The sequence below is a fragment of the Esox lucius genome, chromosome 11 (assembly GCF_011004845.1).
Source record: "Esox lucius isolate fEsoLuc1 chromosome 11, fEsoLuc1.pri, whole genome shotgun sequence".
Lineage (NCBI taxonomy): Eukaryota > Metazoa > Chordata > Actinopteri > Esociformes > Esocidae > Esox > Esox lucius.
This window is the reverse complement of record NC_047579.1, coordinates 3,153,856-3,293,259: the sequence shown is the minus strand read 5'-3', so window position 1 is coordinate 3,293,259 and position 139,404 is coordinate 3,153,856. Positions and strand designations below refer to the sequence as shown.

General features: G+C 41.8%; 5 protein-coding genes across 19 annotated transcripts; all 5 read right to left on the bottom strand.

The window, feature by feature from the left end:
- Positions 1–15,504: 15,504 nt before the first annotated feature.
- Positions 15,505–29,652, bottom strand: mvp (major vault protein). The gene is made up of 17 exons (XM_010867069.2): positions 29,494–29,652; positions 26,204–26,325; positions 25,770–25,965; positions 25,434–25,557; positions 24,091–24,222; positions 23,757–23,851; positions 23,415–23,651; positions 23,085–23,210; positions 19,234–19,440; positions 18,631–18,866; positions 18,245–18,442; positions 17,833–17,977; positions 17,336–17,547; positions 17,108–17,224; positions 16,761–16,887; positions 16,342–16,530; positions 15,505–16,076 (listed from the first exon to the last, which is right to left on the bottom strand). Exons 2-17 carry the CDS (start codon positions 26,323–26,325, stop codon positions 15,948–15,950), a joined length of 2,592 nt encoding a protein of 863 aa, XP_010865371.1. The 5' UTR covers positions 29,494–29,652; the 3' UTR covers positions 15,505–15,947.
- Positions 29,653–50,812: 21,160 nt separating this feature from the next.
- Positions 50,813–64,570, bottom strand: tlcd3ba (TLC domain containing 3Ba). 6 transcript variants are annotated; one of them, XM_034295333.1, is made up of 8 exons: positions 63,761–64,570; positions 62,097–62,335; positions 61,308–61,916; positions 60,744–60,827; positions 58,648–58,873; positions 57,646–57,741; positions 57,020–57,129; positions 50,813–55,780 (listed from the first exon to the last, which is right to left on the bottom strand). In XM_034295333.1, exons 3-8 carry the CDS (start codon positions 61,424–61,426, stop codon positions 55,516–55,518), a joined length of 900 nt encoding a protein of 299 aa, XP_034151224.1. In that variant the 5' UTR covers positions 61,427–61,916; positions 62,097–62,335; positions 63,761–64,570; the 3' UTR covers positions 50,813–55,515. The 6 variants fall into 6 exon arrangements, with proteins under 6 accessions (XP_034151224.1, XP_010865831.1, XP_010865830.1 ...); XM_010867529.4 differs by lacking the exon at positions 62,097–62,335 and having other exon boundaries at positions 61,308–61,494; positions 61,783–61,916; XM_010867528.4 differs by lacking the exon at positions 62,097–62,335 and having other exon boundaries at positions 61,308–61,912.
- Positions 64,571–67,157: 2,587 nt separating this feature from the next.
- nlk1 (nemo-like kinase, type 1) lies at positions 67,158–90,117 on the bottom strand. 2 transcript variants are annotated; one of them, XM_010867531.4, is made up of 11 exons: positions 88,452–90,116; positions 88,146–88,275; positions 87,913–87,968; positions 86,979–87,085; positions 85,816–85,901; positions 80,732–80,941; positions 80,337–80,438; positions 73,087–73,173; positions 72,777–72,975; positions 70,223–70,316; positions 67,158–70,094 (listed from the first exon to the last, which is right to left on the bottom strand). In XM_010867531.4, the coding sequence occupies exons 1-11, from the start codon at positions 88,763–88,765 to the stop codon at positions 70,046–70,048; spliced, it is 1,434 nt and encodes a 477-aa protein (XP_010865833.1). In that variant the 5' UTR covers positions 88,766–90,116; the 3' UTR covers positions 67,158–70,045. The 2 variants fall into 2 exon arrangements, 1 of the variants encoding a protein (XP_010865833.1); XR_004576437.1 differs by having other exon boundaries at positions 70,075–70,094; positions 71,323–72,975; positions 88,452–90,117.
- A 234-nt stretch (positions 90,118–90,351) lies between these two features.
- On the bottom strand, positions 90,352–97,963 carry LOC105008259 (myc-associated zinc finger protein). The gene is given in 9 exon segments (XM_010867532.5): positions 90,352–90,941; positions 91,155–91,543; positions 91,901–92,072; positions 92,310–92,373; positions 92,588–92,856; positions 93,103–93,294; positions 93,296–93,480; positions 95,493–95,643; positions 96,087–97,963. Coding segments are annotated over 8 exon segments (1,398 nt in total). The 5' UTR covers positions 96,120–97,963; the 3' UTR covers positions 90,352–90,941; positions 91,155–91,211.
- A 1,387-nt stretch (positions 97,964–99,350) lies between these two features.
- Positions 99,351–130,861, bottom strand: cdipt (CDP-diacylglycerol--inositol 3-phosphatidyltransferase (phosphatidylinositol synthase)). 9 transcript variants are annotated; one of them, XR_004576423.1, is made up of 10 exons: positions 130,693–130,859; positions 127,504–127,638; positions 124,247–124,400; positions 112,864–112,945; positions 112,639–112,720; positions 105,935–106,155; positions 102,744–102,822; positions 101,376–102,417; positions 101,237–101,280; positions 99,363–99,940 (listed from the first exon to the last, which is right to left on the bottom strand). XR_004576423.1 is itself a non-coding variant. In XM_013135725.4 (6 exons), exons 1-6 carry the CDS (start codon positions 130,733–130,735, stop codon positions 106,010–106,012), a joined length of 642 nt encoding a protein of 213 aa, XP_012991179.2. In that variant the 5' UTR covers positions 130,736–130,859; the 3' UTR covers positions 102,849–106,009. The 9 variants fall into 9 exon arrangements, 1 of the variants encoding a protein (XP_012991179.2); XR_004576421.1 differs by having other exon boundaries at positions 99,355–101,280; XR_002197466.3 differs by having other exon boundaries at positions 99,355–101,537; positions 101,642–102,417.
- Positions 130,862–139,404: the final 8,543 nt, after the last annotated feature.

Sequence of the window (139,404 nt, the reverse complement as noted above, 5' to 3'; positions counted from 1 at the left end):
TATCTCAGAAACAGGATTTACAACGAAGAATGTATACTCGAACTTAAAGCACAGCTAATATTATAGCCCAAATTAATTATTAATTAGTCTTGCCTTATATATATTTTTTTTCTGGCTTTGGTACACGCATAATTCTCTACAATGTCATCAAAGTCAAATGTTTTTATAAGTTCACTCTCAATAGCCATTAGAGAAAGTCACTTGAGACATTTTGAGTCATCCTAGTTCTTAGTTCATTTTTAAACTTGGACAGAAGTGAGAATGACCGTTCTCCTTCACGGTTACTCACAGGCAGAGTCAGAAATATCTGCAGAGCAACAACATTTTGAAACAAAGATTGCAGGCTATGATCCATAGTTATTCTGAGCAGTCCAGTTGGGCTTTTATCATCTTCAGGTTTAATTAATAATCTGAACTGAATTAGTACATTGCCAAAACTATCATTTAAGTCAGATGGGTATGCAGATACCAAAACATTGGTGAGGCATCGGACTTGGATTCTGCACAGAAGAGTGCACTAAACAAATTGTCCAGGTAAATGTAGGCTTCCAGGCGGTGTCCGGGGCTCTGAGAAAGCATGTCAATGGCAACATTATACGTATCTACTATGTAAACCCTAATGTATTCCTTACTCAAATGTTTCTACTAAGTGTTAGAGAAATGTCCCTAATCTACTAGTCTTGAAAAGTATGTTATACAGATTTTTTATAAGCTTAAAATGAAAATGTTCCCAGCATGCTATCAAAACGTGCTGGATTCCAATAGGAATTATGTGTTCCTTTTGCAAGCCAAAGCCTTGTGGGTAACTTTGCAAAATTCTGGTGAAGTTCCCAAGTTTTCCAGAAGTCTCAGTGGAAGCAGAGATTTCATTTTTGGACATCTGGAAATGTCCTCAATGTTAAGTTATTTTTCTTAACCATGGCTTTCTGGCAATTGGTCTAGGATTTTAATCTGACAGCACAGTGTATTTTGAGGACATTTGAAATGAATATCCCAAGAGCTAGGTGGGTTGCAAGACTTCCAATTTCGGATTTATGGTATATATTAGGTATTCACAGTTGACTATTTTTAACCACCAAGGAAGTGAATTTATAGAAAATAAACGTATTCAATAACCACCTCTCTGTCATTAACAAATACAGTAATGGGTGGAACTCTTCACTTGAAAGGTCAATGAATTATAGGAAATTACAGCTTTGGAAAACATTAAGAGACCACTTTTGATTGAGGAAAAGAAGGGTTAAAATTAAGAGACCACTGCAAATTGAATGCTTCTGCTCCTCACTCAAAACTGCCATGGTTTCTTAATTTTTTCCAGGGCTGTATATTGTAGGTGGAGCTTAGTGTATTACTCAATTCCTTTAAGCAAGTATGTTTTCATGAGTTTTGAGTTAAAAGCACAAAAAATAATTGAGGTAATTGCTTTCCAAAGTGGATTGAGTCATATTTTGAGTATAAAGCAAGGTAAATATTTTGAGTTGATACAACTCATCTTAAGGATTAAAGTAAAGTTGAGTTCAGTGAAAGCATTGCAATGAAGTAGGGTACGATCAAACACATTACATTAATTTAACACTATTTTTAAGTAAATTAGAGTTGATTACAATTAGGTTAAGTAGAAGTAAGTCGAAATAATTTGGTGTCCTTATTCCGAGTTGGTTTACTTATTATTTTTGAGGTATTCGGTTTCCTCAAAAATATTTAGTTCACCAAACTTATCAGGTTTTACAGTGTACTTAGAACTTTCGTTTTCCATCAAAAACAGCATCCTGCTCTTCAATCTCATCAGCAAATGTTTTGAGTTTCTTTCTCCGATAGTTGTCATGTCTGTACACCTGACTAATCTCGGGTATTCTTAAAGCTTTCGTCTCAAAGTTGTGAAAAGGTTTTCTCTGCGCTGTCACAAAATGTCATAATGATTTGAGTGCCCGAACTGCACTAAAGGTCTACATCACTCCGCTACAGAATAGTTGTTTGAAACCTTGATAATATTGTGTCCCAAATGTGGCCATAAATCCCATCTCCAAAGTGTCCTATTGCGCACAGAGTGCAGCAGCTTCTGAGTCTCTTTTTTCTGCATCAACTGTGGACAATGTCTAGACCGGTAATTTTGCCATAGTGCTCTTGTGGAGTCTGAATGGCAGCTGTGTTGTGGACAGTGACTAGAGTCTCAGATCAATTCTTGAATCTCCAAATAGTTTTTGCCAGCGATGTGTGTAGGCCCTCTCCAAGAACTGCCACCTTAACGTGGTGGAGGGGTTTGAGTACCCGAGTGACCCTAGGAGCTATGTTGTCTGGGGCTATATGCCCCTGGTAGGGTCTCCCAAGGCAAACAGGTCTTAGCCCTTGGTAGCCTATGGGGCTTTCGGCCGGATTTCACTAGTGGGACATTTTGGGTCCTAGATTCATTTCTGTAACAGATACAACCTATTATGATGTATCCTTTTAATAGCAACCCCTCTGGCTACAATAAAAACACATAAAAACAGACTTCTGGGTCAATATTTATAAAACTCATCTGTTTGACAGGCAAAAAAAATGTTTTCGGAAAACATTTCTGCCATTCAGCATCAAGATTTTTTTTTTAAAGCATTATTAGATTTTGTGTCAATGGTATTTCCTCATACTTTCATGCCTTTACTATCAAATTACACTGTAATTGGGTTGAAAATAATGAAAAATAATATAATAGAAGGTAAAAAATATAGGCACCCCCAAAAAATGTGGTTCTTCTACCTAGAAATAAAACATTATGAAATAAATAAGATTGAATGTAAAATCCCATGTAATAGGTGTAATGACTCAAAACGGCCAGCGGATGGCAGCACTAGATCGCTAGTTACGTTTGGACTTATATATTTTATAAACTCAGAAAAATTACCAACTTCTTCCCAAAAACTCAAGAACATCCCCATACTATTTTGACTAAATATTAATTTTTATATCTTATATATAATACAAACGATGTATTATGGTTAAAAACATCATATATAGTGATGTACACGCTTGTAATATTTATACTGATGTACAAATGAGCCTTTCTAAGATGAATAGGCAATGTCGTTGCCTGGTGAAAAGTTCTCATAGCAACCCAAACTATACAACTATACAACCCATATTATACACGGAAAACCCCAATTATACACGGAACGCTTCAGGAAAGTGGCTACAAATAATATACCATTGGAATCGGACGATTATGGAGAATCTATTTTTTGAAATATTTATGCAAATTAGCACTGTCCGCGGGATCGCGGACGTCGACCATGAATGGTTAGGCGACGGGTCAGACTAAGAGCGGTTCAAACCCCCCTTAATGAAGAACAACATAATGAGTACCGTGACGTCGCCCGGTATGGCGCAGCCGGGGCCCCACCCTGGAGCCAGGCCCGGGGTTGGGGCTCGTATGCGAGCGCCTGGTGGCCGGGCCTTCCCCCATGGGGCCCGGCCGGGCTCAGCCCGAACGGGTGACGTGGGGCCGCCCTCCCGTGGGCTCACCACCCACAGGAGGGACCATAAGGGGCCGGTGCGAAGAGGATCAGGCGGCAGTCGAAGGCAGGGGCCTAGACAACCCGATCTCTGGACACAGAAACTAGCTCTAGGGACGTGGAATGTCACCTCGCTGGCGGGGAAGGAGCCTGAGCTAGTGCGTGAGGTTGAGAGGTTCCCATTAGAGGTAGTCGGGATCACCTCTACGCACGGCTTGGGCTCTGGAACCACACTCCTTGAGAGAGGATGGACTCTTCACCACTCTGGAGTTGCCCATGGTGAGAGGCGGCGGGCTGGTGTGGGTTTGCTTATAGCTCCCCAGCTCTGCCGCCATGTGTTGGAGTTTACCCCGGTGAACGAGAGGGTCGTTTCCCTGCGCCTACGGGTCGGGGATAGGTCTCTCACTGTTGTTTGTGCCTACGGGCCGAACGGCAGTGCAGAGTACCCGACCTTCTTGGAGTCTCTGGGAGGGGTGCTGGAAAGTGCTCCGACTGGGGACTCTATTGTTCTACTGGGGGACTTCAACGCCCACGTGGGCAACGACAGTGACACCTGGAGGGGCGTGATTGGGAGGAACGGCCCCCCTGATCTGAACCCGAGTGGTGTTCAGTTATTGGACTTCTGTGCTAGTCACAGTTTGTCCAAAACGAACACCATGTTCAAGCATAAGGGTGTCCATCAGTGCACGTGGCACCAGGACACCCTAGGCCGCAGGTCGATGATCGACTTTGTTGTCGTCTCATCTGACCTGCGGCCGTATGTCTTGGACACTCGGGTGAAGAGAGGGGCGGAGCTGTCAACTGATCACCACCTGGTGGTGAGTTGGATCCGACGGCGGGGGAGAAAGCTGGACAGACTCGGCAGGCCCAAGCGAACTGTAAGGGTCTGCTGGGAACGTCTGGCCGAGTCTCCTGTCAGAGAGATCTTTAACTCCCACCTCCGGCAGAGCTTCGACTGGATCCCGAGGGAGGTTGGAGATATTGAGTCCGAGTGGACCATGTTCTCCACCGCCATTGTCGAAGCGGCCGCTCGGAGCTGTGGCCGTAAGGTCTCCGGTGCCTGTCGAGGCGGCAATCCCCGAACCCGGTGGTGGACACCGGAAGTAAGGGATGCCGTCAAGCTGAAGGAGGAGTCCTATCAGGCCTGGTTGGCTTGTGGGACTCCTGACGCAGCTGACGGGTACCGACAGGCCAAGCGGGCTGCAGCCCGGGTGGTTGTGGAGGCAAAAACTCGGGCCTGGGAGGAGTTCGGTGAGGCCATGGAGAAGGACTATCGGCTGGCCTCGAAGAGATTCTGGCAAACCATCCGGCGCCTCAGGAGAGGGAAACAGTGCCCTACCAACGCTGTTTACAGTAGAGGTGGGCAGCTGTTGACCTCAACTGAGGATGTCGTCGGGCGGTGGAAGGAATACTTCGAGGATCTCCTCAATCCCGCTGTCACTTCTTCCATTGAGGAAGCAGAGGATGAGGGCTCAGAGGTGGACTCGTCCATCACCCGGGCTGAAGTCACTGAGGTGGTCAAGAAACTCCTCGGTGGCAAGGCACCGGGGGTGGATGAGATCCGCCCTGAGTACCTCAAGTCTCTGGATGTTGTGGGGCTGTCTTGGTTGACACGCCTGTGCAACATCGCGTGGCGGTCGGGGACAGTGCCTCTGGGATGGCAGACCGGTGTGGTGGTCCCTCTTTTTAAGAAGGGGGACCGGAGGGTGTGTTCCAACTATAGGGGGATCACACTTCTCAGCCTCCCCGGGAAAGTCTATGCCAGGGTACTGGAGAGGAGAATACGGCCGATAGTAGAACCTCGGATTCAGGAGGAACAGTGTGGTTTTTGTCCGGGCCGTGGAACACTGGACCAGCTCTATACCCTCTACGGGGTGTTGGAGGGTTCATGGGAGTTTGCCCAACCAATCCACATGTGTTTTGTGGATTTGGAAAAGGCATTCGACTGTGTACCTCGCGGCATCTTGTGGAGGGTGCTTGGGGAATATGGGGTCCTGGGTCCTTTGCTAAGGGCTGTCAGGTCCCTGTACAACCGAAGCAGGAGCTTGGTCCGCATTGCCGGCAGTAAGTCAGACTTGTTCCCAGTGCATGTTGGACTCCGGCAGGGCTGCCCTTTGTCACCGGTTCTGTTCGTAATTTTTATGGACAGAATTTCTAGGCGCAGCCAGGGGCCGGAGGGTGTCAGGTTTGGGGACCACACAATTTCGTCTCTGCTTTTTGCAGATGATGTTGTCGTGTTGGCCCCTTCTAACCAGGACCTTCAGCATGCGCTGGGACGGTTTGCAGCCGAGTGTGAAGCGGTGGGGATGAGAATCAGTACCTCCAAATCAGAGGCCATGGTCCTCAGTCGGAAAAGGGTGGCTTGCCCGCTTCAGGTTGGTGGAGAGTGCCTGCCTCAAGTGGAGGAGTTTAAGTATCTAGGGGTCTTGTTCACGAGTGAGGGAAGGATGGAACGGGAGATTGACAGACGGATCGGTGCAGCTTCTGCAGTAATGCAGTCGATGTATCGGTCTGTCGTGGTGAAGAAAGAGCTGAGCCGCAAGGCGAAGCTCTCGATTTACCAGTCAATCTACGTTCCTACTCTCACCTATGGTCATGAGCTTTGGGTCATTACCGAAAGGACAAGATCCCGGATACAGGCGGCCGAAATGAGCTTTCTCCGCAGGGTGGCCGGGCGATCCCTTAGAGATAGGGTGAGAAGCTCGGTCACCCGGGAGGAGCTCAGAGTAGAGCCGCTGCTCCTCCACATCGAGAGGGGTCAGCTGAGGTGGCTTGGGCATCTTTTTCGGATGCCTCCGGAACGCCTTCCTGGGAAGGTGTTCCGGTCCCGTCCCACCGGGAGGAGACCCCGGGGAAGACCTAGGACTCGCTGGAGGGACTATGTCTCCCGGCTGGCCTGGGAACGCCTCGGTGTCCCCCCGGAAGAGCTAGAGGAAGTGTCTGGGGAGAGGGAAGTCTGGGCATCCCTGCTTAGACTGCTGCCCCCGCGACCCGGTCCCGGATAAGCGGAAGATGATGACATGACATGTGTGTAGGCAGATGTGAACATATTGTGTACAAGGACTGCAGCAGGTCAAAATATTTGCCAAAAACATCACTGCAGGCCGCAATACTATTGACACCCTACCAAATTTAATGAATAGTTAATTGATGGATGAATATGCTTAAGGCGGGCCAGCAGGCCATTGTACTTTCCTGACATGCTTGTGCTGTCATACGATTGTCCCTGGCAGTTGGCTAAATCTAAACCTAGCTCTTTTACCATTCTGACAACACAATCGGCCAAACCTTCTCATGCATGACTTGTAATGGGCTTTAATCATAAGAATCTTTCTACGACAAGGCCCGTCTTGTTTACAAATCAAAATATGAAAGTTAGCAGGTCAACATGAGATACCGTATATCTGGGGTTGAGTTTACAATAACAGAGAAATACTTTGCATCTTGCAATTCCTTCATTATTGTTTGTTTAGTTGTTTCTCCCATCAGTTCAGTAAATTCCTCAAAAATCGTTGACACTAAATATGAAACACTGCCCCTACCCTTTTGCCGAAAATGTTGCATGTGCTCGGCCAAAAAGGGGTCAAACTGTCACAATACTTCCATAATGTCCAAGTAGTTGCCATCGTGTGGTAAACTGAGCAATTTGACGTAACCTCTAAATGTAACGCTTCTTTTTCCCAAGAACCTGATGACAACTTCAATTTTCAAGGTTTATTTGTACTGAACAACACAGTATCATCCTGCGCAATGAAATTCTTTTGACATGGCACACGTAAACTACGTAATGAAAATTAAGTAGAAAAATATATTAGCCAAAATATAGCCAAACAAATATAATATAATATAAATAACAATGTACATTAGCAGCATTTTAAAAAGAGTACTGTAAAATGGCAGCAATTTGGTAGAAATATTTAATATTATAGATACATATCTGTGTAATAAGCTTATGAATAGGGGCATAGCACACTACAACTACATAGTGAGAATTAAGAAAAATATAAATACAGAAAAAATAAAGCAATAGTATACATAACTCTGTACACTAGCAGCAGTTTAAAAAAGAGTACTGTTAACCAGCAACAATATTGGTAGTAGTATTGAATGTTATAGATATGGCAAGTATGGCAATAATAAACATATGTAAAACTATCAGCAATTTAAAAAAAAGATTAGGATTGGGAGTATGAACAGTATGGTAAAGAATAGAATATTACAGATACATATGTATGTAATATGGTTATGAATGGTACATGCAAAAGAATACTCTAATGCCCATTAAATGTACCTGAAAGGACATCAGAGCATCTGGAATGTTCATGTGTGATCAGTATGGATCTGTGTTACTGGTTGAGGAGCCTTGTGGCCTGAGGGGAAAAAACTGTTTGTAAGTCTGGAAGTGCATGTCCTGATGCTCCGATAGTGTCTACCAGACGGCAGCAGTGTGAACAGACCATAGCCTTGGTGGCGGTGATCTTTGAAGATGTTCCATGCTTTCCTCAGGCATCGAGTATGTTAGATGCCTTCCAAGGATGGGAGATGGCAGCCGATGATGTGCTCCACAGACTTTACCACCCTCTGGAGGGACTTACGTCTGGTTGCAGAGGATATTTTCTGAGAGGATATTTTCAGTGGTGCACCTGTAGAAGTTGGTGAGAGTTTTTACAGACATGCCAAATTTCTTGAGTCTCCTCAGGAACTATTGACGTTTGTGGGCAGTTTTCATTGCAGAGTTCGCTTGTCTGGACCAGGTGAGGTTATCCTTGATGAACACACAGAGAAACTTGAATTCAGAGACTCTCTCCACTTCAGCTCCATCGATGTGTGTGGGGGCATGACACCCCCCCCCCCCACTGTTTCCTGAAATCCACAATCATCTCTTGCAGAAGTTGAGAGACAGGTTGTTGTCCTGTCACCATGTAGCCAGGTTCTTTACCTCCTCTCTATAAGCGGTCTCATCATTGTTGTAGTGTGGTCCGTGAATATAAGGATGGTGTTGGAGCTGTGTGTGGCCACACAGTCATGTGTGAACAGGGAGTACAGAAGGGGACTGAGTATGCAGCCCTGGGGGGCTCCGGTGCTCAGGGTCAGTGCAGAGGAGGTGAGGTTGCCCATTCTCACCTCCTGGTGTCTGCCCGTCTGGAAGTCTAGGATCCAATTACAAAAGGAAGGTGTTAAGTCCCATGGTCTTGAGCCCAGGAACAAAATTAGCGGGCACAATAGTACTGATGGGCATTACAAATCACTAAAGTGAACAGAATCATTCAGTACAGTACATTTTAATTTCTGATTCATTTAATGAATCTTTTTGTCCAAGCTCTTAATTCCATTTCTATATCATGGTGAGACCTTGTTGTTTACTATATAACACTCTGTTTAGTGACTCACAAAAATAGTAATTTTACCAAATTCACCTTGTTTATTTCTTTCAACAATTACCAAATTATTCAGTCTACAGAAAATAATATCACAATCAAACGTAGTAGGCTAACATGAACAAAAGCAATAAAAAAGTTAGGCTATCTAATTCACTGTGGTTTCTGAAGTTAAAGAGTATGCACATCTTAGGCTGCGATGAAAAAACAGTGCTATTATATCCTAACAATTCATTCTTGTTTCCTGTAGAGTCAGAGGCACTCTGGTTCTTACTTCAGGAAAACCACGGTTTCCAGAATTGGCTAAAGTTGTAGTTATGGATTGAGAGCCATTTAAAATATTCAATAACTTCAATAAGTTATGGGTCATGTTAAAACTCAAGAGGAGGTAGAGGTCTTCACGGATACATCCGAAATGTGATCATGAGAGATCTGATCCGTTATCCGACTTGGTCAGATACAACATTATGTAGTTGACTGTCGGATCCTGAGTCGGGTGAAGCTCGATTGCCATGATTCTCGGATCGGAGTGATAAAATACCGATTATACCCAAAATGTAAGCGTTTATGCCTCTTCACAACATGTCTCATTTGAGCTTCTACCTAACTTGCAAGAACATTTATATTCCGCAGTTGAGGTAGTCTATTTTATAAACATTTTAATGGGTATATGCGATCATATGCTTTTATGTTACGAGGCTTGGAGGTTAGGTGTTAGGTTCTGTTTGGTTCCTTTTGGTTTTGTGCTTCTGTTTTTGTAAGTAGTCTGTTTTGTTTTGTTTTTGTCTTTGGTTTCTGAACGTGCCCTGGCCCTTTTGTTCCGATTGATTTCACCTGTTTGTCGTTAGCTCCCTATATAGTTTGCCCTCTTCTATTAGCCCTTTGTCAGTCTTGGTGTTTTATGCTTGGTTTATGTCCGTCCCTGCCACCAGTCCGTGTTTTTGCTTGCCTGCCTGGCCTTTCTACCATTTTCTTGTTTCGATTTTACCCGCCTCTGTTCCACCATGACATCCTTTATTTGTCCTTCAAGTCTGCGCTTGGGTCCTGCTTTAACAAAATTGCAATTTGTTGCAATATAAAAATGTGTGAGATCTATGAGTGATTGTGAGGGTTAGCTGTGTAACAGTTGTTTGAAATAAGCCTGCTTTGTAGGCTAGAAAGTCGTTTTAAAGTGCTTTTTGCAAAGCACAGGTTTCCACAATGGGGCTCGAACGCGAGCGCCTGGTGGCCGGGCCTTTCCTCACTGGGTCCGGCCGGGCTCAGCCCAAAGGAGCGACGTGGGGCCTACCTTCCTGTGGGCTCACCACCTGCAGGAGGGACCATAAGGGGTCGGTGCGTAGAGGATCGGGCGGCAGTCAAAGGCGGGGGCCTAGACAAACCGATCCCTGGACACGGAAACTAGCTCTAGGGACGTGGAACGTCATCTCGCTGGCGGGGAAGGAGCCTGAGAATGTGCGTGAGGTTGAGAGGTTCCGACTAGAGATAGGCGGGATCACCTCTACGCACGGCTTGGGCTCTGGAACCACACTCCTTGAGAGAGGATGGACTCTTCACCACTCTGGAGTTGCCCATGGTGAGAAGCGGCGGCCTGGTGTGGGTTTGCTTATAGCTCCCCTGCTCTGCCGCCATGTGTTGGAGTTTACGCCGGTGAACGAGAGGGTCGTTTCCCTGCGCCTACGGGTCGGGGATAGGTCTCTCACTGAATGGCAGTGCAGAATACCCAACCTTCTTGGAGTCTCTGGGAGGGGTGCTGGAAAGTGCTCCGACTGGGGACTCCATCGTTCTACTGGGGGACTTCAACGCCCACGTGGGCAACGACAGTGACACCTGGAGGGCTGTGATTGGGAGGAACGGCCCCCCTGATCTGAACCCGAGTGGTGTTCAGTTATTGGACTTCTGTGCTAGTCACAGTTTGTCCATAATGAACACCATGTTCAAGCATAAGGGTGTCCATCAGTGCACGTGGCACCAGGACACCCTAGGTCATAGGTCGATGATCGACTTTGTTGTCGTTTCATCTGACCTGCGGCCGTATGTCTTGGACACTCGGGTAAAGAGAGGGGCGGAGCTGTCAACTGATCACCACCTGGTGGTGAGTTGGATCCAATGGCGGGGGAGGAAGCTGTACAGACTTGGCAGATCCAAGCATACTGTAAGGGTCTGGGAACGTCTGGCCAAGTCTCCTGTCAGAGAGATCTTTAACTCCCACCTCCGGCAGAGCTTCGACTGGATCTCGAGGGAGGCAAGAGATATTGAGTCCGAGTGGACCATGTTCTCCACCTCCATTGTCGAAGCGGCCGCTCGGAGCTGTGGCCGTAAGGTCTCCGGTGCCTGTCGAGGCGGCAATCCCCGAACCCGGTGGTGGACACCGGAAGTAAGGGATGCCGTCAAGCTGAAGAAGGAGTCCTATCAGGCCTGGTTGGCTTGTGGGACTCCTGAGGCAGCTGACGGGTACCGGCAGGCTAAGTGGACTGCAGCCCGGGTGGTTGTGGAGGCAAAAACCCGGGCCTGGGAGGAGTTCGGTGAGGCCATGGAGAAGGACTATCGGCTGGCCTCGAAGAGTTCTGGCAAACCGTCCGGCGCCTCAGGAGAGGGAAACAGTGCCCTACCAATGCTGTTTACAGTGGAGGTGGGCAGCTGTTGACCTCAACTGGGGATGTCGTCGGGCGGTGGAAGGAGTACTTCAAGGATCTCCTCAATCCCGCCGTCACGTCTTCCATTGAGGAAGCAGAGGCTGAGGGCTCAGAGGTGGACTCGTCCATCACCCAGGCTGAAGTCACTGAGGTAGTCAAGAAACTCCTCGGTGGCAAGGCCCCGGGGGTGGATGAGATCCGCCCTGAGTACCTCAAGTCTCTGGATGTTAGATAGTAGAACCTCGGATTCAGGAGGAACAGTGTGGTTTTCGTCCGGGCTGTGGAACACTGGACCAGCTCTATACCCTCTACATGGTGCTGGAGGGTTCATGGGAGTTTGCCCAACCAATCCACATGTGTTTTCTGGATTTGGAGAAGGCATTCGACTGTGTCCCTCGCCGCATCCTGTGGAGGGTGCTTCAGGAGTATGGGGTCCTGGGTCCTTTGCTAAGGGCTGTCAGGTCCCTGTACGACCGAATCAGGAGCTTGGTTCGCATTGCCGGCAGTAAGTCAGACTTGTTCCCGGTGCATGTTGGACTCCGGCAGAGCTGCCCTTTGTTGTTGGTTCTGTTCGTAATTTTTAAGGACAGAATTTCTAGGTGCAGCCAGGGGCCGGAGGGTGTCAGGTTTGGGGACCACACGAATTGGTCTCTGCTCTTTGTGGATTATGTTGTCGTGTTGGCCCCTTCAAATCAGGACCTTCAGCATGCACTTGGACGGTTTGCAGCCGAGTGTGAAGCGGTCAGGATGAAAATCAGTACCTCCAAATCCGAGGCCATGGTCCTCAGTCTGAAAAGGGTGGCTTGCCCACTTCAGGTTGGTGGAGAGTTCTTGCCTCAAGTGGAGGAGTTTAAGTATCTAGGGGTCTTGTTCACGAGTGAGGGAAGGATGGAACGGGAGATTGACAGACGGATCGGTGCAGCTTCTGCAGTAATGCGGTCAATGTATCGGTCAGTCATGGTGAAGAAAGAGCTGAGCCGCAAGACGAAACCCTCGATTTACCGGTCAATCTACGTTCCTACTCTCACCTATGGTCATGAGCTTTGGGTCATGACCAAAAGGACAAGATCCCGGATACAGGCGGCCGAAATGAGCTTTCTCCGCAGGGTGGCTGGGCGATCCCTTAGAGATAGGTTGAGTCACCCGGGAGGAGCTCAGAGTAGAGCCGCTGCTCCTCCACATCGAGAGGGGTCAGCTGAGGTGGCTTGAGCATCTGTTCCGGATGCCTCCTGAACACCTTCCAAAGAAGGTGTTCCGGGCCCGTCCCACCAGGAGCAGACCCCGGGGAAGACCTAGGACACGCTGGAGGGACTATGTCTCCCGGCTGGCCTGGGAACGCCTCGGTGTCCCCCCGGAAGAGCTAGAGGAAGTGTCTAGGGAGAGGGAAGTCTGGGCATCTCTGCTTAGACTGCTGCTCCCGCGACCCGGCCCCGGATAAGCGGAAGAAGATGAATGAATGAAAGGTTTCCACAATTCTTCCATAGCCTGGGCACCATGTATTATTATAATTACCTGATGAAGGTCTTTTCACCAAAACTTTATTCAATTCTTATTGCAAGTTAAATAAAACATGGCAACAAAGAAAAAAATTTACTGACCCCAGTTCAAAAGTCTGCATACCCTTAGTTCTTAATTCTGTGTATTGCCCCCTTTAGCATCAATGACAGCGTGCAGTCTTTTGTAATATTTGTCTATGAGGCCCCGAATTCTTGCAGGTGGTATAGCTGCCCATTAGTCTAGGCTAAATGCCTCCAAGTCATGTAAAGTCTGGTTGTCTTGCATGAACCGCATATTTGAGACCTGCCCAGAGAGACTCGATGGCCACTCCAGAAACTTCACCTTTTTCTGCTGTAACCATTGGAGGGTCAACTTGGCCTTGTGCTTAGGGTCATTGCCGTGCTGGAAAGTCCAAGAGCGTCCCGTGCACTGCTTTCGTGTCGAAGAATGCAAATTGTCTGCCAGTATTTTCTGATAACATGCTGCATTCATCTTGCCATGAATTTTCACAAGATTCCCTGTGCCTTTAGAGCTCACACACCCCCCAAAAAATCAGTGAGCCACCACCATGCTTCACAATGGGGATGGTATTCTGTTCACTATAGGCCTTATTGACCCCTCTCCAAACATAGCGCCTATGTTACAATGTGTCACTGCAAATTACAGTTTGCCAGGAGCTGGGAGGCGTGTCAAGGTGTTGTCAGGCTTATTGTAGCTGGGCTTTTTTGTGGCATTCTGGCAACTCGACTATGCAGCTCATTTTTGTTTAAGTATTGTCGTATAGTCCACACTGTCTTTTTCCAGAGCAGCCTGTATTTCTCCTGAGGTTACCTGTGGGTTTTTCTTTGTATCTTTGGCTTTTTATATCCTTTTCCATCTTTATAAAGTTCCATTACCTTGTTACGCAGGTCTTTTGACAGTTCTTTTCTGCTCCCCATGGCTCAGTATCTAGCCTGCTCAGTGCATCCACGTGAGAGCTACCAAACTCATTGACTATTTATACACAGACACTAATTGCAATTTAAAAAGCCAGAAGTGTGGGAAATTCATGAAATACTATTTTCACCTGTGTGTGTCACCTTGTGTGTCTGTAACAAGACCAAACATCCAAGGGAATGTAAAATTTTGATCAGGGCCATTTGGGTGATTTCTGTTATCATTATGATTTAAAAAGGAGCCAAACAAATGTAATAATAAATGGCTTCATATAATCACTATCTCTAAATAAAAGATATGTTTATTGCATGATCAGTCATATTTTCAAATCAGGGCCAACATTTCACAGTTTCTGCCACAGTATGCAATCTTATGAGCACAGCTGTACCTGATGAGACTCCTAGGCGTTTTTTTTGTGAACAAGTCTTTGGTAATTAGACAGGCAGGTTCTAATGATGGTCTGCTGTCAGCCTTGGGGTCAACTGATGCAGCTGGTGAAGTTTCATTTGAGTCCAGGTCAGTTTCACGTGACTGTAGGTTTGATGAGCTGCTGCTGTACTCCATCTGCAATGACAACACGTTACTATTCAACAGGGCTACTCAACCTGAAGGGGGAGGGGGGCATAAAATAAGCCTGCAGTAAATTACAACTGAAAATAAACAGGCATATCCCTGTGTTCAAGTTACCTAAAGTTGCCTGACACTCTTGTCCCTGCTCCCGCTTTCTCTTTCGGCTTCAAATATGTAGTCATCACATCGAAAATTGTTGCATTTAATGTTTAGGCCCCAAGTAGTTGTAGATGAGTGGCAGGTCTCTTGTTTTTCTAAGTATTCTTTTTTTAAGTACTTGTTATTAGTTCTGTTATATTAAGACATTATATTTAGTTATTTTCTTTGGGATCCTGGCACTGTAATTGCTCTACTAGGAAATAAAAGAGGATGAGATTGTTGCAACCCCATATCTTTGGTCCCTTGGTTTGCAATGCCATCACCGCTTAGGCTATCCTGTCACAAACTGAACAAAAAAACAAAAGGAGCGAATTTGGAGCTGCAATAATTTTTTCTGAGAGTGAAAAGCTTCTTTTTTTTTTAGAGAGATGGGAAATACCTGGAGCGAAGCGTAACCTTACGTAACAGCTGAACACCCGCTCACACTGTAGTGGACACAGCCCGAGAAATTGTACCAGGGATGTTCATATAAGTGTTGCTAGCGCCATCCTCTGGCTATGAATTATACAATATGGAGTTAAGGGCCTTCCTGTATGTAGACAGTTCTATTAGGTTTGTTTGGACATTAAGAGGTCTACAAATATTCACTCAATAGTACACTATATTACATGGCCCAAAAAATATGATTGGAATGGTAGAGAAATACTATTAGGTGTAAAATATTGAATTAATTTAGGGCACAGTATTAATAATTGTTGGTCATTTTAATGAAAGCTATCAATATATAAATTTAATTTGAAAGTTGAGAATTCACAAGCTCTGATCATCCCCTTAGTTTGATAGCAAACCTAATGGCAGGTCTGCCATTGGCAGAGAAACCAACAGAAGATTGTTTCACATCAGTCAAGGCACAGCATGTAGCTGAATGTTCTTTTTATTAAGCAATACTGTATAAGTAACACAAGGCAAACTGACAACCGTTGGTTACATGAAATATAAAGTATGTTTTCTTAATTGATTAAAGACCCACTATCCAGTCAATGTTGGTCGACAGACCGTGGCTATAAGCTGAAGTGATGACAAGGCATAATGCTGTCAGGAAAATCCAAGATTGATAAATGGACCGACAAATTAAATGCATTTGCATAAACCTCATGAATAGAAAACAAATTGAAAAAAATTCCCAAACTTTTTGGTTTTTTGGGGGGTTTTCAAACCCTTCAAAGTGCAGAAACAAAACAAATATATCTGGAAGTATTAAGGCTTGAAAAGCTTTAGGGACAATAAGAAATGTATTTTCCCCAGGCACATTTATTTTCTTCCAGTTGGCTTCCTCTTTCCTCCTCTCACTGGCCCTGACCCTGACCCTGAGATAGAGCCCCCAGCAGGCCGCTGGCCGTACTAAAGAGGTTGATGGGAGAAGAGCCGTCTGTGATCAGAGTGGACTTCAAACCAAGAGACTGTAGCAGCTTGACCTGGAAGAAGGGGAAACCGACAAAAGAAAATAGTAATTTAAACAAGGTAAAATGACAACTGATAAAATAAGATCAAGTGTTCCAGTTTCTATAAACTGTATATTATACATCTTAATGTATATGCAAATGTGAAAATGGGAGAGAATGGTTTGGCAAAACAGAACATTAGGATGAAATGTCAATTGTTTTGGAGAGTAAAAGCTCAAAGATTCTCTGGGAAGCAGCAGTAATATGAGTGTTTTAACGTCCAGAAGGGGTTAGGTACCTGCAGCTCTGGGCCGGCTCTGGCCATTTCCTTCAGGGTGTCAGCGCCAATGCTGTTCACCAGCTCCTTAAAGCGGTTGCTCTCGATCTCAGCCAATTTCTGCTGCTTCTCCACTTCCAAACGATCCATCTCAGCCTTATAGTTAAGTTCCTGTTCGCGGGCCTTGGACAGGCGGGCCAGCTCACTCTCCTACACAAAAGGTTGTCAAGTCCAGAAAGTAGAAAACCCTCAAACATTCAGCAAATAAAAGACATGTCAGAAATGAATGACAGTTGAGCTACTGGTTGCACACAACAGATATTCATGAATACACATTTTACAACAATTTTAACAGTGTATGCATGGACATAGGTCAGCAATTGCATGCGAGCTACTGGACGGACACACGGACACAAAACAGAAAAAAGTAGATTACGTACAGCCTCGATCCTCTGGGCCTCAGACTTCAGTTTAGCCTCATTGACAGCTGCCTCTCCATGGATACGGGCTGCCTCTGCTCTGGACTGGGCCTCGGCCTTCGCTGCCCCTGTGCTCTCCACCGCCGCGCTGCAACACGTGATGACAGTCAACAGTAGTGCTGATACTTTCCAACTTATCAGTACAGCTTAACGTTTCCACAAAAAAAAAAAAAGAAGAAAATCCTAACGCTAGCCGAGTCCTATTGTGTTTGCTGACTTGTGTTAACACTATGCTGATGCTAGCCCCCTGCCATTACATTTCTCATCAAAGATAATACAGGGTTTTAGCATTAGCAGCGTAGCATCACCTAAGGGCCTCCAGTTCCAGAAGCTCTTTTCTGGTACGCTCGGCCTCTGCCTGGTCTGTGATCTTCTGTCTCTCCAGACGACCACGCGCCTCCTGCTCCAGACGCTCTGCCTCATGGCTGCAGGAGTGAGAGACAAAGAACAAAAATAAGACAAAAAGAGCAATAAAAAAATTCATAAAGACTAAGCCTGTTTGTACAATTGATTTTGTTTCTAATAACAGGTCTTACCGTGCAGCGGCCTCCTGAGAGTTGGTGGTGATCTCAATGGCCAGCTGTACACTCTTCTGCAGGGCGTCCCTGGTCCTCTGGTCTACTGGCTCCACGGACTGGATGTCCACACTGCTGATCACCAGGCTGTTCTGTGGGAAGCGCAGGTTAGAGCGCACTGCCATCTTCTCGTCGAAGCCGAACACAGACGAGCAGATGATCCGGTTGGAGTTCTGTTGGCAGAGGGGTGGAAAAAATAAAACAGGGGTTTTATTGCTGCCTTTCAAAACCTTTTAGCTTAGATTTTCATAGTCAACATCCACACTCTACTCTGCCACAGCATGAGCCAGAACACATGGGTAAAAAAAGTTTTGCCATTGGCTTTAATAATCAGATTATTTAGAATCGGCCCAATCACAGACAATTGTTTTGATAGTATTCTCAGACAGCAGTGAATAACGCAGCAGTAGAATGTTATTAGAAGATTTAGATGACTTGAGGTTCATTGGGGGGCCGACCTTGTGGAAGTCATCGAACTGCACAGAGGCAACAGCTCCTCTGACACGAGAGGCAATCGCTTTACAGGCGTCCCCCACAAAGTCGGGCACTGAAAACAGAGCTGTGGCTTGTGCTGCATCGGCAGGAGATTTCAGGTCAAAGTGCCTAAGAGAGAAAAGAATGAGAATGTAAGGAACACTAAATGAGAAATATGAAACACTCCTGCTGACCAGTATATTGACAAGGGACACAAGCTGATGAACAAATTAGACTAAATCAGAGGACTTTCAAAAACTATTCCCAATAATCTAACCTTTCACCCTAACCTAACCTCTAAAGCAAAATATAACGGTTTAAGGTGTTTTCTTATCCTTAAAATACATTTTTGGTACCCACTAAGTTAGTAAAACCTGTACACGTGCGCACACACACCAGTTATAGGAGAGTTGGAGCTGAAGGCGTGCGTGGTCAGCGGTCTCAATGGTGATGATGTCAGTGAAGAAGTCGGGCCCCAGTAGTAGACACACGGCCTTGATGACATTGGCCCTCTTGGGCTTGTCCCCTGACAGGGACAGCACAGTGAACTGCTCATCAGGACCCAACATTACCATCTCTGGTCCAAACACCACCCTGGGCCAAAAAAAAAGTGAAAAAGGAAAGAAAACATAGAGAGAGGAGGAAAGAAAAAGGGAGAACAAAAGGTAAGAAGTGCTAAACACTGTAGGGAACAGGGTACCACTGGAAACCACCAACGGTACGGCCTGTTTCTGGACCTGGCAACTTAGTCCCCCACACGCCTGTCTGCCATCCATATTTACCTGGCCTTCTTCTCCCTGTAGTCGTAGACCTGCAAAGCAGCATTGTGGGGCACCCTGTAAGAAACCACCTTGGTCTTGTCCCGTTCCCTTGCCTCCACCTCCCTGCTGTGGTCCGAGCGGTCAGCCAGGGGGTCCTTGGTGGAGGCCAGGAGGGCCTCGACATTCATGGGCAGGTTCTTGGCCCACAGCTCCTCATCCTGCGTCAGCATGTAGGTGTGGCCAATCACAGCCCGGACCTGAGGCGAACCAGCCAATTAGCATCAGGAATGATGAGTAGTGAACAGGATCACTTCAACCAGGTTTAAGATTGCACTCCCATTGTGTATTGTACTTTTCTTCACCCCTCTCAATCTAGTTCAGTGGGCCGATACATCAAGGCAGAGGCAACAGATAGCCCTGGGGTCAAGAGCATTAGGCCAGTAACAGAAAGACCAATAACCCTAATTACTTCTGCAAATCACTCTGGATAAATTACTAACATTTTAAATAAGTGTTTCTTCTCTCCAGGACCAGATCTATGATACCATGTCGCATTGAGTAACACTGCCATTATGCAACGCAGCCATGTTCAAACATTTGGTGGGGTAAAAACTTAATTCCCACCTTTCCGGTCTTGATGTCCCGGACATAGATCCCCTCGTTCTCATCCAGTGGAATGGCCTGTCGCCGTAGAACCACTTCCACGGTGGCTGGGGGGACATATTCAATTGGTCCGCGCAGCATCCAGCGGTCACCAGGACGACGTAGGACTCCAACCTTCCGGGAGCGCTTGGCCCTCTCCGATTCCTCCTCATACTCCTCCTCCTCATGCTGGAAGAGCAAAAGGAGGGAGAAACAAGGATGGAGATTGAGAGGAAGATTTTTAAAGGGGAGTTGTGAAAAGAGAAAATTGTGTACAGGTCAAACCAGACAGTCCTGTCTGATCTGTCCATTTGTTTTCGCTCTCTCTTCTGGCTTTGAAGGACAACTCCAGACCCCAAAACACCTCAAAATCACCATGCAGATGCTTATCAATGTTACGTACAGGAAGTTTCCAAATTTTACACTCAGGGCTGATTTCAAGGTAATCATGATTTTTAAAAACAATAAGAAGGGAAGACTTCCTGATCTCACAGCCAGTGTGCTTTTTGACTTGAAAATTAGATAGATGTTTGGTTCAATTTGACAACATGCCACAGACACAACATAAATAGTAGGATGTTAGCTATTTAATACTGCAAGCGGTGACATTTTCTTTAAGCTAGCCTAGCTACAATTACCACACCATAAGTTATTTCTCTTGTGGTTACGGATGGAAGATTGCTTTTTGTCCACAGTTCTTTGGTATGGTGGACCAAACCTGCTAAAATTTGAAATCAATATATTTATACATAGAAATATAAATATATTATTAATCAATATTATTTCCCCATTTATTAAATTCCTTGATCATTCATTTCTGTAGTTATTTTTATATTCATTTCCAATCTTACATTTCTGTATATATTTATTTCTGTATTTATTTGGCATTCTATATATTTTTTTCTCAATATTATATTATTTCTGTATTCATTTCATTCTTTCCTTCCTTCCTTCCTTCCTTCCTTCCTTCCTTCCTTGTCCTTAAGCTAATGAGGGGGCGGGACTAACAGTCAGACATAGCAGTCAAGCCCAGAGTGGCAGATAGAATCTGACTGTGAAGACTGAATGCCGTTTTAGATTCTTGGCGCATCCCCATGTTGCCAATCACTATTCCTAGTTTCAGCACATGCATCGTTTGAGCATAGCTGACATGAATAAGATATAGAAAAACCGAGTGGAGTTTCCGGAAAAACTTCATTTTCGCCAAGTGAATAGGCTACGAGAACGGCGAGTCTTTGCAGGTCTTTCCCAGGAGTCCTTGCATTGAAATGTGTTAATTTCAATGCCAGTACATAGATCCAGGGGCCTCATGTACCAATCTTACATATGTTTCTAACATATGTGGAAATCCTACAATTTGCGTTCGCATAAAATTATTGGGATTTATCAAACTGGCGTACGCAACACATATGCATGCTTCCATTGATAAATCAGACCCATACTGTACTTCTGCGTACATAAACAAGCTTACGGTCTCCTCCCAATGAACGCCTACAATTACCCAAAAGGTAGCCAAATTAGCCCTACTGACTATGTAATTTCAGTAGATGCACAAAGCAAGGTGGAAACCGGTCAGAAAAAAATTGAAATGTACATAATATTATCTGATATAATCCAAAAGCATTTTATTTTTCAACACGTATATGGTAGCCCCACAACCAGTCATAGGCTAAGTATTCCGCCTTGCAAGACGTGGCTGCTGTTGCAAATAAAACAGGGGTCAGATATCCATCAAAGTGGATGCGAAAAAGTGATGTGTTGCACTCCTAACCAGTGTCCAAACTACAGGAGGTGGGCAAAGGGTTGTGGGAGGGTTGCAGGAAGTGCAGGAAACATTTTGCGCATTCCTGTAGGCTATTCATATTTCTAATGATATGACTTTTACCATGTGTTTCAGTTGACGTTCCTCTACCAGCTTTTCCAAAATAGCATGATATTTTTCCAATTCAACCACCAGGCTGTGCATACCCATGGGTTGACATTTCAAGTTCAACCTTGATAAATGCCAACTTTGTGTCAAAACTGGCATACTCATGGTTTATACACATATTTGTGCGTATGCCCGATTGATACATGAAGCCCCAGATTCGTAAATTATGCAGTCACATTTTCCCCAAACTCCTCTCGGTTTGGATCTATGTACTGGTGTTGAAATTAACTCATTATCCCCATCAGAATCCCAGAGAGACCCGCAAAGACAACGTTTTTGTAGCCAATTCACTTGGAGAAAAGGACCTTGTATTTTCCCAAAACTTCTGTTTTTCTATAGGCTAACTGTCATACATTTGCACTGGTCAAAGTACACTAAACAGAAATAAACACAACACTTGTTTTTCCCCCATTTATCATGAGCTGAACTCAAAGATCTAAGACTTTTTCTATGTACACAAAAGGCCCATTTCTCTCAAATATTGTTCACAAATCTGTCTAAATCTGTGTTAGTGAGCACTTCTCCTTTGCCGAGATAATCCATCCACCTCACAGTTGTGGCATATCAAGATGCTGATTAGACAGCATGATTATTGCACAGGTGTGCCTTAGGCTGGCTGCAATAAAAGGACACTTTCAAATGTGAATGAAAGTACAGACCGTCGAGCGCCAAGACCGCAACGGCGTCAGTGCGCTTAAAATTTGAAACCAAGTCTATTTCTCACATCTACGCGCGCATCTCCTGCTCAAATGAGTTGATATATAACACAAAATACTCAGTGTGCTCTACAAAGTAAGGACATTGTTTGGCATACATTTTCTTAATGACTCTCCAGGTCATCACGTGAGTATCTTTTGGTTGCATATGTAGACCCAATGGCATTCCATAGTATTTAGAGTTTCTAAAGTTACCAAATGCTTGCAGTGTCAATATTACACTCGGACGAATCAATACGTAATACCTTTTCCATTTTGCATTCACTAAACCATCAGGCATAGTTATTTTAGGAAATAAATTGCTCATTGATAACCAAACATTAGTAGCCTACTTACAAACTAAACAGCCACTGAACAGTGATAATTTGCTAGCTCCATATTTATTTATTTTCTTAGACACTTTGGTACTTGCCTTTCTTACCATAAAGAACTATGCAGTAGGTGTAGGAATCTTATAATTCGAACAAATATGTTCCTGGTTTAACAATGGTCTATTTTGTCACAGAGTTGGTCATTGATTTGAACCAGAAAAAAGGAACCATGCAAGTCTAGTTCAGCCGGCCCACAATGAAGTGATGAATGTTGTTGCCCTCACTGGATTCAAACTGGGTCTCCCATGAGACGCTGCGTCTTTAACCACTACGCCACAGTGATATACAATTGCCCAGTCACTAGACACCATTGAGCACTGTGTTAAACTGACCAACAGTTCTCATTAAGTTTACTTCCACCACAAATAGCATCTATGAACGGTATGGCTTTTGCCACTGGTTATTAGCCAGTAATAAGCTTACTAGTATCTACTAATTGGAATAGTCATAAGAATTATGCAATTTCTAGCGAAACTGAAGATGAACTTTTCCCTGTCAAAGCCATGTCATAGACAAAAATGTTTTTGTTCCCTCTGGAACAAATCCTAATGCATAATTTGTTTTGACTGTGAGGAGATTTCAACGCGGGACCTATTGGTTGCAGGTCCGAGTCTCTAACCGCCACGCTGTTTATCAAGGGGTCATTCAGTCAGAGACATTCGCTCTTCTTGACTGGCTCCGCTTACGCGGAAAAAAGGGTTCCAGCCACGTTGTTGGACAGAAGTGGACAAGCATTGGAACTGTCCTTTAAAAGTACACCGTTCCATCTCTTCACCCCTGTTCACCCCTGGCCCTCAGCCACTTTCCTGTCCTCACCTCATAGGTATCATTGAAGGCCTCCACAGCCCTCAGTACCAAGCCCTCCTCCTCAGAGAGAACATAGACATCCTGGATGCCTGCCTCCAAATGCTCCCCCGGTTGCAGGAAGAACGAACGCTCACCCTGTGTAGAGGGACAAAAGATGGAGCACGAGAAAGATGGAAAAGTTAAATGAAACTTGCTGAGGCTGGAACAGTGTGAACATGTGCACAAGCACAGTCTCGACACGCCAAATGTAATTAATGACGACTTAATTAGGTCTTCCAAATTAATGGCAGTCAGCGCATGAGCAAATAAAATAAAAAAGTGACAGATAGACCTTCTCACCTTGATGACCCTCTTCTGGCCGAGCTGCGGTTTGCCATCCACTCCGACCGGATCCAGGATCACACAGTACTGGCGGCTGCTCAGTGTGGTCACGTTCACCACTCCCACCACTTCCTCTGAAACCGACGGGATGTGTGCCTCCCGCTCTGCCACGGTTACCAGCCACTCCTCACCTGTGCGACGATCCCGCCCACCGGCATCACGGAATGGCCGTACAGCCCGCACATGAAGCGCTTTCTGAGAGAGAGACAGAATACATGTCATCAGGAATACAACGCAACACTCGAAACAAACCTTAAACATTCAGACAGGGTTAACAGGAGAGATAATGTGAAGCACTACCTTATCTGTGAGGATGAAAGCATTGACAATGTCCAGGACCTCCTCATGGGCCCCTGGGAGATATGCCCCCACCTTGCTCACTTGCCACTCCTCACCTGGAACACACACTCAGTTAGCCAGGTGTGAACAGGTTTTACTACATACATTGGGATAAAATAAAGTCCCCAGACCCGAAGACGTAATGGGAATTTTATTGTGAGCATTAAATTAAATATCCCCAATCACATGGCCAAGTTAAGTGTATAAGAGTGTGATAGAAAGACAGCAATACTACAACTATGACATGATATGTAGTAGTTTTAGTACCACGGCCTTATAGTGCAAAATTCCTCACCAGTGACCCTGTGGACTCCGCTCCTGTCCACTCCCTCCTTACGCGCACGGAGGCGGATAGCCTGGTTCTCCCTGATCACTGTGGCTTTAATGGTCTCCAACACAGACACCTCCTTCCTAGGGATGTAGGTCCCTAGGGTTGGCACAGGGCAACGGGTTCTCAAACACTTTTGGCATGTGACCCTATTTTTTCTGTCAAAATATTGAAGACCCTAATGAGAACAAATGTGACAGTCGAAGGCCAATGACGCATGCAAATACATCTTCAAACAAGTTATATCTCTATATAGAGCCAAAGTCTTAATCTGCATTTATATCCATGGGAATGACATCAGAAAACAGGGACGGACATTGGGGTCGAAAGCACACATTCGATGACCGCAAAGCTTGTGAGTTGGAAGCAACGCTTTCCCCAGGTGACAGAATGTCAGTGCAGGAAGTGATCAGACTGTCAGCTCGAACAGTCTGCCGAGAACTACACACAGAGGGATATTGCTGAGGTGTTGCATTGCATAACACTTTCATTATGAAAACAAATTCACATTTGAAAGTTCAATAGTGCAAAAACCATTAGCACATGTCTCCAGACAGGTGGAATAAAAGGGATGCTGTCACATAAATCTTCCTTCACCACATTCTCATCCGGTGGGCGAGTGCATGTGTGCAACCACCAAGAGAACGCTACAGATCTGAATGCTTGACCCCTACATTGAGGGGGTTCAGATGATCGGTTATGCTGTGGGGGAATATTCCTGGCATGGCCTGGGTCCACATGTCCCCTAAGAGGGAAGGGTCACTGCAAATCATTAAGTTATTCTGAGTGACCACCTACGGTGAAAAATGTCTACCCTGATGTGAGTGGTCTCTTGTAGGATGACGATGACCCCATCCAAAAGGCCCGAGGGGTCACTGAATGGTTAGAGGAGTATGAAAATTATGTGAATCATATGCTACGGTCTTCGCAGTCACCAGATCTGAACCCAATTGAACACCTATGCAAGATGTTGATGGGGGTATGATGGTCTAGATAGACACACTGGTTTGTTATAGAATTTCAATCGTAAAGAAGTTTGGTTTGAAGTGTAACTGAAAGCACTTTGATTTAAGGGTTTCTGATGGAAACCAGACAGTCTGATCTTCCATGAATGGGCTTAAACCAAGTGCCACATTTCCTTGACATAAGTCAAACCAGAATCAAATTGAAAGATGACCATTTAAACCCACATACAAAATACATAGAAATACAATGCCCATCAACTTCTGTTCTCAAACCCTTCCAGTAAGTGTTAACAAGGATGTAAGGAAATGTTCAATCAACATTGGAGTTAGTCCTGAACACCTCACCTGGCCCCTCAAACAGCCATTCATCTCCAGCCACTCTCTTCTCCCCTCCTTCCTCCTCAAAGTCCAGCAAAGCCTGCAGACGTAAAGCGGTGTCTGGGTAGACGATCTGCAGCACTGTTACGTGCTGGTAGAGCAAAAGGGCGAGAGAGGGCATGAGAGAAGCAAAAAGGGAGGACGTTTTATCCACGGTTAAAAACCTCAACTACAGAATGTTGTGAGAAACTGATTGAAAGTTGCACAGACTTGCCTGAACTCCATGCACTGCTAACACAAAGGCTCAGTGGCATATTGCCCTGTGATCGAAGAGACTGTTAGATATGAGGGGATTGACAGTACCTGCTGGATCTCCTCTCCGGGGTAGAGGGGGAAAGGTTCCTGAGTGAGTCGTATCTCTAAGTCGGCGTGGCGGAGCTTGGCCTGTCCCGATTGGTCAAACTGAACTTGTCCATTGTCGTCACGTGTCACTGGGTTCAGCACTACGCAGTAGTGGCGAGGGGGGACCATGATCATACGCACAGGGGAGAACAGCACTCTGGGAAGGAGGGCACAGGTCACCTAGCAGTTAGGACAATTGACCAGTAACTGATAGGATGCAAGATAAAGCCTTCATAAACATTGTATTTAACAACGTTCATGAATCAATGTGACCCCAGAGACACAGAGGTATCTGATTGCTTGCATCACTAGGCTTGAAAGAAACAGAAAACTGCACTGATAATTAAGTAAATGCAAGCACACCATCTCGGATGAATGACAGACTCTCAAATCACCTTTCATTGTCCTGTCTGATGTAGGTAAGCGGCCCAACCTCCACACGGGCGATATTGGTGTTCTGGTCCAGCACATGGATGTAGTGGTGAGGTGGGATGCGGATGATTGAGACTTCCGTCATCTGGAATTACCGGACAGAAAGGGTTAACAGGGGGTCTGTTGAGTTGTGACATAGACTGAATAAAGCAAACAAGACTTCCTGTTTTACACAGCAATAATTGTCTACATTTACATCTGTAAGTTCTGTTGCATTATATACTCCTGAACAGGCCATTAAAGTAGACTGCCTTAAGACGATGTTCAGGTTGAGAAACATCAAAACCATAATGTAGCATGGGTAAATTGTGACTGACTGATCTACAATTGATAGCGTTTCAAATTTGTTTTTATTGAAACCAAACATAATGGTAGTACATCTAAAGTTTCAAGTTAGTCACATGTACAGAAGAAAATGCAGACGTTATTGCATGTACAGTGAATATCCTTGTGCCCTGGTCTACAGTGTTGACTATTCTAAACTTATATGAAAGGAGGGAATATCCAATTCTCTCTAAAATGTGGCGTGTGTGTTTGCCTAATCACTGAGCCATAATGACATTTTCAGGACCCTTTTGTTTCTCTAAAACAACAATATAAATATTTAGCCAAAATGACACTAAGAACTGCTGTAGTTAAGTCTGTTCAGGGCCTATGACTGATAGTTATCAGGGTCTCAGGGAAATCCGAGAGGATCTAACATTTTCCAGACTAATAGAGGCGCAGTTTAAAGAACTGGGAAAAAGCACTGTAGTATTTAAAATAATGTAGCCATTTATGTTGCAAGTAGAATGCCTTTCAAAATAAATCTAGTCACAATAAATCTAGAGTAAAGATAGCAATCATCAATAGTAGGCTACCGTACTGAATGGTGACAGCAAATATAACAATGACACTGTGCTCCACCATGAACACATCTGCCACTCACATAAATCTGAACCCAATGCATACCTGTCACAACACACCTTTAACAAACATTCTAACTCCCACACCCAGTGGGCTTACAAAATATCCCTATGACCTAGCCTACATTCCAGTTCACCCACTCATTCTATATTGAATGATCCCTTAAAGCACACATATTGCCTGTTGTATAGATGTGTACATTGTATCTTGGGTGGGAAGGCAGATATCCTGGCAGTTAGATCATTTGACCAATTACCAAATGGTTGATATTTTGAACCCCTGAGTCAGCAAGATGTGAAATCTGTCATTCTGTCCTTGAGCAAGGCAGTCAACACCAATCAATCCTGTAAATCGCTCTGGATAAGAGAGCCTGCTGAATTAGCCTACTCAAATGTAAATGGATGGTACAGTAACTACCAACAAACACCCTCTCAACAATCTAACAAAACCAAAAGCACTGTAGTATTCTAATTGTCTTATCACTGTATAAATGTATATGTTTTGTAACAAATTAACCATATCTAGATATTACGGGGTAATTGATAATATCTGACAGCACATATTGGATTCCCTTGTCATCAGGAGTGGAGGATGTGGTTCTAACCATACAAGGTTCTCCCGGTTAAGGTAACAAACATGTATGTAGACTCCCTGTTAGAGTAAAATCTAAACCTGACATTACACTTCTAAACCATAAAGATTACAGATATCAGGCCCTACACCAGGGGGGACTGGCCATCTTGCAATATTTCTTTGGCGTGGGCTGGTCAGATTTCCTTTTAAATATATATACAAATAATTGTTACAGGCCGGTGGTACGTAGGACAGGTTTTCAAGACTTGCACAACTTCACTGTGGTTGTAATAATCCATATTAAGCACTTGTCCCAGTGGGCAACAGCCGGCCTGGTCCCAAGATGAGCCGACCCGATCAGAGGTTGCTCAAATTGGGACTTTCAGTCAAAATCAAACACGTCAGAGAGAGCAATGTAAGCGGATATGATGACTGGATACAGCCTCCTCGCAGACAGATTCATCCGTGCGGCAGCTGCTTATACATTTTTCAGAAAGAATTAACAGCAATAACTATTGATATACACAATGCACGTTTTGGAATTATTTTTTTCAGGGGAACATAAGGAGACCTATATCAATACACTGTGGCCTTCCCATTTTGGTAAACCGAATGTATCATTTTCTAACGCTATATTGGTTGCCCTGTTCACTTCCATTGTAGCCCGAAGACAGACTTCCTTTAGAAACATTTTTAAAATCAGCAAAAGTAATAGGATTATGCTAGATAATCTAAAAATAGGCCCCAGGTTCAAAAATAGCAAACGTATCCTTTAACTGTACATTATAACAAGAAGAATCAGACAGACAGACAGTGACAACAAAGATCAACATTCTGTATAATGACAGTAAAGACAGTGACAGCAGATATTATATGTAAAGACAGACGGCACACAACAGCAGTACAACAGACTCCGATGCACAGCCATTGGTTTTTACATATTGTACTGTGTGTGTGCATTTGGTATAAACATGAGCTCTTTAAAAAGTAGTGAGCATCGTCTGCCAGTTACAAATACGTAGATTAAAGGTTTAAATAACTGATATACTGGACTGTTAATAAATTCCTCTATTAGCTCCACCATCTGTACACAAACATATGTAGTGAATGCTTGTCCATGGGTGGGATGTGCAGACGTGGTAGTGTGGCTACTGTACCAGGGCTGAATTTCTGTCCCAGTCCGCCCCTATGCCCTAGGGGGTCTGTTGAGTGACAATCACCAAAGTGGAACAGTGAATGGTCCAGAAAACCATAAAGATCTTACTCTGATGTAGAGGGAGGCTCCTCATAAATACAATCAGTGTAAAAGCGATATGGGCAGATCAGATGCCGTTGCGGGGCAAAGTCTAGGCCTATCCATAATGCTCCTTACAATCATCGATGGGTGTTTCCCTTACAGAATAAGGAAATAACAGACATGCATCATGCATTTTAGACATCAATTAACAGTAGTATTCTGTCTTAATGATCTGCATATTTATTTCATTGTAATATTGCTATTACAGGTAATTTTGATTTAGAAGCTGTGTTAGATTTTTTTTTTTGTAAATTCCTAAAGATCACCAAAATAAATAAACTTGAGGCAAGTCGAATGGTGTAATGTATATTTATATACGTATTTTGTGTGTTTTTAAGAGAAATGTGACATACACGGACAAGACCAATAATGTATATTCTCATCGTTAACAAAATAACTAGGCCTACTATTAATGGGCTAATGAATGAACTTGAGAACAAGCTAAAATAGCCTAGCGTAGTCATGAAAGTTTCCTACCTTGTTGAATGATTGAGCAGCTACTTCACTCCTTGCGGGCGGAGGGTAAGGGAGACTTCAGTCAGGAGGTAAACTGTTTAGGGTCTTAAATTTTCGTTTTATATCGCCTGTTTGTGTTTTCCGGGTTGGTGGTTGGTAGGCGGTACTGACCAGAATTGGGCCAGCTGCTATACATATGACGTCACGTTCGTGTGGTAATGCTGAACCTTCAAAATAAAGCCCTGCTGCTTGGTTTAAATAGATTCTGGACTCAGCCCAAATCCATTTATTAATTATTACAATTTGTACCCTTAATATGTTCACCCGGCACAGCCAGAAGAGGACAGGTCACCCCTCTGAGCCTGGTTCCTCTCTAGGTTACTTCCTAAATTTCGACTTTCTTAGGGAGTTTTTCCTAGCCACAGAAATTCAACACTACTGCTCCTTGGGGTTTAAGGCCAGGTGTTTTGTAGAAGTACTTTGTGACAACTGCAAAAAGGGCTTTATAAATACATTTGATTGATTGATGTTAATGTGTGACAAAATGATCTAATGTTTAAATACTATACCAACTCACAGGTGATATATATATATGTGGCATAGTAGTTAAAGAGACAGGCTTTTATGTGGGAGACATGGGTTCAAGTCCAGAGAGCGCAATAAAGATTATCACTTTTTATTGCAAGCCAACTGAACTAGGCTTGTCTGGTTTCTTGTTGACTGTACTAGCTAAGTATGTGAAGTAGAAGATGAATTACAAATACAAAACACAAAATAATTGATTGCATAAGGATTTCCCCCATTGCTTAGATTGTGGTCAATTCTATTGGATGGACATGATTTGGAAAGCCACACACCTGTCTATATAACATCCCTCAGAGCAAAAACCAAGCCATGAAGGAATTGTCCGTAGAGATCCAAGACTGGATTATGTCAAAGCACAGATCTGGGGAAGGGTACCAAAGAATATCTGCAACATTGAAGGTCCCCAAGAACTAGCGATGGGTTCAACAAGGCTTTCCGAAACATTTCTGTTAAGGCTTTATGAAACCTACCATACCATACCATACCATCTTCTTCCGCTTCATCCGGGGCCGGGTCGCGGGGGCAGCAGTCTAAGCAGGGATGCCCAGACTTCCCTCTCCCCAGACACTTCCTCTAGCTCTTCCGGGGGGACACCGAGGAGTTTCTTGACCACCTCAGTGACTTCAGCCCGGGTGATGGACGAGTCCACCTCTGAGCCCTCATCCTCTGCTTCCTCAATGGAAGAAGTGACAGCGGGATTGAGGAGATCCTCGAAGTACTCCTTCCACCGCCCGACGACATCCTCAGTTGAGGTCAACAGCTGCCCACCTCTAATGTAAACAGCGTTGGTAGGGCACTGTTTCCCTCTCCTGAGGCGCCGGATGGTTTGCCAGAATCTCTTCGAGGCCAGCCGATAGTCCTTCTCCATGGCCTCACCGAACTCCTCCCAGGCCCGAGTTTTTGCCTCCACAACCACCCGGGCTGCAGCCCGCTTGGCCTGTCGGTACCCGTCAGCTGCGTCAGGAGTCCCACAAGCCAACCAGGCCTGATAGGACTCCTTCTTCAGCTTGACAGCATCCCTTACTTCCGGTGTCCACCACCGGGTTCGGGGATTGCCGCCTCGACAGGCACCGGAGACCTTACGGCCACAGCTCAGAGCGGCCGCTTCGACAATGGCGGTGGAGAACATGGTCCACTCGGACTCAATATCTCCAGCCTCCCTCGGGATCCAGTCGAAGCTCTGCCGGAGGTGGGAGTTAAAGATCTCTCTGACAGGAGACTCGGCCAGATGTTCCCAGCAGACCCTTACAGTACGCTTGGGCCTGCCGAGTCTGTCCAGCTTCCTCCCCCGCCATCGGATCCAACTCACCACCAGGTGGTGATCAGTTGACAGCTCCGCCCCTCTCTTCACCCGAGTGTCCAAGACATACGACCGCAGGTCAGATGAGACGACAACAAAGTCGATCATCGACCTGCGGCTTAGGGTGTCCTGGTGCCATGTGCACTGATGGACACCCTTATGCTTGAACATGGTGTTCGTTATGGACAAACTGTGACTAGCACAGAAGTCCAATAACTGAACACCACTCGGGTTCAGATCAGGGGGGCCGTTCCTCCCAATCACGCCCCTCCAAGTGTCACTGTCGTTGCCCACGTGGGCGTTGAAGTCCCCCAATAGAACAATAGAGTCCCCAGATGGAGCACTTTCCAGCACCCCTCCCAGAGACTCCAAGAAGGTTGGGTACTCTGCACTGCCGTTCGGCCCGTAGGCACAAACAACAGTGAGAGACCTATCCCCGACCCGTAGGCGCAGGGAAACGACCCTCTCGTTCACCGGGGTAAACTCCAACACATGGCGGCAGAGCTGGGGAGCTATAAGCAAACCCACCCCAGCCCGCCGCCTCTCACCATGGGCAACACTCTTCACCCAGAGTGGTGAAGAGTCCATCCTCTCTCAAGGAGTGTGGTTCCAGAGCCCAAGCCGTGCGTAGAGGTGATCCCGACTACCTCTAATCGGAACCTCTCAACCTCACGCACTAACTCAGGCTCCTTCCCCGCCAGCGAGGTGACATTCCACGTCCCTCGAGCTAGTTTCCGTGTCCAGAGATCGGGTTGCCTAGGCCCCTGCCTTCGACTGCCGCCCGATCCTCTTCGCACCGGCCCCTTATGGTCTCTCCTGTGGGTGGTGAGCCCACGGGAGGGCGGCCCCACGTCGCCCGTTCGGGCTGAGCCCGGCCGGGCCCCATGGGGGAAGGCCCGGCCACCAGGCGCTCGAATACAAGCCCCAACCCCGGGCCTGGCTCCAGGGTGGGGCCCCGGCTGCGCCATACCGGGCGACGTCACGGTACTCATAATGTTGTTCATCATTAAGGGGGTTTATGAAACCTCTAAACCTTTAAATTGACATTTGCTGGTTAGAAATAAATATAAACAGCTTAATGTTCCTACAGATATATTTTCCCACTTTTCTGGAAAATACTTTTCTGGCACAATTTTTTGGTGTGCGTGCATTGTAAAGACAAATAGCTTTTTTTAACAATGCCATCATAATGCATTTATTCACACATTTGCACACATTAAAAAACTTTAGAAAAATACTTTTTAAAAGGCAATAACAGATCAAAAAGACAAACAATTACATTATGAAAAAGTACCTGATATAAAACCAGATTCATTATATAACTAATCAAAGTACAAAAAAGTTATATAATAATCCATTAACAATAGGACTGACAAATGCCTACAGGAATTGGTGTTCAATGTTGTAATTAAAATAAAACTGCCATTTTAAAAGCTACACCCTCCTTCCATGACTTTTCCTTAAGAAGCATATATGACATTGTGCCGTTGTCAGAATTCTAAACTCTCAAACGGAAAACTATTTAGAGACTATTTACCAGTTTTTTTTACCCTGTTTTCAAATATAATTGCCAATAGCCCACGGCAATTAACGTTGGTACCCAAATGGTACCAATGCATTAATCACCCCTCACTGAATGCATGACATCAATAGATGAATGAGTGATACTCCTAGATGAATGAGTCTTGGTTGAATTTGAATGAATTTACAAATGAAATACAAGATTTCCATGACCATTCAACAATGTAATTAGGCTATTATCGAAACATAATACAAATGATATACACTCACCTAAAGGATTATTAGGAACACCATACTAATACTGTGTTTGACCCCCTTTCGCCTTCAGAACTGCCTTAATTCTACATGGCATTAATTCAACAAGGTGCTCTTTAGAAATGTTGGCCCATATTTATAGGATAGCATCTTGCAGTTGATGGAGATTTGTGGGATGCACATCCAGGGCACGAAGTTCCCGTTCCACCACATCCCAAAGATGCTCTATTGGGTTGAGATCTGGTGACTGTGGGGGCCATTTCAGTACAGTGAACTCATTGTCATGTTCAAGAAACCAATTTGAAATGATTCGAGCTTTGTGACATGGTGCATTATCCTGCTGGAAGTAGCCATCAGAGGATGGGTACATGGTGGTCATAAAGGGATGGACATGGTCAGAAACAATGCTCAGGTAGGCCGTGGCATTTAAACTATGCCCAATTGGCACTAAGGGGCCTAAAGTGTGCCAAGAAAACATCCCCCACACCATTACACCACCACCACCAGCCTGCACAGTGGTAACAAGGCATGATAGATCCATGTTCTCATTCTGTTTACGCCAAATTCTGACTCTATCATCTGAATGTCTCAACAGAAATCGAGACTCATCAGACCAGGCAACATTCTTCCAGTCTTCAACTGTCCAATTTTGGTGAGCTCGTGCAAATTGTAGCCTCTTTTTTCCCTATTTGTAGTGGGGATGAGTGGTGCCTGGTGGGGTCTTCTGCTGTTGTAGCCCATCCGCCTCAAGGTTTTGCGTGTTGTGGCTTCACAAATGCTTTGCTGCATACCTCGGTTGTAACAAGTGGTTATTTCAGTCAAAGTTGCTCTTCTATCAGCTTGAATCAGTCTGCCCATTCTCCTCTGACCTCTAGCATCAACAAGGCATTTTCGCCCACAGGACTGCCGCATACTGGATGTTTTTCCCTTTTCACACCATTCTTTGTAAACCCTAGAAGGTTGTGCGTGAAAATCCCAGTAACTGAGCAGATTGTGAAATACTCAGACCGGCCCATCTGGCACCAACAACCATGCCACGCTCAAAATTGCTTAAATCACCTTTCTTTCCCATTCTGACATTCAGTTTGGAGTTCAGGAGATTGTCTTGACCAGGACCACACCCCTAAACGCATTGAAGCAACTGCCATGTGATTGGTTGATTAGTTAATTGCATTAATGAGAAATTGAACAGGTGTTCCTAATAATCCTTTAGGTGAGTGTAGGTTACTTGAACAATTCAACGTACACCGATCCGTCAACACATTATGACCACTGACAGGTGAAGTGAAGAACACTGATAATCTCATTATCATGGCACCTGTCAGTGGATGGGATGTATTAGTCAGCAAGTGGACATTCTGTCCTCAAAGTTGATTTGTTAGAAGCAGGAAAAATGGGCAAGCGTAAGGATCTGAGCGACTTTGACAAGGGCCAAATTGTGATGGCTAGACAACTGGGTCAGAGCATCTCCAAAACTGCATTGGTCAGTAGTTATCAAAAGTGGTCCAAGGAAGGAAAAGCGGTGAGCTGGCGACAGGATCATGGGCGGCCAAGGCTCACTGATGCACATGGGAAGCGAAGGCTGGCCCGTGTGGTCCGATCCAACAGACAAGCTACTGTAGCTCAAATTGCTGAAAAAGTCAACGCTGGTACTGATAGAAAAGTGCATTGCAGTTTTTGCGGATGGGGCTGTTTAGCCGCAGACCAATCAGAGTGCCCATGCTGAGCCCTGTCCATCCCGAAAGCGCATACAATGGGAAAGTGAGCATCACTTTGGGTAAGCATCAGAATGGGTACAATGGGTAAGCGTCACATTCCTGGAGAACACATGGCACCAGGATGCACTATGGGAGGAAGGCAAATCAGTGGAGGCGGTATGATGCTTTGGGCAATGTTCTGCTGGGAAACCTTGGGTCCTGTCATTCATGTGGATGTTACTTCGACACGTACCACCTACCTGTGTTAAGGTTTGTCTGACCCAGAACGCAGAGAAATCACGCTGACAACATAAGGCAGGTTCAAAAGGTTTAATGAAGTAACAGGGTACTCAGAGAAAACTCTGTAGGCAGGGTCAGGGCTGGGAAACTCCTGGCTGGTCCGAAACTTGAGGAGAGCTGACAGCGAAGAGTCCGAGTAGTTACTGCACACGAGGTGAACAGGTGGAGAGGAGTACACATATGGTGTTCGAATGTGGAGGTGAAGGCTGGATGGTGAGGCTGGAAGCTAGTAGGCGCAGCAGAGGAAGCAGCAGGTCTGAGCGGGAACAGGAGAGAAACACAGGGTAAGTACGAGCTCAGGGAACAAAGGCAAACTAGAGTGCACAAGAATACATGGACGATACTAGCGAACAACTAGAACTGAGAGCCAAGTACCACATGGGTACTAGATAACAAACTGGCGCTGAAGAGGTGATCAGCCCGGGTTTAAATATTGCTGTGAATTGGAGTGAATCATGTGGATGAGCTGCAGCTGTGAAGAACAGCTGTGCAGTGAAGACTCGGCCACGCCCTTTGACCTACTGAACACACCTCCAGCACTCCAGGTGGGAAAACACAGATAAACAGGGACAGAACCACCCGACTCAGGGTGGAGAGAGAGCAAATCATAACAACCTGAGCCTTGATGCAGACCATGTGAGTAGTAAATGTAGGGTATATTGTGTCACTTTGGTGATTTATAATCCAGGTGGGCAGGGCTTCCAGATTGATTTGAACGGATGGCGGGACATTCCGGTTTGCTGGGTGGGAATTCCGGTGTGACGTATGGACTTCCTGTATGACGTGTATTAGGGTGGAACTTCTGGAATGACGTATGCATGTCTGGTGACTTTGTAATTTATGATTGCATTGATGTGTCCATGTTTGATATTTCACAATGACCTGTTGTAACACCCCAGACTGTTATAACAGTTGCGATATGTTTGATGTTTAACAATGGGGGTCTTAGGGGTCCGGAATGTTAAATTCCCAGGCAATAAATAAGTGCTATATCAGTGGCAAGATGTTTGGCGTTTAAGAAAAAGGTGCCAGGGTTCAGCAATGCTATAACCCCCCCGACATTTTATGTTCCGATAAGTGCTACAAAAGCTTTTATGGGCTGATTGGTGTGGTCTGTGTATTTAAACCACGCAGACCCCGGTGATGGTATTCAGTACCCGGTGATGGATTCAGTATTGTCTGAGTAAACTTACCAACACAATACAAACCATGGCGATTTGTGCAGCTATCAGCGTTTTGGGTGAAACACCATTGAAAGCTAACAGCTTAACCGCAGCTCAGCAAGTCGGCAAGAGATTACAAATGGACAACAGAGACGCAATCAACATGCCAGCCCTGAAGAAACCGGTGCAGAGTTTAACCCGAATCCATCAACTACACCAGGATATGTTGGTACGGGATTGGAAGTTGGACGACAGCAAAAATGTAAATCTATATAATAATTCAGAAAACGAAATACAAGACATTCTTTAGCAATAACCAATTACCAATTAAACAAACGTATTACACCGTTACTGTGTTTTTTAGGAGACAAGACAAAATCGCATACACATCCTATCATCTCTCTTTGAATGTCCTCTGCTTATTGTACTGAAGAGTAAGATACTACAAATGTATTAGGCTAAATAATTATTCACAAAACAAAATACCAATGATCACCAATTATCAATTCAGTGAACGTGTTACACTTTACTCTTTTTCATCAATACAATTGACAAATGACTTTTCTATATTTTCATGTAGGCTCCTATAAATCATTCTTTGAAATTGTGTACATGTTGTTTACATTATTTTTCAGTTGTTACATGTACTTGTGTCTACCTCGGGAACCTCATTGTTGTTATCCCTGCATTTCAGTTGCATATGCCCCCTTGCACCTTTAATTTATACATTCATACATGCCACTTATACATTGTTTCTTAATTGTTTTACTTGTACATTTGTTGCACTCTTCTATTTGCACTTCTGGTTAGATGCTAACTGCATTTCGTTATACTGTACTTATAATTGTTCAATGACAAAAAAGATAATCCAATCTAATCTAATGAATAGCAATGAAAGAGACAGACAATTTACAGTGTTCAGTTCACAATGGCAAAACGAACTAGACGATTTGACGCCCTGACAGCATGTCTGATGGAGTCTGATGGAGGATCAGAAACAGACCCGGATATCGACGTCTCGGACGCCGGGTTTTCATCTGATGCTGATAATGAGCTGCCACCTCCAGCGCCTGAGCCTCCCCACAAAAAAAAAAACCAAACAACAGCAACCCCAAATGCCACTGCGAGACAGGAGTCTGGGAGGGGCGGCACGATTTGGGCAGTAAACAGCATTGAGGGCACACCAGGAAGACGACCTTCGCAGAATATGCTCACCGAGAGTGCTGGGCCAACAACCCCAGACACATTTCGTTGTGTGTAACAACAATCGATAAGTGACTCCAGGGTGTTCCGTGAATGTGAAGCTAGCACCCGGAGACTGACGTGATCACGGGAGGCACTGTGACAGTGTAGGCTATACTGTAAATCATCCTTTCTTTTCCTTTATTTATCAATCATATCATGTTTATCTAACAACCGTGCTTTAGACATATTCATGTGGATATTCTTTGATTGTCGCAAACTGGTCGATAATGTCTGTTTTTTTACTTTGTACATCATCAAAATGAGATCTAAATGAAAACTAAATTCAAATCGATTTATTTTTGAATAATTAAATGTTGTGTCATTTTCATTTTGTATTTTTGTAGGGCCTAATAAACGAATGAAAATACTAGAGCCTTAAATCCAGGTTAAAAAAATTTCTCATCTCACGTGCCTATGACTGAGCACTTAAACATAACCACACTGTTTAGACTTACTGCTTTTAGCTTCCTCATAGAATCTACCAGTTATGTTTTTATTTTGTTTTTATTCTATTTCTTTTTTGTTATTCAATGTTTTATTATTAAGTTTTATTATTGTTTTTTATTGTTTTATTTTTTTTATTCTATTGTATTTGTATGTTTCTCTGTTTCTTTGTAAAGCACATCGAATTTCTTCTATGTATGAATTGTGCAACATAGATAAACTTGCTTGCTAGTCTTTGTGACGTTCCTTAGCTAGAAAGTCTGCAAATGTATCCATCTAGCTTTGGCTTCGCAGGCAATCCGTGCACTATCGTGCAGGTACTCTTCAAGATCAAAGGGCTTCTCATAAAACAAACCTGTTCGCCTAGGTACCTTGGTCGGGGTTGCAGTTGGTTTGAATCCACCTGAGAGGTGTCACATCCAGAGAACTCCACCTTACCCCCCTTACTGTCGACCTGGTGGGCTCCTTGGGAGGGCGCGGAGTCTGGGGGCAGAAGCTCTTACTCAGACTCCGCCTCCTCCCTTAGCTCTCCCCGATCTTTTCCTGAATTAAAACGACCTTTTCCACACCTTTTTCAATTTCGCTCACCTTTTGACCTTTATACATTTCATTTTGTGTTTCCATTTATTTTGAGCCCTCTTACATTTTGCTCAGCAGTTCTCAAAGCCACCCCAAAGTCCCGCAGATAAAAAACCTTTGTATTTGGCAAAGCAAGAAACAGTTTCTGTTAGAACTTCCTTGACAGGTATAAATGTGAGATCTCCAGAGGTTTCCCATCTACCACCTTCAAGTTGAGACGCACATGGTGGTGTCTCCTCATGCACATGCATGGGGCGGTCACCACCACCAGTCACCCTCAGGTAAAGTTCTAAGGTAAAGCCATAAATGCAAGACACACCAAGTGACTGAATCTTGAATAAAGTTCAAACCGGTAAAACCAGTTAAAACTAATAAAACCCTGTCAACCCGGTAAAAGTAGTAAAAAAACAAGCTAAAACTGGTAAAAACCGGTTAAAACATGATGCTGCTAGTTTCCGCTGTTTGATACCTCCTGGACACGCACCAAATGAAGGGGTTTGGGGCTTGTCTGTAGACTAAGGATTCCACCTCAGTCTTTCCAGGGATCCGGTGTGTTCCGTGGGCTGGGGAGCTCAGGAGGGTTGCGGTTGAGCCATTGATACCCGCCTTTCCTCCCCAGTCCTTCTCTGTCCAACCTTTTCCGTGGACGGGGGAAACTGCACCAGCCACAGACAAGCCACTGTTACTGACATAGTTCCGCAGTCCGTTGAAAAAAAAAAGATGAAAAAAGAGAAAGAATTTAGGATAGAGAGAGTGAGAAAAAAGGGGATTACGTTCCAGCGTTCCTTCAGAAACGCGTGTAAATGAAGAGAAACCAGAATTGTGTTTTGGATAATAAACACACTGAATAAAAGCACTAAATTAAATTATTTGCACAACAATAAATAGCAGTGTTTCAATTGGAAATGTTTTCTGAACTTCATCAGGACTTAGGCCTGGTGCACGTGTATACAGGTATTGTTTTTTACTGGTTTTCTATGCGTTTTGGTCTTTTGTCCACACACAAACTACAGCTTATGTCACTGAAAACAAACCTTTTGAAAAAACTTCCTCCAGGTTAAAGAGATTCAGTCCTACTTTGTGAAACTTTGCCTATAGGGTCTTCGCGCCAATCGGCAGGCACTGAAAATCCTGATAGCCCTGTTGGGCCTGTGGCGCAAATGGCGGTGACAGCGTCGTGGCTGATCCCACACCAGCATGGGGCGTTGACACAGGTGAACAGTTCAATAGAGGCATTTCCGGTGATAGGCCGTTGCAGGCTTGGCACCTGAGAGGGCCAGGCTGATGCGGCGTGGTTGGCCAAAGATGTCGTTGTCATTTATCTCACCATTAACGGCGATGGCAGCAGGGCTTTGTTGCTACCCCAACCCTGCTTTCCTGCCTAAGATGATCTAAACAATGTTTTGCTCCATGAAGATGGTGTTGTGGGCGTTCTCTCCTCCTCCCAATACTTGCGTGAGAGAGGAGTGGTTGCATGGCTTGTACCCGGTGCATGCTTTGGCACAGTATGTGCTGCTCACGTCCGCGGTGTGGGTTGCGCCCAACTCTGCGTCACCGCAGATAGGTCTGCCGTTGTCGAAGCAACGTCTGTCTCACTGGTTGTGTGAGGCGATTGATCTGGAACATGTCGCAGGGTGTCCCAATGCCTCAGTCTTTCAGGGCACACTGCAAGCAAGGAGTGGTTGCTCTCTTTCGGGGCATGGGTTGGAGGACATCTGTGCAGCTGTGCCTTGGGGGACGCCGTCCAAAACATGGCTGCAGGTACTCTGGGTCACTCTGTACTCAGTGTTGCTGAGGAGAGAGTCTGAGCGCTGTCCATTATGCCATTGGGTGCATGGATGGACTGGACGGTGTCTTGGGGCATAGTTCTCTGCAGTTACCCAAATCGCCTATGTGGCTTTTTGGTTTGGCACTTGCCTTCGCACGGCCGACCGGGGATTGACTCCCGTCTGGGGCTGTGCGAGTATTTTCTTACCCGTGCATCTTCCATGCGTGGTGTGATGCTGGGGGGTGTCACAGTGTGCTTTTCTGCTTTGACGTGTTGGTGCGCTGGGACCTCACCAGAGGATCATTTTACGTGTGTGTTTCCATGTTGCAAGTGTGCAGCGGTGGCTGTCTGATTAGAGCCTGAGCCTGGCGTGTGTTGGGTCCCAGGTTCGGGACTCGCTGTGTTTTCAGGCTGGCCCCGAGCCCTCCAATTCAGTTTGGTACTGTTTGAGGTGCCGTGTGTTTATTTGTTACATGTCTGATGTCTCAGTGCACATAAGTTTTCGGCTTTGGCTGAGCTGATGGGAAATGGATGAGTGAAGAGAACTGTGTTTCCTTGCTCTATCTGTCCTGTACTGCGCCTGTCTCTTTGTGGAGATGATGGTGACTGGCAGGGAGTACATTTTGGGCTTGTTCACTTTGTCCTAAACCCAGAGGAGCAAAGACCCTGTGTGCAGTGCTTCACAAAGTAGAACGATAGTTACTGTCGTAACTCCAGTTTTATGACCGGAGAGTTGCCCATGAGGTTCATGCACTGAGCAGTCGCTGAATAGTTTTCTCATTAAGGAAGGTTAGTCAGGAGGCTCAGGGTGTGTGCATAGCTCCCAGGCCAGGTGGAAGCCAGAGGTGAAATTTGCATATTTACATTTTCAGTGCCTGCCAATTGGCAGAGGGGTAAACAAAAAGAAGAGAAGCCCCTACGGCCATACTCTACTCATAGAACTAGAGTTACGAAGTAACTATCGAAACTCTGTTCAAAAAAGTTATTTTCAGTGTTGACTTGTAGACAGGGAAAACAGTGTTTTTGGCTTGTAATGTAAGAGTGTGCGCCATTATCGCCTTTGTTTACAAGGACTTTTTACATGTTTACACATATATTGAGGAACAGAGGTGTCAGAATGCGTTACGGAGGTCATTGCTACATCCAAAACATGCACCATTATTGTTGGCCTACGAGTAATAACTTGTTTTAAGGCTTCTGATTGGCCAACATGGCTTTAAGGCTAGGATTATATTTTTGGCTATTGGTCTGTCAAGCTTTTGACAGTGCTGGACAAGCATTTTCATGTGGACAGAGATTTTCTTAAAACAGTGTTTGCATGGAAGGGATTTATTTAAGAATAAAGGAGAAAAAAACACTGTTTTAAAAATACCCATGTACGTGTGGACTATAGGCATCAATCTCATGTAGTACTACTTAGAAGTCAGCGACACTATGTGCTAAATTACAGCTGAAGTGAGGATAATTAAAAACATTTGTAGTTCAATGGGTAAATAAGAAGTCTAATAGAGGTCAGTGTTTGAAAGCATCGACACGTGCGCTCAGACATTCGAGAAATGTAGAAGCCTGGATTTTGCAACAAGCTACAACTAATTAGGGCTATTAACAATTGTCATACACCTAACTCACAATCAGTAATTTCAACAAACAACAAAGTGAAACCATTGATTCAAAGTTGTTGGTATTGCCAATTGTGTTTTCAAATTTTGAGACTTGTCAGGTGTTTGACCCTGAAGTTTCGTTCTATATCACATGACAAATTGCTTCGACACCTGGCGTCATGTGACCAAATGTGCTTTGGAACATGTCTTGGAATATTAGATTTCATTTGCCACCTTTATGGCAGCCTAGGCTGATTGCTCTGCTATTTTAAGATATTTTTTATTGATTTATGTATTTTTATGTGCATTTCTCTTGAATAACGTTTCGTTTTTGAATTGCCAATCTGTTGTATATTGTGCTTTTCAGGAATCAACACAATAGAGCTAGTTGATCGTCTTATTTGGATTTTTGTATTAAAAATATGCACTGAGCTTCACCTGTTATCTGGAGATCAACAAAGGACTGAAATGAAGGATCCCCGCACCGATTCCTCCACCAGGGGCGCTATAATACAAGATTCAATTTGCTAATTTGAAAATGATGCCATTTCCACCACGTTGGTCCTACAGTGCTGATTAGTTTTTTGTACCCGTCTCATGATTAACAAAAAAGCCTCAAGAAACCATAAAGTCCACTGTGATGGATTTTTCTGTACAATGAAAATGTGTCCAAAACTACAAAAATCTTCTCATGAACCATAAATTCAATTGACTTGTCCTTTGGCATACAGGTATCATATACATCTCCCTCCCTTAAATATTTTCATGAATAAGGGATAACTTGCAAAATGGCAGACAAAATGGCTGATTACTGTACAATATATGTATGCACAATGTGCATGTGTGCAATTCTTTATTGGAAGAATAACCTATGCACTTCATACTCATTGTGCATCCAGATACCACCCCCATATAAGACCATGTGCATTTGTTAGTTGATATCTCAAAAGAAGGGCAAAATGGCAGCTGACAGAATTCTGTCCATTTTCAACACACATTTATGCTAATGCTTATAAATGCCTTTAAAAGAAATTTGTCCTGAACTGTACATCGGATTTACTTTTTTACCCGTGCTAATTAGCGTAGTTAGAGTTAATTAACTATTAGGCTGTATCTTTGAAACCGTTCGAGCTACAGACAGGAAACCAACTTTGTTTGCCCAGTTTACCTATCCCCACTTCAAATTATTTGATTTTACGTATGTTCATTTTACGTATGCTAATTAGTGTAATTAACGTTAATTAACTATTAGGCTGTATCTTTTGAACATGACTGGTAATCTGGCATACCGGGCAAATGCCCGGTGGGCCAAGGCAAATAATTTTTTTTGCCAATAACTGGCCCATGAAGCAGAGATAGCGGCCCATTCGTTCATTTTCTATACTGACCCTGGGTTGGCTCTTACTAGGCTCCACCCCGCCCCTACTGTCAACTGTTTCTTGTGTCAGATGTGGTGGCTCAGAGCCAAAAATCGGGGGATGAGGGTGTCGAAATGGACCCTCACAAAAGCGCTAGGGCAAGGGGTTATGGAGAAGCTGCGGGCCACAAGGAGTAAAACTCTAAAGGTGGATGGAGCAGGCATGTGACAGGAGGCACAGTGTGTGCGTGACAGGGCCGAGGCACAAAGTGAGCAAGAGCAGAGTACTAGTTGAAGCAGTAAGCATGGAGTAGTTTCATGATTAATACTGGTGACAGCCTTAGCTGTTATCAACCCATTGCTGTGCACAAACATATTCAGTTAATTTACATCGTCATATATAGAAAAATACTCACATATTCATTCAGAAACTGAGTAAGTGGGTAGCTAGTTAAGGCTGACCAAATAGCTTCAGTCAAGCTTACTTAGCAAAGGTCAAGCTGGTAATTATTCAGCGCTGAAAATTTACATTTTAACCTCAAAACCTTCTTTTTATTGGAAAGGAAAGAAAAAGGTGCAGTGGTCTCTAGACTGTCTTTTTCAGGAAAGGCCTTGCTTATTTCAGTAAGACAATGCCAAACCACCTTCTGCACAGATTACAACAGCATGGCTCCGTAGTAAGAGACTGCTAAATGGGTCCACCTGGAGGCATTTGCCAAGACAAATGGTCAGCTATACCACTTGGAAGAATTCAGGGCCTCATAGACAACTATTACAAAAGACTGCATGCTATAATTGTTACTAAAGGGGGCAATACACAGTATTAAGAACTAAGTGTTCACAGACTTTTGAACAGGGGTCAGTTCAGTTTTTTTCTTTGTTGCTATGTTTTGTTTTATGATTGTGCCATTCTGTTATGACCTACAGTTGAATATGAAATAAAAGACATGTCACTCAGGTTTTCTTTGCAAATTGTACATATATTACTAATTCTTCAAGGGTATGCAAACGTTTGAGCACAACTGTATGCATCTATAGAACAGGCAATATGTGTGATGTGTGCTTTAAGGAAACATTCACCAAATAGTGTGAACTGGAATGTAGGCTAGGTCATAGGGATATTTTGTAAGCACACTGGGTGTGGGAGTTTGAATGTTTGTTAAAGGTGTCCATCTCCATGAGATATTTGTCTGTTTTGTGACAGGTGTGTGTTTGGTTCAGATTTGTGTGAATGAACATTGTGTGTACATGGTGGGAGTGTCCACAGTTTTGTCTTCTATATAGACTTACTTATGTTCTTTCAAGCCACCCTGTTTGTCTATACAATGGGTTCCCAAACTACGTCATGAAAGGGAATATGAAAAATGCTGTAAGTAGTTGGTCTAGGGTGGCTTTTGTCTCTTTTGTTATTCATGGCCCTGGTGGGTGTTCCTGTCAAATGATTTGACAGGTGGGTGGGATTTATGGTGTTTTAGGGTGGGACTTCTGACATATGACAGCTGGGACTTCTGTTTTGACCAGGTGGAACTTCCTGTGTGACTTATTATAGGGGGGGACATTCTGTTATGACCAGGCGGAAACATCCTGTATGATGTATGAAATGGTGGAACTTCTGTTACGACCAGGCGGAAACATCCTGTATGATGTATGAAATGGTGGGACTTCTGTTACGACCAGGCTGAAACATCCTGTATGATGTATGAAATGGTGGAACTTCTGTTACGACCAGGCGGAAACATCCTGTATGATGTATGAAATGGTGGAACTTCTGTTACGACCAGGCGGAAACATCCTGTATGATGTATGAAATGGTGGGACTTCTGTTACGACCAGGCTGAAACATCCTGTATGATGTATGAAATGGTGGAACTTCTGTTACAACCAGGCGGAAACATCCTGTATGATGTATGAAATGGTGGAACTTCTGCTATGATGTCCCATGAATAAAATGTGATGATTGTGGTTTGAGTATGTAATAAAACGGGCATAAATTGGGTGTTGAAAAGTATGTAATTTATGATTGCTTTGTTGTGTTCATAGATGTTTTACAATGTGCATTCAGGGTTTAATTGAAATGAAAGACATTTCCAGTAAAACAAACTTTGGTCAAATCTTAGTCAAATTTGGGAAAAACAACCCTTGTTTTACACAATCCGGCAAAGAGCTAAGTGATACCTGCATCATGTGGCTCATGTTGGGCGGATCTGATCTTAAGTCCTGTCTCCTGTTAAGACTAAAATATGGGCTGAATCTCTTCAAATCACCCCCTTTCTTTATAGGCAGATGCTATTTGCATCCAGGTGTCTGTAGCCAACAATGATATTTGCATTTGGGATATTTGTGAAAAAGCAGGTGAGATATAGAATGGTTGCGTTCATCAGCCACTCTTGTGACACAGTGTTACCTCCTTCCGGGTGTATTGAAGCTGAATGGCCATGGAAAAGCCCATCCGCAGATTATGCTGGAATGGCCTAACATGTGTATCAAATAACACAGACACGAGACACTTCAAAATAGCGTGAAAACACAACGTTGTTGAAAAGGTTATATTTTGTGTTTAATGTAGCCTACCTTTTTTATTTGAATCCTCCTTTGGCGCCTGCTGCCATTGATGTACGTAGCTATTGACATACATTACGCAGCCGTTGATGCATGTAGTTATCCGCTACGCATAACGTCATTTATTTGGGTGGAGGTAAATAACCGATTGGTTGCCGTGTGGCTATTCTCACCCAGGGGCACTCTGTTCTTTATATCCGTTCTTTATATCGTACAAAAACACTTAGAAATGTCCTTGTTTTCCATGAAAACATACATGAAATTAGTTTGAATAGGAAATATACACTCACCTAAAGGATTATTAAGAATACCTGTTCAATTTCTCATTAATGCAATTGTCTAATCAACCAATCACATGGCAGTTGCTTCAATGCATTTAGGGGTGTGGTCCTGGTCAAGACAATCTCCTGAACTCCAAACTGAATGTCAGAATGGGAAAGGTGATTTAAGCAATTTTGAGTGTGGCATGGTTGTTGGTGCCAGATGGGACGGTCTGAGTATTTCACAATCTGCTCAGTTACTGGGATTTTCACGCACAACCTTTTCTAGGGTTTACAAAGAATGGTGTGAAAAGGGAAAAACATCCAGTATGCGGCAGTCCTGTGGGCGAAAATGCCTTGTTGATGCTAGAGGTCAGAGGAGAATGGGCCGACTGTTTCAAGCTGATAGAAGAGCAACTTTGACTGAAATAACCACTCGTTACAACCGAGGTATGCAGCAAAGCATTTGTGAAGCCACAACACGCACAACCTTGAGGCGGATGGGCTACAACAGCAGAAGACCCCACCGGGTACCACTCATCTCCACTACAAATAGGAAAAAGAGGCTACAATTTGCACGAGCTCACCAAAATTGGACAGTTGAAGACTGGAAGAATGTTGCCTGGTCTGATGAGTCCCGATTTCTGTTGAGACATTCAGGTGGTAGAGTCAGAATTTGGCGTAAACAGAATGAGAACATGGATCCATCATGCCTTGTTACCACTGTGCAGGCTAGTGGTGGTGGTGTAATGGTGTGGGGGATGTTTTCTTGGCACACTTTAGGCCCCTTAGTGCCAATTGGGCATAGTTTAAATGCCACGGCCTACCTGAGCATTGTTTCTGACCATGTCCATCCCTTTATGACCACCATGTACCCATCCTCTGATGGCTACTTCCAGCAGGATAATGCACCATGTCACAAAGCTCTAATCATTTCAAATTGGTTTCTTGAACATGACAATGAGTTCACTGTACTGAAATGGCCCCCACAGTTACCAGATCTCAACCCAATAGAGCATCTTTGGATGTGGTGGAACGGGAGCTTCGTGCCCTGGATGTGCATCCCACAAATCTCCATCAACTGCAAGATGCTATCCTATCAATATGGGCCAACATTTCTAAAGAATGCTTTCAGCACCTTGTTGAATCAATGCCATGTAGAATTAAGGCAGTTCTGAAGGCGAAAGGGGGTCAAACACAGTATTAGTATGGTATTCCTAATAATCCTTTAGGTGAGTGTATAAAATACAATTGATGTCATAAGTTACACAGTGCACAACTCTATGTTACAGAAGCATCATAAAACCAGAAACACAGGATGTCAGTGTGTCTAGGAAAAACTCCCTAGTAAGGTCCAGAATTAGGAAGTAACCTAAAGGGGTGACCAGTCCTCTTCTGGCTGTGCTGGGTGAAGATTGTGTACATTACCTTTTGGGTCACATCAAGGTTTTTGCATGATCTGACAACAAGCAGGTCAATAAATACAAGTTGGATGTGATCAGAATCCATAGGCAGAATCCACATCTGATGCATAACCAGGTGGGCAGGACAGGGACAATCAGATGTGGGCAGTGGCTGCAGGAATCATCAGGCGGTAACTTATTAGAATTTATTAGGATTAACCCCTTGAGATGTATCATCTCGTTTTACAACTTAAAAAATATAAGATAACAATTAACAATACATCACAAACAGGGAAACAACAAAACACCAACCAAAATAAAAAAAATATATACATAATAATAATAATAAATAAACAACCATACACATAACAACAACGATAGTTTCAATGATAGTGTTACCGGCCTCAGGCCTAGGGGTTTACCTGGGCCAGTAGCAAGTGCCACACAGGCAATTAAGACTGCGGAAGCAGAAGAGACGCAGCACAACTTTTAGTGCATTCGGTCTGAGCACATATTTATTTCTGCCAAAATCATCAACAATTTACAATTGTTCATTAAAACATTTCGTTATACAATTAATTCTTAAACTCCAGACGTATTCCGACAACCATCCATACACATAACAGTCATTCACTATAACATATTCACCTTAAGCTAACTAATCCATACAGATGAAAGCAGAATAGTCAGATGTAATTATCCCTTTCAATATAACTGTGTGTATGCCTTGTCATATGATTACATGTCCTGAGTAATTGTATAAATGTTACATGTCCATCCTTCGTTAACAGCATTTTGATTTCTAATATTTACTGGACATTACTTAATACAGTAACACAATAATTGTTCCCTCCAGGCATAGCTGTGTCTACTCAAATTAGCTATGAAAAGGTACCTCTGAAACTCGCGCGCCTAATACTAACTTCGCGCCAAAACCGTACTGAGGAAAGTAACTTGTAAAGTGTGGCTTCTTAAAACTTTAACACCTTTCTGGTACAACCTATAATATATTATACAAATTACAGTACATATCTGAATACAATATATTAACCCATGAGGAAAATACTCAAATACAAACTAGATGACTCCCAACTACTAGCAACATGAATGGCTAGCTTTCGCTTGGTGGAAAAAGTCACATTTCCTTCGCATTCAATAAAACTGTTACAGGTCCATCATTCACACATTTGTTTGCAGATTATCCTAACTAACTAGTTCATACAAATCACACAACTTTGACCCAAAACGAACATCTTTTAGAGAGTATTTTACATACCTGTGGAAGCAGAAGAGACGCAGCACAACTTTTAGTGCATTTGGTCTGAGCACATGTTTATTTCTGCGCGAACTCAGGACCGTTTCCTCCCTTATGCAACTCCACAGCAGCACCTATTGGTCAGGTGGAGTAACTACAGTTTTGTAACTGGTAAGACAATTGTTAAAATAATACACTATGTTCAAAAAATAAGGGGGGTGTCTGATAATAGGATTACCTTTTAATAGAGGCCATTTTCTAACCCTCCACAATAGCATGTGCAATCTACTTTAAAATAAAATAATATAGATTGTTTAAACAACCGAAATGAAGTAATGGATCTAATATCTACAGGCAAATTATTCTAATCTAATAGGGCTTTAAACATAAATGCTCTCTTACCAGAATGCCTAACTTGGTGGTTTGAAGAATAGAGAACAAAATATTGTTTGAGATAACTAGGATAATCAAAGTAAATGCATTTAAATATAAATTGGAGCCAGTGAATCTGCCTTCTCAGATTTAAAGATGGCCACTGAAGTGCATCATACATTGTACAGTGTTGAGTAGAAAAATAACATCCTAAAACAAATCTGCTAATTCTATTATAGGCAAAATTAAGTGAGGCAAGATCATATTTTAGTGCTGTCTGATAAACCACTTCACAGTAATCAAAAAATGTCAATATTAATTGAATAACTAGTTTCTTACGAACACTATACGAGAAGCAATTTCGAGATCGATGTAGAATACTCATTCCAACATTGACTTTTCGAAGAACATGATTAATGTGTGGTTTAAATGAAAGTTTAGAATCAAGCCATACACCAAGATATTTAATAGTATCAACTCTATGCAGAGGAGTACTGTCTTTACATGATATAACACAAGAACAGGTTTTGGAATTAAGTTTATATTTAGAACCAAATATCATAGTATATGACTTGGTTTTATTAGGTACTCATTTATTAGCCAAAAGCCAGTCTTGTAAACTATTAAAATCAGATTGAAGAGATAATTGAATTTGTAAAGGGTCAGGATGAGATGTATATATAACAGTATCATCCGCATACTGACAGTTTTTAAGAAGTAATGGTAGATTATTTACATAAATAGAAGAAAGTAGTGGTCCAAAAACTTGACCGGTAACACATCCAGGAAGACCCTCTGGCAGGGACCAGTATCTTGCCCAGGTTTGGGTTAGAGGACAGTCCTCCCAGGGGAACGTGCAACCCCCAGGCTAAACTTCATCATTAATTATTGCAGTGTTAAAACTAGGGACTGAGACAGGGGAGGCTAGACACTGCCTGCCATGTCTGAGGGGTTTGGGGGGTTGTAGTAGCTAGGATCAAGACAGGACTGACTGACCCTAGTCTCTGGGCACAATAATATAGCAGCATAAAATTCAGGGCTGAAACACAGGTGTCCACAGACAGTGGCCCTGTCTGAAGGCAAGCCTGGGAGGCACCCTCCCCCTTGTCCGAGCTAGAGGACAGTCCTCCCAGTAGAACAAGCTGCCACTACCAGATTTAACTTAACCATAGATTATTTACTTGAGCTTCCGTTCGCCCTTAATGTTTTCAGATCATCTGGATGTTAGGAAACAAAATTGGAAATTATTTAAATAAACATCCCTGATTCTTTGATAACATATCCCTTTAGGTACATCCAATACTGTACATTACTTCTGCCCCATCCCTCAGCTTTTTACCGAAACATTGGAAAGTGGGTACACTGGAAATACTGAATTTTATTTTCAGAATTTTATTTTTCTTTCACTATTTCACAACCATCAGTTGTCCACATTTCGGTCCCAAGGAATTTAATTGCAGAGTCAAAATGAGCTACTTACAGATCAATATGGCTTTTTAGATTGTAATGAACAAAGTAACGTCCAGAAAGTGACCTGTATAAACTGTCTATAGATGTCTATTGGTATGATACCCCAAACAACATTTTTGGGGGAATGATCAGAAGAACTAAAACCATGAAAAGTGAGATATTGAATGAAATTAATGGACTCAACCCAAGAATCTTCTTTATGCACAAACAGTAGGGAGGATTTTATTGTTCAATCTGTTTTAAAGCAAAACTTGCCACAAAGATCTACACCAAATTGACACTGGTGCTTATTGTCAGAATCTGTGCAGTGCTGTAAGAATGGCAGAATCAAGATGTCACGTTGGTAGTCAGAACTGGAGAGGAAAGTGCATTTGATCAGCCAAACGAATGGGTCTGCATCCAAAATGGCGCCCTGCTCCCTGCATGTTGTACAATGCAGGGTATTGGATGCCCTTTCAGATGTACGATGTAGGATACTGGATGACTTTTGGATGTGTGGTGAGGGTATTGGATGCCCTTTCAGATGTACGATGTAGGATACTGGATGACTTTCGGATGTGTGGTGAGGGTATTGGATGCCCTTTCAGATGTACGATGTAGGATACTGGATGACTTTCGGATGTGTGGTGAGGGTATTGGATGCCCTTTCAGATGTACGATGTAGGATACTGGATGACTTTCGGATGTGTGGTGAGGGTATTGGATGCCCTTTCAGATGTACGATGTAGGATACTGGATGACTTTCGGATGTGTGGTGAGGGTATTGGATGCCCTTTCAGATGTACGATGTAGGATTCTGGATGACTTTCGGATGTATGGTGAGGGTATTGGATGCCCTTTCAGATGTACAATGTAGGATACTGGATGACTTTCAGATGTGTGGTGAGGGTATTGGATGCCCTTTCAGATGTACGATGTAGGATACTGGATGATTTTCGGATGTGTGGTGAGGGTATTGGATGCCCTTTCAGATGCAAACAGGACTTTACATTGAGGAACCTATAGTTAGTCAGGCAGCAGCCAATACAGAACACAAGCCTGTTAGTACACAGGGTATAGATCATTTATATAAGTATTCATATGTACATTCAAATCTCTTCAATAAATAACAGACATACATTGGAATACATTTGCAAAAAAATAATACAATATGGAAGATATACAGTCGATTGTTTTCATAACACTTTCCATGACAGAGGACACATTGAAATGTAGGAACTGGTAAAATAGGCAATGGCATTTTATTCCCTGTGAGCAAAGCATTGGTTTGTATATTTTTTCAACCCCTCAAAACAAATGTTTAACCAAAAAGACAAAGAAAATAAAGATGTTCAATATCTTGTGCTCAGGGGGTTTGACACAGAACCATAATTTGCAACAGACTACTGTGAATCTGTTGCAAGTGCAGAAGACAATGTCAGTTTTTACTTCATTCAACTAGTATATTAACTTCCATAACCAACTCACTCACTCAAAGTGTGTCTTCTTAAACTAAACTTTCCAATTGAGGCCAACTGGTATTTATTTTAGGGCAGTTTCAGCGACTGCTTTCATAAGGTACTACAGAAGAACACAGCTCTTGTGTTGAAGATGACCCAATATACTCCAACCTTTGATATAACAAACATTAGTAAACATAGAATTCATTGACATTTAATTTGACAACAAACTCTAATGTTCCAATCTCTTGTAGTCAGACACTTAGGTCTAATTTTAGGTATGCACATTAATGTTGATCATACAATGTCCAAATCAATCAGTGCCTTTTTTGTATATACAGTTATAGCATGAATAAAAAAACAAAAAAAAAACATTGTAACAAAACATTTTTAAAATGTCCTCAATAAGCCATTTTAGAAAGTTCTTGCCATAGTAAATAGTACTTTTAAGTTACCTGTTTAACTGTTTCCAGGTTAATATTAGCCAATGTCAATAAGCCATTCTCTCATTCCTATCATGCAGTAGTTATAGGACAGAAAACAGCAATAAATATAGTTTTGCATTTTAAGCGGCAGTCCCTTTATCTATTCCATTTTCTTCCGGTGCAGGATAGTATTATTAACATAATTGAAAATACAATTAATAGAACAGTAGTTCCCATTCAAGTCAACAATTTGTCCGGTCTATTCATTATATTTTCATGGATTTTATCCAATCTGATAGGCTAGATCACTTTTGAAAGAAATAAAACATCCCCCGGTGATTTAAACTTAGTAGTAGTGCCCTATATAGGGAAAAGCGTGCAACCTTTAACGACACAAAAACATAAATTAAAATCACAAGGGAAAAAACTAAATTATATCAAAATAATGGTAGAAAGTGGCGAGAAATGAATATGTGGAACCTGTATTTAGCTTTATATTAATCCCTCACACCCTGTACATAGTTCCTTCTATTTGGACACTATTTAGACCCAAGATAAGTTGACAATTCTTTTTAGTTTTATTGACATAAGTTAGGGGTGATTATCTCAAGTCTGAATAATGCTTTCAGTTCACTGTCAGTGTTTTAGTGTCTTCTTTGGGACCATCCTAAAAGTTCATCAAAAAAAAGAGTCGGGTACCACAGTAGGCAGTGCAGTCCAGCAGTATCAGTTGTCGGTCAGTGCAATGCAAAAATGAAGTTGTACACAACTTGAAATCCTTAATAGTACTGTTCAAGATCATATAGGACTCCCATACATAAGCAGACTTTAGAAGCCCAGTAGAATGCCACCTGCAAAATGCCAGTAGAAATGTACATTGCTTATGGAATTGACTGTAGAATGAAAGTACAATGGCTGTACAATGCTTGTGGAATGCCGGTAGAACACCAGTACAATGGCTATACACAATTGTGTATATGCCTGTAGAACGCTCATAGAACAGTGCAAGAACGCCTGCAGAATGCTTTTGGAAATGCCCCCTAAAACACCTTGTACAATGTCAGTGGATTCTAGAACCTGGGTTGGGTCTACAGGAGATCCTTTCAAAGCAGCCTTCTCTATTATTACATAATCAGTGATAAAAGAAGTCTTCCTTATACACAGGTACTGTGCACGTTAGACTATTGTTATGTCATTTAGATTGGGGGATTATGTGACATAATAATTGACAATAATCATTTATTCAACTTCTATAGCGCTTTTCATTATAGAAAATAATCTGAAAGCGCTTGTAAAAGCAAAATAAAATAAAATTACAACAATAGAGTAGGTCTTGAATAGAATCCCCTGACAGAGCTGAAGGTTTTCAGCAGAATGACCTTTAAGAGGAACATGGCTTGAACAGAGTGAGGACCAATGTGTTCAACAAGGGACGATCAGGTCCTCCGGAGGCAGGCAGCACAGCCCACCCAGCTCTTGGTCTCACCAGCACCTTGCCAATCTCTGCCATCCAACCACGACCTCTCCAAAGCTGGTCTGCCCTCCACTTTCACCCCATCGTCCTCGAAGTTGCAGACGTTGCTCCCCAAGCTCAACACCAACTGAACCATACAATTCCTCCGAAACTATACAGAAACACTCAGAGTAGATCTGAATGTCCTTCATTTCAGTCCTTTGTAGATCTCCAGATAATAGGTGACACCTCAGTGCAGATTTTCAATACAAATATTCAAAAGAAAACAATCAACTAGCTCCAACGAGTTGATTGCAGAAAAGTACAATTTCTACTCAATTCTTATGGATAAGAGAAATAAATTGTTAGACACAACTGATCAGCATTTAATTAGCAACTAAAATAGAAAAAGTTCTTAAAAAGTTATTAAAATAGCAGAGCAATCAGCCTAGGTTACCATAAAGGTGCCATGGCAACCATAATCTAGACATATAACTCCTATCCTGACATTGTTTAGATCTAGTAAGTCACACAAACTTTACCCTGTTGTGTATTGAAGACAGCTTTCCTGGACTTGGGAGAGTGATTGGTGTTCACTATTTCCCCTTTTTTTCTTAGTTCATGCATTTTCAACATTCTCTCTCTCCACTTTCAACTGAAATGGGAAGGAGGGGGCACAGACAGGAATCAAACTACTATCCGTACTAAGAAATCCCAAAACATGAATTTAAAAAAGTGTCGACATTAATGAATAAATAAATAAATGCTTAGTATGAGAGCAATATAAAATCCTAAAATGGCATTTACTCAAATGCTGTTCTGAAAGTTTTTGGGGATATTGCCTCTTCTCACACTTTTTCTCTCAAAGGACAAAAGGGCAAGAGAGAGAATTTTTGAAGGAATAGAAGGCAGAACGAATCAATCCCAGAGACGCCCATCCATGTCCCTCTGTCCCAGAATCAGACACACTCAGTCGATCCAAACTGAATGTTTGATGTTGATCGACAAGCAATCCCAAGTAGAAATGCTGGTATTGTCTTTTCCCAACTGACTGCAGTCCCTAAATTCCATAAGTTCCCAGATAATGATTGACTAAAAATATTTCTCTACATTATCATACATTCCTACATTACCCTTATCTACACCAGAACAGTCTTTCAACAGATGAGTAACTTAAACTCAGTCAAGTTTTTTCACACTTCTAGTCACCTCTCTATCAATACCTATCCATCAATGTGTTATCATTTTGGTTTCCCCCATTTTTTAACCGTCCTATCGATCTCTATCGCTCCTTGCTTTTACTCTCATTCTATCAGTTGCTCTCCTTCCAGAGGTCCATGTAACGCTAAAGCAACAATGGAGAGAGAGAGCGGTATTGAGTATTAGAAACTTGCCTTCTCTCTCTCCTCTTCTCTAGGTTACAACGTAGATACAGTGCGTGATGAGGTCACTTCTTCTCGTCTTCCATTTTGGCTGGTTGTTTTGGCTCCAGTGTCATTGCAATACAATTCTTCAATACGTTCTTCCCTCCCCCATGCTGGCCTGGCTCCCTCCCCCACGGTGATCTCTCCTCCTCTCTGTTATTCATTCTCTCAGTGCGCGCCTGTCTCAGTGTCTGCTTGGCTGTAGCCATTGGCTGGTGGTGGTAAGGGATTTCTCTTGCCGGAGCAACAGCCTTTGTCAGACTTGTTTTGGGACGCCGGGGATTGGGAGCGCGAGGCCCCAGTGAAAAGGCGGAAGGCACCCCTGCAGATAAGGGTGAACCAGTAGACCTGCGGGGCCATGAGGCAGAAGGCCCCCAAGTTGCACTGCCAGGGGGCAACCAAGGGCACTGTGTACAGGGGGATAGAGGCATACCTGCAACACAAAGGTTGAGGGTTAATGTTGCAAGCTTTATTTTTGTAGCACCCTCTGCCTAAACTTTGGTTATTTGAACATGACTTACAAACACTGTTATCGGGTTCAATAATTAGCCTTTTGTACAGGTCAACTCGTCTAAATGCAAAATTTGAACTTTGAACCCACAGATTTAATCCAAACAAGCAAGGAATGCTTGATTAAAGTAGATAACAAAAAGCTAAATACAAATAAGCAAGATCATGTCATTCACACATTCTTTTGAGTTACTATTTACTGACTGCCTGAGTAGCTCCTGTAGGTTAGCAGATTGTAGCCTGTATATACTTTAAGAAAATATGATAAAAATGCATAGATAAAGTTGGGAAAAGACAGACAGACAGAGAACCAGACAGACAGACAGTGTCCAGTGTGTTACCTACTGCAGGCTTAGTAGTGGTATGGGAAGACAGACAGAGAGACAGACAGTGTCTAGTCTGTTACAAGCTGTAGGCATAGTACAGGTAAGGGAAGACAGACAGAGAGCCAGACAGACAGAGAGTGTCCAGTATGTTACAAGCTGTAGGCATAGTACAGGTAAGGGAAGACAGACAGAGAGCCAGACAGACAGAGAGCCAGACAGACAGCCAGACAGACAGACAGAGAGTGTCCAGTATGTTACCTGCTGTAGGCGTAGTACAGGTAAGGGAAGACAGACAGAGAGCCAGACAGACAGAGAGACAGAAAGCCAGCCAGACAGACAGACAGAGAGCCAGACAGACAGACAGAGAGCCAGACAGACAGACAAACAGACAGAGAGCCAGACAGACAGACAGAGAGACAGACAGACAGAGTGTCCAGTATGTTACCTGCTGTAGGCGTAGTACAGGTAAGGGAAGACAGACAGACAGACAGATAGAGAGCCAGACAGACAGACAGAGAGACAGACAGAGAGCCAGACAGACAGACAGAGAGACAGAGAGTGTCCAGTATGTTACCTGCTGTAGGCGTAGTACAGGTAAGGGAAGACAGACAGAGAGCCAGACAGACAGAGAGACAGACAGAGAGCCAGACAGACAGAGAGCCAGACAGACAGACAGACAGACAGACAGAGAGTGTCCAGTATGTTACCTGCTGTAGGCGTAGTACAGGTAAGGGAAGACAGACAGAGAGCCAGACAGACAGAGAGACAGACAGAGAGCCAGACAGACAGAGAGCCAGACAGACAGACAGACAGACAGAGAGTGTCCAGTATGTTACCTGCTGTAGGCGTAGTACAGGTAAGGGAAGAGCAGAACTCGGCAGATGAAGAAAGTGACCAGCATTAGAGCACCGTTCACTTTATGAAGCAGAGTGTGCTGCTTCTTATACTGATGGAAAGTGAGAAAAAGAGTGAGAAAGAGGGGGTGGGAAAGAGAGAGAGAAAGAGGAAGAAATTTAAGCAAGGTGAAGGTCAGAAAGAGAGAGATGGAGCTCAGGTGAATTGTTGACAAAAATCAAATCACAGAAAACAACCATGTTAACATGAAAGCTGGTAAGTAAGCTATCCAGAATCAGAAAGAATCCGCTCTTAAAATGCTGCATGAAAAGTTGGAGACAGGAAGGCTAAGAGAAGGAAGACGAGGGGCAGAAAGAGAAACCAGGAAAGAGAGAGAAAGAACAAAAGTAGACAGAAGACAAACAGCAGGAAAATGGGATAGAAAAGACTGGGAGGAGGTAGACATGAAAAGAGAAATAAAGAAAGGGAAGGAAGGAGAGAGAGAACGTGAGGAGAAAAAGGGAAAGAAAGAGCGACAGAAGAAAGAGAAAGTGAGAGGAAAACGAGAGGAAGGAAAAGCCAGAATTGAAAGTGAAAAAACGAGGAGAGGTAGATGAGCGAGTGTTACCTGGATGAGGACTTTCCCCAGGCAGACGGACGGAGTGCTGAGTTCAGCCAGGAACATGACACCCTGGAAATAATCCCCTTTACCCTGCCTCCAGAACTGACAGAAAGGTTGAGAGAGATAGAAGGCAAGAGAGATGGAGACAGAAAGAGAGAAGGCCATGATGTGGCCAGACAGACAAATAAAGAATTGCTCTCACACACACAAACACATAAGAATGGGAAAATGTCAAATAAAAAAGGAACCATCACATTCTATTCTAGGAGTGTTTCCTCTTTGGTTCTCAACTGTTCCTGTTTTGTTCCTCAAGGGGGAGCTCCAATGACATGACATCACACTATCATATAAATTTGGCAGTTGTCTTTAAAAAATAATTTTTAATGTCTTCATACATTTTGAATTGCTTGAAGATGTCTTTAATTTGGGCTGCCGAGCCGCTGCCAGTAATTAGTCTCCAAGGAGATGGAAGGCAAGTTTGGATTGGAGCAAACAAGTGTCTGCAGCAAATTTTAGGGATCAAAAATCAAATCACCCTCTAATCATCACCTTTAAGGGCTAGTAGTATGTCTGCATGAGTCTGTCTGTGCACATTTTAATATACTTTTGATGAAAAATGTATTAATAAATTAATAAAAAAAGTAAACTTTTCATGGATTAAATCGAAGAAAAGCCATTCCATGCATTAGATATATTCCAAAGCTAGCACAACTGAATTCAGGTGAGCTAGTTCAGGACAACATTGTGAAAGGTCAGGGGGTCACCAGGATAGTTCTGAAAACCACAGGGTTGAGGGTACGGTGTTGATTAGGTTGTTTGCAGGGGTTCGGGTGAGGAAGAATTAGGATCAATATAAGATATATTTAAGGGAAATTACTTGATGTCCACATTTAGATAGCAGAGTTAGAACCATGTGTGCATGATGCATGTGAGCATCCTTTTCCATTCATTACATTTCCCTCTTTAGACATAGACAAGACCACAGCAACAAGATTGTTCGACAGTTACCACGGAGACTGGGAAGCACACGGTCACCATGACGACGTGGTGCAGCACCATGAGGAACTCGCGGCGCAGGTAGCTGGCCACGGCAGAGCCGACTGGCTTAGGCCTGACGATGTCCTCCTCGTGGCCTTTGACCTGCAGCTTGTACCAGTAGCACAGGAACATGGCGTAGATGTCATATGCAAAGTAGGGCACCGCAAACAGGATGTAGGTACTGGTCAACCAGTGTCTGGGGGGGGGAAATTGTTACAACACTGTTCATAGCTAATAACATAACATTTCAATATCTTTTAGAACATTTCCCAAAATGTTAACTATTTCTAAATCTTCATATATAGTTGTTATTATCAAATTGCTTTGGCAATATATATAAGTTTCCCCTACCAATGAAGACCCCTAAAATGTATATTTAATAAAAAAAAAGAGAAAAACAAGTAATAGAAAGACAGGTGCATCTTTCTAAAATGTCAAATAGTTTTTCTTCCAGATTTGTTATTCTTTCTTTGTATTATATCTTTTTACATTTTCACTTGCTTTGCCAATGTAATTAAATGCTTCCCATGCCAATAAAGCCATTTTAAATTGAAATGGTGTAACAGTTGTAAGTTTATGTAATAATGTTTACCAATAATGTTTGGACTACTGATGGTAATGTGGCTAACATAATGTGGCTATGATGTGGCTAACATTTATATTTAGATAATTTAGCAGACACTCTGATCTAGAGCAACTTACAGTACAGAGTACATACATGTTTAATACTTTTGCCATAGTTTCATTAATGTGAAGCTCCAGCATTCTGGATGACAGGGTGTTAAATGCCCAGCCCAGATGCCCAGGCCCGGGGCGGGAGTGTGATTTAGAGGGGTGCGTGATTTGGTTGTTAAATGAGCTGGCAGTCACATGAGCACCTTCCAACTTTGACTTGTAAATGAGCACAGGAAGGAGGGGCAGTATCCCTCTCCTCTGGCTCTTCCAAGTCTCAAATTTCATTTTCTTCACTTTTTTGGCACTGGGAAAAAAAATTATATGACCAAATTGAAAATAATCATATTTTCCTGTTCTCCCATCCAATCAATTTGGCGGCATGGGCTGTTTCACATTGTAATCTTAGTTAGGCACTGTCTCACAGGATCTTGCTGAATCTCAAAAGGATATCTCATGAATAGCATTGGATCTCACAGAATCTCTGTGTAACAGGAAATCAAAGATTCTCACAGGGTTTCTCATGCCACATTTCCACTGGTGCTTTACCCCGGTACCAGGGCTACACCAGTGATTTATGCTAATGTTGGCTCCAGAATCTCCTGTTTCCACTATACATTTGGTACCAAGGACTTTAGGATGGAGGGAGGAGTAAACTATCAACACAATTAGATTCCAGTTACAACATGCTTTGTTTTCTATTGAGTCAATGGCATCGTACCACCATCAGTCGTTCCAACTCATCGGTCGTTCCAAGAGTCTTTGCGTCCCTGTCCTGTTGCTTAATTTCTTTATTTTATCAGATCAAAACCAATAAGAGAAGCCTACACATTGCTATTTAAATAGCACACCATGCAGCGTTTTCGCAACATGTAATGCGTCAACCCGCAAACCCCTAAAGTCTGGGGTTTGGCAAAAAGTGAGATCTGGGCCACTCGGCCATAGACTAGTGGCTGACTGGCGCTGGCCCGTGTCAATGGAAAAATGTCTGGACTTTAGAGTAAAACACCCGTGTTTGGCAACAGTGGAAACAAGGCATCAGTGTCATAGGATCACACCAGAATCACACCAGGAAAGCTTGACGAAAAATAAACCTTTCCCAGATGTGTTTTGAGAAGCTACTCTTAAATTCCCACAGCAGAATGTTGCCGCCTAGGTTTCTGGCTACTGTGTGACAGTATTAGCTACAGTTTCTAAAATAGTGATGCTGGCCCCGGGACAGACAGAAGTTAATTGAGTTGAAATCCTAATTAGCTTAGTGGAGACACACGGTGAGTTGAATGACACGAACACACACACTTCAACATTTTATTTTAGTTTCACACATCTGACGCACACATGCAAACACAAAGTTTTGCAGCAAGTTTAATGCACTATCATCCTTTAATACTCACTGGTCCTCAATGACATCCTTGCAGGAAGATGCAATGACGTAGCCAGCTGAGGAAGCCATGATGGCTTGAATGGATGAGACCAGCCTGGTAGGGAGTGAAAGTTGAGGTTTCAATGTATATATTCATACCCATACAAACCCCATAGAAATACTATTTTCAACAATGTAAACCAAATGAGCGTAGTTTAAAATGTCAAGCTAAGCAGAATGGCATACAGAATAATGTAGAATTTTAATTTGATCACCCTGTTGCAGGAGCAGAAGTGTATTTAATGTGTAAGAACTGTTTGTGAAGATAAAGGAGAAAAGATTGAGGAAAGATATGTAGACTGGATTCAAATCCACACTGCAGAGGAACATGCAAACTGGAGGCAGCAGCCTAGACCGCTGGACTCCCTCAGTATCAAGCCTAACAGAAATGTTTATGAAGTCCAGAAACCAAGCCTTCCAGGTTTTGTAAGCCCTGCTAATGATTTATTTTATGCCTGCTACATTAAGGTCAAAAGGTGAGGGATAGTCTGACTCATATACTTGGTTAAGTGTGTATGTGTGTGTTTGTTTGTACCTGGCCGACACGATAGTGGCATCTCCCTCGCTCCAGCCCAGGCCATTCTTCAGGCATCTCTTCGATAGTAGGAATAGTCCCGGGAAGAAGATGGAACCGGCAGCAACGATCCTCAGCATGGTCCCAGAGTGTGTGTATATTAACGGATGTACACGTGTCTCAATAGCCTAGCACCTGCCACGAACCACTTCAAAAGTGGGGACAATTAAAAGGCCGACTATATGATACAGTCCCAAAAAGACGGTAGCACAGTCTCAAACCCCAATTTATTGTTAGAGATTAAGTGCCTGGCGAATAACAAGGTATTGTCAACTGCATACCAACAGTTAGTAACATTACGCTGGTTTGCTGTGTGTGTGCGTGTGCGTGTGGTCAAATGGTGTACATGTTATTATTTACAAGACTAAAAGCTAGTTTGTAGATATTTTTGGGGAATGAATGGTTGTTACGGTTAACGTTAATGAAAGAAGTGTACTTGGGAAAGATGGGATTACGACAGAGCCGTAGGCGGTGCGTTTGTTAACTCCTCGCATATCCCTTTCACCTCCCAGCTTTCACCTCCCTGCTTTCACCTCCTCGCTCATAACCAGAGGAGGCCTAGTTGGCTTTCTGAGAAAGAGAGTGAGGGCCAGAGAGGGAAAAAGAATGTGGAAAATAAATACATACATTCATACACATATGTATATATGTGAAAATATATATATGAAAATGAGGGGGGGCAAGAGAGATCAATAAAAGTCTGTTTCCACACATACCTTGCTAAATGTAACTATATAACATCCAACAAACCTTTTTTATATCACAAACCCTTTATTCAGGGTCAACAGGCAGCTTTTTCAAACATGACCCGAATCGGACCAACTCAAGACATGTGCGGATCATCTTCACTACACTCTAATCTTACCAATGCAGACCCATCCATTAACTGCACTGTATTGCCAGCTGTACTGGCTGAGCTATGTCGCTACATTGGGGAATTCATGAATTGATGTTTTCCACTATCATTGTTCTCTAGGTCAATGTATGTACTTACATAGGGGGACCGAAGAGAGACAGGATAGGTGAAGGGAGACAGACAAACAGAGATAGACAAACAGACGAACAGATACAAAGAGAAGCACGTTAATTAAGAGAACGAGAGACAGAGTAAAAGGCAGAGAAAAAAAAATACTGAAATATAGAGACAACTAGGAAGCGAGAGAGACAAAGTTAGAAAGACACAGAGAAAGAAAGGCTGGAACCAAAATAGATTTAGAAAGGGATTAGAAAATTGGAGATTTAGACAGATTACGGCTGAGAGAGAGGGAATTAGTGAAAGACAGAGACACGGATGCAGGGGGAGAAGAAGTGGAGACCTGGTGACAGATGACAAAGAGGATGGGTGGCCTGTGTGTGTGTGTGTGTGTGGTGGTGGGGGGGGGGGGGGTTCGGGGCGGGGGCCTATTGTTTCATGCTCTGTGTTGGACCTTAGGAGGAGACGATGCATCACAGCACAACAGGTTTATCACATAACTAACAGATGTTTGCATCTGCATGCGCTGGGCATATTGACACTTTCTAATTGAGCTTAGCTAACAGTTTTAACAATTTTCATCACAAGCAATGACTATCTGACTAGACAGGCGGCCTTGCAGCAATTTAGCGAATGGGTAATAAAATAAGCTGTGCTGTCCCCCATGACACCAAATATTCCCCATATTCACGTTTCAATTTTGCTATTTTGGTTAAAAAACGTGGGCTACTGGTCAAAACCTAGCTGGCAGGCCCGCGCAACAACGTGTCAGACGACAGAAATACGCAATGCGCGTAGATCCCCTATTAAAAAATAACGGGACAGGTCATTTTTTAAGTAGTTACCCTAGAGTTATCACGACCCGTTGCGTCAACCAAACTACAAAAACAATCACGTTATTTTGAAAACAGTGGCATGGTTCCGTATCTGCATACTATGCTAACCTTTGTCATAATAGTTGCCACTTAACTGTATTGCAGTCTGTGCTAGCCTATAAACCGGGTAAAACAATCTAGCAAATTGAGTGCGAAAAACTGCAAGTTCACTATATATAAACTAGGCCTTTGGCTTTGGATACATTTACCTGTAGTCGTTCCAATTGCTGGGTGATTGAAGCTTGCTGTGCGGCACGCGAGTTCTATAGCGATAACAGGCAAGCAAGGGTGACCGTCTAGCCTGGCTTCAGTTTGACTGACAATGCATGTGCTAGCTAACCAACCAACATGCGATCTATGACACTGACAGATTATTCAGGCCTACAGGCTAACGCGTGACAGTTTGCAACTGACTGACTGAGTGACTGTCTCACACACACACACACACACACACACACTTTATTATCTAGTCATATAGCTGCGTTTTGTGTCTCGGAGCATAGATAGTTAAAGTGAAGAGCAGTTAGAATATGGGCAAATTGTCAGTGAAAAAAATATACATTTACATTTAGGTGGTGTGGCGTCCTGTCCTGCGGCCCGGTCGGTCCTGGTAAAGCTCAGGGAGAAATCAGTGTAATTGTGTCCCGGTGGAAATATGTTACATGTCGCAAAGTGTGCCACATGTTTTGTTTTCTTAATCCGAATACTATCTTGGATACCTGCACAACTCAAGTAGGGCAAAATGAGATAAGGCGCGTCAACCAAGACAAATGTATGCTTGTGTCAATGCGTGCATGTGTCCTTCCCCGCTTCTGGCGTGTGGTCCTTCTTGTCCGAATCAGAATCCAGACTCCCACCCTGACGTTTTGTCTTCCAAACGTCGCCGAATTCAAACAATACTATTTCACACCACCAAAAACGCAAGTGTAGTTTTGATTAAAATTGCGAAGGCACTACTGCCTCTTCTTCCTTTTGGTCGCATTAGCCTAGGCTATCTGCACCGTTATAATGCCATATCGGGCGACCCTGTCGCTTGCTGGAGAATATTCGATAGAATTACTTGTGAAGTCACAGTTGTAAATTATTTTAGGACCTGTCGGACCGAATTCCTTCTCGTAAAATACATTTCAGCGAACACTATCTTTTTTGTCTTCAGTATTTTAAAAAAATCATCGAGTTTTGCACGACTGTCCAGCTGTGGATAAAGTGAAGCCTTTAAGCCGGCTACATAATATCTGGTTCGTAGCCATCTCCACCCCCTTGGTCCTTGAACAGGGTAGGTCGGTAGGAAAAGGTATAACGTTATAGAGATGGAAAGAGGTTTCCTCATCTGTATTGCATATCCTTGCTGTTATAACGTTTGTTTTAGCATGGGCGTCATCATAGAGCACACACACTACGCCCCTTTTTTGCGTATATAGTTCTGGACGGGAAGTGAAACGGGTTATGGGCTAAATTGGTCCGGGTCTGAAACGCAGCCATCTATGATCCTGAAATATTTATGCCCACATGGTCCTGGGGTAACAACATCAAGAGGCCTAACAGCAAAGTAATCTAAATTAATTGTAAATGAAAATTTTATTATTATTCGTTTTTTTTAGAGGGGGGTGTCCATGTCATCATTATGTTGCTTGATTGTGTTTTGAGCATCATCTAACCCCAGGGGGGCATCTTACCTCAGTAGCTGGAAAAAAATGCCAGTTTCCTAAAGAATAAATTGTATTAAATACAAATGAATCTGTCAACTGTAGCCATTTATTTAACTCCATAATCCATTACCCTAAGCATAGCCTTCTTAAACATAAAAATAAAAAAATCACTAAGCTTTTTTTTGTTTCAGTAAATATACATTGATCTTAGGGGGGTGTCTTGCCCCATGTTACCCTATTAGATGCTGTACCAGTTAGGCTTCAGGGATCATGCTTATTAATAAGCAGCACACATGACTGGTAATGCAGATCAATATCAGTTTTGGAGTCATTTCTGGGGGAAGATATTTTATTTTAGGTAGGGGTCAGGCAGACTTTTATTCATATTAATTTAACAGTAGTTTTAGTTTGTTTAAAGATGTTTACTAAAATTAAGCAAATGCTTTAGGTGCTTATGTTTATAAAGGGATTCTATCACCTGGAATGTCAACAAACTGTTTGTCAATTACAGCAATTTATTTACCAAAGATTAAGCTGTGATATGTACTTGTATAAGTTATGGCTTTTACTTATTTTGAAATATACATACTGTATAACAGTAGCGTTGTTAGGCCTGGGGGTCCGGGGCTAAAGCCCCGGTTCTTTTATGAATAGCCCCAGATCTCAAATTGACCAAATAAAAACAGCCTCTTATCTATTCATCTATAATGATATGTAGACGTGTAGGCCGCTGGCGTGTACATCGGCATTTTACGCGTGTACATTCAAACCCTGTACATTCTGTCCCAGGGTGGGGTGGGGGGAGGGGGGGGGGCTAAGCCCCGAACGTATTGTGATCCTAGCAATGCCTTTGCTGTATAATATGAACTAATATGATATTAGGCACATATCTGGGGGAGTAAATTATATGTAATATAAATAATGTATAGTTACCATAATTTTATTAAACATTAAAAACAATAGTAATCCTATAGCTGAGCATACTGAACTCATACTTGTCCCCTTTTTTATATCACAAGTTGATTAACAGTCAGTGTTAGTGGAATTTGCTGTCAAAAACCTTAAACCAAGAGTCAAACTTTAAAAATATGATGATTACGATATTTAGGTTTGTCCTGTACAAGCATGTGGCCTATCAGGGGGTACTCAAATTATATTTCCAATAAACTGTTTTTCTGAAATACAACCACCAACATCTTGATGTCAGCTGAGATTCTATTGAAGAAAGATTGGGTGGTTGTAAACATTTCTATAAAAAGCATATATTGAAGTACCAGCTGTTTTTACAGCATGGGGTGTGATTCAGCGTCAAAGCTAGCAAATCCGGCTAATATTGAGCTCAAAAAGAGAACAAAAACAAGTTGAATATACTCAGCTAGGACTATAACAAAGATAATGTTGATAAAAAATGTCAGATGCCTTCAATGACAATATCCATGCTAGAACACATTCTACCAGGTAAGTCCTCTAACCACCTCTATGGGTAATATGTCATTTTAATGATGACAGAGATTCTGGTGGCATCATGTATTAGGAATTCTAGTGTTGCTGTAAAAGGTTACTACTGTCCCTTCTTGTTTTCCTTTACAAGAAGAGAAAGACAAATTGAATAATGCATTTTCAGATTAAACTTGCTAAAATAAAAAACTCAATTCACTTTCTGCTAATAAAGTGAGATTTCTGGTTATCAATGGTCCATAAACACTGTGTTTGACTATCCTAGCAGGCTTACAGTGCCTTTTAACCTCTGCTACAGACCCTAAGATATCTAACAATTTTGTTGCTGCCCTGAATCAGCTCACCTGAATTAAGTAGACAAGGGCTTATTCATTTGTATATAATTTGTTGATTCAGGTGTGTTGGCAAGCTCTGGAATACAATAATGACTAATTCTGCTTTGGAAGGCCTACATCTCCTGAGATCTCTGATCTACTATCTTTAAGGCTCTTGTTTGTTGGTCAATTTTTGTGGAAAGAATTCTGTATTTCACAAGGTTTTAAAAAGGTTGAGGAAAAATATAGAATACATTGACCTTTTTTTGTAAAAACACAAAAAATGTTAGGTAACAATGAGTGTAAACCAGTTTGTCAACATGAAGTATTGAGGACTGTAAGCTACAACGCATCTCACATTGAATGGGAGAACGTTAATTGTGTTAAGCCAAACTGTATAGAAAATGAGATGTCCAAGACATTTTGTGTTTACTGAATGTTTCTCCCTGACAGATAAACAGAAGGAAACAAAGTAAAATTGTAGAACCTTGGGTTGTACTTAATTTACACATTCCCTTTAGAAGAAATAGTGATACAAAATGAGATATTTAGATATTTACTTCAGTAATACTTTTCATTTAACTGAATGCCTTAGTATAGGCCCCAGGCAAAAAAAAAAAAAAAGGCAAATATTTTAACTCAAAACAACTGCTATTTAGCAGAAAATGTTGCTAACATTTCTGGATGACAGAAATATTTTATAGAGTAAGGAAGCTAATAGTTTCAGTGACTACACTTGTCACCTAGGCAACAATGTCATAATAGAGCACAGTTCACCTTTACCCTTTACAGTCTTTCCCATTGACGACCAGAAAGACCCTCAACGCAGTAATATTATCCAGGAACTATCCATTTATTCTCTCACTACTTTACGTTCTAGTCATTTTCTTAAGAAATTCAAGTATTTGTTGGGAACACAAGTCAAAAACATTTCCTAAAACACGATGACCCCCAAAAAATTAAATAAAAACAATATGAACATTTTTAAAACAGCAGTATTAAACATTGGTTTCATATTCAGAATCATAATCAACACAAATATCCACATTTCTTTTCTGAACAACATCTATATTATCAGGTGTGGAATCTTCTCCCTCTCTCCCATGCCTGTGGAGTTAGTTACAGAAGGACACAGTCCATTTCCTCCTCTAGTTAGTGCACTTCTTCTGTGGCTGTAATCAGAATGTAGTACACTTGAAATGGGTGCCATTTACAAAGTGGCCTAGACTTCACCCGAAAAGAGCTGGACAGGTGAAAGCAGCTCCTCAACCTGGTTTCTCTTTCCTGAACTGCTTCAGAAAGAAGGTGAGGAGAAGGACCTGTTTCAAACGGATCATATGCCAGGAAAGGCTATTCCAGTGAGAAAAGATAAGGGAGCTGTTGCACTCTAACTTCTCCCTCGCACAGGGTCATGTTAATGCACAGTGGGGAAATGTTTTCCAGAGCTAAGTGACAACAAGCGCTTCCTATTCAACAAGTTTGAGTAGTGACCTCCCCGTTTAAACAGTTGTTTTATGCCTTGTATACATCACCTGAGTGTCAAGCTGAAGTGTCAAGTTGAAGGAACGGTATGAGAGGGAGACAGAAGAAAGCTTTTACTAAAAGTCAGCTTGCTTACGGTTTTCTACGAAACACAATAGCCAAGTTGTGACACTAACTAAAGGGAAACAAATATTTTGCTCAAAAGGGGTCACGTCACAAAAAACAACTAAATGGGAAAAAAAATACAGAAGAAAAAAATGATTTGATCTCCTAAAAAATTAATTTAAATAACACCAGCACAAGCAAGGTCTGTCTGTGGGGACAACTCCCTTTGCACTGCATTCAAATCCACAATTTCTTCCTTTTTTATATCATAAATACACACATGCAGGTTTACACAATTGAAACATTCTGGCAAATCCCCCATCGCCCACCTAGTCTACACATCCAATAGCAATAGCACCATCTGGTGACAAGGGAATGACCACTGCCCACAATGGCAATGCCAATTAGTACAGTACAGTCTTCAGGAGCCTATTGTTAGTGAGTACTAGCTTCAACGCAAAGAGCTTTCAGTGCACAGAGCTTCATGGTTCCTCTTGGTGAACGGAAAAAGGTGAGGCACACTGTTATTGGTGAATCATTTGTGAGCGTTTTGTGCGTGCAGTCTTTGCAATGGAACACCTGAGCCGTGAATTCAACTTGAAATCAACGAACCGGTAAAAGGGAAACAAAAAAAGAAAACGACATACAGCAGCATTTCAGTGACAAATTCGGATAGCTACTCTTCTTGTCACCTGTCCCTCCATCGTGCTCGCCAAGATATAGCGAAAGAAAGCGGGAGCATCAGGAGAAGTACAGTGTGACTCAGTAGAGGAATTAAATCACGTTATAGTACATAGTTCAGTTGGGTTTTGTCTATGCACACATCCATTAGAACATCTCTGGTTTCTCTGTTCAATCCCAACTGTTTTTGAGGTAATGAGATCACTGAAGCAGAAAACTGCACTTACCCCTACACTCTACACACACCCGCACACGACACAGTGTCTTCAGTGAAATGGCCAACTACAAGCACACATGATCAAATATGTACCCAGCATTAAAACAAAAAACATACAATAAATAAAAAATTACAAAATAACAAAAAAGGATTTAATAAGAAAAAAATGCAACGCTCCGCATAGGTTAGCCTATGCCTAGTCCCAGAAGCTTCTCTCCTGCCGTGGCCCAGCGCAATCGAAGAACGCAGTACATTCTGACTAGGGCCAACATGAGGGTATATTAGAGAGTGACGTGACGCTATGCTCGAGGTGGCTTCAAAGCACGGGTCTAGGTTCAGCTATCCGAAGCCACTGAGACTATCCAACCACATCTATAGAATTAGTGGTAAAAGGGAGTCGTCACACTGATCATTCTTATGATAACCTTTAAGTCACAGATAGGGTAAGATATTGCCGGGAGCAAGCCGCAGGGACGATTTTCATCGCATTGCATGAGGCTGGAATGACTTCAAAACGCACAGAGCAGAACAATTATTTAACATAAATTAGGATAAAAAACGTTATTCCTCTGTCTCCATTGTCAATTATTCAACATAAATTATATATTTTTAAAATGCAGTTTCTTTGTCTCTTGCCGATCAACCCCGAGCACCACACACCAACATTTCATACCAATAAATATTTCTAATCATTTTCCTCTTTGACAATTCCTATTTTTCTTCTACTTATTCCATTTCTTCCTTCTCTCCATTCAGAAGCACATTTTAGTTCAGCCATGGGGAAATGTCTATAGCGTTGGTGTAATGTTGGAGTCCACGCCAGTTTCCACAGGAGCTTTCATAGTTGGGAACTGTAGTTTTCATTGATGGAAAATGTAGTCTTTTTTGTATTCATTTTAAACTGCGTTTCCCATGACTCCTTCTGTACATGAACGATACTCTGCTTCATCTCTCCTCCTTCCTGGAAACTTTGGAGGAATGCCATGCAGTGGACCTGAAAGAGAACAAGAGGGATACACAGTTCCTGAGAGAGAATGAGATCAGTGATGTAGATGAAGTTAATGGCAACATTCTATTTTAAGCATGTGTTAGCTGTGTTCCTCCCATGTGTGTAATCCTAACCTGATGAAGGTCTTGAAGGCGGCACTCTGGGGGTTGATGCACAGCGGCACTCGCTTCCCCTGCTGGTGCTCTGTTATGAAACGATGGATGAGCTCTGAGGGAGAACACCAAGACAGGTTAGGTGGATTGCAGCTGGTCCATCTAATTTTAATAACAAGCTGTGTTAAAAAGAACAAAAGGAGAGAACAGGAGAAGTGAAAAGTGAGGCGGGGAGAAGACAATAATAAGGAGAAAAGAGAAATATAGAGAGAATAGAAAAGAGACGTAATACGAAACAAGAAAAGGAACCAGGCAAGCCTAGTTCTGCCCGCCCGTTTTTACCCCTGGCTGGATTCGATCTACTGTTTCCTATGTGACAGAATGTGTCTTTAACTACTACGCTATTTAAACAGTGGATGTTGTTGCACGTGATACGTGTGTAGAGATGTGTGGTCTGTTCACTTCTGCATTGTAAAACAAATTAGTCAAAACTCGACGGATCTTGAAACTAGTTCCCTATATTAGCTAACATCCAAACCAACAACAGGTATAACAGTGTCTCTACACTACATTCACCACGGTAGATTAGAAAGAGATTGCTGTAGATGGCTAGCTAATAGCTACATTTCGTAAATCGGAAGAGGAATTTGTTCATTGTCAGTGCAGTTCGTCCATCGCAATATAACATTAAACAGATTTACTTTAGGCTTACTGTAATGTAGCTACTGGAGCTTGTAGCCAGCAAATTTTTTGTCTAGCTATACAGTACCTATAATGAAAACAATGACTCCAATCACTCCATGGCTGGTTTGTTTCTTTAGAAAACAATGACAGTTGTATAGCCAACCACTTGGCTATGTAAACTACGCTATGTAATTCGAAAGTAATATTTTCCTTGTCGGTGCAGTTCGTCCATCTCAATACAACCGTAAACAGTTTTATTTTAGGCTTACTGTAACGTAGCTACTGAAGCTTGTAGCCAGCAAAGTTTTAGTCTATCCTGAACAAATACTAATGCCTAATTTGTTTTGTCAGTGGCAAGGATTGAACACTGGTCGCCTACGTGGCAGTCCGCGTCTCTAACCTCTACGATATTTAACAATGGGTAGTCAGTCACTCACCACTCAGTAAGAGACATTCACTCTTCTTGGCCGGCTCCGCTTACGCGGTCCGGCAAAAAGAAGTAGGAAGAGGAGAAAATATGAGAAGTAAAAAGAAAATAGACAAGAGAACAATTTAGAAGAAAGGATGTGAGGAGAAATAAGTGAGCAGTAAGGAGAGAGGAGAAAGGGAGAAGAAACAAGGGGAGCAGAGAAGTAAGAAAAGAATAAAGGGAAAGATAAATATATTGGAGAAGTTTCCTTCAAGTTTCACTGGACGAATAATATGTGTTACTGTTTGAACGCGAAAAGGCCTGGGATTTTTTTCTCATCTAACCTCGGCCCAATGACTGTTCGTGTGAAAAAAGAGCATGCATGCAGCATATGGAGAAAGCAGTGTGGTAGACACACAAAACTCGGTAACAGAACTAGAAAATATTTATCAACACAACATTGATTGATTTGATTTTTGAACACAACATTTAGTTTATTGAATGGAAGAGTCTAGAGAACCTAATCAGCTAGGCTATATGGTATTTCCTTAACTTACTGTTTTCTGCAGTCACAACAGCCTAACATGATGTAGCCTTTGTGGCCAAATATTTTTTTTGTAGGTATTCTGTAAACATATTATATCTTCCCTTCAAATAGATAACTTTCATCAACTAGCTAACAGTTGGTTACATATTGTGTCATTCTTACTGAGTGGACCACCACACAACTATGATTGACAAACGTAAACAAGAAACACGTGAAACAGCGCATCTCATAAAAACGACTTGTATAATTAAAAATTGTTATGGTATATCATCATACATAAAAAAAAACAAGATTGGAATTTTAATAGTAGTTGGAAAAATAATGTTCAGGTGTATTTATTTCAACCAAAAAAATACATTAATGTAAAACACAGCTGGGGGCAAAAGCTAACACACACAAGTGCTTGAATACTAACTGAATTTCGGTTATTTGAATATTCGACTAACCGTGCCCATCCATAGTTTCTACAGACACAGTGATTGTCACAAGAGGGGACCGACCACTCCTTTATTAAGGAACTTGTTAGGTTTCTTTCTTAAATCTTACAAGAGCAGGAAAAAACTGTCTGCACAATATGCCAAGAATTACTACAGACGAAGACTGGCGATACCACCAGCATTTTATTTCATCTGAAATATCAGCCAGTTGAGTACACTAACAGCATGACTCGGGGTGTAGCTGAACACGGGCCATTCTGTTTCTCCGAAACAAAGACAAACAACTATAATAACAGTATATATATAAAAGAAAAGGTTGTGTTTTGTAAGGTATATTTTAAGACAATAATGACAACATTGATATACAAATATACCGTCATTATTATCGTATCGCTGAAAAATCTGGACTATATTGTGATACAGGTTTTGGCCCATAACAGTCAGCCCTAATACAAGTGATAGAAAAGTGAGAGGTGAAGAGTGCCAGGATGACTGTACCTTTGCCCTGCCAGACGGAGAGCAGGCTGTTGTCATAGCTGTGGCTGAAGTTCCGGTCGGCGGGCGGCTCAAAGTCTCGAGTGTACACACGCCCACTGGGCACAGAGTAGCAGCACTGGCACATGCATGTGTGGTAGCGCAGACGGCCCTCGTCCAGGTAGGGGTGTGAGAGGGCATCGCTGCCTGAAATCCGCTTGGCCTGAATCATGTGCACATGCACACAGGTGGGGGAGTCATATTTCAGTAATCGTTTAAACTGCAACTGGACGTAAATAGAGGAATCCTTTCAGAGTAATACTTCGGTACTCACAGGATCAAACACCAGCATGCGACACAACAGGTGAACTGCCTCGTGGGTCGCCCCGTCAGACAGCATGTAGAGCACAGAGAGCGATGGCTGATAGGGCACAGGTAGAGAGAAATACATTGATACAGTGTTAAAACTATAAATAAACAATTACATTTTAAATAGGTTTTCTTTTGAGACGTGTGTGTAACGCTCAATTATGAAGAACACATTTTATTATTACGTTTGTGTAACTTGAAAAATCTTTATTTAACCTTTAACAGGGGAAGGTCATGCTGACACCTAAGGTTTCTTTTTGGGATGAGCCCTACATCGATACCAGTTGTAAACAATAGAAAGTATGTGGAGCACCGCAAAATAAATAAAAAAATATAACATGAAATGGAAATATTCCTACATAATTATTTTGAATCCCAGAGGCACCAGTTCATTTCTTCCTAATGTTAGGTGCTAAAAAACTAAAAGCTGAGCTACCCAACTAGGTGATGATTGAAGGCACTTTAAAGTTAACCATCCCTGAGACCATGTGTGATAGTTTGTATTTCTGTATGTCAGCAGAGAAGTAATATATGGTGGTAATTAATGCCGGAGAGCTTTAAAAACAAGAAGTGTGAAATGCATGAATCTACGTGACAGTAAAAATCACCTGTAATAAAGTGTAATACACTACGATAAACTGTGTTGAGAGGTTTTTTAATAATATTGCCATAATCAGTATAAATGTCCACAGAACAACTGGCTTACTGCTAGATAATGAGAGGCATGACTAATGTATTTTAAAAAACTCAAATTTTCAACCAAAATTGTCTAACAAGTTGATCTAAAAAATGTTAAGGGAAAGATGTAATTTATCCATATGACTAATAACTTACTGCAGTTATTTATTATTATAATATCTATTACATCTTATTTGTATGTTTGTTTCTTTTTTCAAAAGGTTTCTCATGCTAAAAATGCCTTTAACATGAATTGATAGTTATAACATGAGATAGACAGTGAAATTGTAACTGCTGCAGTATATCACAAAAGGTGATTGTGATTATACGGGTTTTAGATGAGTATGGTGAGAGACTAGATGATGTGTAGACTAGATGATGTCAAAACATTAATGTTTGAACCGAAATTATATTTTATTGAAGGTCAAGTGTGGTGGCATCCTGGTACTCACAAGAGCTCTGTTAATTGAGGCAGTCTAATACTGATCTTTTATCCATAAACTGGTCTTTTAATGAGCTATTTAACAATGCTTTTTCCAGATAAAACTTATATCGCAATGTTCATCATGGAGGCCAGTTTCATAATATTCCTTATATTCAAGCTGTTTGCTGTGGTTTAAAAGAAATTGCCAGAAATTGCCAGAAGACAGGCCTGATTTTGGGTCTTTTTTCACCTTGGCTCTACCTGTCAATTCCATTGAGCACTATGGCACCAACTCTTCTTCAGATTCAGAACGCGTTCCGAACATTCTAATTCTAGCAAGTTGTTCTAGGTCACAATTCCCTACTAGCCAATAAGCTTTCAATGCACCGTAGGTTTGCCAAACCTTTTCAATTCATGGTAAAACCTTAATAAATCAGATTTCTGTATTGTTCTGTATATGTCTAATCACGTGAATGTAATTCAAGCCTTAATGGTAACGAATAGGCAAACCATTTAAAATATATTTCTTAATGTTTTGTTATTTGGTTAATGGATAACATGTAATTTACATTGTCATGGGTTTGTCAGTAGGTTTGAAATCGAGCGTATGATGCTCAAAACCGCATGTACACGCATGTACTTCGTCTGCTGGCCTGTGCTGGGCTCGTAATCTAAGGTAGCAAATGCTTCAGATCTAAAAATGAGCATCAACGGCTAAGCAATGACTTAGACCATACAGTGGGGAGAACAAGTATTTGATACACTGCCGATTTTGCAGGTTTTCCCACTACCAAAAAGCATGTAGATCATTTTTATCATGGCTACTCTTCAACTGTGAGAGAAGGAATGTAAAAAAAAATCCAGAAAATCACATTGAATGATTTTTAAGTAATTAATTTGCATTTTATTGCATGACATAAGTATTTGATCAGAAAAGCAGAACTTAATATTTGGTACAGAAACCTTTGTTTGCAATTACAGAGATCATACGTTTCCTGTAGTTCTTGACCAGGCTTGCTGTCACTGTCCTTGTCCACCTGGTCATACTTTTGACCTAGTCTAGAATCAAATAGACTTAACCCAGAGAAATGTATTTATTATTCCAACTGGACTCATAATATCTCACCCGGCGCAGCCAAAAGAGAACTGGTCACCCCTCTGAGCCTGGGTCCTCTCTAGGTTTCTTCCTAAAATTCGGCCTTCTTAGGGAGTTTTTTCCTAACCACTGAAATTCAACACTACTGTTGTTTGCTCCTTGGGGTTTAAGGCTGGATGTCTTTCTAAAGCACTTTGTGACAACTGCTGTTGTAAAAAGGGCTTTATAAATACATTTGATTGATTGATTGCACACACTGCAGCAGGGATTTTGGCCCACTCCTCCATACAGACCTTCTCCAGATCCTTCATGTTTCGGGGCTGTCGCTGGGCAATACGAACTTTCAGCTCCCTCCAAAGATTTTCTATTGGGTTCAGGTCTGGAGACTGGCCAGGCCACTCCAGGACTTAGAGATGCTTCTTACTGAGCCACTCCTTAGTTGCCCTGTCTGTGTGTTTTGGGTCGTTCTCATGCTGGAAAGAGGTTACCCAGCCACAACCCATCAAGGAGGTTACCCAGCCACAACCCATCTTCAATGCTCTTACTGAGGGAAGGAGGTTGTTGGCCAATATCTCACGATATATGGCCCCATCCATCCTCCCCTCAATACGGTGCAGTCGTCCTGTCCCCAAAGAATGATGCTTCCACCTCCATGCTTCACGGTTGGGATGGTGTTCTTGGGGTTGTACTCATCCTTCTTCCTCCAAACACGGCGAGTGGAGTTTAGACCAAAAGCTCTATTTTTGTCTCATCAGACCACATGACCTTCTCCCATTCCTCCTCTGGATCATCCAGATGCAAACTTCAGACGGGCCTGGACATGCGCTGGCTTGAGCAGGGGGACATTGTTTGCGATGCAGGATTTGAATCCATGACGGCGTAGTGTGTTACTAATGGTTTTCTTTGAGACTGTGGTCCCAGCTCTCTTCAGGTCATTGACCAGGTCCTGCCGTTAAGTTCTGGGCTGATCCCTCACCTTCCTCATAATCATTGATGCCCCACGAGGTGAGATCTTGCATGGAGCCCCAGACCAAGGGAGATTGACCGTCATCTTGAACTTCTTCCATTTTCTAATAATTGCGCCAACAGTTGTTGCCTTCTCACTAAGCTGCTTGCCTATTGTCCTGTAGCCCATCCAAGCCTTGTGCAGGTCTACAATTTTATCCCTGATGTCCTTACACAGCTCTCTGGTCTTGGCCATTGTGGAGAGGTTGGAGTCTGTTTGATTGAGTGTGTGGACAGGTGTCTTTTATACAGGTAACGAGTTCAAACAGGTGCAGTTAATACAGGTAATGAGTGGCGAACAGGAGAGCTTCTTAAAGAAAAACGAACAGGTCTGTGAGAGCCGGAATTCTTACTGGTTGGTAGGTGATCAAATACTTATATGTCATGCAATAAAATGCTAATTAATTATTTACGGGATTTTCTGCATTTTTGTATGGTCCAAGTCATTGCTTAGCCGTTGATGCTCATTTTTAGATCTGAAGCATTTGCTACCTTAGATTACGAGCCCAGCACAGGCCAGCAGACGAAGTGTACTAGCCACCAATGGCCAGTAATAGGCTACACGGCAAAACAACATTTAATGGCTGGAAACATTAAGAAGTATTAGCAATTATATACACTGGTTGGGTGTGATGCACCTGTTGTGATGGTGGTTTTATTAATGTTGCTTTTAGGGAGGCGATTAGGGTGCAGTATTAGCAAGAATACTGACATTCTGAAATGTCTTTTATCTATAGAAAAGTACTGTATTTAAATTAATCACTCTGCAGGGCTGCTTACAGGTGCTGGTCATAAAATATGAATATCATCAAAAAGTTCATTTTTTTAAAGTAATTCCATTCAAAAAGTGAAACATTCATTCCACACAGACTGATATATTTCAAGTGTTTATTTCTTTTAATTTTGATGATTATAAATGACAACTAATGAAAACCCCAAATTAAGTATCTCAGAAAATTTGAATATTGTGAAAAGGTTCAATATTGAAGACATTTGGTGCCACACTCTAAACAGCTAATTAACTCAAAAGACCTGCAAACGCCTTTAAATGGTCTCTCAGTCTAGTTCTGTAGGCAACACAATCATGGGGAAGACTGCTGTCTTGACAGCTGTCCAAAAGACGACCATTGACACCTTGCACAAGGAGGGCAAGACACAAAAGGTCATAGCTAAAGAGGCTGGCTGTTCACAGAGCGCTGTGTCCAAGCACATTAATAGAGAGGTGAAGGGAAGTAAAATATTTGTGGTAGAAAAAAGTGTAAAAGCAATAGGGATAACCGCACCCTGGAGAGGATTGTGAAACAAAACCCATTCAAAAATGTGGGGAAGATTCACAAACAGTGGACTGCAGCTGGAGTCAGTGCTTCAAGAACCACCATGCTCAGACTTATGCAAGACATGGGTTTCGGCTGTCACTGTACAATTGTGAATAAAAACAGAATGCAATGATGTTGAAGTTTCAAATTTCAATATTTTATTCAGAATACAACATAGATGACATATCAAATGTTTAAACTGAGAAAATGTATCACTAAGGGAAAAATAAGTTGATTTTAAATTTAATGGCATTAACATATCTCAAAAAAGTTGGGACAAGGCCATGTTTACCACTGTGTGGCATCCCCTCTTCTTTTCATAACATACTGCAAACATCTGGGAACTGAGGAGGCAAGTTGCTCAAGTTTATGAATAGGAATGTTGTCCCATTCTTGTCTAATACAGGCTTCTAGTTGCTCAACTGTCTTAGGTCTTCTTTGTCACACCTTCCTCTTTATGATGCGCCAAATGTTTTCTATGGGTGAAAGATCTGGACTGCAGGCTGGCCATTTCAATACCCGGATCCTTCTTCTATGCAGCCATGACATTGTAATTGATGCAATATGTGGTCTGGCATTGTCATGTTGGAAAATGCAAGGTCTTCCCTGAAAGAGACGACGTCTGGATGGGAGCATATGTTGTTCTAGAACTTGGATATAACGGTCAGCATTGATGGTGCTTTTCCAGATGTGTAGGCTGCACATGCCACACGCACTCATGCAACCCCATACCATCAGAGATACAGGCTTCTGAACTGAGCGCTGATAACTACTTGGGTTGTCCTTGTCCTCTTTAGACCGGATGACATGGCGTCCTAGTTTCCCAAAATGAACTTCAAATTCTGATTCGTCTGACCACAGCACACTTTTCCACTTTGCCACAGTCCATTTTAAATGATCCTTGGCCCAGAGAAAACGCCTGCGCTTCTGGATCCTGTTTAGATACGGCTTATTTTTGGACCTATAGTTTTAGCCGGCAATGGCGAATGGCACAGTGGATTGTGTTCACCGACAATGTTTTCTGGAAGTATTCCTGAGCCCATGTTGTGATTTCCATTACAGTATCATTCCTGTATGTGATGCAGTGCCGTCTGAGGGCCCGAAGATCACGGGCATCCAGTATGGTTTTCCAGCCTTGACCCTTACGCACAGAGATTGTTCCAGATTCTCTGAATCTTTGGATGATATTATGCACTGTAGATGATGATAACTTCAAAAAAATTTTCTCTGAGAAACTCCTTTCTGATATTGCTCCACAATTTTTCGCTGTAGCATTGGGGGAATTGGTGATCCTCTGCCTATCTTGACTTCTGAGAGACACTGCCACTCTCAGAGGCTCTTTTAACCATCCATAGTCGACATCCGCGATACCGCGGACAGTGCTCATTTGCATAAATATTTTGAAAAATAGATTCGCCATAATCGTCCGATTCCAATGGTATATTATTTGTAGCCACTTTCCTGAAGCGATCCGTGTATAATTGGGGTTGTCCGTGTATAATATGGGTTGTATAGTTGTATGGGTTGTATAGTTGTATAGTTTGGGTTGCTATGAGAACTTTTCACCAGGCAACGACATTGCCAATGCATCTTAGAAAGGCTCATGTGTACACCAGAATAAATATTACAAGCGTGTACATCACTATATATGATGTTTTGAACCATAAAACATTGTTTGTATTATATATAAGATATAAAAATAAATATTTAGTCAAAATAGTATGGGGATGTTCTTGAGTTTTTGGGAAGAAGTTGGTAATTTTTCTGAGTTTATAAAATATATAAGTCCAAACGTAACTAGCGATCTAATCTAATCATTTTATAGTGTTTCATTTCTAGGTTGAAGAACCAAATTGTTTGGGGGTGCCTATATTTTTTACCTTCTATTATATAATTATGTCATTATTTTCAACCCAATTACAGAGTAATTTGATAGTAAAGGCATGAAAGTATGAGGAAATACCATTGACACAAAATCTCATAATGCTTTAAAAAAAAAATCTTGATGCTGAATGGCAGAAATGTTTTCAGAAAAAAAATTTTTGCCTTTCAAACAGATGAGTTTTATAAATAGTGACCCAGAAGTCTGTTTTTATGTGTTTTTATTGTAGCCAGAGGGGTTGGTATTACCAGGATACATCATAATAGGTTGTATCTGTTACAGAAATGAATCTAGGACCCAAAATGTCCCAGCAGTGAAATCCGGCCGAAAGCCCCATAGGCTACCACTAGGTTTACCGAAACCCTTACTAAACTGCTAATTAGTCAGAATTGTTCCATAATATCTAACATTAGCCTTCATAATTTCAGAAACACACATTACTTTCCGAACACTGATCCTGCCTCAGTTTCCCAATGGAAAAATGCTATAAATGTGGACGACGCAGTCTACTTCAGAACTCTCAAACGAATATTTTCAGATTTTCCTAAAAAGGCACAGTTTTAATCAGGAGGACCTCCCCTTTAAAAACAGGTCAGCAGGCTTTACTGCCATAACACAGTCACAAAATGTTTTCTCCTATGGTACTCTAAGCTCCATCTTTCTCCAAGGTTGTCATGATAAGTGAATTTTATTAATTCAGGTATCTGAATTTAACTACCACTGTAAATGCAGTTGATTACTTCTAAAATTAGCTGAAATTGAAAGAAATTGTTGACTTCCTGAGAAGTGAGGAGGTCCGGTGTGAAAAACTTACGGGTTTGTGAGGTCCTCGCAGGATGTGAGCTCTGGCCCCCTCGCAGGCAGACACCATGGCAGAGAGGGGAGGGGTACCCAGGAGATCAGTGATCAGATCCAACTGAGACAGGAGATAGAGAGAGGGCAGAGTGACAGAGGTGAGAGAGAGGGAGGAGAGAAGAGAAAGACAGAGGGAGAAAGGAGAGAGTGAATAAGAGAATGGATAAGAACAGGTTGACCATGTTAGAACAAAACAAAAAAAACGAGACACCCAAAAAATGCCTAAAGGGGAACCAGCACAGGCTTTAACTCAATAGGAAAGTGCAGGCCGTACATATCATAGCTCATGGCTTTATATCCCTCTGTCTGTTGCAAAAGGTATCCTATTTCCCCACCCTGAGAGTCTTCCTCTACCTGCTGTATTGGGCTCTGGGCCTGGAACAGGATTCGTCGGCCAAGCAGCTCGGCGAAGATGCAGCCCACAGACCAAACGTCTATGGCTGAGCCATAATGCCGGCTGCCCATCAGCACCTCAGGAGCCCGGTAGTACTGAGTCACCACCTCCTGGGTCATGTGACGTGACGGATCGGGTTCCTCCACACGAGCCAGCCCGAAATCACAGATCTGTGACAGGAAGTAAGAAGTGGGTTTTAGTTGCGCAATAATGAACTAGGTTATGGGTACAATGTAATTACAGCATGATACAGAGTTGCAAAAACGGTGGTGTCCTTCTTAGAAAAACATTTAGTGGAAAGTTGAAAAAACATGATTTCTGCAAATTAACTTGTCAAAATAATATTATCAACAGCCATGAAAGGAACCAGGCAAGCCTAGTTCAGGCGGCCCGCAATTAAAAGTGATAAATGTTATTGCCCTCACTGGATTTGAACCCAGGGCTCCCATGTGGGTAGCTGTCTTTCATCACTACGGCACGGTGCTTTACATTTGCCTAGTGTCAGTATAGCATCTCGACAATAGATCATTCTGTCACACATTAACACCACACCAAGTTTTAATATTTCGCTAGACACCATTGAGCATTGTGCTAAACTGAATAATGTTTCTTACAAATTTTCCATCCACCACAAATAGCATCTATTCAATGTATGGCTTTTAACACTGGCCTTTTTAACAGCTTATAAAACAGCAAAGTTTTTGTCTATCCTGACCCATAAAGCATGCACGGATGCGTACTTTGAAAATCCACCATACAACCGTGAACAGTTGTACTACTTGCCTTACTACAACACGGCTACTGAAGACTGTCTTCGAAAATCCACCAGAAATAGTTGCAACATAACCGCAAACAGTTTTATATTAGCCTTACTATAACGCAGATACTGAAGGTTGTAGCCAACAAATATTTTGTCTATCAGGAACAAATCTTAATGCAGAATTTGCTGGGACGAGATTCAAACACAGGACCTATTGGTTGCAGTTCCGTTTCTAACCACTACACTATTTAACAAGGGGTAGTCAGTCAGTAAGAGACATTCGCTCTTCTGGGCAGGCACCGATTACAAGGTCGGGCAAAAACAGTATTCTCTCCTGGTAAATGTATGTTATGTTGTCATTTGTTGGTATGTCATATACAGTTTGTTGGTATGTCATATATAATTTGTAAAGAAAACATGAGTGACCAGGCAAAACACATCTTTTATTTCTTTGGGATTCACATTCAACTGTAGGTCATAACAGAATGGCACAATCATAAAACAAAATATGGCAACAAAGATTTTCTTTTTACTGACCCCTGTTCAAAAGTCTGCATACCCTTTGTTCTTAATACTGTGTAGCATCAATGACAGTGTGCAGCCTTGTGTAATAGTTCTCTATGAGGCCCCGAATTCTTGCAGGTGGTATAGCTGCCCATTAGTCTAGGCTAAATGCCTCCAGGTCATGCAAAGTCTGGTTGTCTTGCATGAACCGCATGTTTGAGACCTCCCCAGAGTGGCTTGATGATATTAAGGTGAGGAAACTGTGATGACTACTCCAGAACCTTAATCTTTTTCTGCTGTAACCACTGGAGGGTCAACTTGGCCTTGTGATTAGGGTCATTGTTGGGCTGGAAAGTCCAAGAGCGTCCCAAGTGCAGCTTTCTTGCAAAATAATGCAAATTGTCTGCCAGTATTTTCTGATAAAATGCTGCATTCAACTTGCCATCAATTTTCACAAGATTCCCCATGCCTTTAGCGCTCACATACCCCCAAAACATCAGTGAGCCACAACCATGCTTCACAATGGTGATGATATTCAGTTCACTATAGGCCTTGTTGACCCCTCTCCAAATAGCGCTTATGGTGGTGATCATAAAGTTATATTTTGGTCTCGTCACTCAAATTACAGTGAGCCAGAAGCTGTGAGGCGTGTTTAGGTGTTGTTGGACATATTGTAACCAGACTTTTTTGTTGCATTGGCGCAGTAAAGGCTTCTTTCTGGCAACTCGAACATACAGCTCATTTTTGTATCAAGTATCGTCGTATCCTGCTCCTTGAAACAACCACACTTTTTCCAGAGCAGCCTGCATTTCTCCTGAGGTTACCTGTGGGTTTTTCTTTGTATCCCGAACAATTCTTCTGGCAGTTTTGGCTGAAATCTTTCTTGGTCTACCTGACTCTGGCTTGGTATCAAGAGATCCCCGAATTTTCCATTTCTTAATAAGTGATTGAACAGTACTGACTGGCATTTGCAAGGCTTTGGATTTTTATATTCATTTCCATCTTTACCATCTTTATCTTCCATTACCTTGTTACACAGGTCTTTTGACAGTTATTTTCTCCTCCCCATGGCGTAGTATCTAGCCTGCTCAGTGCATCCACGTGAGAGCTAACAAACTCACAGACTATTTATAAACAGACACTAATTGCAATTTAAGTCACAGGTGTGGGAAATTCACCATTAATTGCCGTTTTCACCTGTGTCACCTTGTGTGTCTATAACAAGGACAAACATTCAAGGATATGTAAATTTGTGATCAGGACCATTTGGGTGATTTCTGTTATTATTATGATTTAAAAAGGAGACAAACAACTATGTGATAATAAATGGCTTCATACACTATCCTTAAATAAAATATTCAAAAATTGCATGATCAGTCATATTTTCAAAATCAATGCCAAAATGTCACAATTTCTGCCAGGGTATGCAAGCTTATGAGCACAACTGTAAGTGAGCTAAACGTGAACGTGGTGCTTACCTTTTTTCTGAGTTGGCTTGTATTTACTACAGACAGGCACCATACACTACATGTGCATGATTATGATTACTGTTTCAAAAATAACTATTGTTAAGAGTATTTTCCGTCTTTTAAAAACCATTATATGCAAAACCATTGTATATTCTGATCGCAATTTTGTTTGAGAAGCGGTATCTACTTTCGCTTTGAATTCTGGAACGTGTGGTATTTTATGAACAGACCAAATACAGCTCTGTATTTTATGAACAGACCACTTTGCTTTTTCAGTACTGTGTTAAGCAGATCTTGTGTTTTTATGACACAACTGTATCATTTCTAACTAGTAATTAGTACATTAAACAGTTAAGTTAAAATGCTGATTTAAGGAAATAATAATGTGAATATTTTTCTGCCGATATAGTTAGGTCCGGAAATAATTGGAAACTGACACAAGTTTTGTTAAATACCAAAATATATTCAGGTTACAGTTAAATAATGAATATAGGCTGAAATTAAAGTCTCTCAGCTTTAATTTGACGGTATTCACGTCCAAATTGGAGGAAGGATTTAGGAATTACAGCTCTTTAATATGTAGTCCCCTCTTTTTCAAGGGACCAAAGTAATTGGACAACTGACTCATAAAGCTGTTTCATGGACAGATGTTGGCAATTCCTGTGTTACTTTTTCATCAATTAAGCAGGTAAAAGGACTAGAGTTGATTCCAGGTGTGACATTTGCATTTGGAAGCTGTTGCAGTGAACCCACAACATGCGGTCAAAGGAGCTCTCAATGCAAGTGAAACAGGCCATCCTTAGGCTGCACAAAACAATCCATCAGAGAGATAGCAGGAACATTAGGGGTGGCCAAATCAACAGTTTGGTAAATTCTGAGAAAAAAGATGTTAGTGAGTTCTGCAACACAAAAAGGCCTAGATGTCCATGGAAGACAACAGTGGTGGGTGATCGTAGGATCCTTTCCAACGTAAAGAAAAACCCCTTCACAACATCCCGCCAAGTGAAGAACATTCTCCAGGAGGTAAGCATATCATTATCATAAGTCTACCATAAAGAGAACACTTCACAAGAGTAAATACAGAGGTTTCACCACAAGGTGCAAATCATTCATAAGCCTCAAGAATAGAAAGGTCAGATTAGACTTTGCCAAAAACATCTAAAAAAGCCAGCCCAGTTCTGGAACAGCATTCTTTGGACAGATGAAACTAAGATCAACCTGTACCAGAATGAAAAATTTATGGAGAAGGCTTGGAATGGCTCATGATCCAAAGCATACCACATCATCTGTACAACAAGGTGAAGGCAGTGTGATGGCATGGGCATGCATGGCTTCAAATGGCATTGGGTGTCTATTGACGATGTGACAAGACAGAAGCAGCCGTATGAACTCTGAACTGTATAGCGATATATTTTCAGCTCAGATTCAGACAAATGAAGCTAAGTTGATTGGACATCGGATCACTTTACAAATGGACAATGACCCAAAACATACTGCGAAAACAACCCAAGAGTTATTTAAGGCAAATAAATGGAATATTCAGAAATGGCAGAGTCACCTGATCTCAAACCAATCCAGCTCAAATTTCACTTGCTGAAGACAAAAAACGTAAGGCAGAAAGACCCACAAACAAACAACAACTGAAGACAGCTGGAGTAAAGGCCTGGCAAAGCACAACAAAGGAGGAAACCCAGCGTTTGGTGATGCGTTCCAAAATTCAGGCAGTCATTGCCAGCAAAGGACTGTCGACAAAGTATTACAAATTATTTTATTTATTTATAATTGTGTTAATTTGTCCAATTACATTTGAGCCCTTAAAATAAGGGGACTGTGTATGAAAATGCTTGCAATCCCTAAACATTTCATACAATATATTTGTTCAACCCTTTGAATTAAAGCTGAAAGCCTGCACTTCAATTGCAACTTGGTTGTTTCATTTCAAATTCATTGTAGAGGCATACGGAACCAAGATAATCAGTGTCCAAATATTTCCAGACCTAACTGTAGATGTCTACTAAGAGCCTGTCTCTGACAGAATGATGCTTTCTTGTCATGTCTTTTGAGGAGGTATTTCAGAGAGCATTACTCATTGACAGCTCATGAACACTCACACCAAAACCTACGTGCAAACATACACATAAACAAATCCTATTATTCTATCCCTCAGGGTTTTGTGGTTGCCAATATCCCACGACTGAATGATGTATCCAGTGACGTTAACAACAGCTCTTAGCAGTGGTATACTGGCCATATACCACACGCCTCCATGCCTTTTTGCATAAGCAAAACCTGTACACACAGAGACACTTACCTTCAGCAAGCAGTTGCTGTTAACAAGCAGGTTTCCAGGTTTGATGTCCCTGTGCAGGATTCCAGCAGAATGCAGGTACTTCAGCCCTGATAGGAAAATCACAATTAAAACAAAAATAAAAAAAGACAGCCCCGGCCAGTTCACCTTTGGTGTGGACAGTCAACAACGTTGAATCGTTCAATATGGCATTTGAGAGAAGCTGGAAACCCACAATGACTCAGGTGGCAAATTTACTCACACAGCAGCAGTACGTGTAACAGAGGCAGAAGCTTGGAACCCTGAACCAATCATGGCTACCAACCACCCTCTTTCGACCCTTCAACTTCGCATCTCTCCCTCTTAAGTTTTTGGTGAAAATACTGTTACTCATTACTCAAGTCTCAGAACGAAGCAAAACGGGGACAGCAGAGACGGTCAGATAAAGACCAAGATTTTCATTTATTTCATCGTCAATAGAACAAAGTCCAAATTAAGTAAAACTTGTTTGGACCAACCCCTCGAAATTGGAGAAAGTGCTGGTGAATGCCAAAATACAAACAGCAATAGGGTTAAAAGTCTTGCTCAAAGATGGAACAGACACCCTGCTTTTTATATGGACAATCATTATTTATTCTCCCACTCTGAAGACAGCCTCTTCCTCAGGCCCCAACAAACCTTCAACTTTGCCTTACCTCCTCTCACCTGTTTGTATATTCATTCATTCAAAACACACATTAATATTTTAGACATTTAGCAGACGCTCTTATCTAAAGCAACAAACTTGGCCCATTTTCTTAAAGGGGAAATCAAGAGTCAATATGCTGCATCTATTAGTTGACCTACAAATTAGATTTTTTCATTAATACTTGAAAAATATGGTAATAAATGCCTTATGAGCAGTGAACCCAAAATATCTGTTTCTATTACTTTACCCTTTTTAACAAAGTAAATGCAAGCAAACTAAAGGCTTAAACCTAGTTCAGACTCTTCGTTGGATATCAGGGGTGATCTGGCATCCATAAGTCACTCTATGAATTTCAGACCATGAATTTCAAACCAACCTTTTTACAGCAACAGGGGCAGGGAGAGCTAGTTGTTTTAACTGCTGATTCCCTCTTTATAATAGTCTGGTAAGACAACCATATGTTGAGTCATAAGAAGTACCCCCTTTCTGTCCCACTCACCTCTGAGGATCTGATAAAGGAACACCTTGATGTGGTCAGTGGTGAGTGGTTGAGGAGACACGATGACCTTGTGGAGGTCACTTTGCATCAGCTCAGTGATCACGTAGCTAGTAGTACACAGTCCGGAGTCAAGGAAACAACAGTCTATAGCAGAGTTGCACATTCTCATTCCTGGGGGTAGAAACACTCCTGTTTTTTGTTTCAACTTGGGTCCCAGACCTGCATTCATCAATGATAAAAAGGAGAGGATGAAAACTAGAAGTGTTTCAGCCCTCCAGGAATGAGATTGGGCAGCCTTGGCCTATAGGACATGGTTGGACATGGTTTAGTAAACAAAAAAAGTGGGGTTACCTAATTTCAGGAAAGAAAGAGGTCAAGGGAAAGAAAATCTTGCTTCATATAACTCCAGTTCTGTGAGCCGCTATATGCAGTTGTAGTTATAACTTCATTATAGTTCAAGCTAAAAAATACTATGACAGTGTTCTATAAAGACTAACAATTACAGTAAACACGATGACCATTTATGAATAAAATTTAGTTATCTCTAGCTATCTGTTGACATTTGTCTCGATTTAATTGTGGACTCATTCAAGGTGGTCTTAGCCAAATGACGCAGACTTGCCAAGTAGATTGAAGAGGACAGTAGGTCAATTCCTGCAACAATGAAGATCAGCAACATTAACACAGGTTAGCCTGTGTTAGCAAACCTGTGCAGATCCACGGGTACTGTGTGTGACTGAGATAATCCACGTAGCTTGCACATGACAATATCTGCACTTCTGCAGGTTGCAATGAAGTTTAGCTGAGTCGACCTTTAGAGGAGGATATGATATGTTGAACAGGCACAGAGTGAAAAATTGTTAACACTTGCCAGTTGTGGGTGTGCCAAAGTGTACGGGTGTATGTTGAATGTGAATAAACATATTAAGGATACATCTCCTCAAAGCAGTCGATCTGTGGAGGCTGCAGAATGTCCAGTGCCGACAACACCTGGAAAAATACACCTTTTATAACTAGAGTATATGGAATAAGTTACAATTTAGGATGTGACTTCAGTGAGTTAAGCAGAGCTTGAGGAAAGCTGTTTATAGATGCATTGGTATTGCCTGATTTGCAATTTAGTCAATGTTTTCCACCCCTGGCTATAGATGTAATGCTAGGTCTTACGTTGTCATGTTTGAAGAAACAGAGCATCCTCAGCTCTCTAAAGACCCTCTTACAGGAGACCAAGTTCTGGAAGACATTGGGCATCTTTTTCAGGGCCACCTTCCTCCCATCCCGAGGGTCTGTCACCGACCTGCAGGGTCAAGATAGAAAAGGGTCAAGATAGAAAAGGGTCAAGATAGAAAAGGGTCAAGATAGAAAAGGGTCGGTGCTGAACATCAATGGTGCAGACGTCAGAGGCAGGTTGCAAAAGTTCCTATGAGAATCAATATTGTTATCTACAGACTTATTGGAAAAGGCACAACGTACCAAACCACACCGAAGGCGCCATAGCCGATAGGACGATCTGGTTCCATCTCAGCAGGGCTTGGCACTTCACTGGCTGGGTTACTACGAGGTTGTGGCACAGCTGCCCCACCACCACTGCTTCCCCCAAGAGATGTTGGGTGTCGAGGCGTCCCAGCTGGGGCAATGGGTCCAGTTAGACTTGGTGTTGCGCTGAGGCCCGTGGAAGTTGCTCCAGTAGAAGTGTTGACACAAAAATACTTGTTATGGCCTAACTCAGATCCCGGGAATAAGTTGCCACATACCGTCTGTTGCCGGCCGGTACCATGGAATGCCATTCTAGTTCAAAACCCTATCAGAGGAGTTAGTTTGGGAGCTACGTGTAATACTAGGTTTGAGCGTTGCATGTATTAAATATACATGATCCGACGGCTTGACTTCAATAGATGTCCTATGCAGGCATGATTGTGGGCAGCTTCCTCGCATGTAGAACATGAAACGGAGAATGTAAACAATGTATGATAATGGCTAGCAGATAACAGGAGCAGCGTTGTTTAGCGAGCTTGTAGACTCCCGTTGTGGAATCACACGCACTGACTTTAGTGAGGTAGGTAGTTAGAACACGAATGGAAACCAAAAGAAAAATGAGCAAAGAGTTAAAAAACGATGTCGGTCATAATCAGTAAGCGGACAGAAATTCCTGAACTAGACACACAAAAGCAAACGCCACCTATATAATTGACTAGACACATAATCAATAGAGGGCTGGCGTGGGAAAACAATGTTCAAATGTAGCTACCTAGCCTGTCGCCGTGAATACATTTGTACTTTTTGTAGGATTTGCTGGCCTACTTTTACGGAATCTCAACTAAGCTAGCAATGCATTAATGTGCAAATTCAGACTATCAGGTCGCGTTAAATCAGTTTACTAACCGGCATAGCTAGCTATCTGCTCGGCTACCTTTGTCCGGTTGATGCTAGCTTACAACAACTACCAAGGTAAAACACACGAGTGTGTGCATATATTCAATTAGTTATAATATAGCGGCATCGTTTTAATTTTGCAGAGGTAAATACATGTTCCAAACGCTTGTGCGCACTCAGTTCTTAAAGCTCGTAATGTTGGTCAATCATGAAATTTACATTTGTATAACAAGCTAGGTACTTAGTCCGGATGCTAACCAGCTGTTCCATGACCAATAGCTAGCCGAGTACTTAGCTAACGTTAGCATGCTTTCGTGACCTATATACTGGTTTGGAGGAAAAAACTATTTTAGTATGCAAAAAGGTTTCAGGAAATGTTTTACAAAACAACACAAACACAAGGTGAGAAGAACGAGAAAGCCCGCCACCGAAGAAAAGAAACCACAGTCAATTCTGCACTGCTAGCTGCATAACGTAAGCCGGGGTTGCCAGCTACCGTTAGCTACGCTAGCTAGTAAGTTGCTAACAAACTAGCCATATCTAAAATGAGAGTGCCAGACAAATAAAACAAGATGCTATGTGATATATTCCATTCTTCGTTTTCTCTTCTGTCGAATATGTCTTCTTAATTCCCCTTCTTTATTGGAAATCAGCTGTTCGAAATAGTGGGATATTGTGAGTAGGAGAAATTGACGGATGGATGGATAGATAACTGGCAAAGCCAAAGAGGAGAAAAGGTGGGGGAGGGTTGGACTACTGGTGTAAACAATACCATGGAGAGATCAAAAGATCAACGGCTCACAGTCACAGCATATCTTTTCAGGTTATATCATTAATTAGTACACCTACTTCGAGGGGGGGGGGGGGGGGGGGGCAATTGCTAAATAAAATGATCTCCATTCACAATCAGAGAAATACTAGCTACTTTTTATAGATTGATAGTACACAGTTTTAGCTTTTGTAGGTTATAGCTAACACATAAAATGCACATACAGTGAGATCAAAGCCTAAATACTACCGCTTTAATACAGTGACATTAGGCGAGTTTCACACCAACAGAACAGATGAACAGTCAAATGCACAGTCTCACAAAAACATATCACAAAAGTACAAATACTTTTCAGATCAATAACTTTGGGAGAATAAAAAATCTGAGCATCCAGATTAATAACAACAAATGTATTAGGAAATAAAGAAATACAAGCATTCTGTGTCCAGATATACAGATAAATACCCATTTATCTATCCATTAATCACATGGTAAAGTTACATGGAATTGACAGGTTTCTGTTGAAAAGGCAACAGTCCATTCTCGCATACAGTTAATATTAAAATAAGCATAAAAGCAAATCTAGGACCACAGCTTATACTGCATGATCATATGTAGAATCATATTTTCAAGAAATAGCAATGACTTTCTAAGTTACCAGATGAGGTTATGAGACTCGTGTTCTCTGTGAATGTAAAAGTGCTAAACCGCACCTGAAAACATTCTCTTTTGCTCTGTAGGATTTTATCCCCCTAAAAAACAGGCAGATTTCATGTTCATCTCTCCGTCTGTGTCCACCATTGGCAGATGATAAAGTGACTCTGTTGAGTAAACAACAGCAATATGTTAAAGCAACAATCACAACCAAGAAACAGTCACTGACACACATTCACTTAAGTATGGTGAAGTTGGCCGTAGGAATAGATTCTGGGTCATATTTACATTTTCCCAAATTAATGGTTAAGGTTGGGGTTAGGGAAGTTGATCTTAGAACTGTACCTGGGGAAAACTTCACCCCAGATCTCCTCTCTTACCTGTCCGGACTGTGTAGTCTCAACAGTCGCCCTTCTCCCCTTCCCCCTTCCCGGCTGCTAGCTGGGTGGTTGGGGGTTGATGCTGGAGCAGTCAGTGACCAGCAATCCCACCGTGGAGCTACTGGACAGAGACACTGCCACAGTGCCTGTCCCAGCTGGGCTGCTGCTGGAGCTGGGGCTGGGAGCGCCCTGGCCCTGCGAGGTGGCATGTGTGCCCATGTGGCCCTGGAGCTGGGTTGGTGTCTTGCACTGGATACCGCACAGCTGGCACAGCAGGACGCCGCCAGCCCCGGCACCACCAAAAAGGCCCCGAGTCCCACCGCTCTCCTTCCATTCCTGGCCGTGGTGTTTCTGGGCATGGACGCGTAGATAGGTTAGGGTGGTAAAGCCTGGAGACAACAGGAGAAAAAAAAGTTGGGTAAAGAGAAAGAATGAGGGAAATGAGAAAGACAGGCAAGAAAAGAAAGTATTTAGTAATGAGTGGTTAGAGCATTGGGCAAATGACCAAAATATTGTCAGTTTGAATCCTTGAGCTGACAAATTCTGTCTTTTGCCCTTGAGCAAGGCACTTAACCCTAATTGTTCTGCTAAATGGCTCTGTATAATAGCCTCTGCTAATTGACAAAAATACAAATGAAATAAGAAAAATGTACAATATATAAGAGAAAGAAACATGAGATCAGCCATTACCCAGACATTCACCTCTCCTTTTACACACGCCAAACCAGACACAGAATCCCACTTACTGCGGTTGCACAGGTGGCAGGAGTGGTGCTGTGATTGGTTGTGGACCCTCATGTGATCGGTGATGTAGGCAGCAGAAAGGAGCTTGCCACAGATATGACATGGCACCTTCTCCTCATGGCGAATCAGGTGGGCGCGGAGGCGGTCCTTCGTGGCAAATGCAGACGTGCAGGTCTATGGTACACACAGACACATTTAGGATTCCTTGGTGGCACATAGAAACACACAGAAAACCATGGGCATCTTGACAGTTTTCCTTTAGATGCTAGAAAGGTTAATTCACAAAATGTATACAAAAATGCAAGGAACTTGAGAAAGGAAAGAAGGTTGGACAACAAGAGAGAGAGAGAGAGAGAGAGAGAGAGCAAGAGACAAAAAAGGAGATATAAAGGTGAAGAGTGAGGATAATACCGGGCACTTGAAGGGTCTCTCAGTGGAGTGCACCTGTCTGACGTGACTGTTCAGGTGATCTGGTCTGGAACAGACAGAAAAACATTTATATGATCATGTTTTGGTTAAATCCACACTCTGTACCACACGTCGGATCCCTTTAAACCACAACCAGAGGTCAGAACCACATTCAGAAATTCAGATTTGCGCAATACACAAAGCAACCCCCAAAATGATTACTTATACCCACTCAACAAATGTCTATGTTTATACACCGACCAGTTAACCCCTGTTCTTACCGGGAGAACCCCTTCGCACAGTGAGGGCAGACGTATGGTTTCTCCACCCCTCCTTGGTGTGAGCGTACATGGTAGCTCATGCGGTCTTTCCTTTTAAAACGCTGCTGGCAGATTGGGCAGTGGTAGGGCTTCTCGTCTGAGTGGGAGAGCCGGTGGCGGTTTAAGTGGTAGACGTCACGGAAGGCCTTCCCGCAGGCCTCGCATGCATGGTTCTTTCTCACCTGGTTGGGGCTCGGGCTGGGGTTGGGCTGAGGCTGTGGGTTCTGGTTCTAAGTCAAAATAGAAGAACATCAAGTGAAATTCTGGGTATTTGTAAATGTACTTGGAAAATAAAGGCTATTCTGATTCTGAAAGGGAGATTTGGCAGCTGACAATAAAGTAGTCCAACATTTTCTAACTGAATTCACTCACACCAAGCATTTGTGTGTGTTTGTGGGTGCGAGAGAAATAGAGGAGAAAGGCAAGAACAGGATAGTGATTCTCAAAAAATAATTTTGACCAAACAAGCAACCAACCTGTACCATCGTGCTGGCCACCACAACTGCAGCCTGAAGGACCTGCGGTGTGGCAGCGGTTATGGTCGCTGGGGCTATGGACACAGTAACAGGTTGGCCCTCCAGGTTTCCGAGGGGTGAGGGTCGGGGGAGGGATTCGGCTGGAGGAACAGGGTGAGGGGGGCAGAGGAAGGTGGAGCAGGGAGAGAGGGATTGTTTGCCTTCCTCCTCCAATTACTCCTCCCTTGCCCAATTCCTCCCTCTCTCTGGCGGCCCTGTCCTTCATTTTGATGCCAGTGTGAACCGACTGATGGCGCCGGAGGTTGTAGTTGTTCTTGAACTGCTTGTTGCATGTGGTGCAGATGTGTGTGGGCCGGCCAGGCTTGGAGACGGCCTTGACTGAAAAAGGGAGGAAAAGGATAGAAAGAGGGGGAGGAAACTTGCATGACAGAGGCTAAATCCTGGAAGTAAACCTCTGGGTAACATTTACAGGTTGGATCCTAAAATCAGTCCCCACATCAGGAAATAAAATGTCAATGCCAGTGAATTTAGGTAGTAAACCAAATTCCATGCAGAGCCACAGTCCATGGGGATCACTCCAGGAACCATGCACATGCTCGGATCCCTGTGGGGGTTCAGGGTGCACGTCTCTACCCTTCACCATCATGTCCCCTCTTCCTCTATCTTTCTATGATTACCACTCTTAATCAAAGTCTTGGGGGGGGGAGTAGAACAAATTCCAAGTGTAAATTGTATTAAAGCAAAGGAGCAGAAGTGGATTGGAATTGGCATTACAGATAATTCATATATTTTTAAAGGCATCTTTTTCGGCCATTTGTATACTTGAATTGTCAGAGAGAAAAGTAGAGATTTCTTTTATTGCTGAAATAGTATATAGCAGTAAGACGAATTTGAACTGCTGCTTCAGCAGTACATGTGCACTTGAGGCAGTGGCTTAGGCCACAAATGTTTCCTACATTGACCCCAATAACCTGCCCCACGTACATTGAATGTGCAAGGCTATTGGAGCCTTTTATTTTTGGTTCACAGGATGAAAGCGTCTGCTGAATGACGTCTACCAAGTGGCCACATACTGTGGAGAAATCATTACGCAGCAGTGCTGCCCTGCGCTTGTCATCACACATGTAGATGATTCTCCAAGTCACTTTTAAATGTGTTTCTGTCTTGCACCTTAACTCTCCCATTATTCAGTACCTACCTCTCTCTTTCCCCCTCCCTCCATCTCAGCCTATCACAAACATATGCAACAGACACAGGGCCAATTAAAAGTCCATTGTTTCCTGGGGTAAGCCTTTTAACTTGTTGGTGAGAAATCTCACAGTTCGTTGTGGGGCTTAGGAGATCTTTGGTTAAGGTTTCTGCTTTCGGCTTTGATATTTAAAAAGAGGACATTGAGGTGCTTCCGCTGAGTCTGGAGCAGCTGTGACAGTCTAGATAAAAAAGCATTCTCTGCCCATCACCCCAACCCAGCCAGGAGTTTATTAAATCAATAAGCAAATACTTGGCAATGTATAGTATATGTATGGTAGATGCCCACATACATGGTTTTGGGTGCCAAAACCATGTATGTTTTTGGCAATATTCCACAAACCCAAGATGCCTTATTGCTCTTATGAACCTGTTACTAACACAATTCGAGCAGTAAGAAGTTAGTGTCATGTAATAGCCACAGTATATATAGTCTCATATACCTTGGCTATCAGTTAGTCATCATTCAGGATTTGAAACACCCAGTTTATTATAGCGATTCAATTAACCTTGCATCCACAACAAGACCATGGTACCTGGCAGCAAAGGGAACTGGCCCTCACTACCTTTAGGAAAAGCTCAAACACTACAGCCCTACCTGAAGTCTTTGTTTCTGTCACCACCTCTTAGTCCAAAAACCTACATCTGGGAAGCTCCAGCTCAGCCCAGTGAAAGCTCTTCACCAGGCCGGGACTATCGCAGCACCAGTTACCCTTGAAGCTAGGACAGCAGAGTCTCTGCCCATGTTGCTGAAAATGTCTGAATCCCTGTCTTTAAAGAAGTATCTAAAATAACTAAATAACTATATAAAACATCAGTCTTCATGTTTTCTTCCATCTAGCATTGAAACTGATACTGCATTGACAAAAGTGTACTTAATACTACTGTGTTGTGTGTTAATCCCACCTAGCTATCTTAAGATGAATGTACCAACTGCAAGTAATTCTAAATTACTTATTTTTATTTTGTTATATTTGTATCAATCGTGTAGTTTGAAGTCCAACGGAGTAAATTGAGTGTGATCCTGTCCACATGTCAAATGGCCAATTCCAGACACAGGGCACAGCTTTTAACCAGAAGTATGGGTGCTGGTCATCAGGAGAAGTACACTACATAGGGATGTTTTTCAGATGCATCCTCACCAGGTAAAGGCTCTTCACTCAAGGCAGCTGTGTCCACTGTGGATGGGGGCGAGGCTATGTGCTCTGTGTGGGGGCTCTGGGAGGCGCTGGTCATGTCTGGAAGAAGTTCTGATTGGATGCCTGTTTCAGACTGGCTTTGTGAGGGCGCAGCCTGGGGAAACAACAGCAAGAAATAGCTGCTAAGCACTTGAAATACACATTGTCCTAACTTTTGACCCCTTTCCCTACCCACAAAGGGAAGATCTCAACTCCATACTCCTGACATCCTCTCTCATCCCCCTCAAAACCCATTGGACGAAAAAGAACCTCCCTTTTGACCTTCTCTTCCAATGGGGTTGAAGAGACAGGGAAAGTGGTGAGTAGATGCAAGGAACATGCAACTGAGATCCTTCCTCAATCACACTTGCTCTCGCTCTCATAAGCAGCACCACAACAAACTCAGCATGAGACTCACATGTTATTTATTGCAACACAAATAAGTCCATTCACTTCATTCAATACACTGAGACATGGTTTCGTTATTTGACACACGCAAACACATACATTAACACCCACACTCCCTTCTCACATACAGTACATACAGTCCAAACTTACCTGAAACAGAAAATTACTCCAAGAAGAATCCATTTTGAAGTTTGAATGATGACGGACAGACACTTTCAGTCCAGGAGTCAAAACAGTACAAATATTTATCTGCCTGAGATTCCGTAAAAAAATGTAGATTGGGACCAGCCACCACCTGCTGTAATGTCTGTAGTCTACCTGTAGTTCCTCTCTGCCGTTTAAAAGGTAAATGTTTTTGTGTGAAAGTTTAAATCGTGGTGCATTCTTAGTGGTAACAAATGTTATTGAAGATTAATTATAATTTAGGATATACTCAGTTATTCGACAATTATATATTATATTGCATTAAAATGCTATATGGTGTGAGATGAGAGGCTGCAACGTGACACTATCGAGAACTAAAATGCGACAAAATGGTTGATGCATGCTTTTAATGATGCCTTTATAATGCAATTGTATGTAATAGGCTAAGAAAAAAAACTATTGTCAAATCATGCAAAAATAGGCTATTACACAGACGAAAATACTATTAAAAGTAATAATGATAAGTCAGCAGTTGATTGTAAATGCGTGGAGAAAGAGTAATTTATTTCGATAGCTCCGAAAGGCCGAATCGAATGTTGGATTCCAAAGCCTCGGTGTTGCGTAAAATCTTGTCCCGAGCTAGAGAGTGCCCGATCGGCCGCAATCCAAAGCTCCGCCTCGGCTTTTCAATCGAGAGGATGACATCTTTCCTTTTTTTTCTATTTCTCTCTCCCTCCCACCCTCGCAGTCTTTCTTCCTTTCTTTTTTTTTTTTTTTTTTTTATCTCTGCTCTCCCCCTCTATCTATCCCCCGCCGCGGTGTCCCCTGTTTAAAGGGAAAGTATTTTGTGTATGCACCCTTCTCTCTGTACGCATCTCCTCCGTCGCGTACGCTTTTTTTTTTTTCAGAACTGCAAGTCTTTTCGCCCACGCCAGTTCGGCCGACAGAAATAGCTATTTTAAAAACATCTCAGTCGGATTGTGCAGCACAACTGAATATAGGCTAACACCTCACAGCACCTAGCCAATATGACAAAACACCCTTGTAATCAGACAATCTTGAGAACACAAAATAGGCTGACATCATCATCACAAAAAAAATATCCCATCTTAAAGGTGAATATATAAAGCTATGGGTGCAACAGCTTCATAGCAATTGCATAAGGGGCTTACAGAATAAAATACATAAACAAGGACATTGATGTTTTAATTTCAAAGGGTCAGAACAAGAATACAGTAAGCTGAAGTTTCATCCCATCAAGAACATTACTCTATTGTTCATTTATTTATTACTTTCTTACCGTTTTCTCTATACGTTTTTAGGATGTAGATTAACAATCACTTTTACCTAATAAAGGTAAGGCAATGAGTAGGCACTACTGTGGCTGCCAGTTATTCCAACCTTTCAATGTGACTTTGAACAGTGGTTACCAGAGTTTTGTAACTCCAGTCCTCTTGGTTTATCCCAGCTGCACTCGTGCAGCTCAGCCTGAGAAATATGAATACACACTCTCTGTGTCAGCCAATTAGACGGGATATTAGGAGAGCAATCCCACCATTCGTCCTCCTGGATAAAAACATCAGGCTGCTCAGGGGGGTCTGCTCAGGGCTGAAGCCTTATTGGGCTCCATTCCACTGCTAAAAATGTAGTTAGCAAAACTCTGGTTACTATTGTTCTGTTTTGTGGTGCTTGCGCTGCCGAAATGTACTTCCTGACAGACATGACATACCCAAAGGCAAATACAGTCTGGCTAAAATCAAGCACGTCCATATCCCACTAAAAAATGCACAACAGTATGGAGAGAGATATGTCTCAAAATTATTTGTAAATGCATGTGCTATGATCCACAAATGTCCCACAATATACAAATGTATTTTGCTATCTACAAAAACAAAATTCTTTATTAATGTAAGTTGGCATTTAGATAAATGTGCTATGATTTGTACAAATTGATGCCTAGCTGTAAATATATCTTCCTACCAACCAGTAAGAATTCCATTTCTCACAGACCTGTTAGTTTTTCTTTAAGAAGCCCTCCTGTTCTCCACTCATTACTGCACTGAACTTGTTACCTGTATAAAAGACACCTGTCCACACACTCAATCAAACAGACTCCAACCTCTCCACAATGGCCAAGACTAGAGAGCTGTGTAAGGACATCAGGGATAAAATTGTAGACCTGCACAAGGCTGGGATGGGCTACAGGACAATAGGCAAGCAACTTGGTGAGAAGGCAACAACTGTTGGCGCAATTATTAGAAAATGGAAGAAGTTCAAGATGACGGTCAAACTCCCTCGGTCTGGGGCTCTATGCAAGATCTCACCTCGGGGGCGATCAATGATCTTGAGGAAGGTGAGGGATCAGCCCAGAACTACACAGCAGGACCTGGTCAATGACCTGAAGAGAGCTGGGACCACAGTCTCAAAGAAAACCATTAGTAACACACTGCCGTCATGGATTAAAATCCTGCAGCACATGCAAGGTCCCCCTGCTCAAGCCAGCGCATGTCCAGGCCCATCTGAAGTTTGCCAGTGACCATCTGGGATGATCCAGAGGAGGAATGGGAGAAGGTCATGTGGTCTGATGAGACAAAAATAGAGCTTTTTGGTTTAAATTCCACTCGCCTTGTTTGGAGGAAGAAGAAGGATGAGTACAACCCCAAGAACACCATCCCAACCGTGAAGCATGGAGGTGGAAACATCATTCTTTGGGGATGCTTTTCTGCAAAGGGGACAGAACAACTGCACCGTATTGAGGGGAGGATGAATGTGGAGATCAACCTCCTTCCCTCAGTAAGAGCATTGAAGATGGGCTGGGTCTTCTAGCATGACGACGACCCAAAACACACAGCCAGGGCAACTTAGGAGTGGCTCCGTAAGAAGCCTCTCAAGGTCCTGGAGTGGCCTAGCCAGTCTCCAGACCTGAACCCAATAGAAAATCTTTGGAGGGAGCTGAAAGTCCGTATTGCCCAGCGACAGCCCAGAAACCTGAAGGATCTGGAGAAGGTCTGTATGGAGGAGTGGGCCAAAATCCCTGCTGCAGTGTGTGCAAACCTGGTGATGAACTATAGGAAACATATGATCTCTGTAATTGCAAACAAAGGTTTCTGTACCAAATATTAAGTTCTGCTTTTCTGATGTATCAAATACTTATGTCATGCAATAAAATGCAAATTAATTACTTAAAAAAAGTTTATTTTGATGGTTAATTTAATGTAATTTTCTATGATAAAAATTATAGACTTCTAAATGCTTTGTAAGTGGGAAAACCTGCAAAATCGGCAATGTATCAAATACTTGTTCTCCCCACTGTATTTGTGTGAGCATTAAGGAAAGTAAAACAGCGACATATGTTTTTTTATTTGTAAAATTTTTTGCACACTTGGAATTACTTTTGTTAGTGGTCAAATGTTTTGCAAACTTGTAAAAGTGTAAATAACACTATAACCAAAACATCCCCACCACATCAAGTTCTGTTCTGAGTAGGCATCCTTTTTAGAAAGGCCCCCCCAAAGATTATTGCAATATAGCACTGCATTTGCATGGTTTGTTTCATAGTCTTTTAAGCTCAACTCAATTAATGCTGCGTTTTTGTACATGAATTCATACTCCAAGTTGACATAAAAGCAGTGGCAATGACATGGTAGTGGTCCGGTTGTTCCCTGTGGTAACTGTTGCACTTCCAGTCCAGCCTCACTCTTATTGGTCACTCTTGGAATACTTCCTGGCACTTTGGTTCTGCTGCTCTGATTGGCTCACGTGGCATCTGTAGGACAGCCACTTTCTTCAGGAAGCCCTTCCTCCAAGATGTCTCTCACCTGGTCCAGAGTGTCTGCCTGACGAATCAGCTCCAGTTTCACCTAGAAGAGAGGGATGGCAGATGAGGGAAAGAGAGACAGAATCAGCATAGCTTTTTATTTGCTAATAACATTTGCCAATTAGTAATTACATTACTATCGGTGAATTTAATAATGGAAATAATAATTATACACTGTAATGAAATGTAAGTGTTTACATTTACTAAGCCTCTGTTACCACCTGTTTAAAATAGTCAGACAAATGTCACAAGAGCTAATGAGCTCTATCATCAAGCAAATGAACAAAGGGCCAGCCAGAAACTCTTTGATAAGGAGACATGAAATACCACAATAAATGCCTTTACTCACTTGAATGGCCCATGGACAAAAAAAATCACATCTGATAAAATCCAGTAGATCCCAAATGGACTGGAGCTGTTTATGAAATAGCAACCAGTCCAATGTGACACTGATTGAACAGTCCTAGATCAGCATGTCTGATCCAGGATCTGCATCAGCACAGAGATGTTCACAAGTCATTTTTTGCAAGTTCAAGTCAAGTCTCAAGTCTCTCCTGCCATCTGATCTGTCCCCAACACTCTATTGTTTAATCTTATGAATTCAAAGCACGTCCTGTAGCTACCATCCATACAGTACAGTATCAAAATCAGTTGTAGGATAACTCTATGGGGTCTACTGCAATGCAATCTGCAATGACATCATATGGATACAACTATAAAGATACAATTTGCCTGTTCCCAGCATTAGCACAACACTTTGCAATGGTTAGCTTGTTACCTGTGACAATATATGCTAAATGTAACATATTTTTCACATTAGCAAGTGACTGTCCTATCTGGGTGCGTTTTGAGGTGCCTGATGAAAATCGACATTGTTGATCCGGCATCATTTATCTTGGTGCCACACAACTTGCATGTCGCTGTTCGCTTACTGCCACTGTTCACAAAGTTATTGAAACCAAAACTAATGACAAAAGGCACAACTCCGGGAGGACTTTGGTGTCACCATCATCAATGCATATTTTGATGTGAGTGCGCGCACATAGGCATAGTGCATGCATTACATTGCACAGTATGGCAAAGGGCAGGGGACATGCAGCTCATCATACGCTTCCCCAACGTATATGCGCCAATAGAATAAAATAAAAATACATTAATTAATTTAGAATTTTAAAACCAATAATTGCATGAAAACAGGTTGTTGACGAGTCTCAAAGTTCGAGTCTAAAATCTTTTGGTTCGAGTCGCAAGTGAAGTCTGAAGTCAGCTGTTTGTGCGACTTAAGTGCGACTCCAGTCCGTGTCTCAGACTCAAGTCCCCATCTCTGCATCAACATCACCTGTAGTGACTGTGATAGTTGGAGTCCCTCTGTTGGAGAGATGACTGGAAAGGAGATGAGAAGTTTATACAACTTTTCAAATCAATGCCCAATATTCAACACAAGCATACACTGCTGCCTCAGTTTCTCGTCCTAGTACCTTGTTGTGGCTGAGGGAGCTGTTGTCTCCCTGTAGGTGAACATAGTCCTATTGACCTTTGCCATCCACAGTGAAGCTGTACAGCCTGAAGACGGCAATGAAGCAGCTTCTCCTTCTGACACTGGACACGCTCCATCTCTGTCTTCAGTCTGTACAGTTTCACTGTGGAGGGCAAAGGTCAACAGAACTATGCAATTAGATTTTATTCAAATAAGGTATTCCAGGAGTTAGGTTTAGTTGGGATAGAACTTTGAATTATTACAGACCATGTTTTATGTCATGTATCCTCAAAGTCTGGACTCCGGTCCGGATCCGGACCGAACCACAACTGTCTCCGGACTCTGAGCAAATTATACTCTGAGCAAAATTCCCCGCCTACTCCACTGTAAGCGATGCTCCGATGCTCCGAGTGCTGCTTCTCTGCAAAGTGAGTTGATTGACCTCCAGGAAAACCTCACACTGAAAGAGGCAGAATGTGATGCTCCACCTTCTGGTTACTGCAGCTCATTTCTCTCTCCTACATAAGATGGCACTTCACATTTTCACAATGTTTGGCTCAACGTACAGCTGTGAGTCTGCATTATCAACAATAAACATGGTGAAGAACAAGTACCGCAGCCCACTCACCAATGAACACCTGCATCAGTGTCTTCGCTTGGTCATCACACCTTCTGTGCCACAGTTCATAGTCTTAGCAACAGACCAAATGTGCCACAGTTCATAGTCTTAGCAACAGACCAAATGTGCCACTTGCTCTCACTTAGCCAGTGTTTGACACAATGTACAATAGTTCTGGACTCCACGTTGACACCTTAGGTGGGTGTGTTTGAACCAGTTGTGGGGATGGAGAAAATGTCATTGTCATTTGTATATCCTATGTACTAAATATATTTGACAGACCTTATTAAACAGACCTTTGTCTTATTGAACATATTCTTTGTGGATTTGTATTTGTATTTGAGTACCCTTTTTCTATGGCCTTAGTGTGTGCCTGCCCCCCCCTCATATCCACTCACCTTCTAAAATGTCTGTTGAGGCATGACTGAAGTGAGAGAGAAAAAGTGAAGATAGTTAAACAGACCAATGTAGTGTATAATATAATTTTTTATACACTTAGTAGCCAGTTTATTGGGTACACCAAAAGAAAATACTCACATGGCCAGTCACATGGCCAGAGGTTGCTTGTCTCAACAGTAAGGTACTTTATTGTTAACCCACAAATTATTTGATTCTGGCACTAAAAACTGTTTCACTGGACCTTTAAAATTAAACAGATAGCCACTTGCTACTAGTTTGGATGACACTTATCAACAGGGAAAAACAACAAATCAAGACAAAAAGTAGTAAAACAAAGGCCTGTGAACTGACCGCTCTCCTCCGTGCGGGCCTCTAGCTGCTCCTTCAAGTTGACGATCTCTATACGAAGCCTTTCCTCACTATGTGCCCCCTAAAGGTAGAAGGGCAGTATTGTATACAGTCATAGGTTTTGTATGTACTTTACTGATTAATTACTATGTCTACACACACACACTCACACACAACCTATAGTGTAGCACCAACAGGTGTGTTTGAATTTCCTGCCACATCGGTTTCATCAACCTCTCCTTTTTAGTCTGTTCTGTGTTTTTTTCTGTTTGTTTTTAATCATTAAACTATGTGTAACCATGTATACACAGTGCCCAGCTGTACACTGTGTAATTTGTTGAGAACAAAATGATGTGTTAATGTCCTAAAATGTCACTTATACAAAAAGTACTGTATAAAGGGTCTGAATACCTCTGTATATTGGATATCAGTTTTTTATTTTCTGTGAATTGGCACAAATAAATAAATTCACTCAATAATAAAGTCTATAACACAAATTACACAAATTATAACACAAAGTCTATAACACAATGTGAAAAAAGTGAATGGATCTGAATAGTTCACAAATGCAACAACGTATATCCACACACAGCAAACACAGTAAATGTTCCCTTATTGATGACAGAAAAGCTCTTAGAATAACTTTTATAGTGCAATTCCAAACATAATTCTTATATCATAAACTTTTACTCAGGAATGTGCCCAATATATCCAAATGTGTGTCTGTAAGAACATTGTTTATCCCATTCTTTCATAACTCAAACACCACCGCTATGTCACTGTAACCAGTTTTTAGAAGTTGCCACTAAACCTTTGGTCTAGAGTATGATATTACCCCAATGGGTCAAGATTGGATTCATGGTAAGGAAATCTGGTTCATTGGTAAATTCTACTTTAATCTAAAAGGAATAACAATAATAAATAATGAAAACAAAAAGCAGTAAAGCTGTAAAGACTCATTAAAAATAAAATTGGGGTGTGTACATTCCCCCAAATATATTTAGGGGCAAAACATTTCAGCAAAAGCAAACGGAACAAAAATAATGCGGTATCATTTCATAAAACAGATTTCTTATTGGTCAAAATTTAGATAGGACCATCCCTGTTTGCTTCAATTGAGATGTTTTACAACTAAAAAACATTTTGTTTGATGGAATGAACATCAGCTCTAATTCACAACTATTTCAAATAATTACTGATAACAACAAAACACAGGAATTTTCATATTAAGCAGCAGCAATAACAACAGTGGCCTGGATGTTAACGTGAAGGATTTTAAGACAACGCACTGTATTGCTTTAAGCCTTGGTTATGAAGTGTACTGAATAAGGTCTGTTGAAAAACCTTGAATGTAAGCTAGTTAGCGAGTCCATGGGTTCCCAAGCTTTTTTGACTTTGTCACTAAGTCTTTTCTTTTCTGAGAGTTACTTCCAGGCAGGAAGTGTCTCTGAATCTCCATTTCTCAGTCCCTAGTTTTATACTTCTATATTATTTTGCCGTTGGACTAAGGTCAATCTGTCCTGCCTTGACTCCACCCCCTCAACCCCTCCGACGTGGCAGTGTCCATCCCCACGTCTCAGTCCCTAGTTTTAATACTGCAATAATCTATGATTAAGTTTAGCTTGGGGGTTACATGTTCCACTGAGAGGACTGTTCTGTAGCCCAAACCCAAGTGAGGAAACCTAGTTATAATGCCACCCTCAGGAGGGGGAAGTAGTGTCTCCAGATGTGTCCAGCTCCACCGTCTCAGTCCCTAGTTATTATACTGCAACAGATTGTTTGGGGGGGACTGGGGAGTTTTCATCTAGCCACTGCATACACTTTTGTTGTTGTTGACTCTTTTTGGGTTTCCGGACTGGCTATCTTTTCAAACACTATGATAATTGCTGATACAAAAAGTGCCCTATAAAATACATTTGATTGATTTAAGTCCCAATTGTTATGTTGCATTTGTTTATTTGGGTCAGTAAGAAAAGTATGCTTAGGAATCCTTGTGAATCCTAGGAATGCTTTCTCTAACATTCCTGGTGTCCTGTTTGACCTTAAAAGGACATGAGCTCATGAAACACGGCTCAGGACTACCTGGCCCAAATCTGCGGTCCCTGTCCAAAATCCCCCTCGATGTGTTGCAGGGCATTCCTGCGGCCAATGCCCACACCCCACCTGTCCACCTAGTTATGCAGCTGAGGTGGATTCTGTTAAAGGACTCTGGTCACAGCCCACTTGCATTTATTGACCTGCTTGTCTTCTGATCATGTAAGAACATTTGACATGGCCCAGAAGGTCACAGTCTCATAATCTTCACCGGCCTAGCACAAAGAGGACTGGCCACCCATTGTACACTACCGTTCAAAAGTTTGAAGTCACTTCAAGTTTGAGGAAATTGCCCTTTTATTTTTTAAAGAATGTGTTCATAAAATAACATCAAATTGATCAGAAATACAGCATAAACATTCTGAATGTTGTTAATTCTTAATTCATTTACACTATTGTAGCTGGAAACAGCTTTTCTTTCAAAAACAAGGACATTTTTAAGTGGCCCCAAATCTTTTGAATGGTAGTGTATTTAATTATATCTCAGCTAGCTTTGTGTATATTGTGCATTCAGTCCCTATATAGTCTACCACTAGCAGTACTGTTACAACAAGTCCGATTCAGATGTAAATGTAATCCTGATTACAAGAATGTGTTTCTTGAGACTTTTTAGACAGGTTGCAACTCAATAGGCTAAATCAGCTTTCTCTCATAATCTCCCTTCATTTCTCTGTGCTAACATGAGGCAATTGGAAGGTTAACCACTAATTGCTAGGCCAGGGGTGTCAAACATATGACTGGGATGAGTCCAGTCTGGGCTGTGGTGGGTCTGATTTAAAAACATAAATAATATTTTAATAAAATAACTCTTAACTAAAACAAATCAAACCTATGTATAACCAATAGCAGACTTACAGTAATAGCATTAGTAAACTCTGTCCAGCTTACCCCCAAATGACAGCTAGACAATAAAAAATTAAGAACATTTTACAGCAAGGGTATATAACCTATTTTCAGTGACCTCTGAAGACTGATTGTAAGGGAACATTTTTGTTTTTGACACCCCTATTTTAGACATTCGAGTAGATCTAAGAGGATTGGATTATAAAAAAAAAAGCATGACAGCCTATCAGAGGATAAAATGGGGGTGGTGTTATTACCAAATTGTCACACCAATCCGCTCAAAACTACAGTTAAGGCGTGAGGGTTGCTTTCCACCGCCCACTCCCTTTGCCTCACTCGGCCTTAGTCCGCTCCCTCTCACGGTCGGCCATGTCGATGGCAGCCATATTCCTGGAGGCAGTGACAAGGTGCAGCACGCTGATGGCCGACTTCAGGGCACACACCACGGCACAGACACTGAGCAGCCACTGCAGCCACACTGGAGGGAGAGGGCAAATATAGAAAATAAAAATGATAATCTTGTAGAGAAGACCCAGGTCTCAGGGAATAAAAAACGTTCTTAATCGATACAAAACTTAGAGCTGTGCACACACTACAATTAAGAACAACTGAACAACTAATATTAAGTAGTATGTTTTTGATGTTGTCTTCCTTTATATTATACTAATTGTCCTGTTGATATTATTACTTCAATGTTGTTATGTTGGAAATAAACATTTATATTTCTACAGTACACTTCAGCAATATTGACAGTGTCACATAGTCCATTTGTATCTGTAATTTTCAATAACTCTACCAATTGCTACTAATTTACACTTATGTATATCACTGCCATACTTGCAATATCTAAATGTTCAATAAAACTACCCAGATTGTTGCTAAATTTACAGTAATAATTTCTTTAAACTAATAATAATGTATACTTTTTTTGGTCTGGCTATATTTTGCTTATATATTTTCTTAACTCTCACAATGTTGTGGTCAGGTGCTGTGTCACAAGAATTTCGTTGTGCAGGATTGACACGGTGTTGTTCGGTGCATTTGACAAACAAACCTTAAAACCCATGCCAATAATGTAATTTGAATTTAAATGAAAAAGAGAAATATAGAAAAAAAGAGAAGGATGAAGATACATAAACACAAAGAAAGTGAGTGAGAAATATAAACTGCTCAAAATAATTAAGGGAACACGTAATAATAACAGCATAACACCAAGTCAATTAAACATCAGGGATATCAAACTGTCCAGTCAGGAAGCATAAGTGATTGCACCTGTTTTGGTGCAAATGAAAGTGACAACAGGTGCACTGGAGAGATAACAGTAAGACAACCCCCATAAAGGGAATGGTTTTGCAGGTGGTGGCCACAGACAATTACTCTCTCCCGATCCTTCCTGACTGATTCATCTCCGGTTTTACGTTTTGCTAGTGTCCTTCCATTTCTGTGCTCCTAGTTTTGGTTGCTTGGTGGCAATGTTTTAGCCAAATAGTTACTGTACATAGACATTTGTTGGTTAAATTAGACTTCTTTTTTTTTTAAAAGCTGCACTAGGTAGGATTTTTTTTCAGTAAAAAAAACAAAAACATTATTACAGCATTTTGCAATTACTCACCGGTCAGAAAGTGGTTCCACATCAATGCATGATAGAAAATGGCATTCAGAATAAAAGTAAGACAAAATCGAATTACCTGCTCCAAAGAAACCACTAACTAAGAGTTTGATGTTCTTAGCCTTGGTAACATTAGCTTAGGGTTCCCTGGCAGGTAGCTTTAGAGAGTTGGTCTGCGTGTTCTTTCACTTCTTTGCAATTTTCGTGGTATATGCTATAGTTGACAGGAGAGGAAAAGGCTGTTTTGTCTTCATTGTCATCTATAATTGTAATGGTAGGTTTATTTGAACAGTGAGAGAAAGAAAAACAAAAACAAAAAATCTAGAAAAGCACGTCAAATTGATTTGCATTTTAAAGGGTGAAATAAGTATTTGATCCCCTCTCAATCAGAAAGATTTCTGGCTCCCAAGTGTCTTTTATACAAATAACAAGCTGATATCAGGAGCACACTCTTAAAGGGAGTGCTACTATACTCAGCTTGTTTCCTGTATAAAAGACACCTGTCCACAGAAGCAATCAATCAATCAAATTTATTTATAAAGCCCTTTTTACAACATCAGTTGTCACAAAGTGCTTTACAGAGACACCCGGCCTTAAACCCCAAGGAGCAAACAACAGTAGTGTTGGATTTCAGTGGCTAGGAAAAAGTCCCTAAGAAGGCCGAATTTTAGGAAGAAACCTAGAGAGGACCCAGACTCAAAGGGGTGACCAGTCCTCTTCTGGCTGAGATATTAAGAGTCCAGTTGGAATAATTTATAAATTTCTTTGGGCTAAATCCAGAGTCTATTTGATTTTAGACTAGATCAAAAGTATGACCAGGTGGACAAGGACAGGGACAGCAACGGGCCCCCCAAACCAGGTACTCCGCAGGTGTGGACCAGGACCGCATCTCCTCCTATAATTTAAAACTGGAGGAGACTGAGAAAAAGTTAGAAAGTGCATTCCTCATATCCCCCAGCACAATAATATAGCAGCATAACACCTTGGAACTGAGACGGGGGGGGTCCGGCGACACTGTGGCCCTACCCGGGGGAGGCCCCGGACAGGGCCCAACAGGCAGGAAATCAATCAATCATATTCCAAACTTTCCAACATGGCTAAGACCAAAGAGCTGTCCAAGGACGTCAGGGACAAGATTGTAGACCTACACAAGGCTGGAATGGGCTACAAGACCATTACCAAGCAGCTTGGTGAGAAGGTGACAACAGGGTGTGATTATTCGCAAATGGAAGAAACACAAAAGAACTGTCAATCTCCCTCGGTCTGGGGCTCCAGATCTCACCTTGTGGAGTTGCAATGATCATGAGAACGGTGAGGAATCAGCCAAGAACTACACGGGAGGATCTTGTCAATGATCTCAAGGCAGCTGGGACCATAGTCACCAAGAAAAAAATTGGTAACACACATCACGCCAAGTTTGAATATTTTGTTAGACACCATTAACTAGCGTTAAACTGAGTAATGTTTCTTATTAGGTTTACCTCCACCACAAATAGCATTTATGAACTTTATGGCTTTTGCCATTGGCCGTTTAAAAAGCTAATTTGCAAGTAATATGTCGCTAGAGGACATTATATTGTGTTAAACTGAGTAACATTTCTTATTAGGTTTACCTCCACCACAAATAGCATCTATGATTTTTATGGCTTTTTCCACTGGCTGTTTTAACAGCTTATTAGCCATTTGTGAATTACATTGATACAATAACTACTGTATCCATATAGGTGACGATAACTGACTTTTTCATCAAGTGAAAAGACATGAGAATTGTGTAGCCAGCGAAGTGTTTGTCTATATATTTTAGGCTTCCCATAACATAACTATTGTCCTGTAGCCCATCTCAGACATGTGCAGGTCTACAATTTTATCCCTGATGTCCTTACACAGCTCGCTGGTTTTGGCCATTTTGGAGAGGTTGGAGTCTGTTTGATTGAGTGTGTGGCCAGGTGTCTTTTATACAGGTAACAAGTTCAAACAGGTGCAGTTAATACAGGTAATGAGTGGAGAACAGGAGGGCTTCTTAAAGAAAAACTAACAGGTCTGTGAGAGCCAGAATTCTTACTGGTTGGTAGGTGATCAAATACTTATGTCAAGCAATAAAATGCTAATTAATTATTAAAAAATCATACAATGTGATCTTCTGGATTTTTGTTTTAGATTCCGTCTCCCTGAACCTCAGCCATAATGTGTTTGGACTGTTACAGGAGGTGAACGCGGGACCTGTTCTTCCGGAGGATGCATCTCTGACCACTATGCTATTTAACAAGGGCTAGTCAGTCAGTCACTCACTAAGAGACATTCGCTCTTCTTAGCCGGCTACATTTACGCGGTCTGGCAAAAACAGCAAAGAGAAAAAACATGAATCCCTCCATTAATGCATTTCTTCTGTTTAATAACTCTAACTGTCCCTATTGTACTGAATACTAACATTGATTTACAACTAACCTCTGGGGACTAAGCTATTGTTTTTCGGTTTTCACTACATTTACATTTGGGCTTATAAACAATACGTAATGTATATGGATCATCAATCAATAGATTCAAAATAACCTCAGCTCATATAAGCATGCATGTTAATGTATTCATAAACTAGTATTTGAGTGAAAAATGCACAATATAATGAATAATTTTGAAAGTTAAATTAGATTTTTTTCTATTTATCATTGAATTCTGACCACAACTCAACTATGTGGAACAGTTTTTCTATTAAAATTGTCCTTTGAAAAACGTTTTTCTTTAACAAATATGCATTGTATTACAAATGTGAACGGAACAATGAAATAATTCAACTTTTTTGCAAGCAGTCCAAAAGTTTTTGACACACATTTTTCTATTTATGATTGAATTCAGATCACACACAACCATGTGGAACAATTCTCCCATTCCAAATATGCAAAGGAGACAAAAACATTATTTCATGATAAATAAGTTATTTGATGTTACTTACCTGTCCTATAATGGATTCTGTTATCATGGTCTGTTAGCATTTTGTTATCATTCCTCCTTTGTGTTCTGGTCACTCAGCTATCCAGCTTGTGCAAACCGAAAAGGACTATGGCTACATTGGGTGAAAGTGTTTTACGTTTTGCCATTTTATACTACTATTAATAATACTTATGAAGCTGTTAAAAAAAACACGTATCCTTTCCCTGTCTGTGCGCTCCGTTATTGTGCTCCGTTAGCATGTTGTTAGCATTCCTTCTCTGTGTTCCGGACACTCACCTATCCATCTCATGCAAACCGAAAGGACATGCCAACATAGTCCTTTTGATTTGCTAGAATACGTAACAGTTACCTATATTCAGCCTAGCAACATTCTTCCATTGGTCAATGGAGCACTGAATTTTTAAAATCAGCAACCCTTCCATGGGTCAGGTGCACCTTAGGGTTAGGTTGCACTGGATGGATGACGACAACCAGGAAATGTGCTTCGTAAACACAATACACATGGCCATTTTCAGCGGAATCTCAGGAAAACAGCAAAGGAAACCGTATCTCTCCATCAAAAACGTTTTTTTTTACTCATTCATTATTAGGTGGATATGCCTGTGATTAGGCAGATGCACCTAAAGCGCCGCCCAAGGGTTAATTTAAGCCAACCAAAAAGGGCCCCACAGGGCCTAGTCCCCCCTGTTGGCATCACTGCTGAGGGTGGCATGAGAGCCCGATGTCATCTAGTGGGACCTGTGCTCACAGCCCAGCACCGTGCAGTTTGATTGGCATTCGCCAAACAACACCATTGGCACTCCGTTCTCTCCACAGATGAGAACAGGTTCACACTGAGCACATGTGACAGACGTGAAAGAGTCTGGAGATACTGTTGTGAATGTTTTGTTGCCTGCAACATAACTGTTTTGGCAGTGGGTCAGTGATGGTCTGGGGAGGCATATCTTTGGAGAGTCGCACAGACCTCCACATACTAGCCAAGAATACCCAGACTGCTGTACCAGGATGAAATCCTCAGACCCATTGTCAGACCGTATGCTGGTGCAGTGGGCCCTGGGTTCCTCCTGGGGCAGGACAATGCCCAGCCTCATGTGGTCAGAGTGTGTAGGCAGTTCCTGGATGACGAAGGTATTGATGCTATTGAGTGGCCCTCACGTTCCCCAGACCTGAATCCAATTGAGAACCTCTGGGACATTATGCATTGGTGTATCCGAGACCGCCAAGTAGCACCACAGACTGTCCATGAGCTCACTGATGGTAATGAATCCCTCATTCCAGCATTGAACTGCCTGACAAATCTGTTTATCCTGTTTTAGCCGTTATCTATAGGCTGGGAGGAGCAAAATCAATGTGTGATCTGCCTTACCAAAAGCCAGACGTTTACTACCTGACTCTGAAGTTCTGTCCTACCGGTAGATAGAAAACCAGCAGGGGTAATGGCCGATTCAGGCACCATGGAATCCAACCAGGTCTCTATGAACGCTAGCACACAACAGTTTGCAATGTCCCACTGAAAATGTATCTGTGCATGTAGTTCTTCCATTTTATAGTCCAGGGACTCAACATTTGCAAGTAAAATGCTCGGTAATAGCAGATTGCAGTATCTCATCTGAGATCTCTACAGGATACCAGCAAGTGTGCCTCTCTTCTTCCTCCTCCGTCAGCTTATTTGTAATCAAATCGGTGGCAGGGCAAAGGAATCACAGCAAGCGCTCTGGTAAGTAGAGTAACAGACTGTATTCAATGATGAAAGAATTTCCAAAAGAGCTAGTCATTAATACTGTATTAGCAACAGTGCAGCATGAACAAAGTTGAAAAGAATATATACAATGTAAACAGTAATAAGCAAAAAACGACAGTGAACGCAGAACGATTGTCAGTGCAACCTCTATGGCACACAGGAAATGTGGCTTTGGTTTCCATTAACCATTGTTACGTCATTTTGTTCTCAATAAATTACACAATGTACAGTAAAGATTTTGATCTTCAACATATTTTGATCATTGAGACCCGATGTGTGATATAAGTGTTCCCTTAATTATTTTGAGCAGTGTATAAAGAGAGGGAGCTAGTAAGAAAGACAGTGTCCCGTGATTTTACATACTCCTCAAACTGTGTATGTTCAGCTATTTACCACAAAGAAACCATAAATCTGTGCGTGACCATAAGCCAACTTATGATACTGAGGGAGAAAGGCAGGGATATGACAGGGTGGAGGACAAAGACAGAGCCAGAAAAGATATTTGGCTGAAAGATACTTAATTCAGTGTTAACTACTGCTGGGTTGTGTGTTGGTCCCACCTACCTATATTAAGATGAATGCACTGAAATTCCCTCTGGGTAAGAGTGTCTGACAGATGACCGAAACGTAACAATGAAGAGAGATGAAGAACAGAAGTGACTTACCATGGGGTTCCTCGATGTAGTAGAAGACATAAAGCAGGCAGAAGAACAGCTCATTCCCCATACACATGATGAACAACACCAGCTGTGGGAGACAGCATTTTGATCAGCCTGTGTGTGTGTGTGTGTGTGTGTGTGTGTGTGTGTGTGTGTGTGTGTGTGTGTGTGGGTAGTAAGTATAAAAATCATGGGCATGTCGGTGAAAGTGCACAGCAAATTTTCATTTACCCGGGAAGTGTAGTAGAGGCGAAGGATGGGGTTTCCTGAAAGATCAATAGTCTTGTGGCTGGTGGATCCTTTCATCATTGAACTGAGAGAAAGTAAGGGGGGGAAATTAGATGAGTCAGAAAAAAATTTTAAGAGAAGGAATGAGAGAGGTATTGTTCCCTTAATTCAGAACTGAGTCAATACACCACCAGTAAACAGTTGAGGCCTAACAATTCATCCTATTATTTTCTGCTGCATATATAGCTTTTGGAAAAAATGGAGACATTGCACCTTTTTCTTTCTCTTCCAAAAAAGTCAAAAAGGAGTTTAAGTGACCACTGCAAATTGAACGCTTCTATTCCTCATTCCAAACTTTCCTTTTCAACGTTTTTTGGAAAGGAAAGAAAAAGGTGCAGTGGTTTCTTCATTTTATCCAGAGCTGTATACAGTTTTGGCAACCTGTGAAGCTCTGGTGAACTCCATACCCAAGAGGTTTAAGGCAGGGCTGGAAAAATAATGGTGGTCACTCAAGATATTGACACTTTGGGCTATTTCACAACTATTTTCACTTTTGTTGCCAGCGGTTTAGACATTAATGGCTGGGTGTGGAGTTATTTTGAGGGGACAACAAATGTACACTGTTATAAAAGCTGTACACTCACACATTTACATTGTAGCAAACTGTCATTTCTTCAGTGTTGTCACATGAACATACATTATCAAATATTTACAAAAAAGTGAGGGGGGTACTCACTTTTGTGAGATACTGTATATATCTCAATGGTCTAAAAAGGACTTTAAACACACACAATCCTTGTGACTAAAGCTCTGCGTTAACCTTTGTGCTAAGGAGATGTTACTGGTGCCTATGTAACCTGCTAAATGTCGAGTTCTTTCAAATCCGTGCAAAAAGGAGAGGATATTAGTTTCCCACCATGTTAGCAACACTGAACTAGATGGATGTGATGAATTTACACCAGTTAATTACACACACTGGGGGTTTGGATATGACGAGGAGTCAGTCGGTGTAAATTCAGACTAATAAAAAACAGTTAATCCATAGAAAAAAAGGTATTCTTGAATTCCTTTACAAATATTTTCCTTAATATTAATAAAATGTTAACATATTTTGATAGACCAAAGTATCAGCTATCACAACACGTAAATAGACAACCTTAATAATCTTAACTGTAATAATAATACTTAATCTTAAAAAGACTGCCAACACCATCATTAAAGGCACCTTGCTTTTATATTGTTTAAGGGTTTAAAGGTTGGATTTTAACTACTCAAATATGTAATGCACATCTCAAACTGTTTTTTGTTTTGTTTACAGAACTATATAATGCCAAGATGATAAAGACATGACCTTTCCAAACACTATTCACAGACTGCAGGTTAAATCACAATAGTGTTTTGAACATTCTGTTTGCGGACTGAGAATTCTCCTCAAAGCTTCCTCAATGGGAGCCTATAAATAAAAGAATTGTCTAAAGTGCATTACTAAATCGCATTACTAAAGCAGGGGTTTTCCAGGCTAAAAATTAGTCAAAGGTAGTACCCCAACCTCTGCTACTCCGCGCTCTACTGGACGCTGTGATATGCTTTACATAATATCTGGCCACTAGAAAAAGAAAACTATTAGTGTTAAATCTGCCCGGTTGTCCACTTGAGCAGCATGTCCACTTGAGCAGCTAATGCACACTACAATGTCCTCCCTAATACAATAGCAACCTTTAAACAAGCAATACATGTTAATTTATTTTAAAGTTAAGTAAGATTGTACCCCGTTTTTTGTTCTCCTTTGCCTGTCCAGGACTAGTAGACATTTTATTGGATTTAAGTGCATCCAGCCTATAGTTTCTGCTTGGTTGTTTTAACAAGCCCCCGAACACATTGGATCCACAATGCTTCTAGCATACAGAGCATATCATCCCTTCTTTATCATGTCTCAGCCACCCGAAAACATTTTGCCATTGAGGAACAAAATTGTTTATTAGAAGATATAGAAATCACATGAAGAAATAAGCTTTATAATTAATCACAGTCAATATTATAGTCTATTTTCATTGTTATACATATACACTCACCTAAAGGATTATTAGGAACACCATACTAATACTGTGTTTGACCCCCTTTCGCCTTCAGAACTGCCTTAATTCTACATGGCATTGATTCAACAAGGTGCTGAAAGCATTCTTTAGAAATGTTGGCCCATATTGATAGCATAGCATCTTGCAGTTGGTGGAGAATTGTGGGATGCACATCCAGGGCACGAAGTTCCCGTTCCACCACATCCCAAAGATGCTCTATTGGGTTGAGATCTGGTAACTGTGGGGGCCATTTCAGTACAGTGAACTCATTGTCATGTTCAAGAAACCAATTTGAAATGATTCGACCTTTGTGACATGGTGCATTATCCTGCTGGAAGTAGCCATCAGAGGATGGGTACATGGTGGTCATAAAGGGATGGACATGGTCAGAAACAATGCTCCGGTAGGCCGTGGCATTTAAACTCTGCCCAATTGGCACTAAGGGGCCTAAAGTGTGCCAAGAAAACATCCCCCACACCATTACACCACCACCAGCCTGCACAGTGGTAACGAGGCATGATGGATCCATGTTCTCATTCTGTTTACGCCAAAATCTGACTCTATCATCTGAATGTCTCAACAGAAATCGAGACTCATCAGACCAGGCAACATTCTTCCAGTCTTCAACTGTCCAATTTTGGTGAGCTTGCGCAAATTGTAGCCTCTTTTTTTCCTATTTGTAGTGGAGATGAGTGGTACCCGGTGGGGTCTTCTGCTGCTGTAGCCCATCCGCCTCAAGTTGTGCGTGATGTGGCTTTACAAATGCTTTGCTGCATACCTCGGTTGAAATGAGTGGTTATTTCAGTCAAAGTTGCTCTTCTATCAGCTTGAATCAGTCGGCCCATTCTCCTCTGACCTCTAGCATCAACAAGGCATTTTCGCCCACAGGACTGCCGCATACTGGATGTTTTTCCCTTTTCACACCATTCTTTGTAAACCCTAGAAATGGTTGTGCGTGAAAATCCCAGTAACTGAGCAGATTGTGAAATACTCAGACCGGCCCGTCTGGCACCAACAACCATGCCACGCTCAAAATTGCTTAAATCACCTTTCTTTCCCATTCTGACATTCAGTTTGGAGTTCAGGAGATTGTCTTGACCAGGACCACACCCCTAAATGCATTGAAGCAACTGCCATGTGATTGGTTGATTAGATAATTGCATTAATGAGAAATTGAACAGGTGTTCCTAATAATCCTTTAGGTGAGTGTACACACACACACACACACACACACACACACACACACACACACACACACACGTTTTGTGTTGTCTCTATGGACCTCTGTGTCTTGAATAAAGTTAAAGTTATGATCTTGTTAATTTGACTTGCATTAAAAACATCAGAGCTGTAGGCCTATACATTACAGCCTTGTTGCCTAGTTTTTTCCTCCATCCTTGCCTTGACGCCACATCATTTATCCCCCTCTCTCGACTTCCTTCAGCTGTAGGCTACTTGGGTATGCTGCTTGCATTTATCCAGTGTCTTCACATTCACATATTTATATTGTTAGTGACTTAAATACACCGATCAGCCATAACATTATGACCACAGACAGGTGAACGGAATAACACTGATAATCTCGTTATAACGGCACCTGTCAGGGGGTGGGATATATAAGGTAACAAGTGAACATTCTGTCCTCAAAGTTGATGTGTTAAAAGTAGGAAATATAGGCAAGCATAAGGATCTGAGCGACTTTGACAAGGGCCAAATTGTGATGGCTAGACAACTGGGTCTGAGCATCTCTAAAACTGCAGCCCTTGTGGGGTGTTCCCAGTCTGCAGTATTCAGTAGCTATCAAAAGTGGTCCAAGGAAGGAAACGTGGTGAAGCGGCAACAGGGTCATGGGCGGCCAAGGCTCACTGATGCATGTGGGAAGCAAAGGCTGGCCTGCCAGTGAAGGCAGTGTGATGCTTTGAGCAATGCTCTGCTGAGAAACATTGGGTCCTGCCATTCATGTGGATGACACATACCACCTACCTGAGCATTGTTGCAGACTACATGTGCTGGTCATAAAATTAGAATATCATCAAAAAGTTCATTTATTTCAGTAATTCCATTCAAAAAGGGAAACTTGTATAATGTATACATTCATTCCACACAGACTGATGTATTTCAAGTGTTTATATAACTAATGAAAACCTCAGAAATCTCAGAAAATTTGAATATTTTGAAAAGGTTCAATATTGAAGACACCTGGTGCCACACCCTAATCAGCTAATTAACCCAAAACACCTGCAAACGCCTTTAAATGGTTTCTCAGTCCAGTTCTGTAGGCAACACAATCATGGGGAAGACTGCTGACTTGACAGCTGTCCAAAAGATGACCATTGACACCTTGCTCAAGGAGGGCAAGACACCAAAGGTCATTTGCCATATTCACCCACGTCACTTCCTTTAAACCAAAATGAGGCTGTGGGGTACGGAAGTAACGTTGGCTCGCCCATCTGTTACCTACAATGCCGCCGCATTGTTGTGTTCCCAAATGTACCTCTTCAAAGAGAAATAAATCCTATACAGGTCAAACCTTCCATCGTTTCCCCAAAGATCCTGTACTTTGCCGTGAATGAATTCATAAAATAAGAAGAGATCCCGGCCGCCATTTCAAGGTAAGATATTTACATTAGTTTATGATGCTAACGTTAGCCATATTTACGTTAACTGTCATAGAGATAGCTAGCTAAACCTTCTGGCTAAATAGACATGACTTGATTAGCCACAAACCGGTCCTTTTTAAGTTATAACAAGCGAAGGGCTGATTCGGGGGTAACTTTAAGCAAGTTGTTGCTCTTTTTACTAGCCTGGGCAGCTAACGTCCTGCCGCCGTGTCTTACAGTAAAATATAAACAAGACGTGATCTGTGCCTGTTTATGATAATAACCATTGCTAATCTAAACCATGTTAAGCACGCATTGAGCGAAAAAACTTAGCTATCACACTGACTGTCTCGCTCCTCTTGACTGTCGGTAAAATAATTTATTGTTAACACTCAAAATAACAGTCAGTCTGGTGTGGTTAATATATCTTTACAATGCTTAGCATCAGCTTGTAATGTTGTCACGTCCTGTTGTTTTATTTAGCTAACAAGCTAACTTTAAAAGTAACGTTAACTAATGTTGATTTCAGAAAAAAAAGCTGTGATCGTCTGTGCATTACCTTCTACGTCGTGCACATATCCCTCGATCCAGTTGCTGTATCCTTTCAGCAAAACAGCCCAGGGAATCATGCAGTCCTTATTGGCCAATTTTTTGACATAGTCCACTGTTATTTCGGGAAGACATGAAAGATTTGATGTCCACACAGGTATCGCCTTGATGACAGATGCCCGCTGCTGCGCTCTGTCAATGAACTTCCGGTTTAGAGTGTACCCCCTAGCCTCGTTTTGGATTTCAAGATGGAGGAGCGGTGAATAAGGTCAATAGCTAAAGAGGCTGGCTGTTCATAGAGCTCTGTGTCCAAGCACATTAATAGAGAGGTGAAGGGAAGGAAAAAATGTGGTAGAAAAAAAGTGTACAAGCAATAGGGATAACCGCACCCTGGAGAGGATTGTGAAACAAAACCCATTCAAAAATGTGGGGGAGATTCACAAAGAGTGGACTGCAGCTGGAGTCAGTACTTCAAGAACCACCACGCACAGACTTATGCAAGACATGGGTTTCAGCTGTCGCATTCCTTGTGTCAAGCCACTCTTGAACAAGACACAGCGTCAGAAGTGTCTCGCCTGGGCTAAAGACAAAAAGGACTGGACTGCTGGCGAGTTATGTTCTCTTATTAAAGTACATTTTGCATTTCCTTTGGAAATCAAGGTCCCAGAGTCTGGAAGAAGAGAGGAGAGGCACAGAATCCACGTTGCTTGAAGTCCATTGTAAAGTTTCCACAGTCAGTGATGGTTTGGGGTGCCATGTCATCTGCTGGTGTTGGTCCACTGTGTTTTCTGAGGTCCAAGGTCAACGCAGCCGCCTATCAGGAAGTTTTAGAGCACTTCATGCTTCCTGCTGCTGACCAACTTTATGGAGATGCAGATTTCATTTTCCAACAGGACTTGGTACCTGCACACAGTGCCAAAGCTACCAGTACCTGGTTTAAGGACCATGGTATCCCTGTTTTTAATTGGCAAGCAAACTCGCCTGACCTTAACCCTATAGAAAATCTATGGGGTATTGTGAAGAGGAAGATGCGATACGCCAGACCCAACAATGCAGAAGAGCTGAAGGCCACGATCAGAGCAACCTGGGCTCTCATAACACCTGAGCAGTGCCACAGACTGATCGACTCCATGCCACGCCGCATTGCTGCAGTAACTCAAGCAAAAGGAGCCCCAACTAAGTATTGAGTGCTGTACGTGCTCATACTTTTCAGTTGGCCTACATTTCTAAAAATACTTAAGTAATATTCAAATTTTCTGAGATACTGAATTTGGGATTTTCATTAGTTGTCAGTTATAATCATCACAAATAAAATAAATAAACGTTTCAAATATATCAGTCTGTGTGTAATGAATGAATATAATATAAAAGTTTCACTTTTTGAATGGAATTAATGAAATAAACTTTTTGATGATATTCTAATTTTATGACCAGCACCTGTATGTGCACCCTTTCATGGCAACGGTATTCTCTGATGGCACTGGCCTCTTTCAGCAGGATAATGCGTCCTGCCACAAAGCAAAAAGGGTTTGAGGAACACAATGAGTTCAAGGTGTTGACTTGGCCTCCAAATTCCCCAGATCTAAATCCAATGTGCTGGACAAACAAGTCCGATACATGGAAGCCCCACCTTTCAACTTACAGGACTTAAAGGATCTGCTGCTGACATTTGGTCTAGTGGAGTCCATGCCTCAATGGGTCAGGGCTGTTTTGGTGGCAAAATATTAGGCAGGTGGTCATAATGTTATGGCTGATCGGTATATGTTAATTTAATATTTTTGTATATTGCGTATAAAATGTTTGTTGGGAACATGAGCCAACATACCCTAATCTAAACGTATTTTCACCAGTCTTCTTTGTCTGTCTTGCCAACCCTACTGTAAAAAAATCTGTGATTCTACTAGACGTCATCTGAAAAGTTAACAAATGTTATGAGGATTGGACGTGCCTGAATGCACTCCCGAATACATCTGGACATGCTCCTGATGACACTGCAGATGGTGTCCTGGGGGATCTCCTCCCAGACCTGGATCAGGGCATCAGTGAACTCCAGCACAGTCTGTGGCACTATTTGGTCACATTGGATGTACAGTTACATAATGTCCCAGGGGTTCTCAATTGGATTCAGGTCTTTGGAACGTGAGGGCCAGTCAATGGCATCAATGCATTTGTCATCCAGGAACTGCCCACACACTCCTGCCACATGAGGCCGGGCATTGTCCTGCACCAGGTGAAACCCAGGAGAAACCCAAGTCTGACGATGGGTCTGAGGATTTCATCCCGGTACCTAACAGCAGTCAGGGTACTGTGGGCTAGCATGTTGAGGTCTGTGTGACCCTCCAAGGATATGCATCACTGCCATACCGGTCATGTTGGATGATGTTGCAGGTAGCATAACGGTCACCACGGTGTCTCCCGACTCTATCGCCACATGCTCAGTGTGAACCTGCTCTCATCTGTGAAGAGAACAGGGCGCCAAAGGTGGACCTGCCGATTCTGGTGCTGCACGGTGCTGGGCTGTGAGCAAGGGTCCCACTAAAGGACGTCAGGCCCTCATATCACCCTCATGGGTCAGTTTCTGACAGTTTGGTCAAAAACATGCACCAGTAGCCCACTGGAGGTAATTTTGTAGGACTCTGGCAGTGCTCCTCCTGTTCCTCCTTGCACAGCCCTGTCCAGCTCTCCTAACGTAATGGCCTGTCTCCTGGTATCTCCTCCATGCTTTTGAGACTGTACTGGGAGACAGCAAACCTTCTTGCGATGGCATGTATGGGTGTGACATCTTGAAGGAGCTGGACTGCCTGTACAACCTGAATGGGCTGCCGGTACCGCCTCATGCTACCAGTAGTGACAAGGAAACTAGCAAAACACAAAACTAGAGAAGAATCAGTCTGGAAGGATAAGGAGAGAGCAATTGTCAGTGGCCACCACCTGCAAAACTATTACATTTTTGGGGGATGTCTTGCAGTTGCCTCTCCAGTGCACCTTGCTGTCACTTTCATTTGCACCAAAACTGGTGACATTGATTCACAATCACTTATGCTTCCTAACTGGACAGTGCAGCTTTTGAACAACCTTGATATAGGCACTGCTTGCCTTCCTGAATGGCATGTACCTGATTGGAGCAGTGGATAGTGCACCAGTCAGCGGAGCTGAAGGACACCAGTTTGAAACACAGTATTGCTATTTTTTCCCCCTGGATTATTACTCTAATGTTACTTCACCTAATATAACATCTCTTATGAATTCAGCTGTCAAAGATATTCATAACATTTTCATAAGATTTTAGTAAAATAGTTTACATATTCCAATGTGTCCATATCTCACAGAATACTGGCCTAATAACGCCACCCCCACAGCCAGAGACATCTCCATCACTGATGAGTTAAGCAGGTTGTACGCTCGCTTCGACAGGGACAACAAAGAACCAGCCATTAAAGCTGAACTCTTGGACTTCCTAACCAACAGACCCCAGCCTGTCAGATTAGATAATTTCACCTCCTCCACCCTGATCCTGAACACTGGTGTTCCACAAGGCTGCAAGCTAAGCCCCCTCCTGTACTCCCTCTTCACCCATGACTGTGTTCCTGTACACAGTTCCAACACCATTGTCAAGTTTGCAGACACCACGGTGGTAGGCCTGATCAGTGACAATGACGAGTCAGCCTACAGGGAGGAGGTCGAGTGCCTGGCGGCATGGTGCACTGATAACAACCTGGCCCTCAACGCAAAGAAAACCAAGGAGATCATTGTGGATTAAAGGAAATCTAAAGGCTGCAGTCAGGCCCCGGTTCTCATCGATGGCACTGAGGTGGAGCGAGTGTTCAAATTCCTGGGTGTCCACATCTCAGAAGACCTCACCTGGTCCCACAACACCTCATCCCTGGTCAAAAAGGCATGGCAGCACCTGTACTTCTTGAGGAGGCCCGTCTGTCTTCCAAGATCCTTGTGAACTTCTACCGCTGCACAATCGAGAGCATTCTGACTAACTGCGCCACAGTGTAGTTTGGTGGTTGCTCTGTAGCCGATAAGAAGGCCCTGCAAGGGGTGGTGAAAACCCCCCAGAACATCACGATTACACAGCTCCCAGTCATTGTAGACCTCCAGCGCAAGCGGTGTCTATGTAGGGCACGCAGCATCAGAGACCCTTCACATACACACCACAAACTGTTTGCCCTCCTAACATACCATCAGGCAGGCGGTTACATGTCTCAGGAACAGTTTCTTTCCATCTACTGTAACCCTGCTGAACTCTGTGACCCATCACTAACCATACCCACCCGAACACCGCTTAGTACTGCCTCTCAGGGACCTGGTTGCATTACTCCCTAGTACTACTGGACTCTGAATCTGCCTTGCAAAGTCTGATAAGTTCAGTTGTTACATACTTGTCTACATCGGGAACCACATTGCTGCTATCCCTGCATTTCAGTTGCACATACACCCCAACTTGCTGGATTGCAGTCAGAATCACACAACTATTAATTTCCCACTAGTACATACATATACTTAATACTTGTACATTTCCTGCTCTCCCCTATTTGCCTTCACTGCTCATTTAGAACGGCCATTTGCACTGTCTTTGCCTTTCCTTGCACATCTAGACATTCCACTTGTAACAGACTACATTTAATACGTGTACATTTCCTGCCCTCTTCTATTTGCACTTCTGGCTTGATGCTAACAGCATTTCGTTGTACTGTACTCATACAGTTCAATGTAAATAAAGTTGAATTTAATCTTAATTATTTTTTTAACTGGATAGAACATTTCTTGAATGTTTTTAGTTCCTACCTAGATTGCAACATAGCTTCTTTTCTGTTAAGACAGAGGAAAAGTTTTGGAAGAACTGTGCTCCATTCATAACATCAAGTAAATAACCTTCTCTGCTTAAACGCTGTTCTGAAAATGAAAATATTTTGGTGTGCCTTCCTATCGTTCTTTTTGCGAAAATCTTTTGGTACATCTAGGGGTTGAGACAGCTGTGCCACCTCTTTTCATTTGGAATTTAGAATTAGCCTTTTCCTTCACAAAACTGCTAATGAATTCTACCTCATACACACTTTTATATATTTTAACAGAAGATTGGAGACAGAAGCCACACACCGCTTTAGAAAACCTGTCATTCAGCATTACCAATCCTATTATATCTTCTAAAGCGAGTGTGTAGTCTGGTTGCAATAACAACGATTTATCTTGGATAAGGCTACAGAAAACCTAAACCAGTGACTGTTGGATAAATTGGAATGCCAAAGACGGACAAGAATGGATTTTGAAGAGATGCATGTTCCTTCCTAAGAATGGTATCCAAAAATGCATCACAGATGCAATTGCTGCCAAAAGGTGGTTCGACCAAGTATATTAACTTTGGGATGTTAAGGCAATTAACACATCTGTTTTTTTTTTACTAAATGGGAAAGTGTCCTATAATATTCTTTCCCTTTGTAAATGGAGTAAAATCTGGAGATCTTTAGGGAATCAACCTAATTGAATCCCTTTTTAGATGTTATTTTAAGGAAGCTTAATGTGAAAACTTCCCCAAGGCTTTATGTGATGTGGTGTGTGGGTGTGGTAGGAAGGTCAGGTACAAAACGTTGAACTATCTGGTGTGAGTTTATGGTGTAATGTTATTTTATTTGATTGTGCACTGCAGATAGCCCAGTGGTAAGACTGTTTGACCAACAGCCAAAAGGTTGTTTGAATCCCAAAGCTGGCAACATAATAACGTCTGTCATCCTGCTCTTAAATAAGTCAGTTAACCATAACTGCTTCTGTATGTTGCTCTGGATAAGAGCTTCAGCAAAATGACAAAAAGAGACTATACTTCTATCTGATTTTACACAATTTGATGTGATGTTATTCAGTAATGTAATCTGATGGTATGCTACAATGTTCTACTATTTTGTTATGTAATGAGCTTGTGCAGGTGCAGAAAACCTAGCTGTTAGAGATTCTGACCAGAAACCAAAAACGTTGCCATTAGCTAAATGACTAAAATGCAATGTCACAGTATGATAGTACCTGAGGTAGTGCTATAATGTTCTGTAATGATACCCTATATTGATGTGATCCTACATATTAAATGTTATACTTTAATTTTGTATAATGGTTTGCGCGAAGGTACGCTTCAGGGTTGCGCGAAGGTACGCTTCAGGGTTGTACCTGTGAAGGTGCAGCCAGTGGCTGGCAATGTCCAGGCACATGCTGACTTGGAACAGGAAGGTGTAGGAGGGGTAGAGCAGAGAAAGGTTGACCAGGAGACACATGGTGGCACAGCGGTCAGTCAGCATGTCCAGCATGGCACCAAACTTAGTGCCTACAGGACACAAAAAATTTGTATATAAAAACAGCTCTTTTCCAAGAACACAATCCATTTATTGCAGAATCACCACAAAGCAGTATTAAATATACTATCACAAAAACTAAATATGAACCAGCAGTTATTTTAGCCTATAAAGAGTTACAAATAAGGCTTTAAAAATGTCCAACTGTTGCACTTCTGAAGCCAATGAATTCCTGTAAGACAAAATTAAATGTTTCTCTGCTTATGTAAATGACCACTATTAACACCTCCCATATACAAATACAATGTTTATTAATGGGATGAAAGTGTACCCTTGTGATTCCCAAACAAGCCCCTCTGCCCTATGCACTTCGAGTGCTCTCAGTTGTAATTTGTTGTTAAAATAGCACTGCAGAGGCAGCTACGTGTTCATTCGGATTGAACATTCGTTGGCCTAGAAATAATGGAGGATAATTTAAGATCAACTTTGGTAGTCCAACAGAGGATGATTTCTGATCAAACTTCAGTTGTCCAACAGGTAAGAGATCCCAGCAAAACATAACCGCGGTGATTGGTTATATGCTAGGGTATTAACGATGTAGTCGAAATAGTAAACTGCTTTCCAAGCCAGAATTACCAAGCTCACCCTTCCACTGTACAAACCACTGGTCGACGCTACATATCGTTTTGAAATGAATGGGTGCTTGGCAAGTGGCTTTGGTAGGTGTATCATGACCTGTATCTGAGAGAGCTGGAGCTGCCATCTTTGCATCCTATACAGCCACTTGCTACTATAGAAAAGAAATGCTACGAAAAGCAATGTAGGTTGCACTGAGGGAAAATGAGTAATGCATTATTTGAAAATATACAGTGGGGAGAACAAGTATTTGATAGGTTTTCCTACTTACAAAGCATGTAGAGGTCTGTAATTGTTATCATAGGTACACTTCAACTGAACACTTCAACTGTGAAAAATCCATAAAATCACATTTTAATTAGCATTCTATTGCATGACTTAAGTATTTGATCACCTACCAACCAGTAAGAATTCCGGCTCTCACAAACCTGTTAGTTTTTCTTTAAGAAGCCCTCCAGTTCTCCACTCATTACCTGTATTAACTGCACCTGTTTGAACCCGTTACCTGTATAAAAGACACCTGTCCACACACTCAATCAAACAGACTCCAACCTCTCCACAATGGCCAAGACCAGAGAGCTGTGTAAGGACATCAGGGATAAAATTGTAGACCTGCACATGTCTGGGATGGGCTACAGGACAATAGGCAAGCAACTTGGTGAGAAGGCAACAACTGTTGGCGCAATTTTTAGAAAATGGAAGAATTTCAAGATGACGGTCAATATCCCTCGGTCTGGGGCTCCATGTAAGATCTCACCTCGTGGGGCATCAATTATCATGAGGAAGGTGAGGGATCAGCCCAGGCAGGACCTTGTCAATGACCTAAAGAGAGCTGGGACTACAGTCTCGAAGAAAACCATTAGTAACACACTATGCAGTCATGGATTAAAATCCTGCAGCGCACGCAAGGTCCCCCTGCTCTAGCCAGCGCAGTGCCAATGACCATCTGGATGATCCAGAGGAGGAATGGGAGAATGTCATGTGGTCTGATGAGACAAAAATAGAGCTTTTTGGTCTAAACTCCACTCGCCGTGTTTGGAGGAAGAAGGATGAGTACAACCCCAAGAATACCATCCCAACCGTGAAGCATGGAGGTGGAAACATCATTCTTTGGGGATGCTTTTCTGCAAAGGGGACAGGATGACTGCACCATATTGAGGGGAGGATGGATGGGGCCATGTATTACGAGATCTTCCCTCAGTAAGAGCATTGAAGATGGGTCGTGGCTGGGTCTTCCAGCATGACATCGACCCGAAACACACAGCCAGGGCAATTAAGGAGTGGCTCCATAAGAAGCATCTCAAGGTCCTGGAGTGGCCTAGCCAGTCTCCAGACCTGAACCCAATAGAAAATCTTTGGAGGGAGCTGAAAGTCTGTATTGCCCACCGAAAGCCCCGAAACCTGAAAGATCTGGAGAAGGTCTGTATGGAGGAGTGGGCCAAAATCCCTGCTGCAGTGTGTGCAAACCTGGTCAAGAACTACAGGAAACATATGATCTCTGTAATTGCAAGGTTTCTGTACCAAATATTAAGTTCTGCTTTTATGATGTATCAAATATTTATGTCATGCAATAAAATGCTAATTAATTTTCATACAATGTGATTTTCTGGATTTTTGTTTTAGATTCCGTCACTCACAGTTGAAGAGTACCTATGATATAAATTAAAGACTTCTACATGCTTTATAAGTGGGAAAACCTGCAAAATCGTCAGTGTATCAAATACTTGTTCTCCCCACTGTAACTATGAAAGGATTACTTAAATTAAGTTACTAATGAGCTATGTTACTAGTTACCTTTAAAAAGTAGTCTGACTACTATAATGCGTTACTTAGTAAACACTGGTAGTGAGTACCTATTTTTATTTACTTTATTATTTCAATTCTTGCTACATTGTACTTCTTGTTTAATGTTTTTTGTTAATATGACTAATTGGATTAATTGGGTAAGGCCCAATCCAGTCTTAAGCACACCGACCTCTCCCTACCTCTTGCGCATCTGCAGAGGAAGAGACCCCGCTGCTGAGCAAAGAGCACGGAACATATTGTGCAAGTGAACTTGGCCAAATAAATGATACACTTGCTCTGACACAGCACAACCCGCCATTAACATATCTGTGATTTTAGAGGAGATCCTCAGGCAAAAAGATGTCACTGCATACGTGGTATATTCTGTTCTTTGTGCTGGCCAGGAAGTCTTTGGAGCTGCAACAACTGAAGGATTTTTTAATTAGTGGATTTCCCCTTTCATTTAAGGGTTATGTTTAAAGTCTTATACAAAAAAGAATCATCCATACATTCTTATAAAATGTTTATTAAACTTGTATTGTTTTCTATGTTTTTTTCAAAGAACAGTTTGGTGCTGAACTACATTAAGTGTTTGCCAAATGAAACTACATCTCCCCAAAACTCTGTGTCCCAAGTTTGTTCATTCCATAGCCTCTGTAAATGATTTGATTCCTATCCATAGAAATGAATTTAGTTTTTATTCCAGGGTGGTACCTTGGTTCAGAGCACGGGCAGCATGTCCATCAAAGGCATCCAGGAGGGCACTGAGCAGGTAGCAGAACACAGCTGGCACTGGGCAGCATGTCATCAGGTAAAAGGCCAGCAGAGCCAGAACAATGCGGGCATAGCCTAACAGGAGAACAGGGAAGAAGAAAAGACAATAGTTAAAAAGGTGGTTATAAAAACATACTTGACTGTCAGAGGCTGTATAAAGTTCTCAAGCCCAATATAACAACACATAACATAAGTAAACATTTGACTGTTGGACAACACTTGGACAAATTAAGTAAGATTTGAGAAACGGGCCTAGCTAAAGTTAGACCATCTGCTTTGAAGGGATGCCTTTGCCATCTCAGAAAACAAGGTATCCAGACATAACAAGTGAGTCAAGTTATGCCTAGTTCGAAGTTAGTGGAGGTATTTCAGAAAGCAGGTTTAGTGAAAACCAAGGGTTAGTTGACTCATAGTTGATGGAAACTCTGGGTTTATGGTTTCAAAGAGCCTCTGAGTCAGTTACTACGGAAACATACCCTGTTAGGCTAACTTGCTCGCTAGCAGATTTTATCCAACTAATCCTGTCCTTTTCTCGAAGAGCCACTTGAAGCACAAATACTCTGCAGAAATCTCCATCGGGAGAGAGTGATCAGACCCCGCTTGGATGTTTTATCATTCCCTAATGATTATCTGTTTGAGCATTACCGTTTTTCTGCACAATCAATTATTTATCTGAACAATATTCTCAGCCCTCATAACGTTCCTATGATACATCGTGGACATGCTCTTTGTGTTGCAGTTTTCTGTATAACATCAGTGACGCTGAGCATATGTCCGAGGCAACCATCTCTTGTCGGGCTGTCAGAGATGTGAATCCTGCCCTGAAACATTTTCTATATACTTTAGTAGTGTTCCTAAGTCACAGACCCACAAGACTTGTCAAAAAAGAAGTCCACAAAATTGCAGGTATCAGTCTAAGCAGTAATCAGTGTATTTTGTTTAAAGCTTTGAAACATGAAGCACTCATCAGTTCATATTCTAGGGTTTCCAGGGGTGATTGGCTGCATAGATGGCACTTATACTCCTATCACTGCTCCTTCAGGAAATGAAGGCGATTATGTGAATAGGAAGTCTTTCCACAGCATTAATGTGCAGATAGGCCAACAAAGAATTGTACTTTTTGATAATTGTACATATTTTTTCCTTAGAAGATTTCACTTACTACTTACATATGTTGCATTTAGCCACTGAAAGGTGTTTAATTAGGTAGGGGAGGCTAAACAGCATCACAATTGCTTGTATTGATATTATACTTTTCCTGTATGAGGTATACATTTGTATTTCATCTTCAGTTGCTGCCAAGTAAATTTTGTGCCTGTTGAGTTGCACCTGCATAAACAGATGACCTCAACTTGTCAAAGGCAAGCAAACTCAGCAGTGAAAACTCAAGAAGTTAGGCATGTTTGTAAAAACTGTCTGTCACCAACTTCTACAGGTGCACCATTGAGAGCATCCCCTCAGGCTGCATTACTGTTTGGTACAGCAGCCGCTCCGATTGCAAGTCCCTCCAGAGGGTGGCAAAATCTGCGGAGCGCGTCATCGACTACCCATCACCCCTCCATGCAAGGCATCTACTGTACACGATGCCTTGGGAAAGCACAGAACATCATAGACTACAGCCACCAAGGCTATGGTCTATTCACACCACTACTGCCGTCTGGTTGACACTACTGGAGCATCGGAACACACACTTCCAGACTCACAGTTTTTTCCCTCAGGCCATAATGCTCCTTAAACAGCAACACTGATCTATCATCATACTGATCACACATTAACATTCCAGATGCTCTGATGTCTTTCTATGCGCCTTTAATGTACATTAGAATATTATTTTCTATGTACCATTCATAGGCACATTACACTCATATTTATAATATTCAATACTTCTACCCATATGGTTTAAAATTTCCCATCCTCCTCTCTGTAAAATTGCTAGTTTAAATTGTATGTATATTATTGCTATATTTTTGGTTTATATATTTCTTAGTTCTTACTACATAGATGTGTGCCACGTCATAGGAATGTGACTGTTCACAATGACGCTGTGTTATTCGGGGCATTGGATAAATAAACTTTACATTTGATGTTACACCCACATGCACTCATTATATAAATGTTTAATGAGAGGAAGACTTGAGATGTGACTTTTTTTCCAATTAATACTCACGCATTGTCTCGGTCAGCAATGGTCTGCCACGCTAGCTCACATTCTTTTGCTGGGGATACTGTAATGCTTTTTTCTTGAATATATACTCATTCTGCATGTGCATTCATTAATGTATCTAACTCCACTGGGAAGAAGTGCAGGGTCCGAGACCTTTTTCTCCTGTTGCCATGATGAGTCATGTTATCTGCGTTCCAATGATGAGGGCTTTTAATCTCCTCATGCACATGCTTTACTCAGGGTTAACTTAACTGAGAGTTGACTGAACTAACTGTTACCACCTGTTTGACAGCTCAGAGTCAGTCAACCCAGAGTTGTGGTTTAACTCAGTATGTTAACCCTGCTTTCTGAAATACCCTCACTGTCTACGCACACGCACACTAAATTAGGCATGGGTCAAAAGCAGCTATGCATCAGAAGCCCCAAGCACTGACAGGATGGAGATGTGGAATAGAGCTGTCCCCCTTAAATCTGGGTACAAATCATAAATGTAATACTATCAGAATTTCAAATACTTTTATCTACGTTGAGTGCCAGGTGGAGGGGTCTATTTTTCCAACGACTATCTTGTTTCCATTTTACGAGCCAGACAAGCTTACAAAACCAATATATATAATTTTACATTAGCTCAGAGTATTTCAACCAACCCAAATCTTGCCCTCAATTACAATGCTAGCCTACCTACTCGGGTAGCCTTCAGATGTTGATAACATGTGTCTGGAAAAAGCTAAACCACTAACTGATGATACTAGGTGTTTTTCTACAGTTACAGTTAACGCTAAAGCAATTCAAAACATTAATATCATGACAAAAGTAGCAACAGGCAAATGGAAAATATTTATTATTGACTAGGTTACAGGAAATGTTCCGTTCCAACTGCTAACGGCGGAGTCAAACAAAATCCTCACTAGCTGGTTAGCTAGCTATGATATTGGAATGGAAGCCACATTCAAACAGAAACTTACCGATCAAATTCGGAACGAAAAGGAAAATGTTTTCGTCAGCCATTGAAGCAATTCTCGATGGAGTATTAGTCTTGGACAAACTATTAAGTTTACAATATTTTACTTGTGCAGGAATCTACAATGAGCGTCTTACCAGCATCAGCTTCTATCAGCGTATCAGCGTCTTGTGAGCAACATTTAAAAAACACTTCCGGGTCACGAAGATGAGGACAATTTCCAAATAAAAGACACGAACGAATTACTGTACTTCAAAACTGACATAAATGTAATTTATAAATTATTTAAGAAAATGTACCTCTCAAAACACTGACAACAATTAATACGTGTTCATATTTAAGAGTAATTTCAATTTTACACCGCCCACACCATTGGCCACAATGTATCTCAATGGAAAAGAAATACATATTGACTCATACAGAAAAAAAAAACTATTCTATACGCCACAGTGAATGTATTGTAGGAAATGTTCAGGACAGGATGTAGATAAAAACAGAATGACAAATGTATTGGCAAATTGTATACTGCATAAAGCTGGCCAGCGAGACATATTTGAAAAGTTTGAAATCCCAAAAGGCAAGAGATATTGCCATAACAGGAGGAAAGCTCTGTAGGTCTGTTCAAGTTCCTCCACCTATAAGTTCTAATTTGTTCAGTCTTAATGAGAAGAAAGGGATGACCATAGATCAGAATGCACTATGTAATGAGTAAAATTTGGCCAAAAGGTTAAATTCCCACTAGATTTTATATATCAATTACTGATACAACAGTTACAACAGTTGGGTATCAAAACAATGGTCAGTGCTATGCACACTGATAGATGTGAAATGTGCAAAAATAGCATCTCACAATGAGCATTACTTCAACTCACATTTTCAGCTTAGACTAAATACAGACACATCATCGCTTGATATTCTCTTCAGACAACTAATCATCAATGGGGGGTACCCAAGAAATGCAGTCAGAGTGATGGTGTTTTGATTAGACAAACTGTTTGGAACACAACACCAGGTATTCTTGTGTTTTTTGTCCCCCGTGTAGCAGACAACTTTACAGTTAAAAAAACTCAGTTTCTCCCTCCAATACAACTGAAATCCCAGTTGTTGGCAACAAGGAGGAGATGTAAAAATGGAGCTCTGAGATATGTCATTCAGATAAAACATCAACAGGAGGGCATTTCTGGTCAGTGCTGGATTTTGAGAATTTGGGCTGATGACCCACACATTTCTGTCGGCAGGAATAGGGAAGGGGTTAGCATAAGTACAGAAGGGGCTATATATTTCTATGAAACAGCTAATGAGTGTCAGACAAAAACAATTGCAATGATGTACAACAACATGATTCTGAATTATAGATTTCTGTGATTCCACAGTATGAATACTTCTCCAACCATGCAGGTGATGAAGCATTACCGATTTAGATATTTCTACACTCACCTAAAGGATTATTAGGAACACCATACTAATACTGTGTTTGATCCCCTTTCGGCATGATGGATCCATGTTCTCATTCTGTTTACGCCAAATTCTGACTCTACCATCTGAATGTCTCAACAGAAATCGAGACTCATCAGACCAGGCAACATTCTTCCAGTCTTCAACTGTCCAATTTTGGTGAGCTCGTGCAAATTGTAGCCTCTTTTTTTCCTGTTTGTAGTGGAGATGAGTGGTACCCGGTGGGGTCTTCTGCTGTTGTAGCCCATCCGCCTCAAGGTTGTGCGTGTTGTGGCTTCACAAATGCTTTGCTGCATACCTCAGTTGTAACGAGTGGTTATTTCAGTCAAAGTTGATCTTCTATCAGCTTGAATCCGTCGGCCCATTCTCCTCTGACCTCTAGCATCAACAAGGCATTTTCGCCCACAGGACTGCCGCATACTGGATGTTTTTCACTTTTCACACCATTCTTTGTAAACCCTAGAAATGGTTGTGCATGAAAATCCCAGTAACTGAGCAGATTGTGAAATACTCAGACCGCCCCGTCTGGCACCAACAACCATGCCACGCTCAAAATTGCTTAAATCACCTTTCTTTCCCATTCTGACATTCAGTTTGGAGTTCAGGAGATTGTCTTGACCATAACCACACCCCTAAATGCATTGAAGCAACTGCCATGTGATTGGTTGATTAGATAATTGCATTAATGAGAAATTGAACAGGTGTTCCTAATAATCCTTTAGGTGAGTGTATATACCACATCAGCATTTGAAGAATGCCATAAGAGATTACTTAGAGCTGATCAAGTGAAACCATCTCGTCACTTCCAAAAAGCAACTTCATTATAGTTGTCTAAAGGATATATTGAACATTTTGTTCAGGACATTCTACTTTCTAACTTCTTAGCAAATGACCTGCTCAACATTCACAGTCTAAACAAAAAACAACTCATAGTAGAATCAAGGGAGATTTCTACAGAAAGCATTGGTGAATACCTTGTTTCAGTACATCAGAGCAGAACGTAATATATCTAAGAAATCAAAAGGCTCCCAACAGTCAAACTGATATGTTACCCATACCTCAAAGGTGTATACAAATGGTCAATAGGTGCACTTACCTAGAAGCTTTACTTTAACTTCCATATTCAGCATTTTGCATTGTGGCCAATAATATGGCCGGAGTAAAACACCAGCAACAATTGCAATTACACAGTAACCCTTGATTTTCCAGCATATTTTGAATCTACACACTCTCCTGAACATTTCCTACATTCACTGCAGCATATAGAATATTTCTTTCTCTATGAGTCAATTGGAATTTCATATCCATTGAGTTACATTGCGTTTAATGGAATGGGTGGAGTAAAACACCAATTACATAGTGCTCCTTGATTTTCTAGAATATAATCACTCTATACCGTCTCCTGAACATTTCCTACAATATTTTCATTGCGGCGTATAGAACAGTCTTTTCTGTATGAATCAATTTGTATTTCATATACAGTCATTGCATAGCGGCCAATAGTATGGGCGAAGTAAAATGCCAGTAACTATTGCAATTAATGGGGGTGGAGGTGGAAAATATAGGGTTGCTGGATTTAGCACAACAAGCCCATATACAACAGCTAATATTGCTTAAATCAGCATCTCTACATGTATGGCAGCCATTCCATTCTAGTGTCTGTTAAATTCCAACACAGGCACACCTCATTTAACTTAATGAGGTACTTAATAGGTGATTACCTGAACTCAATTTAATGAGGAAAAGTATAAAAAACACTGCTGTGGGCAACACTATCCTCTTGCAATAGGACCAGTTGGATGGCAAAAATTTGCAATTAGTAACACAAAGTAATTTAAAAAAAAAAAATACTATTCAGCATGACAAAAGAGTTGAAAAGAAAATATTTGAGTAAGGAAAAGAAGAGTTTAATTCTGGCTTTACTGGCAGAGGTATACAGTGAGCGTCAGGTTGCCTCCATCCTGAAAATGTCAAAGATGGCGGTTTATAAGAACAAGGTCAAGCAACAGACATTGGGGACAAGAAAGCTACAGACTGGCAGAGGGCGAAACCGACTGTCCACTCACCAAGATGACCATCAACTCCTTCGAATGTCATTCACCAACCTTAGGATGGCATCAAGTGACCAACAAAAAGAATGGCAAAAAGCAGCTGGGATGAAGTGCACGGCGAGGACAGTTCGAAATAGGCTCCTAGGGGCAGGGCTGAAGCTAGAAAAAAGCCCTTCATCAATGAGAAGCAAAGAAGAGCCAGGCTGAAGTTTGCAAAAGACCATGAGGATTTCAGCTTTGCCCAACACCTGATCGTCTAATGGTGAGACGGAGACCTGGAGAGGCCTACAAGCCACAGTGCGAGACGCACCCACTGTGAAATTTGGTGGAGGATAGGTGATGATCTGGGGACGCTTCAGCAAGGCTGGAATCGGGCAGATTTCTTTGTGAAGGACACATGAATCAAGCCAAGTACAAGGTTATCCTGGAAGAACACCTGCTTCCTTCTGCTCTGACAATGTTCCCCAACTCTGAGAATTGGTTTTTCCAGCAGGACAATGCTCCATGTCACACAGCCAGGTCAATACCTGGCTGTGTGACAATACCTGGCGGTCCTCCATTTGTGGATGGAGGACCACCAGATCAAGACCCTGTCATAGCCAGCCCAATCTCCAGACCTGAACCCCATTGAAAACCTCTGGAATTTGATCAAAAGGAAGATGGATAGTCATAAGCCATCAAACATAACCCAAGGTACGTTTTTGTGCCAGGAGTGGCATGAAGTCACCCAACAGCAATGTGACAGACTGCTGGAGAGTATGCAAAGACGCATGAAAGCTCTGATAAAAAATCTGGGTTATTCCACCAAATATTGATTTCTCTTCCTTAGTTTAAACATTTGTATTTTTTCGTTGAAAACTTAGTTTTCTTTGCATTATTTGAGGTCCGAAAACAATGCATAATTTTTTGGCTATTTTGACCAGTGGTTGTTTTCTTCAAATAAATACTCTAAATTACAATATTTGTATTTGGAATTTGGGACTAATGTAGTCAGTAGTTTATAGAATAAAACAAAACTGTTCATTTTATTCAAACACATACATATAAATAGTAAAACCAGAGTAACTGATCATTTTGCAGTGGTCTCTTAATTTTTTTTCAGAGCTGTATAACTAATAAGAGCCATCAAATCAACAACATAATACATAATAAAGAACTCATCAATTTATTTTTAAAATATTAAATCTTTACAACAATAGTTTACTCCATCTCCATTTCTCAATATGCTCCACCTTAGAATATCATTCGTTCTATGTGTAAACAGCATTTTTCTTTAGTTTATATATTTTTTTGATATGTAGGTATTCCTTTTATTAGCTATATCTTTACAATATATAATAAGCAAAGCAGCAAAATAGATTAATTTATTATTATGAATATCTGCCACATTTATCTTTGAAGGTAAAATCCGAAGATCTGAAGTGTTGTCGCTACCGAATCTCTTGTGTTGCCAGCATGATGCTAATGCACCAAAGTCAATATATTGAATAGTGTATAATTCCTTCTCGATTGAGTAATGATAGGCTATTTTTATGTTGTTTTCAAATTAATGCAAATAGCAAATAATAGAATAGAATAATTAGAGTGGGGAGAACAAATATTTGATACACTGACGATTTTGCAGGTTTTCCTACTTACAAAACATGTAGAGGTCTGTCATTTTTATCATATGTACACTACAACTGTGAGAGACATAATCTAAAACGAAAATCCAGAAAATCACATTGTATGATTTTTAAATAAATCATTTGCATTTCTACTGAGGATTTCCTACCGTACATTCACTGCGACACATTGAGTAGTTTTTGCGTTCTTAGGCAATATGTATTCCATATTCAGTCATTTCCATTTTGTCCAATTATGGCGTGGAGTAAAAAGTGAGCCATATTTGCAATTACTTTGAGACACCATATTCTGACTCTTGAGCATTTCATACAATACATTTACTGTGGCATGTAGAATGTTTATTGTGCAATAGGGCAAAAATAATCCCTTGTGTAGTATAATTTGAGGTGGACAATATACAGCTTTGGAAAAAATTAAGAGACCACTGCACATTTTTCTTTCCTTTCCAAAAAAGTCGAAAAGGAAGGTTTTGTGTGAGGAACAGAAGGGTAAAATTAAGAGACCACTGCAAATTGAACGCTTCTGTTCCTCACTCAAAACTTACCTTTTCAACTTTTTTGGAAAGGAAAGAAAATGGTGCAGTGTCCTCTTAATTTTTTCCAGAGCTCTAGTGTTGTGAATTTATTACATAATCCCTGTCCAAAACTAATGAACACAAAATTAACAAGAATTATATTATCAAAATAATGCTTAATGTTTTTTTTACATATTAGATATTACGTTCTCTAAATTAATTTACTTTCACAATTTCTCGATGTGCTCCACCTTCAAATAGTTTACCTTTGTCAAGTATTATTAAAATACTAAGCATTTTTAGTTTATATTTTCCCATATGGTTATTTATTTGAAAATGTTATATAAATGAAAATGCAAAGCTGCAAAAAAGAATGTACTCATATCATCCATATTGCGTTTCACCTTTTTAGACTTTTATTTTGAGTCAAAATATAAAAACCAGAAGTCTTATTGTTGCTGCTGAACCTTTAATGTTGCCTGCATGACTTTAACTGATTTTATTTATCTGAGACACCAGACGTCCGTTGCTTTCCCCAGAGTAGCTGATGTCCCAACCTTCCACATACATAGTGCCGTGTATTACATTTAACAATGAAATAGGGTGCTATTTGATATTATGGAATCAAGGTCAGGCGACAAGAAATCAAGCTATTTATGGCTCATCATGATGAGGGCAGGTTGCATGCATGAGTGTCCTACTTCTGAGTTATCCATGTCCAACATAGGGAAAAGACTGCAAAAGTTGCAATAGAATATAGATGACATACAGTTGTGCTCATAATACCCTGGCAGAAATTGTGAAATTTTGGCATTGATTTTGAAAATATGACTGATCATGCAAAAAAAACTGTCTTTTATTTAAGGATAGTGATCATATGAAGCCATTTATTATCACATAGTTGTTTGGTTCCTTTTTAAATCACAATGAGAATAGAAATCACCCAAATGGACCTGTTCAGAAGTTTACATACCCTTGAATGTTTGGCCTTGTTATAGACACAAGGTGACACACAGGTGAAAATGGCAATTAAAGATGCATTTCCCACACCTGTGGCTTTTTAAATCTCAATTAGTGTCTGTGTATAAATAGTCAATGAGTTTGTTAGCTCTCACACGGATGCACTGAGCAGGCTAGATACTGAGCCATGGGGTGCAGAAACGAACTGTCAAAAGACCTGCATAACAAGGTAATGGAACTTTATAAAGATGAAAAGAGATATAAAGATATCCAAAGACTTGCAAATGCCAGTCAGTACTGTTCAATTACTTATTAAGAAGTGGATCATTCGGGGATCTCTTGAAACTGAGCCAAGGTCAGGTAGATTTCAGCCAAAACTGCCAGAAGAATTGTTCAGGAAACAAATCAAAACCCACAGGTATCCTTGGGAGAAATACAGGCTGCTCTGGAAAAAGATGGTGTGGTTGTTTCAAGGAGCACAATACGATGATAATTGAACAAAATTGCATTGTCGAGTTACCAGAAAAAAGCCTTTCCTGCGCCAATGCCACAAAAAAGCCTTGTTACAATATGTCTGACAACACCTTGACATGCCTCACACCTTCTAGCACACTGTCATTTGGAGTGACGAGACCAAAATAGAGCTTTATGGTCACAATCATAAGCGCTACGTTTGGAGAGGGGTCAAAGAGGCTTATAGTGAAAAGAATACCATCCCCACTGTGAAGCATGATGGTGGCTCACTGATGTTTTGGGGGTTTATGAGCTCTGAGGGCATGGGGAATCTTGTGAAAATTGCTAAATTGTTAAGCAAACAAGCAAGCAAGTTTATTGATATAGCACAATTCTTACATAGAAGCAATCTAATCAGAAAACGGGAGAAGAAATCGCTTGTCAATAGCGAGGAGAAGATATTATTGCTTGTGGGTGCCCAAAACTGATCGTCTATGCAGCGCTCTTTGCTGAGAAGTAGTCTCTGTAAACGTGTCAATTGCAAATCTAGACTAGGTGGTAATTACTCTGGCATCTGAGCACAAACCAAATGCCTACATGCGCCTTTACAACTATGACTTGTGTGGTTATCCCATCTAGCTATCTTAAAATATATTCACTGTAAGTCACAATGGATAAGCACATTTGTTGATTGACCAAAATGTAAATGTATATTTCATAGAAATATGGGAACACTAGACAGTTACTTCAAAAAAGACGGGTAATCACACTTCGTCAAACCACTCCTCTGCTATAAAAATATAGAGATATCAAACAACTATTATCATTTCAGTTTTACATTACATTTTAATTATCCTGTCTTTCCTAAACTCCAAATGTGAAACAATAGTTGTGTCAAAGAGCCTCAATACCGGAATGTATTATGGGTAAATTATTAATTACTGATCTACTGTACAAATAATGACTTATGTAAATGCCAGGCCAACATGTCAATGCTAACTGTGAGAGCGAGGTATGTTGACACACTTTTCACACTGTGTAACATTTATAGGGCACAATACATCACAATGCTATAAATGTCATACCAAATGAAAGAAGGATGTCTTGGGCAAATATTTTGTATTCATTATATTATATCTTATTTCAGTACGAAGTTGTAAACCATTAAATAGAGAGTGTGCACTTGTGACAATTTACCCCATCAGCAGGTAAGTTGTCACACTACGTGGGGTAGGTTGTCACATTGGATTATCAACAAATAAGAACACAACTTAAATGTCAATATTGATTTCAAATTCAAAACCACATGCAACTTCATTAAAGACCTCGAAATAAAATCAATCATGCCTAGAGAATCTGGCAAATCATGCCTTTCAATCAAAACTATAATGCTGGCATAGCAACTGCAACTTAACCTGCCTCACAGCCTTTAACATTGTTAAGTGGTGTGCTATCATTCTTTTTCTTTTATAATTTCTTACAATCTTTCTTTCGTTCCTTCCTTCCTTCCAAAACACATTTCCTCATTGCAATTGCAAATTCATTACAGGCTTATTACACCCTCCTCCCTGTCTACTATCCCTGTTTCTACAATGCAATTCATAACACCACACTAAACTCATGACACTGTATGAAGTAGTGTATGTGTGGATATACT

Coding starts and splice junctions, on each gene's coding strand:
- mvp (XM_010867069.2), bottom strand. CDS start 26,325: ATGACGGAAGTCTCAATCATCCGCATCCCACCTCACCACTACATCCAT. Junction 17,225..17,335: donor TCTCAGGAGGCCGCTGCACG/GTAAGACCTGTT, acceptor TCACTCCTGCAG/CCATGAGGCAGAGCGTCTGG. Junction 16,077..16,341: donor GAGCCGGCCCAGAGCTGCAG/GTACCTAACCCC, acceptor CCCTTCTTCCAG/GTCAAGCTGCTACAGTCTCT.
- tlcd3ba (XM_034295333.1), bottom strand. CDS start 61,426: ATGCTGAGGATCGTTGCTGCCGGTTCCATCTTCTTCCCGGGACTATTC. Junction 60,828..61,307: donor GCCACTATCGTGTCGGCCAG/GTACAAACAAAC, acceptor ACTCCCTACCAG/GCTGGTCTCATCCATTCAAG. Junction 57,130..57,645: donor TGGGGAAAGTCCTCATCCAG/GTAACACTCGCT, acceptor ACTTTCCATCAG/TATAAGAAGCAGCACACTCT.
- nlk1 (XM_010867531.4), bottom strand. CDS start 88,765: ATGGCATTCCATGGTACCGGCCGGCAACAGACGGTATGTGGCAACTTA. Junction 87,969..88,145: donor GTTTCTTCAAACATGACAAC/GTAAGACCTAGC, acceptor GTATTTTTCCAG/GTGTTGTCGGCACTGGACAT. Junction 87,086..87,912: donor ATCGACTGCTTTGAGGAGAT/GTATCCTTAATA, acceptor GTGTACTACTAG/CTACGTGATCACTGAGCTGA.
- cdipt (XM_013135725.4), bottom strand. CDS start 130,735: ATGGCTGACGAAAACATTTTCCTTTTCGTTCCGAATTTGATCG. Junction 112,721..112,863: donor GCCTCTACTACACTTCCCGG/GTAAATGAAAAT, acceptor TGTCTCCCACAG/CTGGTGTTGTTCATCATGTG. Junction 106,156..112,638: donor CTACATCGAGGAACCCCATG/GTAAGTCACTTC, acceptor CTCTCCCTCCAG/TGTGGCTGCAGTGGCTGCTC.